The sequence below is a fragment of the Hypoxylon trugodes genome (genome assembly GCF_022578975.1).
Source record: "Hypoxylon trugodes strain CBS 135444 unplaced genomic scaffold F4822scaffold_3, whole genome shotgun sequence".
Classification (NCBI taxonomy): Eukaryota; Fungi; Ascomycota; class Sordariomycetes; order Xylariales; family Hypoxylaceae; genus Hypoxylon; species Hypoxylon trugodes.
Window position 1 is genome coordinate 1,291,551 of NW_026250018.1, and position 127,373 is coordinate 1,418,923.

The 127,373-nt window shown below is 46.7% G+C and overlaps 43 protein-coding genes across 43 annotated transcripts in view; 21 read left to right on the forward strand and 22 right to left on the reverse strand.

Annotated features, from left to right (window-relative positions):
- The first annotated feature begins 3,004 nt into the window (after window positions 1–3,004).
- On the forward strand, window positions 3,005–4,442 carry F4822DRAFT_165744 (uncharacterized protein). The gene has a single exon (XM_051453211.1). The coding sequence runs from the start codon at window positions 3,327–3,329 to the stop codon at window positions 4,356–4,358; it is 1,032 nt and encodes a 343-aa protein (XP_051316650.1). The 5' UTR covers window positions 3,005–3,326; the 3' UTR covers window positions 4,359–4,442.
- Window positions 4,443–5,341: 899 nt separating this feature from the next.
- On the forward strand, window positions 5,342–6,560 carry F4822DRAFT_394688 (transmembrane proteins 14C-domain-containing protein). The gene is made up of 3 exons (XM_051457377.1): window positions 5,342–5,543; window positions 5,611–5,703; window positions 5,931–6,560. The coding sequence occupies exons 1-3, from the start codon at window positions 5,507–5,509 to the stop codon at window positions 6,125–6,127; spliced, it is 327 nt and encodes a 108-aa protein (XP_051316651.1). The 5' UTR covers window positions 5,342–5,506; the 3' UTR covers window positions 6,128–6,560.
- A 175-nt stretch (window positions 6,561–6,735) lies between these two features.
- On the reverse strand, window positions 6,736–9,989 carry F4822DRAFT_394691 (uncharacterized protein). Its single transcript, XM_051457378.1, has 7 exons — window positions 9,510–9,989; window positions 9,135–9,453; window positions 8,907–9,086; window positions 8,696–8,853; window positions 7,791–8,647; window positions 7,616–7,735; window positions 6,736–7,565 (listed from the first exon to the last, which is right to left on the reverse strand). The coding sequence occupies exons 1-7, from the start codon at window positions 9,663–9,665 to the stop codon at window positions 6,833–6,835; spliced, it is 2,523 nt and encodes an 840-aa protein (XP_051316652.1). The 5' UTR covers window positions 9,666–9,989; the 3' UTR covers window positions 6,736–6,832.
- Window positions 9,990–11,548: 1,559 nt separating this feature from the next.
- On the forward strand, window positions 11,549–14,774 carry F4822DRAFT_436525 (Metalloenzyme, LuxS/M16 peptidase-like protein; the record flags this gene model as incomplete). The annotated part of the gene is made up of 2 exons (XM_051462314.1): window positions 11,549–14,527; window positions 14,589–14,774. The coding sequence occupies 2 exons, from the start codon at window positions 11,549–11,551 to the stop codon at window positions 14,772–14,774; spliced, it is 3,165 nt and encodes a 1,054-aa protein (XP_051316653.1).
- A 301-nt stretch (window positions 14,775–15,075) lies between these two features.
- F4822DRAFT_436526 (DAO-domain-containing protein) lies at window positions 15,076–16,698 on the reverse strand (the record flags this gene model as incomplete). The annotated part of the gene is made up of 1 exon (XM_051462315.1): window positions 15,076–16,698. The coding sequence occupies one exon, from the start codon at window positions 16,696–16,698 to the stop codon at window positions 15,076–15,078; it is 1,623 nt and encodes a 540-aa protein (XP_051316654.1).
- Window positions 16,699–17,510: 812 nt separating this feature from the next.
- F4822DRAFT_426728 (P-loop containing nucleoside triphosphate hydrolase protein) lies at window positions 17,511–19,684 on the reverse strand (the record flags this gene model as incomplete). The annotated part of the gene is made up of 4 exons (XM_051460616.1): window positions 17,511–17,866; window positions 17,925–18,533; window positions 18,615–19,608; window positions 19,670–19,684. The coding sequence occupies 4 exons, from the start codon at window positions 19,682–19,684 to the stop codon at window positions 17,511–17,513; spliced, it is 1,974 nt and encodes a 657-aa protein (XP_051316655.1).
- A 1,899-nt stretch (window positions 19,685–21,583) lies between these two features.
- Window positions 21,584–22,809, forward strand: F4822DRAFT_442122 (uncharacterized protein; the record flags this gene model as incomplete). The annotated part of the gene is made up of 2 exons (XM_051462957.1): window positions 21,584–21,854; window positions 21,962–22,809. Exons 1-2 carry the CDS (start codon window positions 21,788–21,790, stop codon window positions 22,807–22,809), a joined length of 915 nt encoding a protein of 304 aa, XP_051316656.1. The 5' UTR covers window positions 21,584–21,787.
- Window positions 22,810–23,200: 391 nt separating this feature from the next.
- On the reverse strand, window positions 23,201–24,370 carry F4822DRAFT_394723 (uncharacterized protein). Its single transcript, XM_051457379.1, has one exon. The coding sequence runs from the start codon at window positions 24,021–24,023 to the stop codon at window positions 23,346–23,348; it is 678 nt and encodes a 225-aa protein (XP_051316657.1). The 5' UTR covers window positions 24,024–24,370; the 3' UTR covers window positions 23,201–23,345.
- A 1,673-nt stretch (window positions 24,371–26,043) lies between these two features.
- On the forward strand, window positions 26,044–28,333 carry F4822DRAFT_394727 (MFS general substrate transporter). Its single transcript, XM_051457380.1, has 5 exons — window positions 26,044–26,533; window positions 26,621–27,001; window positions 27,066–27,141; window positions 27,196–27,508; window positions 27,628–28,333. Exons 1-5 carry the CDS (start codon window positions 26,304–26,306, stop codon window positions 28,134–28,136), a joined length of 1,509 nt encoding a protein of 502 aa, XP_051316658.1. The 5' UTR covers window positions 26,044–26,303; the 3' UTR covers window positions 28,137–28,333.
- A 627-nt stretch (window positions 28,334–28,960) lies between these two features.
- Window positions 28,961–30,862, forward strand: F4822DRAFT_394729 (nitrilase). The gene has a single exon (XM_051457381.1). The coding sequence runs from the start codon at window positions 29,445–29,447 to the stop codon at window positions 30,546–30,548; it is 1,104 nt and encodes a 367-aa protein (XP_051316659.1). The 5' UTR covers window positions 28,961–29,444; the 3' UTR covers window positions 30,549–30,862.
- A 69-nt stretch (window positions 30,863–30,931) lies between these two features.
- F4822DRAFT_442129 (Ent-kaurene synthase) lies at window positions 30,932–34,203 on the reverse strand. The gene is made up of 4 exons (XM_051462958.1): window positions 33,282–34,203; window positions 33,110–33,230; window positions 32,768–33,054; window positions 30,932–32,715 (listed from the first exon to the last, which is right to left on the reverse strand). The coding sequence occupies exons 1-4, from the start codon at window positions 34,152–34,154 to the stop codon at window positions 31,051–31,053; spliced, it is 2,946 nt and encodes a 981-aa protein (XP_051316660.1). The 5' UTR covers window positions 34,155–34,203; the 3' UTR covers window positions 30,932–31,050.
- Window positions 34,204–35,633: 1,430 nt separating this feature from the next.
- F4822DRAFT_394736 (uncharacterized protein) lies at window positions 35,634–37,629 on the reverse strand. The gene is made up of 6 exons (XM_051457382.1): window positions 37,060–37,629; window positions 36,945–37,010; window positions 36,843–36,889; window positions 36,403–36,782; window positions 36,260–36,349; window positions 35,634–36,202 (listed from the first exon to the last, which is right to left on the reverse strand). Exons 1-6 carry the CDS (start codon window positions 37,196–37,198, stop codon window positions 35,950–35,952), a joined length of 975 nt encoding a protein of 324 aa, XP_051316661.1. The 5' UTR covers window positions 37,199–37,629; the 3' UTR covers window positions 35,634–35,949.
- A 240-nt stretch (window positions 37,630–37,869) lies between these two features.
- On the forward strand, window positions 37,870–39,322 carry F4822DRAFT_394741 (uncharacterized protein). The gene has a single exon (XM_051457383.1). It carries the CDS (start codon window positions 38,469–38,471, stop codon window positions 38,931–38,933), a length of 465 nt encoding a protein of 154 aa, XP_051316662.1. The 5' UTR covers window positions 37,870–38,468; the 3' UTR covers window positions 38,934–39,322.
- Window positions 39,323–41,092: 1,770 nt separating this feature from the next.
- Window positions 41,093–42,075, forward strand: F4822DRAFT_436532 (cytochrome P450; the record flags this gene model as incomplete). Its single annotated transcript, XM_051462316.1, has 2 exons — window positions 41,093–41,591; window positions 41,651–42,075. The coding sequence occupies 2 exons, from the start codon at window positions 41,093–41,095 to the stop codon at window positions 42,073–42,075; spliced, it is 924 nt and encodes a 307-aa protein (XP_051316663.1).
- Window positions 42,076–42,756: 681 nt separating this feature from the next.
- On the reverse strand, window positions 42,757–44,575 carry F4822DRAFT_436533 (tryptophanyl-tRNA synthetase; the record flags this gene model as incomplete). Its single annotated transcript, XM_051462317.1, has 7 exons — window positions 42,757–43,059; window positions 43,111–43,164; window positions 43,216–43,645; window positions 43,727–43,946; window positions 44,005–44,054; window positions 44,128–44,213; window positions 44,270–44,575. The coding sequence occupies 7 exons, from the start codon at window positions 44,573–44,575 to the stop codon at window positions 42,757–42,759; spliced, it is 1,449 nt and encodes a 482-aa protein (XP_051316664.1).
- Window positions 44,576–44,930: 355 nt separating this feature from the next.
- Window positions 44,931–45,716, forward strand: F4822DRAFT_166029 (Sm-like ribonucleoprotein). Its single transcript, XM_051453212.1, has 3 exons — window positions 44,931–45,158; window positions 45,237–45,366; window positions 45,424–45,716. The coding sequence occupies exons 1-3, from the start codon at window positions 45,050–45,052 to the stop codon at window positions 45,530–45,532; spliced, it is 348 nt and encodes a 115-aa protein (XP_051316665.1). The 5' UTR covers window positions 44,931–45,049; the 3' UTR covers window positions 45,533–45,716.
- A 533-nt stretch (window positions 45,717–46,249) lies between these two features.
- F4822DRAFT_166035 (uncharacterized protein) lies at window positions 46,250–47,703 on the reverse strand. The gene is made up of 6 exons (XM_051453213.1): window positions 47,266–47,703; window positions 47,135–47,216; window positions 46,970–47,036; window positions 46,764–46,895; window positions 46,440–46,623; window positions 46,250–46,370 (listed from the first exon to the last, which is right to left on the reverse strand). Exons 3-6 carry the CDS (start codon window positions 46,980–46,982, stop codon window positions 46,337–46,339), a joined length of 363 nt encoding a protein of 120 aa, XP_051316666.1. The 5' UTR covers window positions 46,983–47,036; window positions 47,135–47,216; window positions 47,266–47,703; the 3' UTR covers window positions 46,250–46,336.
- A 923-nt stretch (window positions 47,704–48,626) lies between these two features.
- Window positions 48,627–51,165, reverse strand: F4822DRAFT_426740 (tRNA synthetases class I (C) catalytic domain-containing protein; the record flags this gene model as incomplete). Its single annotated transcript, XM_051460617.1, has 3 exons — window positions 48,627–49,679; window positions 49,735–50,877; window positions 50,935–51,165. 3 exons carry the CDS (start codon window positions 51,163–51,165, stop codon window positions 48,627–48,629), a joined length of 2,427 nt encoding a protein of 808 aa, XP_051316667.1.
- A 493-nt stretch (window positions 51,166–51,658) lies between these two features.
- F4822DRAFT_394751 (tRNA methyltransferase complex GCD14 subunit) lies at window positions 51,659–53,899 on the forward strand. Its single transcript, XM_051457384.1, has one exon. It carries the CDS (start codon window positions 51,794–51,796, stop codon window positions 53,315–53,317), a length of 1,524 nt encoding a protein of 507 aa, XP_051316668.1. The 5' UTR covers window positions 51,659–51,793; the 3' UTR covers window positions 53,318–53,899.
- Window positions 53,900–55,570: 1,671 nt separating this feature from the next.
- Window positions 55,571–61,222, forward strand: F4822DRAFT_442135 (uncharacterized protein; the record flags this gene model as incomplete). Its single annotated transcript, XM_051462959.1, has 7 exons — window positions 55,571–55,723; window positions 55,770–55,810; window positions 55,867–56,288; window positions 56,372–56,719; window positions 56,772–57,012; window positions 57,109–57,159; window positions 57,218–61,222. The coding sequence occupies 7 exons, from the start codon at window positions 55,571–55,573 to the stop codon at window positions 60,954–60,956; spliced, it is 4,995 nt and encodes a 1,664-aa protein (XP_051316669.1). The 3' UTR covers window positions 60,957–61,222.
- A 23-nt stretch (window positions 61,223–61,245) lies between these two features.
- Window positions 61,246–62,829, reverse strand: F4822DRAFT_166193 (FAD/NAD(P)-binding domain-containing protein). The gene has a single exon (XM_051453216.1). The coding sequence runs from the start codon at window positions 62,701–62,703 to the stop codon at window positions 61,384–61,386; it is 1,320 nt and encodes a 439-aa protein (XP_051316670.1). The 5' UTR covers window positions 62,704–62,829; the 3' UTR covers window positions 61,246–61,383.
- A 3,544-nt stretch (window positions 62,830–66,373) lies between these two features.
- F4822DRAFT_394769 (uncharacterized protein) lies at window positions 66,374–69,297 on the forward strand. The gene has a single exon (XM_051457385.1). It carries the CDS (start codon window positions 66,975–66,977, stop codon window positions 68,820–68,822), a length of 1,848 nt encoding a protein of 615 aa, XP_051316671.1. The 5' UTR covers window positions 66,374–66,974; the 3' UTR covers window positions 68,823–69,297.
- Window positions 69,298–71,650: 2,353 nt separating this feature from the next.
- Window positions 71,651–72,614, forward strand: F4822DRAFT_426745 (Nitroreductase; the record flags this gene model as incomplete). The annotated part of the gene is made up of 2 exons (XM_051460618.1): window positions 71,651–72,205; window positions 72,297–72,614. 2 exons carry the CDS (start codon window positions 71,651–71,653, stop codon window positions 72,612–72,614), a joined length of 873 nt encoding a protein of 290 aa, XP_051316672.1.
- Window positions 72,615–76,930: 4,316 nt separating this feature from the next.
- Window positions 76,931–79,132, reverse strand: F4822DRAFT_166276 (calcineurin-like phosphoesterase). The gene is made up of 3 exons (XM_051453217.1): window positions 78,769–79,132; window positions 77,306–78,675; window positions 76,931–77,248 (listed from the first exon to the last, which is right to left on the reverse strand). The coding sequence occupies exons 1-3, from the start codon at window positions 78,781–78,783 to the stop codon at window positions 76,981–76,983; spliced, it is 1,653 nt and encodes a 550-aa protein (XP_051316673.1). The 5' UTR covers window positions 78,784–79,132; the 3' UTR covers window positions 76,931–76,980.
- A 783-nt stretch (window positions 79,133–79,915) lies between these two features.
- On the reverse strand, window positions 79,916–84,030 carry F4822DRAFT_442141 (uncharacterized protein; the record flags this gene model as incomplete). The annotated part of the gene is made up of 5 exons (XM_051462960.1): window positions 79,916–82,297; window positions 82,349–83,266; window positions 83,327–83,645; window positions 83,698–83,742; window positions 83,797–84,030. The coding sequence occupies 5 exons, from the start codon at window positions 84,028–84,030 to the stop codon at window positions 80,196–80,198; spliced, it is 3,618 nt and encodes a 1,205-aa protein (XP_051316674.1). The 3' UTR covers window positions 79,916–80,195.
- A 163-nt stretch (window positions 84,031–84,193) lies between these two features.
- On the reverse strand, window positions 84,194–86,334 carry F4822DRAFT_394788 (CBS-domain-containing protein). Its single transcript, XM_051457386.1, has 4 exons — window positions 85,968–86,334; window positions 85,729–85,852; window positions 85,517–85,666; window positions 84,194–85,438 (listed from the first exon to the last, which is right to left on the reverse strand). Exons 1-4 carry the CDS (start codon window positions 86,214–86,216, stop codon window positions 84,762–84,764), a joined length of 1,200 nt encoding a protein of 399 aa, XP_051316675.1. The 5' UTR covers window positions 86,217–86,334; the 3' UTR covers window positions 84,194–84,761.
- A 2,645-nt stretch (window positions 86,335–88,979) lies between these two features.
- On the forward strand, window positions 88,980–92,103 carry F4822DRAFT_394799 (vacuolar protein 8). Its single transcript, XM_051457387.1, has 7 exons — window positions 88,980–89,700; window positions 89,768–89,853; window positions 89,910–90,030; window positions 90,145–90,258; window positions 90,321–90,566; window positions 90,622–91,371; window positions 91,427–92,103. The coding sequence occupies exons 1-7, from the start codon at window positions 89,673–89,675 to the stop codon at window positions 91,756–91,758; spliced, it is 1,677 nt and encodes a 558-aa protein (XP_051316676.1). The 5' UTR covers window positions 88,980–89,672; the 3' UTR covers window positions 91,759–92,103.
- F4822DRAFT_394805 (LexA/Signal peptidase) lies at window positions 91,993–93,168 on the reverse strand. The gene is made up of 2 exons (XM_051457388.1): window positions 92,615–93,168; window positions 91,993–92,551 (listed from the first exon to the last, which is right to left on the reverse strand). Exons 1-2 carry the CDS (start codon window positions 92,936–92,938, stop codon window positions 92,354–92,356), a joined length of 522 nt encoding a protein of 173 aa, XP_051316677.1. The 5' UTR covers window positions 92,939–93,168; the 3' UTR covers window positions 91,993–92,353.
- A 112-nt stretch (window positions 93,169–93,280) lies between these two features.
- F4822DRAFT_394817 (uncharacterized protein) lies at window positions 93,281–94,578 on the forward strand. Its single transcript, XM_051457389.1, has one exon. The coding sequence runs from the start codon at window positions 93,509–93,511 to the stop codon at window positions 94,370–94,372; it is 864 nt and encodes a 287-aa protein (XP_051316678.1). The 5' UTR covers window positions 93,281–93,508; the 3' UTR covers window positions 94,373–94,578.
- Window positions 94,579–94,598: 20 nt separating this feature from the next.
- Window positions 94,599–96,533, reverse strand: F4822DRAFT_166499 (glycoside hydrolase family 76 protein). The gene is made up of 3 exons (XM_051453218.1): window positions 96,224–96,533; window positions 96,069–96,173; window positions 94,599–96,018 (listed from the first exon to the last, which is right to left on the reverse strand). The coding sequence occupies exons 1-3, from the start codon at window positions 96,306–96,308 to the stop codon at window positions 94,826–94,828; spliced, it is 1,383 nt and encodes a 460-aa protein (XP_051316679.1). The 5' UTR covers window positions 96,309–96,533; the 3' UTR covers window positions 94,599–94,825.
- A 1,272-nt stretch (window positions 96,534–97,805) lies between these two features.
- On the reverse strand, window positions 97,806–98,974 carry F4822DRAFT_426755 (nucleosome assembly protein; the record flags this gene model as incomplete). Its single annotated transcript, XM_051460619.1, has 3 exons — window positions 97,806–97,936; window positions 97,988–98,761; window positions 98,881–98,974. 3 exons carry the CDS (start codon window positions 98,972–98,974, stop codon window positions 97,806–97,808), a joined length of 999 nt encoding a protein of 332 aa, XP_051316680.1.
- A 490-nt stretch (window positions 98,975–99,464) lies between these two features.
- Window positions 99,465–99,863, reverse strand: F4822DRAFT_426756 (uncharacterized protein; the record flags this gene model as incomplete). Its single annotated transcript, XM_051460620.1, has 2 exons — window positions 99,465–99,661; window positions 99,740–99,863. The coding sequence occupies 2 exons, from the start codon at window positions 99,861–99,863 to the stop codon at window positions 99,465–99,467; spliced, it is 321 nt and encodes a 106-aa protein (XP_051316681.1).
- Window positions 99,864–101,205: 1,342 nt separating this feature from the next.
- Window positions 101,206–102,369, forward strand: F4822DRAFT_394829 (mitochondrial import inner membrane translocase, subunit Tim17/22). The gene is made up of 3 exons (XM_051457390.1): window positions 101,206–101,404; window positions 101,459–101,554; window positions 101,624–102,369. The coding sequence occupies exons 1-3, from the start codon at window positions 101,324–101,326 to the stop codon at window positions 101,978–101,980; spliced, it is 534 nt and encodes a 177-aa protein (XP_051316682.1). The 5' UTR covers window positions 101,206–101,323; the 3' UTR covers window positions 101,981–102,369.
- A 443-nt stretch (window positions 102,370–102,812) lies between these two features.
- On the reverse strand, window positions 102,813–104,203 carry F4822DRAFT_426758 (glycoside hydrolase family 16 protein; the record flags this gene model as incomplete). The annotated part of the gene is made up of 4 exons (XM_051460621.1): window positions 102,813–102,910; window positions 102,976–103,645; window positions 103,698–103,798; window positions 103,870–104,203. The coding sequence occupies 4 exons, from the start codon at window positions 104,201–104,203 to the stop codon at window positions 102,813–102,815; spliced, it is 1,203 nt and encodes a 400-aa protein (XP_051316683.1).
- Window positions 104,204–105,704: 1,501 nt separating this feature from the next.
- Window positions 105,705–107,882, reverse strand: F4822DRAFT_394832 (SKIP/SNW domain-containing protein). The gene is made up of 3 exons (XM_051457391.1): window positions 107,172–107,882; window positions 106,161–107,074; window positions 105,705–106,102 (listed from the first exon to the last, which is right to left on the reverse strand). Exons 1-3 carry the CDS (start codon window positions 107,818–107,820, stop codon window positions 105,929–105,931), a joined length of 1,737 nt encoding a protein of 578 aa, XP_051316684.1. The 5' UTR covers window positions 107,821–107,882; the 3' UTR covers window positions 105,705–105,928.
- A 1,811-nt stretch (window positions 107,883–109,693) lies between these two features.
- Window positions 109,694–112,155, forward strand: F4822DRAFT_166594 (alkaline phosphatase family protein). The gene is made up of 4 exons (XM_051453219.1): window positions 109,694–110,068; window positions 110,126–110,137; window positions 110,206–111,788; window positions 111,839–112,155. Exons 1-4 carry the CDS (start codon window positions 109,988–109,990, stop codon window positions 112,035–112,037), a joined length of 1,875 nt encoding a protein of 624 aa, XP_051316685.1. The 5' UTR covers window positions 109,694–109,987; the 3' UTR covers window positions 112,038–112,155.
- On the reverse strand, window positions 111,814–114,498 carry F4822DRAFT_442153 (uncharacterized protein). The gene has a single exon (XM_051462961.1). It carries the CDS (start codon window positions 114,161–114,163, stop codon window positions 112,289–112,291), a length of 1,875 nt encoding a protein of 624 aa, XP_051316686.1. The 5' UTR covers window positions 114,164–114,498; the 3' UTR covers window positions 111,814–112,288.
- A 383-nt stretch (window positions 114,499–114,881) lies between these two features.
- Window positions 114,882–117,284, forward strand: F4822DRAFT_166615 (Trimethyllysine dioxygenase). The gene is made up of 10 exons (XM_051453220.1): window positions 114,882–115,049; window positions 115,107–115,262; window positions 115,321–115,338; window positions 115,389–115,458; window positions 115,508–115,568; window positions 115,625–115,712; window positions 115,763–115,883; window positions 115,942–116,557; window positions 116,609–116,680; window positions 116,763–117,284. Exons 1-10 carry the CDS (start codon window positions 115,003–115,005, stop codon window positions 116,840–116,842), a joined length of 1,329 nt encoding a protein of 442 aa, XP_051316687.1. The 5' UTR covers window positions 114,882–115,002; the 3' UTR covers window positions 116,843–117,284.
- A 484-nt stretch (window positions 117,285–117,768) lies between these two features.
- On the forward strand, window positions 117,769–119,055 carry F4822DRAFT_426763 (short chain dehydrogenase; the record flags this gene model as incomplete). Its single annotated transcript, XM_051460622.1, has 5 exons — window positions 117,769–117,993; window positions 118,152–118,245; window positions 118,308–118,691; window positions 118,751–118,883; window positions 118,941–119,055. 5 exons carry the CDS (start codon window positions 117,769–117,771, stop codon window positions 119,053–119,055), a joined length of 951 nt encoding a protein of 316 aa, XP_051316688.1.
- A 1,395-nt stretch (window positions 119,056–120,450) lies between these two features.
- Window positions 120,451–122,354, forward strand: F4822DRAFT_426764 (Metallo-dependent phosphatase-like protein; the record flags this gene model as incomplete). Its single annotated transcript, XM_051460623.1, has 4 exons — window positions 120,451–120,631; window positions 120,717–121,306; window positions 121,374–122,287; window positions 122,339–122,354. 4 exons carry the CDS (start codon window positions 120,451–120,453, stop codon window positions 122,352–122,354), a joined length of 1,701 nt encoding a protein of 566 aa, XP_051316689.1.
- Window positions 122,355–123,001: 647 nt separating this feature from the next.
- Window positions 123,002–124,697, reverse strand: F4822DRAFT_167000 (uncharacterized protein). Its single transcript, XM_051453226.1, has 3 exons — window positions 124,083–124,697; window positions 123,735–123,997; window positions 123,002–123,671 (listed from the first exon to the last, which is right to left on the reverse strand). Exons 1-3 carry the CDS (start codon window positions 124,277–124,279, stop codon window positions 123,112–123,114), a joined length of 1,020 nt encoding a protein of 339 aa, XP_051316690.1. The 5' UTR covers window positions 124,280–124,697; the 3' UTR covers window positions 123,002–123,111.
- F4822DRAFT_166833 (HAD-like protein) lies at window positions 124,669–126,093 on the reverse strand. Its single transcript, XM_051453223.1, has 2 exons — window positions 124,876–126,093; window positions 124,669–124,816 (listed from the first exon to the last, which is right to left on the reverse strand). The coding sequence occupies exon 1, from the start codon at window positions 125,930–125,932 to the stop codon at window positions 125,117–125,119; it is 816 nt and encodes a 271-aa protein (XP_051316691.1). The 5' UTR covers window positions 125,933–126,093; the 3' UTR covers window positions 124,669–124,816; window positions 124,876–125,116.
- Window positions 126,094–126,383: 290 nt separating this feature from the next.
- The window catches only part of F4822DRAFT_442155 (Clavaminate synthase-like protein), a gene marked incomplete at its 5' end in the record, with an annotated part of 1,996 nt that continues 1,006 nt past the window's right edge, over window positions 126,384–127,373 (forward strand). The window contains 2 exons of the mRNA XM_051462962.1: window positions 126,384–126,875; window positions 127,021–127,335. Coding sequence (XP_051316692.1) covers window positions 126,384–126,875; window positions 127,021–127,335 — 807 coding nt within the window. The remainder of the gene's footprint in view (window positions 126,876–127,020; window positions 127,336–127,373) is intronic.

Genomic DNA, 127,373 nt, shown 5'->3' on the forward strand with positions numbered 1-127,373 from the left:
TTAGACATGTGGATAGTGTGGTAGGGTTATTTAATAGTCTCAATAGACTTGTTAACCGCCGATTGGAGCCGGGATCCGCTCAGAGCCACCCGGGGCGGAAACCGCTTATGAATGTCGCCAGTTTTTTTATTCTATTGGGTATGAATTATCAATATTAGAATGAATGAAATAACTCATACTTATTCTTTTGTCTTCATAGAACATTCGGCACTCCGCAGGGATGCATGTACATCAGTTTTTTGCGGGTGGATGTCGACGAGTTTAGTGATGAAGTTCCACAGTCCGATCGAGCCTCGCGGCAAAGCTGAATGTGAACACAAACCCCCCTGGTATCCGTGCCTCTGTCCTGCTTGCTTGCCTGTCATCTACATATGTGCCGCATACCCTTTCATCACTTCGATTCTTACAAGGGCCATTCTACTGGTAATGTTTCGTACACATTTTCTGCTTCCCTTTGATTTAAGTGGAAGTCTGAATATTATTGATGGGAATGGATTCGTGTAGTCGGATTTGTCGTCTCGTCTTGTTCCGACTACTTCTTGGCTTTTGTCATAGTCTGCGGAGCAAGGAGGAAAAAAAAGGTCTAAATATGCGCACCGGAAAAAAAGACGGAAGGATACCCATGTTACTGGTATTCGGTCTATGCGTAGCCGGGCAAACCTCTAGACATCATAGTGTTTTTTTTCAGCTCTGAACGTCACAGCGTTTCACTAGAATGTCCAGTTACCGGTGTTGGCTTCTATAGACAGCTAGACTTGTCGGCCTAGCAGCCCTAACTACTTGTATAGTATGGCTAAGATTCGCCGAGTCGGATTGGACTGGTATGAAGGGATTTCGTCACAGTTTGTCGTGTTCATGTCACCGACCCCAACCAGGCCAACCTAAATTATCCTACCGAACTATCCATATGAACAAGTGTCAAGCAAACTTGAATAGAGGTCTGTTTGCTGCAGGGTATCCATCAAGAAACGACTTGTACAAGTTGCAGATATGAGATAGGTTTGACGAAGAATTGCAACTTTACTATGTACAAATGCGTCTTATCCAAGGCAAATATGGGGTTCGCTGGGTCGACAGGGATATACCTGCTTACCTATAGTACTATCCTAAACGGGTAATACAGTCATATTTGTCGATGGGTTGGTGCCAACAGAAGTACCTTTTATGGCGGGTTGCGATGTCCATAGACAGCCCTAGAACGTTATAATCCTAGCAAAAAAAAGGATTCGGCTAGGTACCTAAAGAGCTACTTATCGTACGGTAAGGTTTAGAAAAGAGCTTTGGAGATGCAGTAGCGAAGTCGTAGCAGCAGCAGTAGTAGCGGGCAGGAACTATGGTAACATGGAAATTCGATCAATCATGAATTCAATTGATTTAATTGTAAGGAAGGAACAGTGCAACTTCGGGGGATTCCCATCTTTTACTTCTAACAATACCATTTTCCCGTCGCATCCCTCCCCTTCCCTTTCCCCTTCCCCGCCTTTCAATCAGATACCTTGTGGGCGGTGGGCTGATACTAATGATTCGAATAATAACACCGAGGACGAACGATTGCTTCTAATCACTACCAGAACAAGAAGGATATAGAACCATAATAGAAATGCAACCCCAGATCCCTTACCGGTCTTGCCCTTGCTAGTTCTCGCCTATCTTATTAATAAATAGGCAGGAGAAGACGAAACAAAAAAGGAAGAGATCCTTAACATTTCCTTGCATCAATGATCTTCAAGGTTGTCATCCGTTTCATCACTTACCTCATCTTATACATACCTACAATACTCGTTTTCAGAAGAATCCCAATTGTTCATTCCAGAGATATCACCCATTTCTAGTCGGGGAAATATTAGCGATCTCGAAACCCATCAAATATTATTGACCCCTCTCTCGACTCAAGAGAATTAAAAAGAAAGGAAAAAAAAAAAGAAAAACCTCTTCACCTTAGCCTTAGTCCTTATTTGACTACCTTGACCTTGGCTTTGCATGCATCGTCGTGCATGTTTCCGTGTTTCTTCAACATTGTTGCCGTCAATTTCGGGCAACGTAAGAGGGCGATCAACACCCGCAGCCAGCAAGCAACCAAAAGTGCGTATTGACGGCGTCATTGGACAATCCCTTCTTTAAACGTCAACAAGATATCGAGATCACGTCAACAGCTGCGGAGTGATTAGCGACCAGCGAGGCCGCCTGTTACCGAATTCAATTGTGATTGGTCGGGTTGGCGAACAAGCTATTCGGTGCTACACCGAACCGAGCACTTTCAGCTGGGATTGCCCGCCCTTCGCTGATTCGTCTTTTGTTTCTTGTTTGTCTCCTTCGGCGTCAAATAATCAGGGATTTTGCGCCACTTGCCGAGCGAGCAACTCGGCCGCAGGACGCTATTACGGCTAGCGAGATACTTAAGAAGACAACAAGCAAAGCCGACTCGACGTTGCGAAGTTGTTGAGTGTTTTTCTTTCCTGCTCTTGTTTTGGACCTCTTGGCTTGACAACAAGAACACAAGGGACAGTAACAATAATAAAACGAATTGTACTAGGTACCTGTGCGGATACGACGCCCAATTCTACTAGGAATACGACGAAATCTCCTGTTCGGAATCGATTCGCTGAGAACATTTACAACTCAACCTAGGAAAAGACAAAGGACCTTGTCATCGTCCGTCGTATCTTATTAGTTTATTGTCTGTTGTCCTCGCGGCTACTACTGTAGCACTCACTTCCCAACTCACCCCCACTAAAGGCGAGCCCAGCCCACTTCGAAAACGCTAGACTACCTAGGTACCATACGGAGTGCGCGAGAGGGAATCCCACATTCCGCACGTGTGCCAACCAGTCAGCAAACCCTGGGCCTCCAAACCCAAGCGAACACAGCGCTCGGCGACTGGCCATCATCCACATCAGCAGAAAGACACAGCCTATGCAACGTTGACTCGCCCAGGTACCTGACTAACTTGGCTACATGTACCTTGAAAATCTCCAAATTATTGTGTCGATTCCCATCCACATCAGCCTCCACCATCGCACGACATTTTCTTTGTAAAAGAAATTCCAACTATACCGAACAAGGCACAGCTGCGTTCCGGTCGATCTCAAGCATTCGAGTTGCAAGGACCAGTTCCCGGTTATCTGCCGCTACTCCCGAAGAGTACGAGTGCATGCATGTCTCATTAGAGCGGGCGGACCTTATCTCCAAACGCCTTTTTTCTCTCTCCCTCTGCCAACCCAACGCCGATCCGGCCTAACAAAGCCACCAACAGAAATAAGCAATTAGTATCGTCAGTGCTTTTTTTTTGTCATTGCACCGCCAAAAAGGGGCAACTCGCACAAACCATGCTTGGCCAGGACCATAATATGAGGATGAGATCGCTCGATCCCTCCCCTCAAGTTTATTCACATTCGAGATCAAGAACCTCGTCTTCGAGTGTATTCCCACAAGCACTCACCCCAATGCAACACCTACAACAACCGCAGCCCTCTATGGGCCACACCCGACGATCACCTTCGGTCAACACATTCAACAGCACCACGTCGAGCAATCCTCCCCCCGCCGCTTACCGAACGTCGCCGACCGCCGATGTTCGACGCAGTACTTCCTCGAGATCTGGAAGTGGTCCTCCTACGAGCTATGTCGCCCTATTGCGAAAACAAAAGGCCACCGTATGGTGCGATCGAGCACAGACCGAAGACCCTCGAATCCTAGCCCAACAGCGTGCGGCGAAACAAAGGGCGAACCAGGAAGTCACTGGCGGCGCCGCACAAAGCCGTACCTCAACAGGATTGGGTAGTACCGGTGGCAAGGTTGCTGCTAAGATTCGCCATCACGGCAAGCCAGGCGTTGTAGGCTACACTCCCGACAGCAACTACATGGGCGTAAGCGGAGTGCCGATGCGTTTGAGCGCTACCGAAGTCGAAGGCGAAGACGGCGAAGAGGACGACCTGTCGATGCGCCGTTTGCACCACCGTAGGACGGGCAGTAGTGGGCGAAGTAGCACCGCTAGTAGCAGGCGCGGCCTCGCATACCGTACCTCTGGTGCCTCCCAAGGCAGCAAAAGATGGAGTCCTGGCGATACCCCAGAACGAGCCGGTAGTATGGTCATTGAGGACGCCGAATTCACACCCGGTGATGACAAGGGCGGCCGACCCCAGAGCACTCGTAGTGGAAGCAGTGCAGAGAAAGCTGATGCTCTACCGGAGCTTGGTAGCGTTAGCGCTACCAAATTGGCTAGCAATAGTCTGATGAACGCAGCTCTCACTAGGGAGAAGAGCGTCAAGAACCCAGAGGATCTCCGCCGACGAGGTAGCGTGGACGAGCGAACCATGACTCTTACAGCTGGACGACTTTACATCGCAAACCCTGATTAATGAGAAATGGTTACTTGTGCTGCGTTCCTTCACATCGGCATTTCATTTTCAAGGCCGAAGATACACTACGGTGTACAGGACGTTTATTTGAAGGATATTCTGCATTGCAATGGCGTTTTATTGGATTTTGGGAACAGGAGAGGTCGTGCTAGGGGCACATTGAAAGATTTAGGGGCATTGGACCAGTCCTCCACACGGTCGTTCATGGTTGTCGGTTGCCTTTATTGTGTCGCTTTTCTCTTCGAAGCATATACCCTCGCTACCGCTTCGAACTTTGCCTTTTTCCATTGCGTGCTTTCGGGGAGCCTTAACTCGTTGATCGAGGCGGCTGGGTGAAAAAAAACAAAAAGTTGGAAGTCTGGTTGCGAATCTAATCATTCTCGCGACCTCTAAGCGGAAGTAATGCGGTGGCTGTTCGCCATCGAGGGAGAGGATATAACTTATAGTAAGGCGATCTTGACACATACCGAACGTATTATCGTAGGAGTTATTGTGAACTCCATAAGCGAAAGAAAGAAGGAAGAAGCGAAGGGGAAGGGAGCATAGTTGGAGATACCAAGCATTATCAATACCAGAGCCCGCTTGCGGCGCCAAACTTTCGAACTACCTCTACTTTAACTATCTTTTGCGTGTGAAGTATATGAATGCATGATCATAAAAGTATTCTATCTACCAATCAATCTTATGTATAATGCAGGAGAGTAGATCTATTTACTGTTCCGTAGCTAGGTGAACAGCACCAATGATGCCATCTTACAGGCGCTTATTCTTACTGTAAGGGACAGCCATGAGCGTTAAGTTTATACGTAAGAGAGGTTCTTACATCGTCTTCCAATAATAACTTGCGGCACGGTCTATAATGAGAATTTTAGAATACTCTTGAATAAGAGGTTGCTCGTTTCTAGTTATTACTAAAAAAAAACCAAAAAACCCCACGTAGATCTTAGGGAAGGAAGTTGATGCCTTACTTAAGAGGAAGCACACAATCTGGCAAGCCCCAGGCTTAGTGGTGGGCGGAAAAATTCCGGTGGCTTTTTAAGCACTTCACCTCAGCAAAGTCAACTACTTCATTCACTTCAATCGTGCGCATTTCAATTGATGACCCTACTTACTCAATTATTCAGTTAATTGGTAATTAAAGTGAGGAAATGGCAGAGCACCCTTCATTCACTTTAGCCGGCCTACGTAAGTTTTTACGAGCTAGACGTCTAGAGAGAAAAAAGTGAGATGTCTAACTGAGATCCAACTCCAGTGGCCGTCGGCGGAACAGCCGGGTTTATCAGGACACGTTCGACGCCGTCTCTAGTCGCGGGATTGGGTTTGGGAGCATCATATGCATATTCCGGTATGCTGTTACTTCTTCCCTCTCCCCTTCATATTCCTCATCCACCCTCCTTCCAATCCTTCACCCGCTGAAGAACGGGGGTTATAACTAACGTTTAGCGGATTGAAATACTGCATTACATGCTTTTATACATCAATCCTCTGAACCAATTCATGAAACGATCAAATATACTACCATGGATACTACCATAGGCTTAATGGTATGCTGATACGATATTGCAACAACAGGATACCTCATAAAAGGGAACAAAGACTACGGCACGGAACTCGCTTTAGGAAACAGTATATTCCTACTAGGTTCCGCCGTGCCCCGGGTCATCAAAACGAAGGGCCGCGCTCCTGTGCCATTGGGTTTGTTGGCTGCTGGTGCGCTCGCTACGTTTTACTACCAGAAGAAAGTCCGAGAGTTTCGATTCGGCGTATGATTGATAGTTGGTACTTGTCTTCACGGCTACTGGCGGCATAAAAAGTTTTCTGGATGGATATATGAAAATGACGGCGATGTGTATTATATGGAACGAATTGATATCCCTACTCGTGCGAAAAGAATAACAGAAATGTTACACTTTACTCTTATCGAATTGAGGGTTACCTATATCATATTGTCCGTGGATATTCTTTCCTTGAAAACTCCTGGTGGGTTGATTCTCAAACCCACGTATCCCGTCGTTCTCAGAGGCAGCTTATACGGTGTTACATAAAAAGTCCGTTCCGCTACCCTCACAAAAGTCCGACGAGTTACCCCTGAGAACAACCACTAATGCATGACTGCTAAGGGCTAGAGCAGTCCCCGTATAGCCTATCTCACTTACATATATTGGTAGGCTAGGCAGGTACCTAGAAAATTACGCGGATGACTTGCGGTGAATACGTATTCGTAGCACGCCGGGATTCGCGACGGCGGGTTCAATCCGTATACGTATACGTATACGGATCACATCCGACATCGCTTTCTCTTTCCGATTCGAACGATAATAGTTTCGTCTCGTAAACAAATACGTATTAAAATCACTAGAGGCCTCGTCTGGTGAAGCCGAACTAATTTGCTGGGTACAACGTAGCAGCGCGCAGATGTTAGATGTTATGTGCTATTAGATTTATGTCTCATTTCTAGTACATCCCTAATTTTATTACTGGCCCCCGAGTGGTTGCGGGTGCGCCTCGATCTCCCTAACGACTTCTCTCGTACGCGCGTTATCCACGAAGCTAAGACCGATCAACTCAACAACCTCGTCAACAGTAAAGTACAAGCTCAGTTCGCTTTCCATCCAAAGGTACCGCACATCCTGGAGATTGCTTTGTAACACCTCGCTTAGGTATTTGAGTCGTAGCCAACTAGCGGCATACTCAGCTGTTGACGGAACCGCGTCTCTGGGTGCGTCGGATGGCAGAAACAGGTCGTCCAATTCCGTGATCCGCGCAATTAGACTCGCGATATTGAAAGCCTCGTCCTGACCGATGCCCGCTAGGTCCATCACATCAGCGACAAGCTTAGAAGCGACAATATCTACTAGCGAGCCCACCGTCTGACTCCAAGCCGATTTAGAAAGGATATTAGACCATGTTGCAGCAAGGGCGCGTACGTGCCCAGTAGCGCCATCAACCTGCGCCTCTAGATCAGAAGTGCTGAGACCGTCTTGCTGCAGGAGATTTTGAGAGCCACCTAGCAAGTCCCGTAGTACCGTTTTTTGTGTAGATATTTCTGAGGAATAGGCGCGGGTTGCAAATGACTGGAGTGCTTTGATTTCGTTGTCAAGGCGAAGCATTGCAATCGCGCGAGGTGTCAGATCTTCGCGAGCTTTCCAATTCTTGATGAAGTCAGAGAGTCGTTCTGAAAGGTAGGTAGCGTCATTATATAGAAACCTGAATACGAGATTAGTGGGTTCCTCAAAGAATTTTCAGAATACACTTACATATTTCCACCTGTATTTAAGCTATAGTAATATGGAGACACAGCACGAAACATAGCGAGAACAAGTGTTGGCAGTGAGAATAATCCTCCAGCTGCTGTCGCCATTGGGTTACCGTCGCTCCTTTCGTCTTCGTTAGATAAATAAGACTTTGCGCATATAGGGAGCGTGAACTTACCCAACAAGTAAAGCTGCATCTTCCAAGATAGCCGCAACGAGGGCCAAGACGGATTCGGGCATTGAGGATATGTTATAAGTCTCCTTAAGCGTTAATTCTCGGGTTTGTAAGTTCGATATAGATGGAGTTGTCGTAGCCGGGTTTTCGGGACTTGTGTCTGTCGCGTCTTCTTCGCCCCATCCCCACGCATCCGCTTCGGCAGAATCATCTTCGGCCGGCGGCTCCGTCAATGGTTGTTCGGCGGGGGCCTCGGTCTGTTCCCCTGTAGCATCGTCTTCCGTCCAACCCCATGCATCGGTTCCATCGTCCTCATTTTCCTCCGGCTTTGGATCAGAATCCGGTTTTGACTCTTCTCCGTCGTCCCATGCACCCCAGCCATCATCATCGCCCTGAGGACCAACACCATTCGCAGCTAATTCCTTGCCTTCAGATCGTGAGACTGTTTGGGTCTCAACACGTTCCACTTCTTTCGATTCGCCTAGCCCCCGGGCTAGTTTGATGCGTACCGAGTCTAGTGCCGTTTCTCTACATTTAGATAACCATACCTTGGGTGCGTCACCAACCCATTCCTGTAATTCTTGAAATCCAGTGAACTTGAGATTATGTAAGCGAGCGCAGAATGTCTTGACAGCTTCAGTGATATGTTGAAACTCATCCATGTCCCTCAACGACGCAGGAACAGCCGTATCTAACCATGTACCTATGATTCGTGGAATAAGGTCGGGCATCATCACATTCGACAACGAATACACTAGCTCTTCTGGTAGGCGTTCCGAAAGATAGGTCATTACTTGGTCTAGATCGGAAAATAGAGAAGTGATCATTTTATCTGTACTCCCGCTTAGAGATAAATGTGACTGATGCTTTGTTAGTGGCCGCTCAAGAGTGTCGGATGGTACCCTTACAATCTCTGCTTGAATCTTTCGGGGCTCTTGGGTCTCAATATTAGTTCGCGGGCTTATAATGGCCTCGTCGAGACCGTGCCAGAATGAGGTCATTCTCTGGTCGACTTCCTTATATGCCTTTAAACCTACAACAGCGTCGGCTAGGCTCATTTGTTCGTCTATGAAGTGTTAGGAGACCTGACGCATGGTAGTTGCGACGAATGATAAATACCTTCGCGACTCTCAAATACAGCAACGTTTCCATCTTGGGTATCTATCCTGACTAGAGAGTCCCAGACATGATCGAACACATCATGGACAGCAGACTTCAGCTCAAAAGCCCTTAAGTCTAATATTTTCATGACGCGGCACGACTTGCTAACAGGGATTGCATCTAACGCGGTCCAAGATTCTGAAATCCGTTAGTGAAGGACAACGTCGAAAAGACTGAAACCCTTACTCTCTAGCAAATGGAGCGAGTCTAATATCCTACGCTCATCCCGCGCCTGTTCAACTTGGTCCAATAACTCATTTACGCGCTTGATGCTTTTCAACGCATGGTGGACATCCTGATTATATTGCGCCTCTCGCCGTATAAACTCGACCTTGTCTTCTGCTTCTTGTATTGTCCTTCCCGATACGTCTGGAGCTTGTGACCGTCGAACGATATCATTTGCCCAGGTTCTCGACCGATTTATGTCGTCTTCGAGGGATTTCGCATTCGCGACCCATTGATTCACGTCTGGAGCGGTCTCTTCGTTGATCTTATGAATGTCGGACTAGGGATTGTTAGATCAGCGACAGGAACATAACCGGCGTTATAGTTCTAAGGTACCTCTAGTTTCGTTTTCGCTGTCGCTAACGATTTAAGTGCAGGTGCAAGGTCTTGTAGAGAAATTCGGCGGGAGGACACGTCTTCTTCGGGAAAGGTGCCATGTAGAGAGAACTCGACCAACGCATGTCCGATCTGGTCGCCTTTGCTTTGGGGCATCGTTTATTTCGGTAGGAGGTAGCCACACCAATAAATCTAGCTCTTCTCGCGGGTCCTAGATATTAACTTGGAGCTCGTACGCTAAAGCAGATGAAGTAGCATAGGCGACAACAAAGAATGTTTGCGAATAAGTAATCGGTGTTTTTCGGGTATCGACAAAATCGTATCTGCTCTTTTCTATGTGACACTAACTTCCACCAAGTATTATTTCAAATATGCAGTTTGTAAACATTGCCATCGGGACACGGAGGGGGAAATCTCACTGCATGACTTTCGTGATAGCTTCAAAAATGATGGTACCAAGGTTAAGTAAGCTAAATGAACAGCTGGAGTATTGGAAGAGCTTCAAAGCTGACAGAAATCAAAAACCAAAAATATGTCATTGCTTCTTGTGATTGGTCAGAATTATGTCGATCCACTTCTCGGCAGTCGCTTAGCCACATAGCGCTTAGCGCTTGCTGTAAGCGCATCGCAGCAAATCCGATCCCGCCCTGTCCGCCATCTTACATAGCAGGTGCGGAACGAGAGCTATCCATGCCCCACCGCGGGGTCAAAAGCTGCAGAGGGTAACCTAGGGATTTGATTAGGAGAAATATCGGGAACCGTGCGTACCTAAGCTTTGTACTACTAAGGTTGCTACTAAGGTTACCACTACTTCCACTACTTTCAACCCTTCGCATCATCTGCAATAGCAGCTAGTCTTATCGCCGCATCTTTTTCATTTCTTCACCTCCATCATCCCATCCCGTCCCATCTCATACCCTTACCCTTGACCGCCAATACAACTAGAAATCAGCTTATCGTACGTCTTCTTCGTCCTAGAATCTTACCTGGGCATTACCTAGCATTCTTTGTACTTGATTTCTGCCCAGTCTCTCCCCAACCCCTCCTCTTTGTACCCCCAACGACAAACAACGGCAAACAGCTAGCAGCCTATGATCTCGACTTCCATGCCCGAATATTCTGAACGAAGCTAGCTGCGTGCCTGACGCACTGCAAATCCGTCAAAGTGCCGCCTAGACTTGGTACCCGAACACTGGTCACGTCCGTTTGGTTCAGATCTAAGCTGATCCGATTTTCACCCGGGTTCCATTGGCCCCCCTCCGCTGTGTCACCACACCCTCTTTCACACCCTCTTGACTGTCCAAGTCACCGCAGGTATGTCAGAAGAAGTCAGACTTCATCCGAGATTTTAATTCCCCGGATCGACCCTGATGAGCACAAAGTACTACACTAGCACACACACTCATAAACACATCCGGGTGCCACCCGCTTCCCGTTTGTCGTTACCCACTACCCGTCACCCATCAATTTCCGCAGTCTCGTGCTTCTTCCCCCCCACCTGCTCTTAAATATGGACGCGGGCAAACACAAGGCTTTTAGAGCATCATGATCAGCCAGGCCCCAGCTAGGACGTCTTTCTTAGCCGCCCTCGTCGCTGCTATTGCCATTGTCACCGTCCTCTACCGCAAGAAGGACGGGAATATTGGGTATGAAATTTTATCTCCTCGTAGGATCGAGTTGAGTATGCATGGATGGTGAATAGTGTGCAGAAGCCGGAAATTTCTTCTGCCTCATGCATCTTACGCCTTATTCTAGTGGCCTCTGACTGGATCAGCGACAACAATGACGACGTACCCTGACCGCACCTTGAGTGCTTTGGCGCCGTTTCAGCCACTGTCCTAATCATTACATGTTTCTATCTGCTCATATATAATGTCGCCAACTGTCTTTTCACTCTTTCAAACATTTTATAGATCCGCTCATTTATAACTCACGATCTTACTCTCTGTTTTCCTTTAAATCTCACTCGAATTAGATACTCAACTAACCGGACTACCAGCTATCTCCGATCCGTCTTATCTAAGCCATCCCGAGACAAGATGGGCTCGCAAGGTCCAAATGCGCGCTTTCGTAAGATCCAAAGTTTCAAGACAGATTATGCCCATACGACCATCACCCAGTATGAATCCGAAAGAAGTGGCATGCAAGTAGTCGTGGCGGATCGACAAGGCCCGAAAATCAATGGGTACTTCACTTTGGCTACCGAAATCTTTGATGATTCCGGAGCGCCTCATACCCTCGAACATCTGGTCTTCATGGGCTCAAAGAGCTACCATTATAAGGGCCTCTTAGACAAACTAGCTACTAGGGCTTATGGCGGTACCAATGCCTGGACGGCAACAGATCACACGGCTTACACTCTCGAAACTGCTGGGTGGGAAGGGTTCGCTCAGATCTTACCAGTCTATCTTGAGCACCTAATCGTACCCACCATAACGGATGCAGCATGTCTGACCGAAGTCCACCACATTAATGGTGAAGGCAATGACGCCGGCGTTGTCTACTCAGAAATGCAGGGTGTTCAGTACACCAGCACTGAGCTCATGGACATCAAAGCTCGGCGCCTTCTTTACCCAGAGAATGTTGGTTTTCGGTACGAGACGGGAGGCATGATGGAGGCCCTACGAGTTCTGAGTCCTGAAAAAATACGGAATTTTCACAGAGCTATGTACCAACCACGGAATATGTGTATTATAATCGTTGGCGAGGTCGATCATACTAATCTACTCTCTATTCTGGATGAATTTGAAGAGAGTGTCAAGAATGACATCCCTCCTCTCAATGCGCCATTCCAACGACCCTGGATAGAATCGGCACAGCCACCCGCCCTCAAGGAAACGACAATCGAAACAGTCGAATTTCCTGAAGAAGATGAATCTATCGGCGACATGCTTGTTGGATTTTTTGGTCCAAGCTGCACTGATGTCGTCGAGTCGACTGCTGTAGCCATCCTCTTGGTATATCTTTGCGGATCTTCTGTGGCGGTATTGGAGAACGTTTTGGTGGAGAAAGAAGAGCTCGCTAGTTCCGTCTCGTGCTGGTTAGACACTCGACCAAATAGTGTCATTTGGCTGCAGCCGACCGGTGTTGCCACCGAAAAACTAGAGTTTGTCGAAAAACGTCTAATTTCTTTGATCAAAGAAGTGGCCTCTAAACCGTTGAATATGAAGTATATGCGCGAATGCATCCAAAGAGAGCGGCGGCAAACGATGGCCCAGGCGGAAGAGTTGGAACAATTCTACTCGACGAACATCATCACGGATTACCTCTTTGGTAACCGAGATGGATCGACACTGAGGGACCTTGAACGCCTCGATGAGTATGATGAACTAGAAAAATGGAGCGACGAGCAATGGCGTTCTTTTCTCCGAAAATGGGTTGCCGACGCTCACCATATTTCCGTTCTAGGGAAACCTTCTCTAGAACTAGCTACGAAATTGAAAGAGGACGATACGGCAAGAATCGAGAAAAGGAAGCAGGAGCTGGGCGCTGAAGGGTTAGAGAAGCTTGCCCAGCGGCTCGAGGAAGCTAAAAAACAAAATGAAGTTGAAATCCCAACTTCATTGCTTGAAAAATGGCAAGTCCCTTCAGTCGAGTCGATTCACTTCATCAAATCGCAAACTGCGCGATCTGGCCTGGCCCGAAAACTTGGCGTCTATGAGAATATTGCGCAGAAAAATATCGATTCAGTCTCATCTGATTCGCCCTTATTTATTCAGTTTGAGGACGTCAGAACCAAATTCGTACATCTCGCAGTCCACGTCGGTACTGCGACAGTACCGGTAGAGTACAAACCTCTCCTCTCTATCTTCAACGACAATTTCTTCAATACGCCCATCCAATGTAATGGAGAGTACCTTCCGTTTGAGCAAGTTGTCATGAGACTAGAAAAGGATACAGTCAACTATCAACTGGATTCGGGCAGCAAGTTCGGCGATTCGGAAAGCTTTATTATTCGCTTCCAAGTCGAACCTTCAAAATATGCCAAAGCAATTGAATGGGTCCGCACTGTGATGTTTGACAGTATCTTTGATCTTACTCGCTTGAAGGCTAGCATCGCTAAACAACTTGCTGATGTTCCGGAGGCGAAGCGTGATGGGCGACTTATGGCTAGCGAGGTGGAAATCGCTATACATAACGATCTATCATCGTTGTTGGTAGCGAAACGCGCTCTTGTCAAGACGGTATACCTTCGGCGACTCAAAAAGCTCATTGAGAAGGATCCCCAGGAAGTTCTCTCACGCTTCGAAAAACTTAGGAAGTGTCTCTTCACTCTTGACAACGTCCGCGTCCTAGTCACAGCCGATATCACAAATTGGAGTCTGCGCGATCCTGTTAAATCTTGGGACATACTATCTAAATCGCTTGGTGGCAGCAGCGAGACAATCAAGCCCATCAAAAAACCCCATACTCTTCTCAGCGATGAAGGTCGTAATCCCGGCTCTGTTGGTGCAACAATTGTCCCGATAAGAGCGATTGACAGTTCTTATTCCATCAACTCCGGCAAGGGTCTCGCTTCATTCTCCGACCCGGCGGTCCCCGCTCTTCTGGTAGCTATGCAGTATCTAGAGAGTGTCGAAGGCACATTGTGGAATGCTATCCGTGGGAACGGCTTGGCATACGGGGCTTACTTCGCCAAGGAACTGGATGGAGGATACTTGCATTTTAAGGTATACCGATCTCCACTCGCATCAAAAGCAATTTCCGCCGCACGCGATGCTATTAAAGCATTAGTTGACGGTACCGTTGCTTTCGAGAAGCCGATGATTGAGGGCGCGATCAGTCAGTTAGTACTGGCTCTAGCAGATGAACAAGCGACTATGGCTACCGCTGCCGTACAGAACTATATTGTTGGCGCTATACGGGGCCTTGAACCTGATTACAGCATCAATATGCTTGTAAAGGTTAGGTCTGTGACAGTGGACGAAATTAGAGAGGCTATGAAGACGTGGCTTCTACCTCTGTTCGAGCCCGGGAAGAGCAACGTAGTGGTTTGCTGTGCACACACAATGATAGAGGTAAGTCAACTAAGCTTACGTTATAAATCTCATATACGTCGTACTAAACAAATAATTTAAGAAACTCGAAAACGAATTCGAGTCTCTGGGGTACAAAACGGAGATCAAGCAGCTATCAGACTTCGCTGATGATTACGGCCTGAAAGCTCCTGAAGGAGAAGAAGATGGCGAAAATGATGAGGAAGACGGCTCAGATGACGAGTCAGAAGGGTCAGAAGGCTCGGGCGACTCGGAGGACGATGACTAGAATCATTCGACTTCAAGCGATACGGACCTTTATTTGGACTTGACTTGGTTTGGTTCTATATAAAGGATAAAGCGTGTGGATTATAGACAAACAAATGGAAAATCACGTCAATCAACTTATAGTTGTTAGACATAAAAAGCGATAGGTAATACAGTGTGTTCTTATTTTGGATACGCTCATCCCTCCGAAGATTGTGGGTTTTACTATTGTGCTAATAGTAGTAGGATAATCTACCCGAAATTTCCTAATGAGAGAAATGCTTAAGTGTGACTGATTTATTTAAAGTTACTGTCAATGACCTCTACGCTTTAGCGAGATTTGCTTTAGCAGGACCTTGAACGGATAATCCTCTTGACCCGAATCGACTTCCATGTACAGGACAATCCCATGACTTCTCAACGCTATTCCAACATACCACGCCTCCCATGTGTGGGCACAACGCGCTCATCTTCGTCACTTGCCCATCCTCATCTTTGTATACGGCAATAGGCTTCGACGCCGTTGGGTTTAGCACACCGCCACATCCGGGCTTCAAATCTTCGATGTCCGTAATATCGGATTGCAAGAGTCGTTTGTACTGCGCATTGGCCTCAAGATCGTTTTGGATCATGGTCGGCGCGGATTTCACGACACTGCTTAGACGCTTTGGCGAGTAGAGATCACTCCACGAGTTCGGTTCTCCGGAAATTTCATCCGCAATTAACCGGCCGGCCAAAACTCCGTGGGTAAGCCCGTTGCCAGAGTCACCAGTAACAATATAAATACGATCGTTACCCTGATTCTTCCCAATATACGCCATATAATCTACGGGTTCGAAGATTTGTCCATTCCACTGGTACGCGTTGGTGGGGTCAGCATGGGTGAAGCGCTCTCGGGTCCACTGCTCGAGCGCCTCAAATCGACCCCTCGGGTCTTCCTGGCCCACTTTATGGTCCTCGCCACCCACGATCAGGTAATCATGTTTGGAATCGCAAGGGGTGAGACGCGTGTATCGATACGGATCCGCCGTATCGTACAACAAGACATCATCGATTGAACCCTTAGGTACGCGTAGCGCGACGCAATACGTACGATTCCACTCCATCTGTGCGATGACGCTAAGTTTCTGGAGCGGTACGACAGTGGCCTCGACAGCATGTGCGCAGTGTACCTTGTAGCCGGCTTCAACTTCTACTTCGCAGTGCTTATGACCCAGGCCAAGTACTTCAACACCTTTCTCTTCGACAGACATTACGCGTGTTCTCGCGAAGTATTGAAACCGTTCCTGGTTGTGAAGCCAGTCTAGGATACCATTGAGGTATTTGGTGGGGTGGAAGGCAGCTTGTTTAGCAAATACCGCGCCGCCGCGCTGATCGGGCTTACCATCCCAGCCTTTGATTGTTAGATTCGCGTCGAAAGTGGCATTGATTCCTAGTATCTTGGCTAGTTCGACGTCTTCTTTGATACCCTCAATATCCTTCTTATACTCCTCCGTACCGCACTGATATTGCGATACGCGGTATCCTGGCAAATGGCGGTATTCGCAGTTAATACCCAACTCCTTGGCGATCTCACCGACGCGATTTAATGCCCAAGTGTGACTTTCAGCAGCGACTTTAGCCCCGCTCTCTCCGTGTTTCTTCGCGATCTCGGGATACGTATCATCTAGCGCGTTCGACAAATGACCGCTTGTCCTACCCGTCTCACCGGATAGAATGTCCCGGGCTTCTAGGAGTACGACATCCTTACCGCGCTTGGCGAGCTCATACGCGGTAGATATTCCGGCTATGCCGGCGCCGATAATGCAGACATCCGTTTCGATGTCCTCGGTCAGGGCGCGAACATCCGGTCGATTATTAAATGGATCACCGTGTACCCAGACCGGGTCTGTGATACCGGACGTCGAGTTGAATTGCTCGTAGTCGCTAGTTTTTGTTTTCCCCATGCTGCACCTTGAACTTGAAAAAAATTGGACTTGATTCGCGTTGGGGTAGCGATTCGATTTCCTCCTCCCAGAAATAATTGTATTGAGGCTTCTTATTCCGCGGTTAGGAGCCATATTCAATGAAGGTGATTCATAGATGGTACATATGGTTCCGCTGAGTGGTCGCGACAACCGCGAGAATGCGGTCACCACTTGCTTCATAGACGTCATTCTCACGCAAGACGATACACCAACATACAAATACGGCCTCTCAATTGCATATCCATTCTCATATATCTGCCATTGGAGGCATGCTCATTCTTATCCTTGCTGCATCTTCGTGAGTGGTACCCCTTCATTACGTCACTGTGACGGTTTAATACTGACGATGATTCAGCACTATTATCGACGCGTTGATTTGACGAAAGAACCCCCTTGGTTATTTCTTGGCTCTATTACAACCATTTGAAATAGGCAATTATCTAAGCACGGATTGTTTACGCTTCTAACTTAACTATTAACGGATAACTCGACATTTAAAGGTCACGTTAGTGATGTCATTAGGTTAAGTAATGGGATTTCATTTGGAGCGGACCATCATTATTCTGCCTCAATGAAATTGTCCCCGGATTGGAGTAACAGAAGTCCGAGGAAGGCTTGGAATCATTTTATCAGGTCTAGGTCTCCTTCTTGACAAGCCGGTCAATTTCTTATTCAAGGTGCAAGTTACTCGCAGACAAACTAGGTGCCTAAGTAAATGCCGAGTAACTTCGCCTTTACTGATAGATGACATAAGAGAGTTGTACGTGATATTGGACAGTACAAGTCTAAGCTCATTCGGCAACATCAACGTACCCCATCCAGTCTCTTTCGAACTCGCCCTGGACTTGTGTGAAAGATTGGAGCTGGGCGACATCGAGCTTACGGCCCTCGAAAGCAGCAAGACTCTCGGCCGCTTTGACAATGTTCTTGATCTGGCGGCCGTTGAGTTGGGGCTTGGCCAGAAGCGCCAGTTCCTTGTCGTTGAGATCCACTCCGCCCGGAACACGGTTGCAGAAGTTACGCCAGATAATTCGGCGCGACTCTTCGCTCAAGTTTGTGTAGCGGAGGGGGACGTGGATACGACTTGTGAAGGCGTCGTCAAATGTTGCAACTCGATTAGTCGTGAGGAAAAGAATACCACGGTAGTCTGAAATTGGGTTAACTTTCTTCTGCTCAGGGGCATGGGTACAATTTTGTTCACATACACTCAAGGACTCGTAAGAAGACCGTCACCATTGCATTGCGTTGCAAGTCGTGCAAGCTTCGGCGTTCCAAAAAGACGTCGGCTTCGTCAATAAGCAAAACGGCTCCCCAGGTAGTTGTGACATCCATGATGCGACCCAACTCCGTCTCCAATGAGTAACTGTTTGTTCCTAAATCGCCTGCCGACACCATATAGAGCGGCCTTTGCACGGATTCAGCGACGCACTCAGCAGTTAGCGTCTTTCCAACTCCTGGTGGACCGTGAAGGACCATTACGAGTCCTCTACCCTTGCCTTCGACGATATCGTCAAACCCAGGACCATCCTGGCCCCGGCGCACATGCATGGATACCATAGCCCGTACCGTATTCTTGGTGGTTGGATTCAGTACCAACTGGTCGAAGCAAGTTTCATCCCACTTGGTCTCCGAGAGATTTTCTACGAAGAACTCCAAGAATTTCTTGATGGTGAACGCGAAACCACGGACCGTCGCATTGGTCATTATCAGATCTTCGTCGAGGAGTTCGTCGAAAATTTCCTCTTCGCCGATGTCAATGCCGTCGTTATATCTACGCATGACACGCTGACGCTTGGCTGCTTCGGTGCGGGGCACTAGGACGATGATGGGATTTAGCGATTGCACCGTGCGTTAGGAGGTAGGTAAGGGAATAAGGGCTTGAGAATGCTACTTACAGTCTTCTAGCTCGAAATCATCGCCCGGCTCGAAGCGCTTATAATTCTTGCAGTCGATAACGACACGGCCTGTCAGATTGTATCGAACATATGACGCACCATCCTTCTTGACAGCTACTCCTTTGTAATGCATGAAGTTGTGTCCTGTCAACTTCTGGAATTGACGGCCTCTTTCCAACAATCGCGCGCGGAGGTCCGCAGCCGAGGAGTGGAAGTCAAGGGGCACAATGTTGAGATCTTCGCAACGCATTACGCCGGAATACTGAGGGATACAGAATAGTTCTTTGCGGGTGCCAAATTTCTCGCCATCGTAATCGACAAACTGGACTCTAATGGACAAGCCGGGTTCATTATCGGTTTCATACCAAAAGCCACGAAGCTTGAACGCGCGTGCCTGGCCTAGCACACGGTTGTAGACAAGACTGCTCGGTTTGAATATAGTCCAGAGGTATTCGTAGCTGATAGGTCTTTGTTCGCTGCTTTGGAAACGCTCAAATGCCTTGAAAGCATCCTCGTGTACTCTGTCAATCCAATCAAGAAGAAGCTTCAAGTGCTGGAGTGATGTCTCGTCTTCTTTGAAGCGCTCTGTTCCTACCTCTTCCAGCTCCTTCCGGTAGAAGAAGAGGCAATGCGCAGGTAAGTCAAATTCGACGTCAGCCTGAGCATCAATGGGATCATATGGGAATCCGACAATGACATCTTCAAGCAGTTGCTTCAGAGGCTGAGGGTTCACGTGCAGCCTGGTACACTTGTAGGTGCCGTTCTCTCTAAAGTGCCGTGTTTCTGTGAGAGCGTAGAGCTTCCACCATTTCGAGCTACCGGTGTCATCCTTGGCCTTGCGCTTCTTGTATACCTTATGACCGTCGGAATCGTACTTTTTGTCTAGAAGTGCTAACTCGCACTTCATTTCCTTGGACTCCTCTACTGCTTCCTTGGGTTCCTTCGCCTTCTGGGGCTCTTCTTTAACCTCCTCTGGCGGCGTCGGCGTGTCAACCTTGTCAGGGTGTTAATACGATGATATATGTCAAATGTTAGACATTATAGGCCCCACTTACTGCGTCTGAAGACATAGCGAAGCTTTGGTCGAAGGATCCTTCCTTTGAGTAGGGTTTGTCTGTACTGTGATATTATATCCGTTTCAATCATAAGTCGGTGAGCAATCTGGGGAAGAACTACACGCCATTATATAGGCGCGAAGTCCTAGATTCAATGGTCCCTGTCTATGGGTTATAGCCATGCATAGGTATGACTGGTACAAGTGTCGGCAGCATGATTGGTTGACCCAGGATACCAGATTCGGTATACTGGACTGATCGATGTCCTATAGTCTACGTATCAGGCGAACCACCACAGGGTGATTGGTTGCCTAACATCAGGCAACCAAAACAACATCCACCTTCTTCTGCAGGCTGAGTCCCTGGCCTCAAGGGTGGTTAGCATTTTGCTCATCAATGATATACCTTGGTTAAGGCTATTAAGAACGCGCGAGGAACTCGAGTAAATCGCGTTCCTTCCAGGGAAAATCGCCGTAGACGTTGATGTTGGGTAGCAAAGGCCTTAGGTGCGTAGTGAACTGGGGGTAGCATGGACGGCCGTTTATCTCCTTGGACAGCTTCATACATCTCATGTGGGCCCAAACCGGGGTAGATGTTCTGATACTACTGCACCTATATGGGATGTTGATGGGGTTCCGACTTGGCGAAGGATCGGAACGCAACCACAACATCAACAGAATACATAACATGCTGCGCACTGATGTTTCCTACTCCGTGGCCATAGTTTCAATATCCATACATGAGTCATAGCTTCTATGTATTATGAATTGTTAGGTTAGGTACCCAGGCAGATGTAGATATGCGGGCCAACGTACCCCCACAATGGTGCGCGGCACTCCAGGTGGATGTCAACGTACCAATAGTTTGTATGCGATATAGATCTACTACCTACCTAGGTATTTAGGACAATAAAATGTAGTATGATCTAAATGGTTTGATATGATGATTTGTCACATATTTTGAACTTTTATCAGCAAATATATTAACAAAGAGCCGCAACTTATCATGACGCCGTAGAGGACAAGCACCCAAGCAAGTGTAGCTCAGTGAATATATAAAACATCAGCAGAGCGAATATAGAAGACTTTTAAGATAGTATTGTTAGCGTATATCCTGCTAACTTTAGATTCATTGGGTAGATGAGATGGAAATCCGGGCAAAGTTGGAAAGTCTCAGATACACAATAGACAATAGGCATCATGGTTATTGCATTGCAGCATATATAAAAGAGAACTGCCCTGCCACTTGGATTGGATGTTAAGTAATATTGATGTGTGGAAAATAGAGGATGTAGCTAGTTGATTTAAACCTGCCCAGTATCTACCTCCTATCTAATCAGTAGTGATTTGGATTGAATAATAATGCCGAATAAATAGTGACTAGCTTGAAATCTACTTAGGGTCGAGTGCGGCTATAAACGCCGTTGTTGTTTTGCTGGTTAAAAATTCCATGACCAAGTTGCGTAGCAACAGGTGCTATACAAGGGCGATTTGTGGTTGCGAGTTGAGGCCTTAGTTATCATAATCAGTCACCAACCCTAACATTGTCACTGGGGCAATTACACACCGTAACCAGCGCGTACCTACCCAATGTTTCTCAACGGCGTCTGAATTCTTCACACTTCACAATAATTATATATATCCAATTACACACGAGGGCACTTGCCCGTAAACCGAGGTACTACGTACGTACATGCGGAATTTTCAGTCAAGAAATCGATGAGCTATACACAGAGCGCCGTTTGTCAAGAAAACAGCGGATAAGAGGACGGCGAGATTCACAACCAATAATCCATGGATCTTTTCTTAGTCAGTAACTGTTGCGGAAGTTACTCACTAGGTGTTTGTTCCTTCCATTTTGGAAATGAATTCCTGGTTAATGTGAATTTCCAAAAGCCCTCCGAAATTTCCAGACTGGAAATCGATAATACATGTTCCCCCCAGAACACGGCATATTACCCAACCATTGACACTTCCAAATAAAAAATAATTATCGACAATTTTTTATTTTTACGCGACCAACGTAGACACGAAATTGACTGGTATTTTCACCTGCCGTTTACGATATCGTCGGGACCGCCGTCGCATTCTTGATTCAGTGGGCGCCTCAACTCGCAATATGGACATCTCGGGAACATCCTGCGGGCGATTCGCCAAAGAGCTTGATGCCATTGACGAACGAATTGGTAAGATACTACGAATTTTTTAGATTGAAGTCTTTGAAGTTATCCCAACTACTCGCTCGCCCCTATTATGACGCTCTTCAATTGAACTTACTAATGTTTAATTACAGTTCTTAATGTCATGGTTATGGACGACGGAGCTTCGCTAGAAACGTTAAACTCCTTTCGCCGACAGTTGGGCTTAGGACCCTCTAAGAATCTGATCAGCAGTGGAAAGCCCGTATCAACACCAACGCCCGCCGGAGATTGTTCCAACAGCGATGGCTGCCAACACCAGCCAGCCGAAAATAATGACCTGACCCGAACACCCCACGGCGGTTCAGTTGCGGAGTCGAGCCCTGATCAATTACATACCCCAGACGCGTACCAGGGGAATCGTGCTTTGTCTCGCAACAGGGCTGCGGATATCCCCGACGATGTAAATTGCAGGCTTTGGATTACGGGCCTGCCACCACATTGTACCGTCCAGGACCTACTCCAGGTAATCAGAGGCGTTGGCCCTATATATGCGACGCACATTGTGCCGCCCTCAATCAATGAGACAGCACCGGAGTCGAGCATACATACCTCGGCTGCTTCTCTCACTTTTTTTACCGTAGCCGATACGGAGAAGTTCCTGAGTAAATACCACCCCTTCGTAGTCCAAGGCTACTCCACGACCGTCATCCGACACCGCATCAAAACCAGGCCCCTTGAGATTAACGGCCAGTCTCGGGTCCTAGTTATTAAGGGGCCCCCGGCGATTGTCAACCCAGACCACCTCAACCGGGCCTTCACTCAATTGTGGAACGTCCGATTCAACACCGACTTCATCGAACACCGGCCAGGAAAGGAGTCGAGTGAAATTGTGTGGGGATTTGGAAGCTTCCGCGCACAAGCGCAAGCAGGATACGTTCTCCTCAATAGACATTTCTCAGGCAGAGTAGTCGTCCAATATGGTGACGATCCGTGCGCTTAGGGTTGTCTTTGAGGTGGCGCTTTGTTATGCCTTAGACTTAGAAAGGTAGCTTTTGTACATTTAGGAGTTTGGGGTTGTTAGATACTACTGGGATGAGCTTGAAACTTTAATGATTCATTACTATTTGAAATACACAGGGTTTTCTGCTATCGTGAGCTTCTAGCACCATCAAATTCTCACGGGCTATTATTGTATCGATTGAACCGCTGCTCTTGTAGTTCTTGTAAATAGTGAAAAGAGGTCGTATTGTACTTTGTATAGCAGGATTAGGGTTGTTCTATTACCATCTTACGTAAGTAGGTATTCTCGTGTAACTACTCCTGCCCCTATTTTAACCCCCTTTTATGCCTTAGTAATTCATGACTAAGGGACGCCACACTACCTATTTATCATTCAAAGGCGGTCGCGATGATTTTGAACCGTGTTTCATTCTTGAAAATCTTCAATTAAAATATCCAGCTCCCCTCCCTGCGAGTTTATCTATGAACGCCTTTTAACCTCTATCCAACCAATGCCAGACGAACAATAATCATACATTAGATCCCGAGTCCCTTTTCGCAAGCAAATACAGCATCAGTGTTTTCCTCCAACGCGTTAATAATCAATCGCCAGACACTCTTGTCCCACATAAGGCCAGCATGTCCGACACTATCATCAGGACAGGTGTCTTGGATAATAACGTTATTGACGCCTTCTTCGTCGATCCTGCTGACATCTGGCGACACTAATGAATCCAAGTTAGACATGATGACTGTGACCTTGTTTCCTGACTGCGCAATTTTGCCGGCGTTCTTGAAATCGTTGTACACGGCACCACCAGTCATCATGTCGTCGCAAGCAGGGCAGCCAAGCGCATCTTGAACCACCTTAGCGATGTTCCTGGTGACATCACCGCCGATATACCACAGATCCGTAAAGCCGAAGTACTTCGCACCGTGGATCGCAGGACCGAGCGCCACTACGTGCTCCACAATATCCGAGATACCAGCCTGCGTCATTGGTACATAAATGGCTTGTACGCCACCTTCGGAATGACCAACAATATCGACCTTCGACGCGCCTGTCTTATCTTTTACTTCCTTCACAAAACTGGCAATGTCTTGCGCAGAATCAGCCATCGTCCGAAGACCACCAATCCATGGTACTAAGTCCCAGGCGCCGTATGTCTGGGAGAATGTGCAGTAGCCGCGTCTGTTTAATTCCCATTGAAGCATATTGAGATCGACCTCACGGTTCGCGGAAAGGCCATGGAGAAGAACAACGGGGTTCCGATCGCTTTTGCAGTCGAAGTTGTTGTCAGGCGCGCCGTATAGCTCACTAAGTCTTAAAACGTCAGGAATGCTGGTGTTGATCCCCAAGTCGCGTTGAGCAACATCCGCCGTGACAGGGATTGGGCTTGGAAGAGCACTCGCGCTTAGCGACAAAAAAGTTTGCGCTAAGAAAAAAGCTCCAGACTTCATGGTGGACGGCATCGTGAGTGTTCAGAGGAATGATGACTGATTCGCTCTGGCCAAGATGCTTTAGCTAACGAGCAGCAGCGCGTCCTTATATCTTGCGCCGATGAACGCCATAATTGTTTCCATCGTTGGTTCCCTGGAATATTATTAATTTTAGCAATTTACCTATCCCGGCCATGCCGTCCTTGAACGCTTTCCCAAATGCGTAAGGAGCTTCCAGATTGACCCTTGCTTTTCTTCACCTTGCCGCAATCCTTCTCTGGGGATATTATGGGGGCTGCGCCACCTCATCAAGTAGAATTTGTCTTAAACCCAGGCTTGGTGCCACCTACGTTTACCCTCCAATCGGTAACGGCCGTCTCGGTGTCAACGTGCGATTTCTGCGACCGCCTGTGATTGGCCATTTTCCTTATAGCTTGCTTGCTCTGTCCCTTGCAGATGCTCAACATGCCTACCTGGTAACTTTTGTCTAGGAGCAATTACTTAGGGTCAGGTTTCCCTTTCCTCTGTTAATTAAATAACTTCTAGAATGTCCCAATGGGGTTCATCTTATACACCGAGTTAGTTTACCCTGTTGCAAGCATCGTTTAACTCTGTAACGGGAAGCTACTTTTTCATGCGACCAAACAGCCATATATTTTCGGTGTTCCAACACGCGGGTCTCCATTTGCAAGATAAAGTGAAGAAGCAAATATATATATAATCTAGATGCCGGAATTGAGGTAGACGACACGTATAAAAAGGGGACCACCCAGCCGGAAATAAGAATTAACACCGGATATTTCCAGGACACCGATTTTAATATATCTATGCAAGCAAATAACTGCCGCGATGAACCAAATACCACAGTAATGGAAATTGCAACCCATTAGTTTTCCCGTTCCTAACCTTATTAGCTCTACTGCCGGTTCAAGAGAATTAAGAATGCAGTTATAGACTTATCATTGAGATGATGCGGATAAGATGAGCGAGCAAACATATACTTCGTAACCTACGAGTATTAACTTTGATATTATATAATCGAAAAGATTGCATTACGTAACTGCTGAAAGCCATTTAGGTAAGCTTCAACTATTGTACAACATTACCGAGCAATGTGCTTAGGTAAAGACTCTTGCTTTGGTAATATAAGCTTAAGTAAGTTGTGCAACCATGCTTTTATGATGATTAAGCATCTTGAGTTAATAGTTGGCATGGTTCCTAGGGAGTTTGCATGACTACCATCAATAAAGTATAATCTGAAAGAGACCGGTTCTGTGTGTTGGCTGACTCTCAATGTAAACACATGATCTTGTAAGGATGCTCCAATCCGCAATTTAAGTACCCCAGTACCTTCAAGCTAGGTAGGCACTCAAATATTTACTTTGCAAAAGACTACGATAATACTTCTAAGAGAAACCATGTACTAAATATTTATTCGGTAGTTGTGACTTCGCTTACTATTGATAATTATGAGAGGCTATTAGTTGTGTTGAGTGGCAACTATTTACGGTGCAAATCATATGTACCTTGCAAAACAGAGCATTAAACTTTTTTCGACACAGAAAGTTTTGCCATGATATTTACGAGAGCGAAAGCGAAATAGGATTTGGTAGTAATTTGCGGGGGATTATGGAGATAGTAGTTGGTGATTAGGGTGATTAGGGAGTTAAATGGTGTTGATCCCCTGATTGTCCGACCGTCCGCGCCGATACTCCGGGGCCGTATTGACCGTCTCATGATATTGAAATAATCGGGTGATCGGGGACTTCAACGGATCATGCCAATTTTCATGGTTCAGAGTCATAGTATTTGAAGGATCTCAAATACCTTTCCTTTTCTTGATACTCAGAAATTCCATTCATAATTACAAAAAATCTAATCTTCTTAATTTAATAGACGCCCCGAAGTGTCAACTTTTTGGTGTGGTTTAGCCTATATTTCTCCAATCACGAATACAACCCCAATTCGTTCCCTCAAGAAGCGGCGGACCCCTCAAATCCTTCCTTTCTCGAAAAATTATTTTTCGCTTCCCCATCGAACTCACATCTGCCAAATATGTCTGACCAAGGGAATGGTTCCTCCGAGCGGGAGTCGGCAACACTAGACTTTTCGAGAGACAATAAAGAAAAGGATGTTGAACAAGGAGAGAAGATATCAGAAGGGCAGACGATAGATCCTAATATCGTCGATTGGGATGGTCCCGATGATCCAAATAACCCTCTAAACTGGCCAGGTCCCAAGAAAGTCTTCCACATCGCCTATGTCAGTCTTTTCGTCCTCTTCGCGTAAGTAACGAATCCTTCAACGCTCCACAGCTCATATTTGAATAACGGACGTACGACTCTTCTAGTAGCTAACTTGCTAAATCTCAGAAACCTCGCTGCGACTATGTTCGCTCCCGGTGCAGCACAATTAGCAGAGGAATTCCACATTACCAATTCCACAGTCACTACTTTCACAGTTAGTATCTACGTTCTCGGTTTTATGATCGGGCCTGTGATTCTTGCGCCACTTTCCGAATTATATGGACGTTTCGCTATCTACCAGATATGTAACGTTATCTACTTCAGCTTTACGCTAGGATGTGCGCTCAGTAAAAACGTTGGGATGTTTCTTGCCTTCCGTTTTATTGCTGGCTGCGCGTGTGCTGGGCCGTTGACAATAGGAGGTGGAACAATTGCAGACGTCACATTTCAACAGTCCAGAGGAAAAGCTATGTCAGCTTATATCTTGGGACCCCTTCTTGGGCCAAGGTTTGTGATAATCCTCATATCCAAAGGCATTTTGGTCACTTAAGCTTATTTTTGATTATTTTAGTATCGGGCCTATAATAGGTGGCTTTGTAACCCAAAATATCGGATGGCGTTGGACATTCTGGATAATTCTTATCTTGGTAAGTGCTGCATCCTCCGATGATGTTTAGTGTTACTCTCTAACAAAATTGAAGTCCGGAACTCTCAGTCTTACTTCCATGGTATTCCTAAGAGAGACCAACGCTACAGTTTTATTACAGCGAAAAACGGAGCGTCTTCGCAAGGAGACTGGAAATACCAAGCTCGTTTCCAAATTGGACTTGAAATTGACTCCTCGTGAGATGTTGACTCGTTCTATTGTCCGCCCAATCAAAATGATTATCTTCTCACCTATCACATTATTACTCTCCCTTTATAACGGTGTTATATTTGGGCTTATCTTTCTTCTCTTCACAACCTTCCCCGGCATATTCGAAGGCCAATATGGCTTCAGCCCTGGTTCTGCTGGTAAGTTAAACATTCGAAGCCCTTCTCGTCGACGACTCAGGGGCTCTGTATCATCATTTATGCACCGGCATTAGTCACGAATTACCCCAAGAATAAAAATCGCTGATTTGGTCCTTCAGGTCTGGCATACCTAGGTCTCGGCATTGGAATGTTATGTGGCTTGGCACTGTTCAGTATTGCTAGCGATAAGTTACTGGGCCAGAAAGATGGTAAAACCGCTCCAAAGCCCGAACGACGACTCGTCCTTATGAAGTACCTTGCGCCTATCACCCCAATAGGTTGCTTTATATACGGATGGACTGCGTACTACAAGATCCATTGGATTGTCCCTGAGATCGGAACTTTCATCGTGGGGCTCGGTGCACTTTTCGTCATGCTTCCGTCGCAGACTTACCTGGTAGATTCCTTCGGGCCCCACGCTGCTGCTTCGGCTATGGCCGCGAATCTCATCGTCCGAAGCCCCTTCGGAGCTTTCCTCACTTTTGCTGCGCCGCCACTGTACGCGAAGCTGGGGCTAGGCTGGGGAAATAGCGTGTTAGGATTCATCTGCCTCGCTTTTACGCCGGTCCCGTGGCTATTCTACCACTATGGTGAATATATGAGAACCCGGTTCGCCGTTAAACTTTAGATGTCATATATTTAGTGCGACGGTATCGAGATATAATGGGATTTAACGGCATAGTAACGATTTGATATAGATCAATGGCAAAAGAAGGAAAAGGGTATTTTTAGGGAGATTTGACTACTATTAGCATTAGAACTTTGCGAACTAGCATCTATTACGTTCAAGGGTATGATAAAAAAAAACTCTCGTCTCTGCGAGAAGCTTCACGTTCTTCAAGTTGCTGCGAGCTGTGATGACCGTCCGAACTGAGATTACTTAGAACGGCCGCTAGCCATAAATAGGGATATTGCTCCGTTAGTTCCAAATTATAACATGGGAGTCCCAATATTAATCCACATGGGCACTGACTCACCTACCTAGGTACTTACCTGGTATGCATCCTAATATTATACCTATGTTTTCGTGCCCTCGCTCATGAATTTCGTCGTCTTGTATCTGCTAAACGGCGCGATATTTTTTCCTAGGTAGGTAAGGGTATGCTGTAAATATAGGGCATAGGGAGCTAAATTCCACTGTAATTATAACACCTAAGTACCTATAGCGCATAACTTTCCATAACGAAACGACCAATCAGATTATGTGGCGTTTACCAATACGGTAACCAAGAAAAAGTATAAATTCCGACTAGCCTAAGGCTTGTAGGAGGACAGGGGTGACAGGTCCCATCAGTCAACCTAATTGTCAACTGAAGTGCTAAATATCTGCCTAGGTAACCAATGGCCAGATTGATCAGCTAATATATCCACAGCCGAACTACGTATTGGCCCTATTAATGCGAATATATGTTCGATCCTTTGTATGGGCGATTTATTCCATTATAAATAAAAGGGGTTGTGGTTGTGCATAATTGGCTTAGCTAGCCACCATATTCTTAGGGAGGTATGTACTACCACCGTAGGGGGACATAGCGTCATACGTCCTGTATTTGTAGCGTACCCCTCTAGAACCGCTCTTTTTTTCATCGGCGCTTTCAATTACATTCCCCTTATCCACGAATGCTTTCTCAGATACATATAAGCAGCTCTAAAAATAGTCTAGGAGAAGCTCTGCGAGGTTCGTAGGTAGCAATAGACTTAATTCGAACGGATATACGCAGACTCAGTTGAAAGATACCGTTTCACAAACCGGAATCATACGACGACCCCTCATCCCCTAATTTTTGGTGTAGGCTTCATCCGCGAGCAAATCCCGGATGCCGAACTCAGAGCCCGAGGTAGTCGGTTATTAGAACGCCAATCTTGTCGTAATTAGTAAAAGAAACATGAAGGATACGAGTCGAAATTGATTGCCCCAAACCGCCGCAATATTCATATGACAATGAGTGACCTGGTACGAATAGCTGCTTGTCATGCTTCGCCGGTCTTCCTGTCCGCAAAGGCGACGACAGCGAAGGCAATATCTCTGATTCAAGAGGCTGCAAAGAACAAAGCCAATCTTGTGGTATTCCCCGAGTCTTATATACCCGCGTTCCCCATATGGAGTGCGCTGCGGGCCCCCACCGAGAACCATGATCTGTTCAAGCGCATGGCGCTAGAGTCTATATACGTCGATGGCGACGAGGTGAACGCGATTCGCGCGACGGCAAAGCAATTCGGTGTGCTCGTCAACCTCGGGTTTTCCGAAAAGGTACGCTATAGCAGCGCCACGTTATTCAACTCGAATCTCCTCATCGGCACGGACGGTGAAATCCTCGTTCACCATCGGAAACTTATGCCTACGTTCTATGAGAAGCTTACCTGGGCACCTGGCGACGGCCATGGACTTCAGGTAGCCGACACCTCATTTGGAAAGATTGGAGTCCTCATTTGCGGGGAGAACACCAATCCCTTGGCCCTATATAGCTTCACGGCCCAAGGCGAACAGATCCATATTAGTTCTTGGCCCGCTATTTGGCCTACGCGGCTCCCACCGGGCATCCTTCCCACCCCCGGCGAAGAGATTCCTAATGGAAACGCCAGCGACGGCAAAGCCGCGGTTTCAAGCGTTGCACGTGGCGTGAATTACGACAATGTCGCTGCTAATAGAACCCGGGCCGCGGCCCATTGCTTTGAAGCTAAATGCTTCGGCATTCTATGCGCAGGGTATCTTGGCACCGACGCAATTGAAATCATAACATCTGGGGCTAGTAACCCTAAAGTCGTATCGCAAGCATTACAAAAATCTTCGAGAGGCGCAACTATGTTCTTAGACCCGACGGGGACATTACTCCCTGGATTTACTATCGACTCCAAGACTTCAGCCCAGGAGCAAAAAGACTTCCTCCAGGAAGCTGAGGGTATCTTATATGCTGACTTTGATCTGGGAGATTGTATAGAAGGGAAGCAGTATCACGACCTTGCGGGCGGTTACCAGAGGTTGGATGTGTTTGAGTTGAAAGTCGATCGCAGGCGAAGACAGCCCGTGGTATTCAAATAAGCATGTCTTGGTATTCAGTCATAACCTCATACCCCAAGATGTTAGAAATGCAATTGAATTCACTTCTACGAACAGTTATAAAGTTATTGCCGTTTATAAGGAAACATATCTCATAGTATACACCGAAAAAATCTATTGCGGGCTGACGACCCCTGGTGTGAGATTTTAACGGTTCTCAGTTGCATGAGAACTAATGAAGTGCAACTATAGGATGAGTTTAAATCGTAATAATTTCTGACTCCCATATAGACGGAACTTAGGAAGCATCATTTAATCAATTATCAATTGAACCAAATAAATTCAATATTTCTGCGATAAACTTTCATCAAAATATTGCTGAGTGCCATGATAGTCTAATGGCCGTCGTTGGCGTAAAATGAGGGGTGAAAATAGGGGTATGTTGGTCTAACGAGGATGAAAATAGATATTATTATGAAAAAAGGATACGACATATAGATAAAAGCAAGTATCCATTTGCCTTAATCCAATTAAGTCAATTTGTTTACTTTGCCGCCGTCCCAACTGTCAAGCGACTCCCGATATCACGAAGGACATACATCTGACCCCAAAGGTCGGTGACGTTATAAAACAACCGCCAGAAGTCCATCTGTCGGCTCTTTCTAGCTTGTGCCTCCGTCGACCTCTTATCCGCCGAATGGTTTGCTAGCCTTTCGAACGCATATTCTATACAGCTACGCTCATATTGAGCTATTTCGAACAAACTAGCTTGTCTAGTGACGATGTCATTGTTTCCTAGCGCAGGATCATGGAGTTCAAACTCAGGAAAGTCGATAGAGTTCACGTTAAGCTCATCGCGATCCCGTATAGCGGAACCGTGATCGTTATACATACGACACATAGCTGCTAGATGCTGGCCCGCCGAGTAGCCGTAGTATTTCTCCTGGGTCGTAGGAAAGCAGTCTTTCCCATCCTCGAGTAGAGTGCTCAACAGACAACACACGAAGCTGTAGGTATAGGTAGCTGATGTATGATCCGCCGAGGTAGTGCTAACCCATCGTAGAAAGTGTTCTCTCATCACGCCCTGAGTCCATTTACCTTGCTTCAATAGCGCATTGTCCTCGTTCTGTGTAACATGCGTCTGAAGGTAAATTCGGAGTTCACACGTCATGTTCTTACGATCCCATGGACTTGCTGAGAGAATCGCAGGGTGCTTGAGGGCGCGGGTGACAAATTTCTGCAAGGGTACCAAAACTTCCTGGCGTTCGGCTTCCCCAATGTCAGGATGGTGGCCATCAATCTCCTTAATTGCCCCGGACCCGTTTGTCAATCCGTTAGTACCGTTAGTACCGTTAGTCGCAGACGCTTCACGCGAAGCCTCGTCACTAATGGAGTCAATCACGTCGTCGATAAGTTTTCGGAGCTCCGGAACATGGTTGGCATAATTGATATCTGCTACCGCCTCCATGAACTCATCGACTTGGTAATTCAAGAGCGCAGCCATCATTCCTTCAAACAAGAAGAAGGGTGGGGCAAATATCCGCTTGCAATTACTCATGGACGGCCATGCCAGTGGAATGACATCAAAATACTTGTCTTCTTCCACTCCTTTTCTCGTGAATACGCTTAACCTGAGAGCGCGGACAATGGGACGAAATAATGTACCCTCCACCATCGACGCAGACACTTCCCACTCAGGAGTCCCCTTGAATATGGGAGTCATGAGAAGGAATTTCGCGAATTTTGGTATGACTGATGTGTCTTGGCGTAAACTCGAACCTATGTAGGCTTCCGGCCGAATAGTAGCCGCCCTAAGAGCAGCCAGTTTATAAGTCTCGGTCAATACTGGAGATCTGTAGCTGACTTTCTCGATCCATAGAAATTCTGGGGGGCTGTTTGAGGTCTGCAAGAATGCTACTGAGCGATCGATAGCTGAAGAGAACTTTTCTTCGAAATCCACGAAAAGCACTAGCCGTCGCGCCTCGGAAAGTATAAGAGTTCCGTAAGCAGTCTCTTCAATAGAATTATTCCAAGAGCCATCATCAAATTGTTCTAGGAGTGTCCTATAACACGCCTGATACAAGCAAACGGCAACTTTAGACTGCATTGTTTGATCTTCCAGCGCGGGAAGTTCCCCCTTTTCAATCAAATATACGAATCTCGTAACCGCTTCTACGAAAAGAAGTCTGGGGTATAAATGGGAGAGGTTCTATAAACCTTTCTTAGCTTATATAAATTGAATGATTATACGGAGAACATACCCATTTGTCCTTAATATTGCTGGGTGCTGACCACCAGTAGTTGCACAAAAATTCAATAATGCTGGCTATTTGGGTTGAAAAGTCCCGCGGTACATCCTGGTGAAGTAGTGCCAATAGAACGTTGCAATTGGCACTGAAACTTGGGTCTCTTTCAGACGGATACGTCTTGAAGTGAGATTTCGTCTCAAATCTCTCAATCATTTTCGCTGCGCTAGCGTTTCTCCCAAGTTTTTTCAGAGACAATATTGCTTTCGCCGTATCGTCCACATCAGCCATAAAAAAGGGGGCTGGAGATAATGTTAATTCAAACATCCCTATATAGAAGAGGTTGCACGACTATACCGAAACCGATAGTCCCTCCTTCATTTTCTAGAGCTTGAGAAAGGACTTCCGTCATCTTTTGCAGGCCAGGGCCGTCGAGGTCAGAGGGCGAAAACCCAGACGTTAGCAGCGTGGAGAGAATCTAAAGACGGTTAGGGTTGGAAACCGTGGAGGAGCAATCTTAAATACTAACCCAGCTGTATTCAAAGTACGTAGAAGGATATGCGCTGGGGACGCCACCACTCCCCTTGCCGGCGGCTTGTCCGACGACATGCCTGAGATACATCTCCGCCTTATCATCCCAACGGGATGCGTTCATTAAATATGCTGCAGTAGATGACGGTGACCCCATCATCGATCCTGACGTTGTATGATGAGTTATTCTGTCGAAGTCCACCTTTCCGATGAACGCCTCGAGGGAATGGAATATGGTCGATCGTATGTCACCATAGAGATATTCTGGTTTGAACAGGCACAATTTCTTCGCGCTAATTTTCATTAAATCTTTGAAACCATCGAAGTCAACCCGAATAGAGGGGTCTTCCTCGGAGAGGAGGTCAAGAAGAGTTGGAACTATAACCTCAAAGCCTACGTGGACTGTAGAGGTAATAGACCAAGATTGCAACTGAGAACCTAGAGAATCGACTGCTCTTGATATGCGGCTGCTAGTATCCCGTATATCAAGGTTCTCAAGTTGTAGCGGCTCGGCTCGATGTCGTAAGAGCGACAGTAATGACGCCCCGGTACTCAAGATGCCATCAATCTGTGATGCAGTTTTCCCCCAACTTCCATCTTCCCCTTGAGTGTGGAGTAGAAAATCAAAACATTCGGGGAAGAGCCATTGCTGTTTCCCGTCGATAATCTTGGTCACCAATGAGACCCATGCTGTGTCATATATCGAGCAGCTCATTGACCCAAACCCGAAGACTTGGTCACTACTATCTACGGTATTCTGAAGCAGAGACCTTGTCGCACCATCTAGGTCTTCGCTACTTATACCGGTAGCTCCATTTCCGTTGAGATAATATGATTTGGGTGTATTGTTCGCTGCCATAGTGCTTTTCATGAGAAATGAATTGTCGATATATGATTCTGTATATACACTAAACTATGAATCACCACATGTCACCATTACGAACAGAAGCCCCCATGAACAGTACAGTACTTCGCTGAATTAATATTGTATTCTTTCCTCTCTTGGCCCTGTTCGATTGTGGATCTCGTCCCATTTTTACTATGCCGTATTGGTATATGAATAACTCGATATAGAAACTACCTTGACATTTTAACTCGAGAGATTATCAACGTAGAATAACCGCCCCCAAAAGCAGTGAAACGGGCCTACATGATATCATCATATCATGTTCGTGAGATGCAAGTCACTTTCCCTATAACCTAAAATGTCTATAAAGCTGCAGTAAAGAATACGTTATCCGGGTGCCTTTTCCAGCCATAAGCTGCTTTCTCAAAGGAGTCACATCACCGTCCCAGCCGAGATCCGCTCCCGCTCACACGAAGATATGCACCATTTCGCAGTCGGAATGATGTAAGCGCTAAAGCCAAGTCCCGGAGGCCCAGTGACGGGGTTGTTCTTTCCAACCACCCCTTGGCAACCACTTGACCCCTTGACCATGACACTAGAAATCATTAGAATATTCGTCTTTGGTAAGATCCTTATTGAAGCCATTCCACGGTAACATCTATATCCCAACAGCACTCGTAACCCCTGGATGTGAATTTATGGCGCGTAGAATGGTAAGGAGGGCGGATGTGAGGTTAGGGTAGGACCGATGCTACCCTGCCTTATTCGGAATCCCTTCTGTTCGTCCCATCCCTTCACATGGGTCGGAATGATCACGTTTATTATGCGGGGGCAACGAACACCTACAAGGCAGCCCGGAGACACGGCATACGGTTTGTGTAACTCTATTCACAACGACGCGCATGTTCGGCGAATCCTTCAAGGATAGGGAGGCGACAAAAGAAGATATATTTTCTATGATCGTGTTCGTGGTTTGATTACCCTTAACAAATTAGGGGCATTGACCAGATCAAAGCCCGTTCCTAGTCTTTGGGTCCCCCCTCTCTCCTCGCCTCCACCGCGGGACACGGGACTTTTTCTTCTAACCCACCACACTAGGCCAATGATTTAGGCTATCTCTGAGATCGACTTGAGAAGCCCTGTATGCTTCGATTTCATAGCATATAAGATGGGTCCTACCTTATCCGGTCAACGTCACCTTTTTTTCTTGTCGAAATAAAATTACAGTCTCATAGAAGGCTTGGCAGTAAAGACACCAGTCTCTGCAATGTCGCAGTCGTATAGAACCACGAGGATCTACAATTCAAGAGTTTAGAATACCATGATTTTTTTAGTAGAATATAGTGACCAACAACGTTGAAGACTGGCCCATGTAAAGAGCATTCCGATGGTGGGTTACTATATAGTGCATCAAATCAGACGCGATAGGAGTAGACACAGCGCTTAACTTGCTACTCTCGCTGGAGAGTGGGGTTAACAATCATCTAAATCTAATGCAAATTTCGTATATACATACCATGGATATACGAGAGGGGCGAAATTCTTATGGGACTTGAGTCGCTAGCTTTTCTGTTATGAGATGCCTCTTCGCGTTAAATTAAAGATCTTCAAAAATTTACCGCAAAGAAACTAATGCAACCATGCAAATAGACGACCCTATTTCTTCTCAGGTGCTTTTAACTAGTTTGTATTGCTTATGACGCTCATGAGGAAGCAGAATACATTCCATATGTTCCAGTACGCTTCCTATATTCGATGGGTATTTTCCAAGTTATAATACATGTTGCTAATTAATCATAAATATCGTAACAAAGGCCGCTTATCGGCCTTGAGGGGTCTCCATCCTGATGTAGGAGCTGGGGGTGGCCCGGTTGATGTGCTCATCACTGCCTTCCCAGGTGGTGCTGCGCGGAACTCTACCGGCCTTGTAACTGCTGCTCCCACCGCGGAATGAATATGAAGATGCGGAGCCCTGGCTCTTATCCGCTTTCGAACGCGAAACGTAACGACTCCAGAAAGTTTTGACCGCGGGGGCGCATCCTACTAGAATGGCCACTGCACCTTCAATAGTGCTAGGTTCAGAGGTTAGTATAATTATGGATTAATAATGAGTGACGGAAGAAACCCACAAACAGAAAACTGGCACGATAAATTGGGTACCATTTCCGTATAGAGCTTGCCACTTGTAGTACAGAGCAACCACTGAAGCAACAATACCCCTAGTAAATAACCGTCAGTTCTTATTCCTCGTAACAGCTTCCGGGCGACGTACAGAATACCGGAGAAGAATGTCAGACCCAGACCAATCTTCTTAGATAATTTGAGGTTGAGGCCAATAATAATAGGAATTGGCAGTGAGAACATAATTCCGTCAACAACCACCGAAACAAAGCCGGAGATCACACCGGTCAGTGTGTTTGAGTGGGCGCAAACTTGGTACGCGGGGAATGTGGCGTTACTGGGGTCGATAGGGCATCGCACGAGCGTGAAAATCAAGCCGGCGATATACACCATCGCGGAAATAAGTAGAGTCAACCATGATATGTACCGAAGCCAGCGGTGGATGCCGAAAAGTTTGAGATAGAGGAAAAGAATGGGCGCTTTCGAAAACCATAATGTAGCTTGGACCAAGATGATAATCACGACGGATAGCTACGGGGACATCTCGTTAGCATAGAAAGTTAGCAGCCAAGAAACATAGTTGGCATCTACCTTCTGAAGATATACCAAATCAATGGATTCAACAGGTCCCGTGAGTACTAATGCGATATTAGATTACTGCGCGAATGTTCAATAGCCATGCCAGTTCCTTACTCCGTGTGAGGACATCATTAACTGCAAATGTCGCGATCAAAAAGCACAACCCGACGATGGAAGTGTCTTGAGTACGTTAGTCAAATGTCGCACGGTTGTTGGGGAGAAAACGCACAGTCGTCGGTGGTCAGTTTGCCGTTCGTTGCGCTATAATTGGTAAAGCACCGAGCGCTAACAAGCGCTGTGGCTAAGACAATTAATGTGATGCCAACGCCCTCGGCCGCCTGTATCGTAATCGGCGTCGACGACGACATGATTAACTAGAAACCCGAGCGATACTGACAACACTCTCTTCCGACGAGTAGAAGTAATGAATGAACAAGTCAGACGCTAAGGAAATCTGCGAAAATGGCCGGAGGAAGATTAATGTTTTCAAAGACTCTTGCTGACGGCATCAATAATGAGTCTAACTAGAATTATACAGGGGAGCCTATTATGGTGGGTGACATTGGCTGGGCGGTGAATCCAGCTTCGCTACCATACGATAGGATTGCTACAAAAAAACCCCTAAATACCTGACGATCCCCTACGAGAACATTTCGATGTAACTACATTCGACAGGTTTGACCATGCCTAGTCGAATATCATCCTTTGGCAGCATACCTCATCATTCCGAAGAGGGCAAAGACAGAGATGGTTTGATGGTATAAGAAATTAAGACCGTCAAATCTGAAGGAGGGCGAGTGCGAGGGCAGTGATGATCAATTAAGGCTTGCCATAGCATTGCCACTACACACTATACTGAAAGCCAATGCCCGATTTGCCTGCCGGCTGACTGCATAATCCTTCCATACTACTGCGTGTCATGTCATGTTAGGTAGGTTTTATTATTTGTCTAGGTAGTATCATTTATTTATATATTAATAATCATATCGATACATCATTTAACGATAGTATGTTTTATGTACCTCGGTCTACACTCGTAAATTCGTATTTCGAAGTGTTGGTAGGGATGAAATGCAAATGTTGGAACCGTTTGGAGAAGATTTGAATATTACTTTCCTTTTGGTAAAAACTTGGCATCGTTGGATGGGGATATCTGGATATCTCAACGCTGAAATCGTTATACCCAGGTCGCTCCATAGCCTTAACAAGCATGAAGAAAGGGATCTAACATGGCTTAAAAGAATTATATCCTCTTGCTTACTGTGATTCCATCCGGTATGGTTTAATACTATTTGAACCCCAAACTCCAAGTCCAACTCGGCACCGAAATTACCCAGGAGTGTAGGAGTATAGTATTACCAATCCTGCCTATTGTTAACATACAACTTTACCTTTTATTTTTATACAGACAACTCAACGTTTTTACTTCATTTAGGAACTTGGGTTTGATTGTCACTCTTATTTTCAAGGTGCGTATACTAGGTAATGTTCTCCCCGCTGTCGATACTAAGTCCCTGTCATTTCCAGTCAAGACAAGGTCCACTCAATCAGCCAAATCGAGACTGTGATTCTAGATCCGACGTCATTTCATAAGCCACGATCTCCACAGACCAATACAACAAAATCACTCGATTCGCCATGGCTGATCTCCGAGCGGTCTTACAGAAAACCATCGACGCATTCGTAGAGAACAACACACTTGCTGTGAAGAAGAAGGACTCTTCGCTATTCTCGGCCGTCTTGGCAGACGACTGCGTTCGAATTTATCGACCTCGTTCATTTGTTGAGCGGTACCCGCAGTTCTTCAAAGCTCAAATCACAAATGCCGACTACGAAGCTCAGATGAAGATCGAGCTACAAACCATGCAAGACGTATCGCAGAAAATCACTAGGACTGTAATTGATACAACCGAGCGTAGGGCTGTGATATGGAGCGAACAGACTATTACCACCCCCAGTGGAGCCCAGAACCAGGTCGAATTGCTGTGGGACCTGAGTTTCACGGAAGATGGAACCCGAGTCACTCAAATCCAGGAATTTGTGGATACATTCGAGGCGACCAAGTTGCTGGAGCAAATGCTAAGCAAGGCGGGTGTGAAATAATTGGGAGGGTTGATCATGTCATGAGTGGCTTTTTTTTTTTCTTATTACCAACCACCTAAGCTGCTCCCTCATTCCTGTGTGGTCTTGAATGGTCTCTAATTTACGAGAACTTCTTGGGGTGGTATTGAAGGTCCTGTATGTCGTAAAACCATGTGATTCTGGGCTTCATGGACCCCACGTATTGCGTTGCTGACTTATCGAAGTTGTAATTCATGGGTGCCATGTTCTCTCGTCTTAATAATAAGGTAGTAGACGAAAAAACGACCTTCATGCGTACCATGTGCTAACTGTCCAGTGCAATAAATTTTATTGTAACGCAAAACTCCTCATCGGATCCGAACCCGAAGAGCGGAAAGGTTCCTTTACCCTGACAATTCTGAAAAATGAAATATCAGATTCAATGTAACTTGCTTATGATTTTATATGGAGAGATACATGCATGTGACCCCCTAACGACCCCACACGCAGCCACACGTAAGCACTCGTACTCTACGTTGTACAAGTCAGGTGACAAATAATTATAAGCCAATCAAAAGACCACGCTTATTTTGTCAACCAATCAAAATCCTCCGGTGACCTACTCTGGGCATAGTCAAGGGTACTCCAACCAGGGTCTCGCATTTAACCCCGTCAGCCGCAATGATACCCAAAGTCTTCCACATTCTATCCAATAACAACAATCTTATACACTTACATCTTACGACTAGCCAGAGACCGGTTAGATTTATAAGCGCTTCTATAAATCCTTGTATCTTGGAGACTTTCGACGACGTTTCATTCGATAACTTATACATTCTGATTTCAGAAGGGCCGACAATCCTAGATTGGCTTCCGCTCTCACTGCCGGCAAAGAAGCCTGCCTGATGCAGCCCAAAATGTATCATCGACGGAAATGGATCATCAAGATATACCTTAAACAAGAAGTCCATCGCCTATCTTGTGCCCCATGTCCAATTAGTCGACATCGATTCTCCGCATAGATGCAGAATTCCAAGTTGGGGGCTAATTGACATCAGGGTACTCGGAGGCTTTTCCTTTTTCTCTTCATCCCCTTTTTTATTCCCTAGATAGGTGATATTCAATGCTACGTGGTGACGGTAACCCGGGAGTCAGGTGACATCGGTGCCTAGGCAATGCCATGCAGGAAGCTGTTATGGGAGCTCAAGCTTCGAAATGATGTCCGCATAATTTAGGTACCCGAAAGTTCGAACGACCTTTGTGATTTCCAACACAAAGCCCACGATTCGTTGACTTCTTTCCAGACTCTCGGGTCTTTGATAGTTCATGAGTAGTTACCTTAATACCTAAGACTATCAATCAAGATGTCGTTACAGAGTACCGGGGGCTTCTTAACTCGACTCGTTGAGCTCACACGCTCCGCGAGTATCGAACAGATCGCGGGAGCAGTAATAGTTACACTATTGCTCTTCTCGGTTGTATCTAGAAGAAAGGACACCAATATCGCCAATGTTCCAGTATACGGAGCGAAATCCAGCTTAGAGCCCAAATTAGTACTGCAGTCGAGATTCGTGACCGGGGCACAAGACATAATCTCAGGTGGATACAAGAAGGTATCTACTTTCGAACAACTAGATGATTGAACGACGTTTCAGTTCAGTGCTAAGAATTGTAGTTTAAAGATATTCCCTTCCTACTTCGTCGCTTCGATACGGACTATAACATCCTCCCGATCAAGTATCTTGATGAACTACGCCTTATACCCCCCTCGATTCTGAGTGGGAAGATTGCTACGAGCCATGTAGGCCCCATACTCCCCAGGACAGATGTGCCAGAGCTTTATAAAAGCTAATACGATACAGAATATGCTCTACGAATGGACCGATCTACACTTCTTAGAACGGTCCGATCTCCATGCCCATGTTCTCAGACGCGAGTTAGCGCCAAGACTATCCAAATACCTAGAAGCCGCCGCAGAGGAAGTCGACTATGGCTGGAATATTGATGTGCCCCAAACTGATGGTGAGTAGTCATACAATTGGCTTTTTACCGTATCTTCTGGCTAACCGGCCCTAGACTGGGTAGAGGTTGATATTCAAGCGATCACGCGCATGCTGGTTGCCCGTATGTCGGCGAAAATCTTTCTAGGGGAGCCGGCATGTCGCGATCCAGAGTGGATCAAGATCTGTATCGACTTCACGATGGATGCATTCATCACTGCCTTCGTCCTAAGAATGTTCCCTACGTGGATGCGATCCGTGATCGCGCCATTCCTGCCCGCTAGGTATCGACTGAAGAATCATCGCGCAAAAGCCGAACAAGTCTTAGCTGCTAAGATAGCAAAGCACCAAGAAGCTCGACGAAGAAAGGAGAGGGGTGAGCCGGTCGAAGAGGAAGACACACTCATGGACTGGATGTTGGACAATGGCAATGAACAGGAGACCGACCTTGCTGAGATGTCAAACCGCCAACTGGCTATGACACTTGCAAGTGTCCACACTACATCTACGAACACCGCATCCTTCCTATTCGAACTCTGCGCTCACCCTGAGTTCTTCCCCGTGCTACGGGAAGAAATTGAAGAAGTTGCCAAGGAAGCAGGAAAAGACGCCAAGGTCGACATCAGACGATGGCACCCTCAGTTAGAGAAGATGGATTCGTTTCTAGTGGAGTGCTTCAGAGTTCATCCCCCAATTCTACGTAAGCGAACCCCATCTCCCTGATTCCAATTGGAAATACCGTTCTAACAGCAGTCCCAGTGAGCCCGCAGAGAGTAGCGCTACAGGATTACACGTTGAGGGATGGCACATTCTTACCTAAGGGATGCAGAATCGCATTCGCCAACGGAGAGCACCAAATGGACCCCGCTATCACCCCCAACCCAGAAGTATTCGATCCTATGCGTGCCTACCGCAAGCGACACTCCGATCCGGATCAATACGACAGGAACCAAGCAGTACTTACTGATGTAAACAACAACCTAACATTCGGATACGGCAACCAAGCCTGCCCAGGAAGATTCCTCGGAGTCGCCGAGGTGAAGTTGCTAGTTGCCCGATTTATCACCGAATTCGACTTTAAGTACCCCGAAGGCAAAACGGTGCCGAGGACCTTGTCTGCAGATGAGAATGTGTTCTTCGAGCCTAGCGCGACTCTACTAATGAGGAAGAGGAAAGTCGATTAATTGTTCACTATTTCTTAGTCACTACACGTTGGGCCTCGGGATCTCTTAGAAGACTAGAAGATTGTATACCAGTTTCCCAACGTGTATGATATATCCGGTTGTTGGTTGCTGGGCATGATGGGGTATTTCGAAGGCGGGGGACTCGGTGTTAGGATTTTACATACCCTCCTTCTATTATACATACATACTTGGCGGGGGATTCAATGATAATTATTCCCTGCACCAACAGTCTCTTATAGATGGTAGAAGTCTAACAATAGGACCTCGGCGCTTATCACGACAATAGGGTGCTCGTAAAACCGGCTTTAGCTAGCCACCGCTAGGACCATTCCCAGCAGATAGTCAGAAATGGAATTGCGGGCCGCACTCCGAATAGACTGAGGCCGCTTTACTTAGCCACGGCATTTCCTGCATTTTAAAGAGTCGCTCGGTTGAGAATTCCAATAATCCGCAATACAAGTAAATAGATTGCTAGAAGATGTTAGTGATGGCATTAAAGGTAATGCTATTGTGAATGGAATACCTAGCTCGACAACGTAAGGAGGGTAAATCTCCCGCAATCACAGCGGTTAGGCCTCAAACCAAACAGTTATAGAGAATACCAAGTTCATATACCAGGGTCACGGTAGTGAAAGACGCCCTGTGTAATCCTTCAATATTTATTTCTCGTCGTGGACGGAGTCACGAAGCTGTCTTAGCTGCCTCCTTCTCTGCGGCCTTGGCGGCTTTCTTAGCAGCTATCTGTTTTTCCTTTTCTATCTTCTTCAGCTGGTTCTTGGTCAACTTGCCATCCCCACCTTCACCCTCAGGCTTGGTCGATGACGCTTCTACTACAGGAACAATTCTCTGCACCTTAGAGTTTCCTCCCCACTTCAATGGTCGCGCCGACATGTACAGCTTGACTGTCTCTTCCGTTGCCTTTGCTCTCCTCTCCTGGAACGCCGCGACGTACTCCTGGAGGTACTTTATGCATATTGCCTTGAGCTGGAATGGTAGTTAGCGACCCAACTCTTCTAGCTAATTAGGTATACGTACTTCTCCAGTGAGCAATTTACCTTCCCGGTAGTCTTGTCCGATTTTCGCCAATTCCTATGACTAAGTTAGTACTAGTAGCGCAAATGAGTCAATTCAATAACGTACCTCATCGTCTTCCATAAAGAACTGTAAGTATTGGTATGAGACATCTACGTCGGGATTTCCACCCTTCTCTCTTTGCTCCTCTGCGCTTACTTGGCCGCCAGAGAAGGCGTACTTGTTGACCTTATCTTTAATCTGTTTGGGGGTATCTTTCATGAAAATGGCGGAAGAATCAATACTGGCAGACATCTTGGAACCAGGACCTTGGAGTGCGTCGAGGAAGCGGGAGTGAATTAAGGAGGGTTTAGCATATCGCAGCTTAGCAGCGCAGTCTCGTGTCAAGCGGAAGTAAGGATCTTGATCAATGGCACAGGGGATTAGGCACGGGATAGCGGCCGTCTTCTTCTCATCTTCACCAAAGATGTGCGGGAATGTAGTTGCAAATGCGGTGGCACCCTGTATGCTGGTGAAGTGAATCTTGCCAATATTTGAGCTATGTAAGTGTTAGTTTATAGCCATCACGTGCCAACGAACAGGTCGCAAATGTCCAAGAAAGAGGAGGATGGAGATTCACCTTTCGTCGAAGCCAAAAGTAGCCTTTGCAGTGTTGTATGTGACGAGTTTCGCGAATCGAGTGACATTTCGGTAGAACGCTCCACCCATGAACTCATAGTCGGAGAAGATGAATGTCTTATTAGGATCGAAGCCTATAGCAATGATATCCTGACAATTCGTTCGCGAATAACCTATTACTTCTTCGACGGTTCTCTTTTCGGAGAAGAGGAACTTCTCATCTATTTATCGCTGTGGTCAGCCAAGACCCCCCAAGTAGGGGGATAGCAAGATACGAACCGTCTGTAAGCATGATGACTAGGGGTACGTCAAAGACGTCTTGTAACCACCTAGATAAACGATCTTAGTTTCCCTGTCGACTGAGAACGATATATATATCATTAACCTGGGAAATAGACTAACTTGCAAAAGTCGAAGATCTGGGTGTGTCCGATGTGCATACTGTCACTGCTGGGACCACGTCCAGTATACAGGAAGAAGGGTTCGCCCTAAGAATTGCGATTTAGATATAGCACATATATAATTGACCATCTTAATTTAATACCTTCTCGTATCGATCTAGTATGATGCCGAGATCTCGTTCGCTGAAGACGATCTGCCGTCGCATGAATCGATGCGGTTTGTGGCCAGTCACTCGCTCGAATCGTTCCAGCATCTCATTGTCGATTAACTTGGTACCAAACTCCTCCACGAGCTTTTTGTAGTCGATCGCCTTCACCTTTCCATCTTCACCAACTTCACCCGACACATTCCAGGGGTCGACGGACTGCTTCGACGGCGCGGGAGCTGGAGCGTTTGGGTCGGCTGCGGGCGGGACCTCTTTGGCTGGGGCTTCGAGCTCTGATGCCATATTTGAGGTATAAAAGGTCGTTTCTTCGATTAAGAGTGTTGGGGAAAGGCTTAAGGCAATATTGGTTTTTCAATTGGGCTTTCGCAGAAAACCCAGCGTATTAAAAAGAAGATCGCGACGAAGGAAAAGATGACAGCGTCGCAAATCTCGAGTGAGTCAAATGGAGGGGCACTTTCCGTAGCTTTTTTGGAGGGGCAGGTACCTTTGTACCGAAGCATGTACCTCCGATCTTCCTGCCAAGAAGATTCAAAGTGGACGAAAGTGGATTCGGTGAAAGGGCAGGAAATATGGGTACATATCCGGCAACGCGGAATATCCATTTTCCGCCCAAAGCTCAGCTCTACAGTGCGTTTCAATCAATTTAGTTTACACCTGCTTGCTCACTGGTACCCGTCTGCTTGATCGCTTCATACTCGCTGCGATCCCAATTCCATAACTACCTACACTGGGCATCCTCTTATTTATGAAAACAAAATGACGTCAACAATCGGTATTCCAATTAAGCTCCTAAACGAGGCGCAAGGCCACATCGTCACGTTAGAGATCACCTCAGGCCAAACGTATCGCGGCAAGCTGCTAGAAGGTAGGTCGCGCTGATTTATTCTACATCCTCCCTTTCTATTTAGTATATATACGCTAATATATATATATATATGCGCAGCTGAGGACAACATGAATGTCCAGCTTAAAGACATCACAGTCACCGCGCGAGACGGACGAGTAAGCCACTTGGACCAAGTCTACATCCGCGGCAGCCACGTCCGATTTTTCATCGTACCCGACATGTTGAAGTATGCATTTCGCGAATTCGCATGGACCAGGAATTTTACTAACAACCATCGTACCAGGAATGCACCCATGTTCCGAAGTCGAAACGCTAGAGGTCGCGGTGTTGGTCTAGCCAGAGGACGAGCGACCGTTAGCAGGGCAAGGGCGAGTGGACGTGGAGGACGATGAGCGGGTTTCGATTAGGAGGTTATAATCTCGATATTTCCCGGCGTTTAAGGGGAGAATAAAACAAAAGCAGAAGTTTGGAAATGGCGTTCCGATCACCTCGCGACAAGTACGCATTACCAGAAGCTCCATATTGTGTTGCTGGAAAAGGAGAGCCAGAGAGTAGAGGATGTCCTCTAAGGTTCTGCTATGTTCGATTCTCAAGTAGGCGATCTACCGCTTCTTCATTTTCCAACTCCCTGCTGAACACTATACAGTCAGTGGAATCGTCTTTAGGGAAGTTACCGCGATAGTTTGGATCGATGAAAATCGACAAGATGTGGTAATCAGCCAGGTAGACAGGAGATAATGAAATCGCGGCAGCATGTCTCGCCTTATTAAAGCCAAAGCTCATATGCACATGTCTACTGACTTTTCGAGAGACTAGTGATGTTTCGAGATTCTTACGACATAAATTATATGCTCTAAGAAAACATGTATCAATGACCCACGCAAGCGCGAGCGCTGGGTACAGAATACAATGAGAACGGACCCGAAAAATGAACAAGAAGTGAATTTACAGATTCGAGCATCTACGAAAATCGTCCCCGACATAATCATGGTGAGGCAGTAGAATCCCTCGCATGAGGACATCTGGAGAAGGGCGCAAATTGTCACCCACTAGCCAGGCAAATCACGAAGTCATAGGCAATGGGTTTCAATTGGCTTTGTTTCATTTCATTTATATAGTCACCGCTACCAACTAGGTATCAACCCCTGGTTCCTGGCGCCCTGCACCCGCAACCCGAACATGTCGATATCTCAGATCTAGTAGTCGAGAGCGGGGTGTCGCTCAACGTTGCTAGTAAACCCATGCAGTTAGCATTTTACAGAATCATCATTGTGTAACCAAACTGAGGGGTATGCTTACGGGTCATATTCGTCTCGTCCACCGTACTGGCTGTTGTACAGCTCCTCGGCTTGCTTCTTAGCGTGGTGCTTTGCCTTCTCGCGGTCAATGTAGTCTAGACCCTTGGTCTCAAATAGCTTGTCGACCTCGGCGCCCGCAATGCCTGCTAGGACCTCCTTGGCGAAAGCGTGGTTTACTGTCTTGCCTAGAGGGAAGATATGAGTAAGCCAATTGCTACTATTGTACATGCTGGAATTGCTAGTGGTGTATATGGGCGTGTATGTGGATACAATGCGGAAATAGTCGTCATAGATAACATGTGGTAGGGTGTGGTAGTAAGCATACCTTCCTTGCGTTGTCGGTCCTCGAAAAGCTTCATGGCTTCAAAGGCAGCACCGCCGCCGATAAGCTCGTGGGAAATCTTTGACTCGTGAGGCTGACCATCGTATATCTCGTCACGTTGGCTCTTGGCGTCGTCTTTTGTTAAACTTGTTAGTATGTTGTACACCCGAAAGTAAGACTAGGTTCGTCTAAGTCTAAGACCAACATACCGAATCCGAACATGGTTGCTGATTTTGTTTTGGTGTTGATTTATTTGGTTGTGATAGATTGCGTTGTCTTGAGTATTCGTCTTTGGTTATTGTTGAAGTTGCTAAGTTGTTGAAATAGGAAGAAGAGGGGAGGAGAGAACACGTATTTAAATAGATGTCCCTTACCTACCTAGGTACGATAGAACTACGTTACTAGGTGCATATGCAGCCTTGGTGGTGGCTTCTTCCATCACAAGCTTTCAGTCTTCTTTGTCACCAACTTAGTTTAGCTACATTCATTAGGTACCTACACATACCTAGCTAGGTAGCCATGACATCGATTATGTGGATCTACGGCCGATGTTGAAACTTGTCGGCTAGGCCGGCACCCACTCGGAGACCCTCCACTTGCCTTGAAGCAGGGCACGTAATATCAAGCCGGACAAATAAAGTACAACTTCGTGTTTTTCCTGCGACGATTACCTAGGTACATGGATTATGCCGATGGTGTGAGGTGGAGTAGTACCTTGTTTTCTTTGCTATTTCCGCCATCTGATTTGTTCGTTACACATTAACTTCCAGACCCTGAATATGCTCAATGTCAGGGATCGTGAGACTTTCTTTACGAACCTCCTCATCCAGAACCCCTCATTTGAGACACCTAAGTTTGGTTTGCATGCGGTTAGGAAGTAACATCAAATGCCTAGTCCTGCAAATAGCCTCGTAGAACGTCAAAATGTGTTATGTAACTTTACATGACGAACCCTCTAAACACTCAATGAATCCTTAAACAGCTGAATATTAAATAAAAAGCTCTATATAGCTTGACACTCACCCCGCATCATAATACGAAAATTATCGCAGAGTCGAGCTGAATCGAATTATGCTTCCCCTTACCTTGATTGCACATGCTCACACCATCTGAAGTCATTGGACGCAGGATACATCCTGAAGTGGTCTAGTCTCATTAATGCTGTGGTCCTACTTCAAACAAGGTCGACGCGTCGTCGCCAATGTGAGGTAGCCCACAAGGTTACCAATAGTTTAGCAGAGAATCCCCCATCCAAGTTCTAAGAGCTAGAGCTTCGTCATTTAGACGCCATTGACATCACTCCCGTTTCGCCGTAGAATTTTATTGCCCACTGAAATATTCACAGCCACACTATATTTTAAGGGAGGGGTTTAGCGCTGGATCGAATGTTTTTTTTTTTAAGTCTGTTTACAAGTTAGAACACAATCATGGAAGGTAACGAAGTCGGAACTTGGAATTGCGTATGTAAGTAGTCTAGAAGAGCAGGGGCTGTGCCAAGCCGATATCCGGCTTGGCAAATGCTTAACCTGAACTGCTGGGTCGAGCTGGGTCAAGTAGCCAGGGCAGCCAGGGGCATTAAACGTGGGGGAGCTTCGAGGCGATTTCTTGGCCTATTGACCCATCTAAAGATCGTCAATCACCTACACGATGACACATACACGTGCAGATACTAATATGTGCCTACTTATATCCATGTTTAATCCGCTTTATAATCTTTTATGGCAAAAGAATAACATTTAAATGTCCAAATGTCGCTTTTCTCCTCGTCTAAATGAAACGTGATAGTCATAATAACACACCGCCTTTGCGAATTGGTATCTCTCCTGATGCACCCTGTATTCCCGGGTAGGAATCGTTACACGCGACCTACGCCGTGCTCCCTCCGAATTTGGCTTGGTATTCACCATGCGCCTTTTTCTGTCTATCCCAATCCTTCTTTAGCTTCTTCAGCTGACTCTTAGGTACTTCGCTGCCATCCTTCATCTTTATCGGCAACCCCTCAGCGTCCCACTTGCTATACCGCTCATCGCTTTTAAACATATCCTCTGGTGCAATTTTAGCCTTTGCCCACTTCTCCTCGTCGGCTTTCTCCTTTGCTAGCCTCTTTTCTTCCTTCTCGCGTGCTTTTCGTGCCTCGTTTTCTGCTTTTTCCTCTCTCGCCTTGATCAATTCAGCAGCAGGGACGAACTTGATCAAAGACGGTTGATCCGGTCGATCGTCCAAATAGACGCCAAGATTAGTTAGATCGAAATTCCGGACCCGATCGCTCAGGGCAAGAATTGATTGCTTTACTTCTGAGGATGCTGTTGGGGCTACTCGTCGGAGTTCATCACGTAGTTTAGAAACCGCTCGTAAGTACGGTAAAGCTAATTGTTCTGGATCTCTAACCCCGGTGTTGGCTAGAGAATCGAACTCCTGATCAGGGGATCGGGAGAAAAGATCGGTGAAAGTTTCGGACGAGGGGAGTTCGAGACCTTGCACCTCGGAATAGAAGGTGGTGTAGACCGCTTTATATGGTTGTACGGTCGTTGAGGGGTCAAGATTGGCTGCTGCAGCTGCAGAAGCCCAACCAAGACCATCATAAGGAGGGCTTGCATTCGCATCGAGTCCGAGAATGCCAACTATCTTGGTAATCCATCGCGCGATCGCTTCGACTGCCGGAAGGTCCATGTCGGATTTATGAGCGTTAATATGAACATTGGCTTTTCGAATTACTTCGGTTATCGATCGTAGGACTTGTGCTGTGTCAAATGAATTGGCGAATGCATCCTCCACTTCTTTCTTGGCTTGCTCCAAGTCGCCTCGCAGCCCCTCTTGAGGCTTGTCGTCACTAATTGAGAGTGTCTTGACATCCCCATTGACACCTGCTATTGTACCGGTGGCTTCAGCTAGGAGGGATTTGGTATTTGTGAAGAAATTCTAATATAATTAGCAACGAAAAGAGATATCGGGAGTAAATAGGCTGGCGGCTTACATTAACTGTAGTTTCCCAGTTATCGGCGTGGGTCCGCATATCGGGTGATATTTCGACGCCATCGTTCCATTTACCGAGTAGGAATACTATGCGCATTGATCGTGCTGTGTAGTTGGACGCCAAAGCATCCTTGATTGTCTGGAAGTTCTTTAGGGATTTGGACATCTTTGATCCAGAAATGGATAAGTGACCCATGTGAAGGAAATAGTTGACCCAGGTATGTTCATGGCCATGTTCGCAGAAGTAGGCCTCGCTCTGGGCCAATTCGTTGTCGTGATGAGGGAATGCAAGGTCGACACCACCGCTGTGTATATCCATTTGCGAACCTAAAACATCGGAAGCCATCACTGAGCACTCAATATGCCAGCCCGGCCGCCCATTGCCCCATTTGCTTGGCCAATACGGTTCGCCTGGCTTGGATTTCTTCCACAGCGCAAAGTCACCAGCACCCCTCTTTCCGCCAAGGCTTTTAGATAGTGACCCTTCTCCCTCCTCTTGCAGCGCCTTATCATTACGGCTATCAGGTCGAAGTCTCGCGTATGTATTTCCGCCCTTCTCGAATGCTGCGATATCGAAGTAAACAGATCCTTCGGCCTCGTACGCAAATCCCTTTTCGACAACCTTCTCGACAAACTTGGCGATTTGCGGAACATATTCGGTAACTCGCGTCACAGCATCGGGACGAAGCACGTTCAGAGCATCCATATCGTCTGTGAATTCGCCCTCCATAAATCGTGTCAGGTCGGTAAATATAGATTGGTCGCTGGTATCGATTGTTTCCTTGTATAGAGAATCTAAGTATGGCAAGAGGATCTCGTCGGCGCCCTTGAATACTTGGTTACCATTGATAGCAATCACTGCAGAGGTCATATTGCTTATATGCATCTTTAGCTTTGCTTCGGCATCCCCTGGTTTGCCTTCACTTATTAAAGAACCACCTGCCAGTACATGTCCGTAGGCAGCATCTCTTCGGGGTATGTAGTTGTTCACATCTAATTCGCCCTCTCCTTCGAGAAGTTGGGGGAGGTTATTCTTCGCGTAGGCTCGGAATGCAGCTTTTCCTAGCTCTAGGATCTCGGCGTCGGTATAAGTCTTTTGCTTTTCGAGGTCGAGCAATCGTTGTCTTCGGGCTTTTATTATGATCTAGCAATGTTATGAGTCATACTATACATTGTGGTAGGGAGTCACATGTTTACATACCTTATCGTCGACGTCTGTGAAGTTCATAACAAACTTGACATTGAAGCCATAGTAGTCCTTGAGGATACGGCGTATTATATCGGTCGAGACATAGTTACGTGCGTGGCCTAGATGGCTTTGGTCGTAGACAGTCGGGCCACAGGCGTACCAGGACACCTTGCCCTTCTCAATGGGAACGAAGGGAACTGGACCTCCCGGCTTCAAGGAGTTGTGGACTTTGATAGAGTCCATGGTGGGGTATGTCGCAAAACCTCTGCGCAATAGATATCGAGTTGTTTGAATATTTATGATAGTATGTCTGGTTATGCTGAAGGACAGGAATTTCATGAAGACTGAGATGATATCAAAAATACGAAGAGTTGGGGGGGGCAACGTGTCAATATTTATAAATAATAAGGCTCAGCTTTAAACGAAAAGAACATTTTATTTGAGTCACAGCGATCGGGGTAGAAACCAATGTCGCAATTGGAGTTGCACACCTAAATTAAGATTTGTACCTATAGAAGGTACCCTCACACTACTGAATCTTAGCAGTAATCTCGTGGTTACCTTAAGTTTCGGGCATCTAGGTTCCGATATTTAGGTGCCTACCCCTCCTAAGTTCGCACCATGAGTGACATTATTGGCGCTATCGATAACTAAATGCCCCGCCATCTAAGGTCAAGGTTAAGATTTTGGACAGGGTCCTGTCAGCTCGGAGGTTATTTTTTTTTCCCTTCACCCCAAAAGAATCTCTAAATTTCAATTCTAGCTTCAATAGAATCAATTTGTTTATTCGCAAATGCTTTGGCAATTATTGACTTAAAACATGTGGTAAGCTTTCAATGAAGTGCAATTATACCCTCGATCAAAAGTCAAAATGTCAACAATTTCCCCGTTTCTCGACCCTGGCCCGAAAACGACACCAAATACGCTGGCATTAGCCCACCTATCCCGCGACTGCATTGAACCAATATACCTGAACGAAACCTCGGGAGCCAACGATGGATATGCTGAAGGAGCAGTATTAAACACGCGGTTCGGATCATTCCCGCATTCGACCCTACTCCACAAACCTTGGGGCTCGCAGATACGCGCTTCGGTCGTAGATACTGGTAGTAGAGGGCGAAAGCGCAAACTTGGTGATGGCGCAAATGGCGAAGTACTAGAAAATGAAGTGGGGGACACTGGCGCAGGTGTTGCAATACCCAAAGACCTCAAAACAGCATCGAGCGGCTTCATCCACATATTACCACCTACTCCCGAGTTATGGACGACGAGTTTACCACATCGAACCCAAGTAGTATATACACCCGACTATAGCTACATTCTCCACCGCATTCGTGCACGACCCGGTATGAAAATAATCGAGGCTGGTGCTGGAAGCGGTAGTTTTACACACGCAGCCATTAGGGCAGTTTATAACGGCTATCCTCGGGATACACACGATACCAAAGGAAAAGTACTCAGTTTCGAATTCAACGAAGACCGATATCAGAAAATGCGAAAGGAAATTGAGGACCATTGCCTAGATAAGCTCGTTCAAATTACCCACCGCGATGTCTACAACGATGGCTTTCTCGTCGACGGTGAAAGTCCCGAAGCCGAATGCGTTTTTCTAGATTTACCAGCGCCGTGGAAAGCCCTTCCCCACTTATCGAGACGGAAGCCAACAGCGACTCAAGTTTCAAGTAGTGGGCTAGAGAGTCTTAGTGACGACAGTTCCGAATGGAAGTCTCCTCTTCGCGCAGATCGAACTGCCTATATTTGTACCTTCTCTCCTTGCATTGAGCAAGTTACCAAGACAGTCGATGTTATGCGTCGGCTGGGATGGATGGAAATTGAGATGGTCGAAGTCGCACATAAGAGGATTAATGTGATGCGCGAGCGGGTAGGCTTAAACATACCTACAGGGGAGCGAGGCGCGACACAGACAGCAGCAAATGTTGCCGAGGCCATCACGAAGCTAAAAGAGATAGAATCTCGATTCAAGATCTCTCAGGGCCAACAATTGGATGATGATGATGTTGATATGAACGATGATAGCAAGCCAATCAATGGTCGCGCAAAAACCACTTCACATGTCAATGAAGTCGAAGACGCACCCTCTGTTAAGCCTTGGATGGCCGGAAGGCTAATTCATCGAACGGAACCCGAATTGAAGACGCATACATCTTATCTGGTATTTGCTTTACTACCGCAAGAGTGGACAGAAGCTCAAGAAGCGGCAGCTTTCGAAAAGTGGCCATGCGGAATGGAAAGTAAAGTTATCGGTAGTTTAGACAAGGAAGCACGAAAAAAGGAGAAACGGGAAATGCTGATAGGAAAGAAGAGGAAGAAGGAAGCCCAAAGTAAGTCTGGGGGCGACCGGCCTCCTTCACCGAAAAAAGGCAAAGCCTCCTAGCTGGAAAATTCGAAATAGACATATGATACCCAGACCTTCTTGGTCATTCAATCGAGCAATTGAAGACGCGTCGCCATTCTAGACACCTCAAGAGCCAACATCCACCGAAAAATAACCCCATCATAATTCGCCAGGATGAGGCAGGCATCTATCGCACTCCTATGACAACCGACTACAAAATTCGAATATGCTCCGCGACGTTGAATTGATTGAAATGGCGCTCACGCAATATTCGTAAGAAATGGCAATGATAACTTTACGACCTGCTGCATTCCTAGAATGGATTGCATAGATGGTCTACCAGGTGAGGCGAATCGAATGTTGAAAACCCAATCAAGAGCTTGAAACAGTCATAGCAAGTTGTGATGGCTTGGCAGTTGATGCTTTCGACTTTTTATTTATTTTAAAGAACCCGTTTCACCAACCAGCTTGATCGACAGCATGGCCACGTTTGGTAGAGACCTACGAAACGACCAATGAAGCACGAATCAACAATTACGTCTTGAACGTTAAAAATGACTCAAGTCGATAATAATAATAATAATAATAATAATTGATTTATAGAATTCAGGGAATCGCTACCATTTAAGCTTATTATAAGTCTAATTGCACCTTCACCTTATTAGCAGGTAAAACCCTTCGTTAGCCCATTTCGAGAACTTAATGCAGCGCTATGATGAATTGACAGAACAGAATAGAATAGTATTCTGGCACATTACACATTGTTCTAGATTCATAATAGGGGTAGGGGTTAGCCGAATAGATTTACGCATTTGCGCATCAGCGAAGATCAAAGAAGGAAAGAAGAAAAGGGAGCGACGGCGCCAGTTGAAGATCAGAAGATCAAAACCAAAAGTCAAACCAGAAGCATCATGCATATCATGGTTTGGTAGAAGTAGAGAAGGTGCTAAGATGCCAATAATTATTAGGTAATGGGTTGTTTTAATGAGGCTAAACGCTGTTTCATTAGCGATCCGCTGTCAAGGTTTAAGGAGCCGCCCGGCACATGGCTGAACCCCTGTATCGGGGCAACTTTACTATATCGGGCGATGCTTCTTTTTAAAGAAGGAACGAGGCCGTGTCTTGGTAGGTGCAATATCGAATGCCCAGAAATCCAGGCACTAAGGACCCATCCATTTCAAACTTCTTCACCTCCCAAACCGGGTTGAACCTAAATCACGAATAGCACATCGTCAAAATAGGGGGCAACCAGCCTACCTTTCTGGTGTGATTATGGATTCCATTCACAAATATGGGGGAGCAAATCGAAGCGCTCGGCCCGACGACGTGACGTGTCTGCCATTGCTTTGACAGCCTCTAATATCTATCTACTATTCGACATCCCCGTTGAAGACATGGAGAGGCTAGTCGAGCGAGGCACTATTGTGGTACAGATATTGCAGATCTTAAATCAGATCCTGTCCCCATAGATTCCCAATTGATGTCGAATTATCTCCGGCAGGTTACCCATGACGAAGCACATAATTTTTCTATGATTGCTGGATATAACGTATGTCGGTATCGCCGAATTGCCTTCAAGATCTAACAGCAATGCAATGGAAACTCTCACAAATCTCGCTGGATATCGAAAGCTCAAGGTACCAAAGGGAGGATAGCCCAATGCCCCTAAAAGTACCGCGATGAGGTTTGAATGAAGCTTCTAGTTCAACCTTTTCCAAACCCCATACCTGAATGGTCCCAGGCAGAGTTTGTGAATACCTCCAGCTGGAGAACGCCAAGCTTTTGCCCTGGTAACATTGGCATATCCTCAATTTGCGCGATAGCTACGTCTATCTTGGCATGTTTCGCTTGGAAATGGATCTTGTTCAATGCCAACATCCTCTCATTGGACAATGACTGTCCTTAGAGGATAGGATTACGCGTCGCACAAAGATGATCCTCGACCATCTAGCGTTCAGTACAGGCATCGCGGCTGCGGATGCAACTGACATTACCAGGTTACTATCAGAATATTAGCTTGTACCTGCGGGCTGGGCCAGAAAAGGTCTCCACCAATGTGAAAGCTTCGATCTTGTAAAGACGGCGGGTAGGTATTTTATCAATCTTCGGTGAATCTTCTAAGATATTTACACTTCACACTTAATGCTCTTTTCCTTTACAAATTAGGATAGATCATTCTCTTTTCAATCTGCCCTGGTGGTGCTTTCACTTCTGCCCTGGCGGCCCTATTATTCAGATTTAGTCCCGCTTAAGATACCCCTTAGATCCGACGATAATACTAAGTTAATAACCATGTCCGAACGATCGTGTCCAGTCTCCGGCTCCGTTGGAGGAAAGTGCCCAGCCGGTCATACTGGTTCAACGAGGAGTAACAGCCAGATGGGCCCTCGAGGCTGCGCATTTTCGGGCTACGGCCAACCAGGAGATATTCATGCAGCATTTGACGTATGTGGGACAGTCGATTTTACCAGCGAAATACTAATAGAAATAGATTCCACGAGGTGTTGATGCCGAAGAATGGCTCCGAATGAGGTATGACTTCGTTGAAACATAGACTAACAATCATCAACTAAACCAGTCATATTTAGAGAACGCAAATCAATAAATCAGTTGCTATACAACGAAATTCCGACGGTCCAGGAAATTGACGCAGCAAAGACTCAAGCAGAAATCGATGCCTTCAATGCCCATGAAGCAGATTTACTAGCCGTGGCGTTAGGAGCGCCAGCCAGACAAGTTATGCTAAGAGCGGAGGAAATCGGCCCTAAGACTGGCTGGCTTGATGGTTATCTCAGTTCAGAACACGGCTTTTGCCCTCCGGATTATGAAGAAGCTCATGGCGCCTTATTAAAAACTCTCGGCCGGATATGGTCTGATCTTTGCGAACGAATGCCAGGTTGCTGCGCGAGAGGACGTGTACTTGAGTCTGTTGCAGCGCTGCCTCTCGTGGAAGGCACAAAAGATGTGATCCCGGATCAAGCGTTATGGGCGGCGTTAGTAGCGCTGGGGAGTAAGTTATCCCATATTCTCTAAGTCTAATCATTTTCTCTGCCAACTGCCCTTGGCAGGGCAATTGCTAACATAAAATCCTAGTGCTGTGTTCCATTTACCGCTTCAATTCCAAATATGACGGTAGTGATGGAATCACATCTGCGAAGATTAAGATCAAGAAACCTAACGTACCTATGGGCGATGACCTCGGAGAGGAATTAGTCGGCATTCCCCGATGTATAGCGTTACCGTATTACCAGATCTCACGACGCATGGGCCGCACACTTCCGCATCTCACATTCCCCGACCAGTCTTCTTACAACATCAAAATCAGAGATCCCACCTCAACCTATCCCTATGTTGCGCGTTTCGACAACATAGATCTTCGATGGCCTATGTTCGGCGAGAAAGCCGAAATAGCTTTCCTTAAGGGCTGCGCCGACACCTCAGGTAGGGTTCCTCTCAAGTCACTGCATGTTCAACTGATAGCTGACTTCTGTAGCATCCTTTCAGCATGGGCCCGACGCAATTGCTGCGTGTCAAGAACACGTTATGAACAAGAATGCCGAAGGACTTCTTCGCGAGATGATCCGACTAAAAGAAATCCTGGAGCGCATGCCTAACGCATTTCATTCGATCAATGTGAACCCCAATTCAGGCGACAACTATGTGCCGGTTCACCAGTGGGTTCGTTGGGCCAAATTTTCTGCTCCATTGTCAAGAAGATGTCCAGCTTCTTCGGGGTATGTACTACTAGAAGTTCGCTTCTGCGACATTTAAAAACGGACTACTTAGTATCTTGAATGTCTTTGCAGAATAAATATTAACGTACTCGATAGGCTCCAATTTCCCCCCTACTTGGTGATGGACGCATTTCTAGGCCGAAAAAAGTGAGTTTAGATATAAAGCGGGGGGCGCGATGGGGACACCCTGACTAACGTTTGATAGATACACATCCTTTCTCGGAGCGGAAGGTGTGCATTTGAGGGCATGGTTACCTTCCAACCTTCGAGCGTTCATCGCAGCAATCGAGTACCATTACCGCATTCCCGAATTCGTCAAACAATCAGGTGACCCACGACTCATGGGTGTCTTGGACGGCATCATCGAAGCATATACGGGTGAACGAGGCTTCATGGGCACGCATCGGTATAAGGTTTTCGGTATCCTCGAGATCGCCGCGAAGGCAGGCCGCACGGAAACCAACGGTCTTTCTGGTGCTGCTGATGCGGGCCGTCCGTGGGAAGAAACTCATAAGCAATTCTCGGATGCTATGAAGGAGCGTCTCGAGCCATATCGTGGCAACCTTCCCGTTGAGCCAAACCAAATGAGAGGCACTTTCGAAGAATGCCGTTATGTCACAAGGGTACTTAATCGATCAAATGTCGACGCCGACCCAACCCGATCGATCGCTCTCGTTACTTTGGATATCCAGGATACGGGAATCACATTTATGCCTGGCGATCGTCTCGCCATCATGCCTCTGAACAGCTGGGAAGAATGCGCTAAGGTTGCTGCTGCATTGGGTCTCGAAACCCATCTGGACCATCCGATTGAAGTCACTGGTACTTGGTCTCGCTTCGAGCAACACCTAACATCGGTGAGAAGGGCGATAGTTGCAAAGAAGTTGACAGTAACCGACATTCTACGTCGAGGTCACTTGGCACCTATCACCAAAGAGCTTGCTCTGAAAGTACATGGCTTACTTGCTGCTTCGTCAAATACTGTCCTGCAAGTCCTGGCCACCGACGAATGGCCAGTTCGAGGCTCGCTAGGCGATTTATTGCAGGACGCACTTATGGATACACCAGCCCATATCTGGGATAAGGCATTCACCCTAGGCAATCTCTCTTGGCTGGTGGATCTCGTCTCCATTGAAGTGCCTCGCACCTACTCAATCGCCAGTTATACTGATGAGCTTCTCCCTAGTACCGTTGACTTGGCAATCTCTCGTGCTGAGTACAAACTCTGCTCAACATTCTCTAAGCATGAGGATACAACTCGCGCTGGTGTTGCGAGTGGGTTCTTCAATCCCCATCCACCATCAGACGACATGGTGTCTGATGACGAGATCCTCGTTGGTGTTTCTCGACCTTTAGCTTTCCAACTTCCCTTAGACGGGATGGCTCCCTGTGCATTTTTCGCTGGTGGTAGTGGTATTGCACCATTCCGTAGCTTCTGGCAGTATCGGTTGACCACCAGCGGCTTGTCCGGGGGTAAAAATCATTTGTATCTCGGAGTCCAGTCGCGCGAGAAGTTCTGCTTCGAAGACGAATTGAGGGAGTACATCAACGCGGATTTCATGGAGGTTCATGTGGCTTTCTCTAGGGATTCTCGTGGTCTAGCATACGACCCGCAATCGCGTGACCTAGTTGAAAAGCATATCCCTCCACGCTACATTGATACCCTCATCGTTGAGCAGGGCGCCACTGTCTCCGAGCTTGTTATGTCAAAGAAACAGGGTGGCCTTGGTGGCTACCTCTATGTGTGTGGCTCTGTAGCTGTCTTCGACTCCGTGATGAATGGGATTCGCAAGGCAATTTACACTCATTGCACGGCGACCATGGAAAACGTCGATCTCATCGTCAACAAAGCTTTTGCCGAGCGGAGGTTTATGCTTGACGTTTTCATGACCCCCAAGCCCCTCCCTTGTAACCTCCCAACCATTCCATTATCACGACTTGCTCAACACACGGGTCATAGACCCGGTTCACGAATGTGGATTGGAGTCCACGGAAATGTGTACGACGTTACAGACTTTTGTCCCATGCATCCCGGAGGCACCCAGATTATCAAGTCGAATGCCGGTGTGGACTGCACGAAGTCATTTGATAATCTAGCACATACCAACAACCCCGAGGTTGCCAGTCTTCTCACAAAGTATTTCGTTGGGCATCTTACGCCAAAGCCCGACTACCAAGGAGGTGAAGAGGAGATTTCTACCCTTTACGACCTCTGGGCTTCATACCTGCGCACCACAGTCGAGACACTAGTAGCACACCAAGTCGAAATGCACGAAATCCAAGGAGCATCACTGAAGACATCTTCAGCCCATGATCGTATCGGAACCATGAATATATGGCTTCATGAGGACCTCCCCAGTACCATCGCCATCCGCACCTTTTACGGTTACCAGAGCAGGTTACTTCAAAAGGGTTTCCCTGCTATTTTCGGTGCGAAGCTACAGGAGCTTGTGCTCAAGCTATCCTTCTCTATAGCCAATTCGGGTGGTGCGAACATTCAGCTTCCTGATGTGCTGGGTGCGGTAGCTCGCGCAAATACAAGTTCTGATGCTGTCAGCTGTACCAACGAGATAGCTCTTGTTGGTCAGTTCATTACTGGTGGCGAGGGTGATCTTCGGTTTCAAGAACGTGGTGTCTTCGCCTATGCTGCTAAGAGTGTGGAATTAGATATCGAGTTGCTCGAGGATCTTCGTCAAGAGATTGGTACTGGTATGGATGCATTCGACAGTATCGCTACCAGTTTCGGCTCGCCCGACAGGATACAGGACCCGGATGCCGATGCCAACCGTCTCACGGTGCTCTCCACATTCCTTCTTCAAATTCTTGAGCGCATCTCCCGTCGGTTAGGAATCTTTTACGCCCAGCTTGCTCAATGCTCGGTGTATAGGCCCGAACTTGAGCGCAACCCCGCCAGAACAAGGTGGGCCCTTGTACGACGATGTATCCGTGATGGAAGCTTGTTTGTGATGGCGCATAAAACCGCCGCGGACGTTCTCACGGCGGGTCAGCAATCGTCTTACTACATGTCCCGTGCCAACCCCAACCAGAATGTCGATTTTGACAATGTTATATCGCAAGTTCGGGCGACTCTTGGCTCGGCACAAACTGATCTGCAAATCAATGTACCACAGCAGCCAATCACTCTAAATGCTGTGCACCAAGCGAGAGGAAGAAGTATGGGAGATGCCAGCGCCGTTGCTACAGGGGAGAATGCAATGGCGCTGAAGGCTATGAACAGCTTTGTGGAGAAGAATAATAAAGCAATCAGGAGACTCAGCAAGATGCCTCCCATGCCGATGAATTTCGAGGACTTGCAGAGATCAGTGATGCATAACGGCTTACACACGCCACCAGCAGAAGCACACGAAGCAATGATGGCCATGGGTCTCGGCATGAAAGGACAAGAAATGGCCGGGCTTTCCGCCAGACTCCCAACACCCCCATCTAGTCGCGGATCAAGCCGTTCCCCATCGCAGGTCCGTCAGCCATCAAGCGGCATGTCATCATCAGCAGAGATGCTTTTAAGCAAGCTCAACCAATCCCGTTCGCGACAGAACTCGCTCCACAGCCGCCACAATTCGTCAGCAGGTCATCACTACCAACCGCAGTACCAACATCCCCCACCATCAGCGTCAGCACAGTACGCCCCACATTATCCCGTCATTGGCGGTCTTCCTACACCACCTATGAGCGTAGCAGGTCAGCCCAAGGACAATATGCATATTGCACTAAGCTCTATGATGGCGCAATTAAATACGCGCCGACCGCGTAGCGATATGTCGGCTCCTGGTTCTGTAAACCGGGTAAGGTCTGCATCCAGATCAAGCGCGGGGAGCGTAGCAGGGCACGGACACGGACATATGTCTGTCCAATCGACAAATTCGTTACGTGCCTTCAAACTCCGGGGAATGCTAGAAGGCGAGAGATTTGCACCGCCATCCTAAAGATTGAGGAGCGGTAATGGGGACTAGAGTTTATCGGCGGACGAGGGATTAGGACTAAATATCTGACTAGCCTCAGGGCTCATTTATTTGCTTTCATTTTGAAACAAAAAGGGGTTTACTTTATATGTATATGTATGTATATGCTGGTCATTGCGAAGTCCATTCTTTTTTTAAATATATTTGGTAGAGTAGAATTTTATTCCCCGGGGTGATAGAAAAAATGAGAATATCCGGCGTGCCATTGCAGCGTCGCTAAGAATAGAATTGTTGATTTATTTTACTGCACCTCCGTAAATTGGTCCGCCTAAGTACAGTGGTTAACGCCCCTAATTACAGCATATTGCCTTTCTATCCCCTGTAAATCTAGAAGTGTACATATCCAAATTCACAAAACCTGCCTGCTATACCATATTCTATACCCAAACCTCTAATTCTTCAACCCTCCATCAGTCACCCCGTTTACCCTGTCCATACCATCCACCACCCCATTACCCGTCTCCAACTTCACAAACACATCCAGTGCCCTATCATTCTGCCCCCCAACATCAAACTCATTCGTAAACGCCGCCATCTCGCCGAAAAATTTCTTCATGCGAACGGGGTCCTCATGCATACCATCTTCAGCATACGCATACACGCGACCGAATCTCCGCGCGAGATCCACAACAGCTTGACTACGGCCCCGACGCGCTTCATCAAACGCTCTTAATGCGGAGGGTATTTGTTCGGGTCGTTCCACATGCGCGAAAAGGTAATCGAGTACGGCAGCGTCTTCAAGAGCTTGCGCAGCGCCGTTACCTGCAAACGGTAGGGAGGCATGTGCGGCGTCACCGAACATAGCGACGTGCCCTCGCGCATAGTATGGCGCGTGGTCGTGATCGGCAGCCGTCCATGAAGCGCTTGTATCCCGCGCTACCATGCGTACGATTTGTTGCGCTTCTTCGCTGTAATCGGCGTAGAGCGCTGGGTCGAGGGGTGGGGCTTGTCCGTCTTTTGCTGAGAAAACGGCTCCGCGTACCGCTACACCGGCACTTAGGCGAGTGTTCTTGTTCAGTGGTATGCAGTTGATGTGTCCCCGAGGACCTAATAGGATGGGTACGCTGGTGGTCCATTTAGGATTTATTTGCTTCTTCGCTTCTTCGGTCGGTACCATGGTACGGTAGATCTGCCAACCGTCGTGATTTTTTGGCGACGTCGCTGGATGATCCGCTCCGAGAAGATAGCTTCGTGTCATGCTGTGAACTCCATCCGCGCCCAAGAGACAGTCCACCGCGGCTTCGGTCCCGTCCTGAAACGTCAAGCCGACCCTGTGTCTACCGGAGAGCTGTTCGTTAATACCAACGAGTCTCTTACCGAAACTGATACAATCCCTCGGGATCAACGCGAGGAATCCATCTAGAAGGTCAGCTCGGCTAACTGTCTTCCTCCCCTTTGCCCTACCCAGTTCCGCTACTAGTTGGCCCATATGTGGTCCCTGGGCTAGGATTACTTCAGTAGCCATCTCTTGATTCTCATCGCCCATTGTCAACGCCTTGTCAAAGTATGCTTGTCTCACTTCGGGACCAGTAAGTGCCATAGCCTTTATGGCGTTAAGATGGAGCGCCAGACCCGCGCCGACATCTTTGTAAGCCGGTACCGCCTCGTAAACATGCACATCGATATGAGGTTTCTTAGCTAACCCTGCTGCGAGAGCAAGCCCAGCGATACCACCGCCTGCGATCGCGATTTTTATACGATTGTCGCTCATCTTCGAAACATACTTACAGAGGTGAAGTTCACATAGCAATCATACCTACCTGCTTATAGAATTGAGAGGTCATACTCGACCTGTAGCAATTTTGACTTTAAGGGGTTGTCCGGAATACGTAATAACACGCGTCAGAATTCGAATCCTATAACCAGACCGAGCTATTAACCTAGGATCTTCAAACAAATACAAACCATATAAACGGGCGTGCGACCCTCTATCTAAAGAGGTCGTTGCGTACAGAGTCCTAAATCAACGTAAATATGACGTGCGATATAAGGCGCATGAGAGGAACGACAGAAATTTGCCCGAACCAGGACGACAGCTTAGTATAATAAATTGTGTACCTCGGTACATATTACTGTATGTCAGCATTTCTTGGTATTTTAGGGTCAAGGAAAGATTTCTTTCGAGGGGATGGGCCAAGACCATAAGATAACTCTTTCATCTTCCTTCTTCCCTTGAGTTCAGGGGTAAAGGAACGAGCCCCTTTTCGAACATACCACTTGGTACAAGTCCGTAAATGAACCTCGGATGTTTATTCCCTCATCGTCGTTGGATTTTACCTAAGCACTTAGGAAACTGATTGTAGCGAGAAAACATGTTCGGCTAAAATCTGAAATCGCAGCAAGGGATGTAAGAAAAAAAAAACTCAACAAGGGCGAAAGTACCCAATTGTCATTACCACATGCGAACCTCATACTCGGGATGAGATGTAGTACAAATATGCAAAACTGACAGCTCGGCAGTTTTCCCCCTTAAAAGGAATTCCCCGGGCTGATGGATCATAAGTACGTAGGTACGTACATATTCTAACGTAAAAGGAAGCGAATAAGGCGTCAGGATCAGCAAGGAGACCGTAGCATCGGGATCCATGATGACTGTTGCTTTTGAGAAGATAATCTTATCAGATCGATGTCTCGCCCGTTGGATTGGGATCAGATAAAAATCGCGCGTAAGACAACCTTGACAACCTAACCAACACTAACACGTGGCGTGAGCCGGCATCAAGGACAGCCGGAATTGTTGAGATGAGTTATTAGAAAAATTTTCCTTAAGCGAAAGGAGACGGTAAAGTCAGCCTCATTCCTTGTTTCCGCGGTGAGAAACAATCGGTGAATCCAGGGGGTCGTACGATCGATGGAACGTTTCGAATACTTGAGCAAAAAAATATGATATCGTCTCATGAAAACAATAATAGCAATCATAATGAAAAACCATCAGTGATTGCCATGACGATTATCTAGTCAGTGGACCATATTGAGCCTCATTGCGAACCCTGCCAACCCAGGAACTATACGTTTATAGTATAGTACCAGCTGTATGTAGGACCGGGCATTTCTTAAAACATTCAATGTTCGGTACTACCCAGGTACTACTTAGTCTCATTTCCCGGGGAATTGGTTATGAGGTCAGGGCTGTCAGGTTCAGTTTGATGGTTTTATGTTTTTTTTTATCTGATCGACCCAGTTTTTTATTTTTCTGCCGAGACAATTTAACTTTTCCAAGCTTTCCCATCAAATGCGGCCTTAGTCATTAATGAGTGGATCCATTTCTTTGTTGTCCGACATCGGCCAAAATACTGATCAGATTGATAAACTGATGGATAAAGATTAAATGTACTCCGTGCGGTTGAGTTCAATTTAACTGATGGATTAGATTAGTATCCGCTCGATCCCCCGATCCCCCATTCCTTCCAAAACGCCAAAATGTCGTGTTACCAATAGACGCCGGGATGTAACGGTTATCTCACCGTACTTCATACTGTGCTACCACAGCGAAAGGTACAATCGACTAAATTATTCCATTCAATGTTGCGAAAGCACCTAAGATAGTGTATTTATCACAACGAGTACTACAATTAACAACAGCCTCAAATAAACATCTCAAACTTCTAACGACGGCTTCTGGGTAAAGGGAGGTAACATATGATCGTCTCGGCTCCACCGATCGTGCAAGAGAATGAGAGCGCAACCACACCGCCAATTGATAGCCTTCCATATGACGATTGGTACGACTTGACACCGGTCAGATATGCAAAATTCAATTATAGCAATCCTGCTTATCATCATCGCATCAAACATCGAAATTGGAGCATCAAAGGAAAGGCTACCCGAGATTACGTGACCGGTACAGGAGCCCGATCAATACCTGACGATGCCCATCAAACATCCAAAATGGGATTAAAAGTAGAACAACTGTATTAGTGCCATGGCTACACGTTTAGTTACCAGGGAGCAGGTTAAACTCGGTTCGGCACCTCGAGCCTGTCGGGTCCTCAAACATGTCAAACTCCACTCAAACCTCTCAGCCGGTGTTGCACTTGTTACTTAAAGACAACCGAGGAAGGAAAACGAAACTGGATCGAGGTTAGATCATGTTGGATGATGACACCGTATTCGCATATTTCGGTAGGAGGAGCTCCAATTTTGTGGAGGAGGCAATCCGGGGTAGCGGACAGCGGCAGACGCCAGACCAATGCCACTGGACCAGATAGTCAAGTGATGAAATATTGTGTAATTCTTGACGAGCCAACCAGAAGATGCGTCTTTCTCCAAATATCGATCGCGCGCCCCCGTGAGGAGGCATCACGTCTTTGTTGGCGTAGCCGATGAGTGGAAGCGAGAAAAGATGCAGAAAAAAGAAGCCGATGAGCGGTGCCGTGGCACAAATGAACAAGTATATCCTCGCCCTAGTTCAATCGAGTAAGTCATGATCCTCGTCAAAGAGCCGAAGCATGTCAACCCAACAAGAAAGGGGAAAACAATTCATGGATGTCTTGAAATTGATTTCTGGGCAAGTATCTAAAGTAAGTAACAATAATGAGAAACATTGTCAAATATGTCAAGTACCATAATTACAATGTAATAATATCAGATAATAATAGACAAGGAAAGACATGGATAGACGTAATTTCGGGAAATTGTTGTTGTTGTACGTATGTGTATGTGTATGTGTGTGTGTGTGTGTATGCGTATGTAATTGTGTACGTGTAAGTAACGAAATTTCTAGTGCAAGCGCACGATCTTATCAAGATCAAGCACACGATGACTAAGTACCTAGGTACTTTATTCCATCCTAACTCGCAACTCGCTTGCCCCTGGAATTATGTACCTGAACACAATCACTTACCTCACTCAGGCCAGATACCTACCTAATCATGACTAACGGGACAAAGCTTCCCGTAATATCTGAAGTAGATTGATAATTGGCAATTATTAAAAAAACAACCTTGAAAGTGACACAAACGAGGGAATAATAAGGTCGGCGAAAATCGGAGTCTCCAACAGGTATCTAACGTATCTTAGCTGCTAAGTAAGGTAAAAAACGGCGGAGTATTCAAAAGAAGGTACGGGGTTGATATCATTAGCTTCAAAATTGTACACAGTACTAACAATACCAGACAGCTGATTCCTCCTTTAAATCAGTAGACTGTTCGACCCATTGGAACTTAAAATGCTTGGCAAACGGGCCTAGGTTACGGAGAAATCCCAATCGGCAAGAACCAGGAAAGGCCAGTGCAGCGAGGAAAGAGCTTTTGATGGTCTTTCCGTCCCACCTAACCCACACTGCCCACCCCAAAAGCTGATGCAAGCCAATCTCGCCATCTGATAGGGCTTTTAGCCTTTTGCCCCTTCCCCCCTTGTACCTCCTATCATCATCATTTGGACAAACCCGCAAAACGTTGAAATATTACAAGATCGGCACTCTCTCTTTTTTTTTTACCAGAAATTTTCGTTACTAACCTTGCCTTCTTTACACAAACGACTTCATCAGTGATATGATAAAATATCGTGCACAGATTCGTCCTCACTGGTAATATTAATATTATTTATGAGTCGTTCTTTGTTCTATTTCTCCCTATTGTCATTCGACCTACCTTAGGTGACCACCTCGGCTACTTTTTATATAAGTCGTGGAGGTGTTTTCTTCAATTGACCACGCATCCCACGAAACCCCCCACAATTCCACCTACTTCGAGACATACCCCCTGAAGCAAACAACTCCAACCAGGTACCAGACAGAATAATTTCTCGACAACGCGACGCGTAAAGAGGAAAAAAAAGAAGTTCATTCTCCAAGTCCTAAAAAACCCCTCCCCCACCAATTGCCATTCGACGTTCTGCATTAATACGGCATACGATACCTCGGCAATCAATTAAACCTACCATAGCCGAATTCGGCTTCTCCAACATCAATTCAACATTAAATATCCCGAATTAAAGAAAGAAACACAAAGAAATAAGGGCGTCACCTCCACCTCAGTAGTCATGTCGATCGGTATTGAGCGGTTAGCAATCGACTCGGCGCCTGGCTATGCGTCAGAGGAGGAGAATCGTACCCCTTCTATCGCACCATCTCTTACCTACTCCGACGATTCTGAAGACCAAGATGAGCCCCAACCGCCCGAGGTCACTCCCCGAAGACGACGCGCTTCTACGAGACTAATCGCTCAGAGCCCTGCCGATGTGCAACGAATTACCGGAGAGTCTACGCAACAATTGCTGAACCGATGCTGTGGTGGCGGCTGTTGCATGAACTTACAGAAGAAGGAAGGTCTCGAATATGAGCGTGTTCCGCTTCCTGACAATGATGCCTTCCGTTCATTGGGATTGAAGATTGGCGAGATACCGACTACCTTGACTAAGATTCAAGATATGCCTGAGCAGACCGCTTTTCTTCAATCCATTCGACGTACCTCTAACTCAGCTTCACCGACTGCTTCGCCCACTGACTCGGCCATCTCTTTCGGAAGTCAGGCTAGCTCCCCTACCTTTGAGAGTATGCCTAAGGAGCTCAGCCTCGAGGACCTAGACACCTCTATTCAGCCGCCGTCTTTTGTACAGCCTCACCCACCCTACCATGTCTTCCCCGCCAAGATCCATAACACTCGCGAGTTGACGAGACCTGGTGCCGAAAAGCGCACATATCATTTCGACCTTGACATTACCGATTACCCCCATGCCGAAGGAGTAGACTTCAAGGTCGGAGGTGCTATTGGCATCTCCGCTCCTAACGAGTCTGCCGCTGTTGAACAAGTTCTCGACTTGCTTTTGGTTCCGCGTTTCTTGCGTAGCAAGCCGGTTCTATTGCGCACCACGCGTGGCCGCTGGCCGACTGTATGGGGCGAGGACCAGGCCCGAGAACTAGTTACAACTCGACGAGACTTGCTAACATGGTGCTCTGATATTCAATCATACCCACCCACCAAGCCCTTGCTACGCATCCTCGCCGAGTACGCCCTAGATCCTAACGAGAAGAAGATTCTCATGTTTCTCTCCGCTAGTGAAGGACAAGGCGTTTTCTGCGACTTACGTACTGGCCCCCATATTTCCCTTGCTCAACTTTTGAGTGCTTTCCCATCTTCCAAGCCGCCTTTGGATTTGCTTCTCTCTGTGCTCCAGCAATTAATGCCACGATTCTACTCACTTTCTAACGACCCGCATGATTCTAACGAGGTTCGCGACGAAGAACAGCGCCGCCTTATCGAGATAGCCGTCACCGTTCAAGAGACGCCTGACTGGCGAGGTGGTTGCCGTACAGGTGTCGGTTCCGGATTCTTTGAACGCCAATCGCGGAAGTTATTAGAGTACCAACGTGCAGGAGAACCAGCTCCCCAGTTGTACGTCCCAATGTTCAAGGGGCTTATGGCCAACCCGCTTGCAAAGGAATTTGTGTCTGATGGTCCGATGCTCCTTATTGGGGCTGGTGTCGGCATCGCACCGTTCCGTGGGTTCGTCCAGCATCGCCTCAAGAACGCAAACTGCGCCAATAAGGTGTGGGTTCTCCAAGGTGTTCGAGATTCACTTGTCGACGAGCTGTACGGCGGAGAATGGGGTGTACATGAGGATCGAGTAAAGAAAGTTGTCCAGAGTCGACGTGGTGAGAGTCGCTACGTACAGGACGAGGTCTTCCACCAGGCAGACCTTGTTTGGTCGATTATTAACTCGGTTGATGGACGCGTCTTTGTCTGCGGCAGTTCTAAGGGAATGGGAGAAGGTGTCAAAGACGCGTTGATCCGGGTTGCTAAGAAGAAGGGCAACCTAGAATACGAAGAGGCGAGAAGATTCTGGGGGTTGAAGAGGGACGTCGGTCAATACATCACTGAGACGTGGTGATAAATACCGTTTCCCCTCCCCCCAACAAGGCAGATGGGCAATCCTGATACACAGGTAGACCGTTGCTACTATGAACTCTTTCATTTAGACATATGGGGGGTTTACAAAATTGCGTTTGCTCATAGCGTTTGGTATTACTAAAATTTCGCTTACATATAGAAGGTCGGGCGTTTGCGCAAGCTGGACGAAGCCGAGCTGGTCGGTTTCGATTTATGAGGACGGCGTTTCTTCCATTCACGCTGAGAATAGGGGTGGTTCGCGTGTGAAGGCGTTAAGAAGCCTCGGAAGACACGTGCCATAGGTACCTAGGTAGGAACCTGCAATGCAATGCGATGATTTTTAATACGATGGTTCTTCTCTTTCTCTCTGCGATGAAGCAGACTTGTACATACGAAGTTGCCGCGCTGCATTAAGTATATAGTTATATGAAATGGGTTATAATGCCAACGATGTTTTTTACGCGCGTCTCTATCCGTAGTATCCGAGGGATTACAATTATGCACGGCGTATATATACCCAAACACTAGAAAGCTGTTAAATAGACAATTTACTTTCTTTTCGTCATGAATCTTACATTTCTGCAAGGGATGTAACGAGTTAGTCGTCGTCGGCTCGACACACGATAGGTCAGAGCTAAAGAAAATTGCCCAATCCGGCAACTACCCAGGTACTTCCTCCATGTAGCCTTGTATTGATCACGAAGCTTATTGGTTACACTGCGATGAGAGAGTTTCCAGGGTCCTGGCGTAGTACATTTAGACTGAGTCTAATTGTCTCAGTACAGAAAAGAAACTCCGAAAGTCTATCCATTTGCTTCTATAGCTTTCCTAAGTCTCCACAAACGCATGCAGCTAGATATACCTAAGTCAGTCCAGATGCACTCGCGCCTCGTACACTACATTGTCCATGTAGGCTATATTATGCGATAGAATATACAATTGGATATATATGGGTTATCTCACCACGGAAGATATATGGCACGATCGCATGATACCTACCAGTTAAGTAGTACACCAATGCCGAGCTGTGTAATTACAAGCACAACCAGCACAGCCCCCCTTGGATAGTATCGAATATATTCAGTACCAAGTCTTTTCACCACCAAAGACACCGAGACACCGAGGACTCTTCAATTTCTTCGCGGATATAGAAGACAAAACAGATCATGTTAATAAACAGAATTAACGCAGATTAATGAAGATAGACGAGGCAAGGTAGTATCAACTAAGCGCCGGGAGGAAGCAATTCGTGCAAGTTGCGACGTCAAGCGAGTGCCGAACGCGCGAGAGGCGGCTAATAAGGCGGATTTTATATGAATCGCGGGGTAATGAGGCCGTGAAACGCCGTTGTAGACGTTGTATTTCGTTGCATATGACACTTTATACTTACAGTTTATATATAATAATGATAAAAAGAGCCTCATGGTCGCCTAAGTAATCTAAGAAAAGAACGGAAGAAGGTTGATGGAGAATTTAGAAGGATAAAAAGAAAAAAGGGGGAACAAGTTGTACAGACCTACATAACCTTACCCATAAATTCTAGATGCATGGAAACCAACATACATATGTACATACATATTTCCAACTCACTTGACTCGATAACGATAAATGGAGTGCCTGTTTTTTCATTAGCGTTAAGTACATATAAAAGTTCTTAGTAGTAATGGATTTCAAATAATTATGAAATCAGACCGATATTACTGGTAAGAGGATTATTAATAAACTTATAAGCAAGATGTTTTAGGCTCGGGATGTCGCCATTCGGACCAGGACCAATTGTGCGTCCATCACCACGCCAAAGACCCACAACGGGGGCGCTTACCGAAACTTGATCACGCTAGTACTACAATGCAGTATAGTAAGTTGGAAGAACATAACCTTGTCCGAGTTCTTGCTGTTTCTTAGTCGCGACTTACATTTGTTATACTAGGTACTTCGCTACTTTCGCTATTCAAGTGTGAAAGAAGATTTGTAATACAGAAGTGGATCCATGTTTTCAAGTAACGAAGTAACAACTTGAAAGGTAGCAAAAAAACTAGTAACAATGAGTTAGATACGAATTACCCGGAGATAACAGGAATGTAAGTAAAAGTATCTACCAACAAACGCATAGACAACACATCCAAATGTATGGATGTACTGAAACGGAACCATCAATTTGATACTAGCGCGTCTTAATAAGTCATTACGATTCACGAAAGCAGCAATTACCAATATCCATATGGGTGGAAATAAACCAATGTTAGTGGACCCGATCGATCTTACGTGCGATCTGCATGTATGTAGGTAATGTAGATATGTATATCCAATACGTACATGGTCTTTTTCCCTTGTCCTTTTCTCCTGTCAATCTATCCCACCTGCCTCTCAGGTACAATCCTGCTTAGAAACTCACATACCTAGGTACCCAGGTACATCCATCAATCATGCAATCATGCGTGACCCACCTGTACATCGGGTACTTCTATACATGTAACTAAACTACCCCTCCATCCGCACCTACTTTTTGCAATAGGTTCAATTTGCGTCAGCGGGGGTAAAAAAAAAGCATAGTGGAAGGAAACAACTCGACACACTAAGAAGGTAGGAAAGGTAGGGGTGGTACATGTGTACGGGGCGTAGATAGCGTGCTTCTGGACTTTCCTTTCCTCTTTTTTTCCCCCATGCCTCTGTTCCTCTTTCACTTGCACAGTCGCAGTTGCAGTCACACTTGCCGTTTTGTATTAGTACCTTTTTTACCTTTTATACTAGGCAAACCCATACCTACCCGTATCAAAACCAAGCCAGTAAACTCCGTAGCGTTGCTTCCCGTAAATAAATAAGACCAAGATGCGCCCGCACTTTGTCACTTCAGCCGTCTTTTCCCTCTCTAGACTTAGCACCACTTCGGCCACCACCACTTCTCGAGCTACTACTACTACCACAACAGCTCTTAAATCCCTAGCAGCAACCTGTCCTCAACAGAGACTATTCTCCTCTAGTGTCCTGCAGTGTGATCTAGCCAGGCCCCAGGCAAAGAATCACCAAAGACTTACCGTCTCGACTACTACACCGTCCTCCGCATCTTTCAGTACCACTTCCACAATGGCTACTCCCATCAACTCCAAATCGGTCCTCGAGCTGATCAAGGAACGTCGCACATACTATGCCCTCAGCAAGGACCTAGCTATCTCCAAGGACCGCATTCAGGAGATTGTCAAGGACGCCGTCCTACACGTCCCCTCCTCCTTCAACTCCCAGACCAACCGTGTCCTCGTCCTCTTCGGAGCCGAGCACGACAAGCTATGGGACTTCACATCCGAGGTCCTTAAGGCCATCGTTCCTGAGGACTCTTGGCAAAACACCGCCAACCGTATTGCCCTATTCAAGGGTGGTGCTGGTACCGTAAGTTCTTTCACTCTTTAGCTTGCTACCCAATGACGACATGATTGAAAAAGCAATTGGGTCACCATACTAACAAAGACATCCTTAATAGGTTCTCTTCTTCGAAGACCAGGACGTTGTCAACCAATTCCAGGCCAAGTTCCCGCTATACAGCGACAAGTTCCCGTTGTGGGCGGCACAGTCGGATGCGATGCTACAATATGTAGTATGGACCGCTTTGACGGCCGAGGGTCTCGGTGCTAACCTCCAGCACTACAACCCATTGGTTGACGCCAAGGTAGCCGCTGAGTGGGGCATCCCCGACAACTGGAAGCTCAACGCCCAGCTTGTCTTCGGTGGCCGCACCGGCGATGCCGGCCCCAAGGAGTTCCAGGCCATCGAGGAGCGCTTCAAGGTTGCTGGTGCTTAGGTGCGCTGCAAGACCGTTCCCCGTGTTCCGACTCCATTCGCCTCCTCACTTCTTCGTAGTCGACAAAAGTCATAAACCATTATTCGCGGTGTCGTCGAGTTGCATAAGGGATGGGAAATTCTTAATAGATGTGTTGGATATTTGCGTTTGCTTTCTGCTGTTGTTGTCATTGCACTCAATAGACAAAGGCGAAAGGAGCGGCGGTTCGTTCGTTCGAGCTGTCGTCGCTCTTCATGAGTTCCTTAGACTTACCTACCCCACCTATCCTTCCTACTTACTATAACTCCTCAACCAGGAAGCATTCAACACCTATTAGAACGATAAACCAATAAATAAATAAATCAGTCAAAAGAATGAACTTTTTCAAAAGATAGAGTGATTGCTCAATTAACTAATAATTAAAGTTGGAGTTGAAGTCGATGTCTTTAACGGCGTAGTATTATGTCGTAATCAAGAGCCTCGCATAATAGAGTGGCGTAATCATGTCGTATGCAGCACTCGTACATCGCTCCTTCCGCCGAAATAAGTCAAAACTAAGTTAGCTACCTAAAACTAAAACTCTCTGTCACTTTAACTTTTTTTTAAAGTCTGAGCCGCATCTTGTTTACACCTTCACCTTCCACAAATTGTAACATCGGCGACTCAACCCGTACAACGTATTACCTACGCCGTCCATTGACTTAGGTTATACTCGTCGGGGCAAGACTGGACTAACTCCGTCAATAGAGATGGCCAGGTGCGTGATGTCGAGGATGGATTGCCATGCGGGTTCGTTACGCGGCGAGTCGAAATGGAAACGAAAAAAAAAAAAAAAGAATTTCGTCGAGTTACGTTCCACGCGTAGTACGACGAGCGTTTCCTGGCTTTATCCTCGAGGGGTGAAGGCAAATAAAATAAAGGTATGTATATGGACACAAGGGTTTGTTATCTTGTCATCGATGTTCCTCGTTAGAAGCTTCGCGTTCTGAGAGGAATTATGACCGTTATTCTCGACACTAACAGGTTTCAGGTTTCGAACGACATCGTTGGGTTGGAGCTTGATGGTCGCACCGCTCATAGCGGGGCTAAAAACAGACGGGAGACGATCTGTGTTGAGACTGCTCCGCTATGCCGAGCGTTCGATGACACGGTCTGGCGACTCACGATGGCTTCATTGGAGTCTCGGCAGCGGCCAACTGACCGTATAATCCGCTCACAAACCATGTAAGTTCGCGTTCATCACGACTCACTGAGCGCGTTTCGATAATGACTATACTAACCTTTGTCTCTCAAGGTTATACCGACGACACCACGACTATGGGCGTGAAACGTCATGTCAGCCAAATTCGCGATACATGGAATATCTATATATACAGGCTGTAATTCTGAGGGTCTCCTCTCCTTCTTCCCACAGATCAAGACAGAGAAATCAACATATTTCAAGATCATACAAAATAAACACTACACAACACTCAACACGACATAGCCAAGCCGGCTTCATACCTACTCTTAAGAGTTCACCAACGCCACCACCACAAGAGTCTCATCCATTTCAAGACTCAGGATGTCGAACTACCCTAACAATCCGCAAGGAGGCTCCTTCACTGGCCCAGGATACACTGTGGCCGCTGCCAGGGACACGAAGAACCAGATCGAGTGCCTCGAGATGGTTAAGGCAGTACGTGAAAAGGCTGAACTACACTGGAAAGCCAGTGGTAGCCTACTCCAGGCCAGGAAAGACGAAATGTGGGTATGTAAGTAGAAATCTTCCCCTCCTTTCCCTATGAAAATGAATAACGACTCTTTGGAGAGACACTTGCTGATATTCATACCCATTCATTTATAGTGCGCCGACGTCCTCTGCCCCGTGGCAATTGCGACCTCGTCCTGTACATGCAGGCGATAGATACCAACGCCGGAATCGACCACGAGAGTGAGACCCTCTTTCAAGAACTGCGTAGTAAGTAGTCCCTAGAGCTATTAATTACCCATCTCGACTTTTCATGATAGTGACTGACGCTTGATACTACAGTGGTCGCACACGAGGGTGTGCAGGGCTCCTGGCCAAGAATCGTGAAGTGCGGTGGCGGTGGCACTTCCCGCCGTTTCAGGGTGTGCTTCAGTAGGTCTTCCTCCCCTTTCCCCCTTTCCTACAAACATAACCCTTGGAGAAACAATAACTAACACAATATTCTCAACCTCCCAGTACGTGTCCGCAGCACACACCACGACATGGACTGGAGATTCGTCAACGCCGTCTCCGACGAGGAGTACTGGTCCTCTCCCCCATCGTCTCCTGTGCGATTAGACGAGTCCGGGGATGTGATCATGAAGGATAGGGGCTCCTGGTGGAACCCGTGGGCGGATTAAGGGGAGAAAAAGAAAGGGTGGGGGGATGAGAAAAGTGAGCGAGAAAGGCACTGAAGAGAATCTGCCACTAAGGCTTCGCTTGCGAAAAGGCCGCTGCTGGTAATAATATAGCGTCACAGGTTGATGGGTGCGATATACGGCACCTATCCTATACCCACCTGGGCAGCCTCCTTATGAAGCTTTACAGTAATACAGAGACGGATGTCCTGCGGATAAATAAAATGAAGAAGCGATTATTCCTACACATCACAAGCTACGGGGTATAGTGTGAAATTGAAATGCAGGGAAATTATTTGAATTTCCCATTTTATAGATATGATGCTCAACCAAAACTGTGATATTGGCATCAGTTGCTTTAGTTAGGAAGCAGGCAGAATGAGATTATGGATTGAGCGTACCAGCATTAGGCCGCTTATACGGACTATAGAATTCTGGTGCGAATAGACATTAGGCGGTGCCTAGTAAACCTAGGAGGGTCGCATGTTGCGGCTCGATGACTTTTGTATTGGAGGGTTGAAACGCCCTCTGAATGGTACAAGTTATTCAAGATGCATCCGAGAGCGAACTTAGTAGGATGAATAATCCCTCCGCCACTGGCTCGACCGAGCATTCGCATGATATACTATATCGAACCGAGTCCTCACATATCGTCACAAAGCTCTACAGAATTACGCGGGCGTCTGGTGTAAACATCCACTTGGTGGGTGGCTTCCAATTGAGTACGTGTAATCGATCTCCGCTTCCATCTCCTCCACTACAATCCCTTTCTAGTATCCATATTAGGAACACTCAATACCTCGAACAAAAACTAAGCGGAAACATTCGCTAATATGATTCCATCCACAGTATATCCGTACTATGATACCATCAAGCCATACATGACCGCTCCGCCTATGCACACAACCGTCAGTAGCTTCGGAGTCGGCTGCTATGATAGGATCCTTCAGCATGATCTCCACAACGTTGTGCACGAGGGTGCCGGCACCGATGGTGATCGAAGACTTATTCGCCCGGACCACATCGTCGTAGAACATCGTAAGTTAAATCTCGTTCCGTCCTCATTATCTCTTTCCCTCTATTATTTTCCGCTAGGGTATCCTCAACATATCCTCCCTCTCCTAAAACATCATCTCGTGATCCCTAAGTGAGCAAGCAAAGCCATCGCTGACTCAGCATACTCGACTCCAGTACACATCCAACAACCCCCCAAAGTCCCATCTCCAGGGAAAAGAGAAGAGAGCTTAGAACAAGATCCTGAAGTGGATGAGGATGGGGATACCATAATGACAGAATGAAAAAAAAAAAAAGACCAGTCAACCCCAAAACCACCTAATTGGGGTGCCGGATAAGGATAAGGAGCATACGAGGACTTTTGCATAGGAAATGCTATATGAAGTCGATCCATTACGATTAATGCAATGACGATAAAAGACTCCGGAGGGTGGACCAAGGTCGAAATTGGCGAATAGTGGGTCTTTAAGAAATGATAGCTCTTGATTGGGTGCGTTCCCTAAGCTGAGCGTAGGTCATTTAAGTCAGGTCCAAGGCTTCTTGGAACAATACACCTGAAAAAAAGGAGGGAGATGGAGGAGACATACCACGTTAGACCGAAGAGAAGACCATCAACAGTGCATAATCCAATCATTTCAAGGCCGTAACATCTTTTTACCAGTCCTTAGAAGTATATATACGCCCGCCGGTCCCTGTCTTATGATACATCATCAATACGCGACGCTGCAGCCTCCTGCCGACCAGATCTATCACTACTCCAAAAACGCCTTGTGTACCGTTTTCTTTTTTCTTTTCGTCGTAGTCGTCTCCGTCGCTCGGAATTACGTCGTCACAAAAATGCCGTCCCAATCCAAAGTTGGCCAAAATGGTGAATTAGTGAAAAATCCAAGCTCTAGAATACCTTGAATGGAGGCCGAGATGGATATCCCGTTCGGGTATCTGCTCAAGGGGGCGATCCCAAACCCTTAGAGTCTTGGATAGCTAAGTAAAGTTCCGTCGATTGTTTTTAACTGTATTCTTTAGGGGCTATGACGCTTCCCCCGTCCACAATGATTTGTTTATCGATTTGACTCGCGGTATCACCGTATTCCAGGCGTTTATATGTTGTAATTCGGGCTTCGTTCATATCAATATCGAAGAACCGAATCCGTCGGACATAGCCACCATAACCGCCGTAACCTCCAAATCCACTTCCACCGGCGTAGCACATCCATAGTTCCGGCTTTTTCGTCTCTTCATTGGCTGAAAGCATGCAGTATTCATTTGCATGGTCGCTAAAATTTGTTAGTCATAACCCTGCCTAGGTAATTAAAGGTATCGGGGAAACGCACTGTCCACAGCTGACCATAACCACGCCTTGTTCCACCAAAGCATCGCGGAATCCCGAATTGTACTTCGGAGCTGTGACTCCTTCTCTTAATTCGCCGACGCGAATTGATTCGGCATCCGTGTATTCCGGGAGAGGTATGTGGATAAAAGCGATATCCATATGAATGTGAGTATACTCCTTGTGTTTTTTCTTCAAGCTATCTGATGTTTGCTTAAACCAATCTATTTGGTTCTTCTTGATCCAATCGTAGCCGCTAAATTGTCGCTCATCCGGCGAATACGAATGGGAATCCAGCAAGTAAACCGTAAGTGCAGAATGCTTCGAGGTTCCTTGAGCAAGAATCTCGATATAGTAATTTCCAACTCCGTCAATATCATCTGGTCCGGCTACGGATAATGAGTAAGGTAGTTGTTCGATAAGAGCCATCTGTCCAGCCCTTGGTAATGATCCCTCGTCGTCGTGATTGCCAAATATGGATACGTATGGAACTTTATGTTTAATGAGTAGTTGGGCGTATTTGAAAATTGCGGATTGTGCATCTGGCGCAGTATCGCCGTTAACTTGGTCACCGCTGAGAACCACTAAATCCGGCTTCTCTTCGTCCAATAACTTCGAAACGAAGTCCAATGTTCGCAGATCTGCCAAACAGGCCCCTCCTTCATATTCATCGGGCACTGCATCCCTACAATGACCGACGCCCGTGCTCAAGTGTAGATCAGCAAGTTGCATGATCTTGAATTTTCCATTGTCTTTTATCCGCGGTTGGGGCTTCACGGGTTCGGCTTGGCTCCCCTGTCTCACTGTAATATGGGCAGTTGGTATGTCTGAGCCAGCATCGAGTAGTAATGGTGTGTTCTGGAATTGCCATCCGTCTCGAGCTTCGACAGCATCATCGCCGAAAAGGACGTCAACCGCCGTGACGGCCTTCTTAGAATCGCTCGCGGTCGGTTTCGAAGATCGAAGAACCCACAATCCGGCTGGTCGAGACTCCCATTTTTCGTCTGCTTGGCCCTTAACTCCCGTCGAAGGATCCAGTCGACCAACCGTAACGCCTATAACAACCTTGTCGTCTGATGTAAGTTCCTCCTCCTTCTTCCTTTGGACGTGGACGTATGCGCTAGAAACCCATGATTTTTCTAAATAGAGATTCTTCTCGACCCGGTGCCATCTTTCAGGGTCGAGCTTGCAGGATGAAAATAGATTAATTTTGGAGCATTGTGTAATCGTTATATCGGTGACGATAGACCCGTGGTGATGTTGAGGCATATATTCGTGGACGGCATTAGGGAGGAGTCGGAAGTTTCGGTCGAGAAGGAAGATGATGAAGAATGCGAAAACCGCAGCAGCGGCGAGCTGGGAAGCGGTACGCACCTAGTTGGAGAAGATCAACAATGTTAGCTTGACTTCGATGCGAGGATCTGGTTACGATGTTGAATACGGAAGCTGCTAATAGGGATGACTTACTATCCGTCGCGTCATGGTGTTGGAAATGAATATAACAAGCTAGACGTCGCCGCCGTAGCAGGTAGATAGGGTGTGTTAGCACAATAGCGATGTCTTAGTGATAGGCGCCAGGGGCCAATCATCTTCAGCCATGCGCATCTAGATTTTAAAATCTATTCAAACCGTCAACTTTGCCAAGTCGTCGGTATAATGTCTCCTAAACAATAGAGGGATAGAGAGATAAACGCGATTTGTTGGGTATTATTCTGTATTGTATTGTATTAACTTATAGTATGTTGCTTGCTAAGAAAAATGGAAAATGGAAAACAAGGAAATAAATTGTATCAGGTGCCTCTTGTGAAGGGAACTAGGTTTAGGAACTGACTGCGCTAGGAAGTAACGGGTGCTATAATCTAGACCCCCAGCACCTTCACCCTAGCACCCGATAATCTGGGGAACCGCGACCGCCCACACAATCCATGCCAAGACATGTCTATCCTTTCCCGGATCCAACTCAGTTTGTACATCGATGCGTATCACCACACTCAAGCCTCTCCTACGTGTACTTATGACTGATGTACCTAATGCGGCACCATGCATTTGTCCTAGTCCAGCCTCCTCATTACTTTATCTCAATAATGGATAGCTACAGGTCATCGTTCTCACACCTTAACAAACTCACCACTCAAAATCACCCACCTAACATCTCCAGATATAACACCTCCAACATCTCCGATAGAAGAGTCTAGATTATACATTATTCCAATAAATACCCGCCTATCCAGTTACACAACTCTGCATCCTCACAAGCTAGGTAGGTAGAAACATACATAACAGGTGGACAGTAAGCAGCTAAGCGGTATGTCACAACCGGAGAACACCCTTACATACAGCTACTACATACTGAAATGAACCATTGATGGAGGGATGGATAGAGCCCCGAGATATCTATTGGCTAGTTAAGATAACAATTCATCTCGAAGTCTTATATCCGCCGTATATATTGCCTCGTTAAAAGTTGCATCAGATATTCGGCCACTACCCTCTTCAGCTCGAACGGAATTCCTTCAGATAAGGTACCTACGACTGACCCTAATGGCTGGAAATGAGGCTTCCTATTTCCATGGTACAACCTGCAAATGTCTATGAGTCATCATTCAAGAATACGAACGCCAGAGGTATCTCAGCGCCAGAATGATAGAATATCTACCCAAAGTCACGGTCCTAGGTCTGTGTGCTATGGTATATTGAACTATTTTACAGGCGTTTAGAAGTCTTGCAACCCCTAACCCTCTATGTCTAGCAACATATACCCAACCCACCCTAATCTGCCTAGGTACCATCATAATGAATACCATATACTCCCTAGTCTCTTATCACACAAGTTTGCGATTGATCCTAAGCCTCCACTGCTAATCCCCTCTTCACGACTGTATTCCCATCGAGTGTCAAAAACTCCTCGACGATCCCCCACAATTGTGTTGTTCGATTATAATAGGTATTACTTTTCCTTTTTCCCGCGGTCTCTTCTCCCGTCCACCGCTACAACCCTCTCTCTTAAAGCTGCTTCCCCCACAATCAGTCCCTTTAAGACTGGCCATAACCGTTCGTCTCTTCACGTTTTGGCGTATCCGATCCCTTAACTCCTCCTGATCCTCTGTGCATTCTGTACAACAAGAGGTCCCCCGCCTGCTAGCATGACCACTCGACCCATCGACTTGTCCTTCGCCAGCCTTCTCAGCATCCACAGCATCCCGAAGTCCCCGGACCCGCGCTGTAAGTTGTTCGTACACCGCAACTCTCTTCTCGGCTGCTTCAGCCCTCTCGCGCCACATTTTACACTCGCGCTTCGTCTCTCTGAGCTGTTCGCACAATTTACCAATATCCACATTCTCACGAGCTTCTAATTGTCGCCTCAATTGTATGTTTTCTTCTTCTATAAGCTCAAGGTGCTTCTGTAGGTGGCGAACCTGGGCATGAAGTGTCGAGTTACTACTCCCGGGTCGGGGGCTGTCAGCCACTGCCCTTTCATCATCACTCTCATCATGTACTATAGGAGACAAAGACAAAGACGGTCGATTAAATGTGATGTGTTGAGCAACGGGAGGTTCTTCAAGATGCGGAACCATGCTCCCTAAGCTTGGTGGTTGCCTAAGTTCTCGATCACGGAGAGAAATCTGTGCGGTCGATGTCAAAGGCGCTTTTCTTGGGGCGTAAAATGACTTATCTATAGGACGTAAAGAAACGGAGGGAAACCTTGTTGAAACATTCTCGTGGGTTCCCCAGGGAGGTGTTACTTCAAAGTGACTATGGTTTTCCAGAGGTGTAAAGTGTCTACCATATGTTGGTGTCTCGGTCAGCTGAAAGCCGCCCTCCGAGCGCCGAGGAATCCTCGACGGCGTACCGGCTACTAGAGATCCTCTAGAACCGACAAATTTCGATGGTGAAGCGTTCCGGGAGAATGAAGCTTTGGCGCTACTAGGATCATGAGAAGCGTAGCCTGTAATTCCTGTAGGTACGGGCGCCCAACCAGGAGGTGAGTCCTTGGCGGCATTATCAAACAGTGCAGTCATAGCCTTTACAGCACCTTCGAGCGGCCTCGAATTTGAGCGCCGTGGGGTCGGCATACTCGATCTGTCGGCAGGAATCCTAGCCGATTGGAGGGTGCCCGGTTTATGCGGAGAGTGCCATCCGTGGAAATGTTGGAAGTGTTGAGACTCATGGGGGGTTTCAAACGTATCAGTCTTCTCGGGCGAGAATTTGGCTACTTCCGGCTTCCTCTCACCTATCCCACCTGTGGGTTGACTTTTCCATCTTGGGGAAATTTGCGTCCCGTCTCGTTGGGCCAATAAGTCTTCACTCCGTCGAGAAGAGCCATTGCCTGGACTACGTCTCAGGCGTCTTTCTTTTGCAGCTCTTGCTAAGGATTCTGTGCTAGCTTTACTAACTAAGGCTAGAGCTTTCCACTTGTTAGCCGGGCTCGCATTGCGCTCCTTAGCCGTAGAGGGTGATTTATATGTCGTTATCGGCTGATTTGACAACCACTGAGCCAGGAACCCGGGGCCTCTAGTATCCTCACTACCTTTTAGTGAATATACTCCGCGGGCTCTAGGCTCAGGGATGGTCGACTTGACGCTATGAAAGGTTATTTCGCTGCTAGATATCCCAAGGCCTTGTAGACTCCCGTTGTGGAGTAGCGAAGTTTTCTCATGTACGTTGGCACTAAACGGATCTTCAATATGTCGGGCCTGGTTCTCGGGACGGGGGAGTCCGTCCCTGGCTTTATTTTTACTACTTGTCGACGATCGGCCCAAGCTAAGCCTATTAAGCACATTTTCGACGTCGTATTTGACTGGCAACCGCCCTGACGAAGACTTTGGGTGAAGTTCATAATCTGCACCCGTCGTAGTCGGCGTAAGGTACTTCGCTAAGATTTTATCCCCCGTCCTACGCGAAATGCATGAACCGGACTGTCGCGATCGTTGCCGTCTGACAGTTAACGACTCAATTGGTCCTTCAACGTCATCTTGGGGCTTGGGCAAGCTAATTTCTATCCTAGCGTTAGCATATGACGCTGCATATCAGAAGAAATATTACTTACTAGGCGTTGCAACTGTGCTCCCTATAATCGGGGAAGCATCTCTCCTTTTCAGGTGACATGACGACTCCGGGTCGTCCCGTTCTGGCGAGTTTGTCAATTGCAATGAATCTGAGATCGATGTGATGAATCTAGCTCTGTTTTCTCTGTAATGCGTGTTGTGTTCGTGCCTTCTGGCTCTTAGTGTGCCTAGGGTTCGCATTTGTCGAACCACCTCTCTCCAGTGTATAATCAGCATCTCAGTAATGCTGTTGGCAACGTTTATCTTGTCTACCGTATGGAATGAGCTTGACTCATCAACGGAGGCTTTAGACCTCTCATGTCTACGCTTCTCTTTTCGAGACTTCGGTGGCGATACTGGAAGGAGGACCAATCCAGCCGCTGGATCTGCCACCTTCATATTATATGAGGTTATTAAATCATTGACCAAGAGAGGGCCAAATATTATGCTTAGTGCTTTATATCCCATCAAGTCAGCTGTTGGGAGCGGTCTTCCATTTTCATCTTCTCGTGGAGTATTTTCCGCTATCCGTCCAATGAAACACAATAGGCCAAATACGGCGCAGATGAGCTCCCTCTGGTATTGTGACTTAACAGTTCCAATGGCTAATGCGATAAGTCGCGCGCGAAGTTTGGTTTCCTTCGTCTTAGCGAGCTCGGGATCAGTATGAAGCTGGCTATGAATTGAAACCAGTGCGTCAAACAATGACAACGAACCGAGAATGCCGCCCGGTAGCCCCGCGAGGAACCTCTTGAAAGCGGAGGCAACGTCGTGGACGCAGCATTTGATATGAATAGGAAGATTCGGGCATCGGGTCGTAGTCGAGATGTTGTGAGCGTCTTTGTCGGTGCAGTAGTAGTTATATAACATATCTACTACTCGAACCGAGCCAGGAACTCGGAAGATGCCCCGTGTATCGGCTAGAACAAGTATATGTCAACTATAAAATGACATTTCTGATGACCGTTTGTGAGTCTAACCTTGCTGCACAAGAGCCTGGGCAAGTGCTCGGAAGCATGTGGGCAATACTAAGGAGCAGGGTGTATACTCATGGGGAAGATAAAATAGACTCTTGCCGCATAGCCTAACTAGAACTTGGAGTGCTTGGTCCTTGAACCCGTCCCTCCTGTGATGTGAAACGAGATTTAATGCAGCGTCACCAATACTTCGTCGGCGTCGCAGTTGCCGTTGGTCTGATCGAACGATAATGGTCTGCGTTGAATGGCAGGACGATGTTCGTCTCAACGCTTTTGAGATCCAACTGCCCCTTCGAGTTGGGAGTGACTTGAAAGTCTTGACCTATTAGTATGGGGAATTAACCTACTTCGAGTTCTTGTTAGATCACACTTACAGAATCCACCGGGAAATCTCCAGGTACAAGTAGCCGAATGCCATACTAGGATGTCTTAGTTAGTAAACTCGCCTATTAGAAATAGTTGGGGAGAATTACCCTCCTTGCGAGCCGGTTATACTCCTTGACAAATTCTTCCCTGCTGTCTATCTCCTCGGTTTCGGAAAGCAACCCATGATCGCTGCTAGAAGATGTCCAAGTACCACTCCTGCGTCCGGCGGGCCGGTCCAAAGTACTAGGCAACCGAGAAGAATTTAAAGCTACATGAGGGTTGATCGTGGTCGAGTGTGAGGGTGGTCGCTTTTGATGGTATGGGGAAGGCCGTGAAGACATAGGCCGCGGATACGCGGACGGAGAAGTATCACGATGGTGGGACTGCATCTAAGCAATTGGGTAAGGGGATATATTCCGAATAGGAATGAATAATAACCAAAATATTAAACGGAGTAATAGAAAGGCTTGCAATGAAGAGATCACGATAATGTAAGACTTGGTGTAGAAGAGGAAAATAAATACATTCTAGAATCTACGTGCTATAATAATTTGTTTTTTCAACGGTTTAGGAAACTCTTCGGCTGCATACCTTGGGTCTCGCTTACTTTCTAGGAGTAGGTACGGCCTACCTCTAGGAGGGCACGTATCACGATGATACCTAGGCGTGAACCTAGAATCGATCACTAGAAAGAGCGAAGAGGTTATGAGGAAAGTGGCATGCTTATAGCAATATTGGCGGGAAATTCAAAAAATGATGATATATTGCACTTCCAAGTTTGTGATATGACCATGAGTAAATCCAGACAATTCTGTCTTTCTACCCAGCCTCCCTGTCTAGACCGTGTAATTCTTTCCCCTTCCTAACCAAATATGTGAGGACCATGAGAGGATGGAAAAATGTATGCGGGCTCAAAAGGACTGATCCTTATCAACCACTTTAGTCTTTCGAACGCCATACTCCTGTGCAATGCTTGTCAATACTCTTGACTCCATACCTAACCTCATTGCCGCCCTTTCCAAGGTGTCGTATGCGTCGTTAAAAAAAAATAGTGTCAAGTCACCTTGACCCGTCACGGCCGGGGGAAGTCTTCACGACCCTCGTCACTAGTCACCCCAGTAAACAGGACGTACTTAAGGATGTCGGAAAGGGAAATGATCCCTTTCAGATGCCAATTGTCATCGATGACCACCAACCTATGTACTCGAGATTGACGTAGTGTCACGAAAATCGAATCGAGCCTGTCGTCCTCTTGGCAAGTGTAAATGCCTTGGAAGTCTTCGGGTCTTTTTGTTAATGCCTCTCCTACAGTAGACTTCAACTCGTCGTATACACCGCCCTTTATACACGGTATAACATCGACGGCCTCGAAAACGTTGAGAACCACATTGTTCTTGTCGATAATGGGTATGGCAGAAATATTATGTACCACCATGAGATTTATTACTTCGAGTACCGAGTCCGTCATCTTGGCCGTCGCAAGATTATTGTACGTTCCTAATCCAATCTCTCGCACGGATTGCTTGAGGAGCATCGTGTGTTGTTCTGTATTCACGGCGATGAATTTGAGGATGCGATACTGCGTAATGACACTTACTACCGTCTCCCTCTCGGTTTCGTGGTCGATGTCGACAAGCGGAATACGGCGAGCGCGACTCTTGAGCATGCGGCTGCAAGCTTCGTACAGCGGCCTCGACGGGTGGACAGATATCGTTTCTAACGGGAGCACGCCGATTGCCCTTTCGATGTCTTTAACGGAACGATGCGTCAGCCACATAATTTTCAATCTACTTGCCCCGCACAATTTGCAATTCGGGTGCGACATACCGCGAAGGCTGCTCAACCTAAACTTATCCACATCATCAATGTGTTCAGGGAATTGGCAGTAGTATTGGATTAGATTGATATAATCGGTTGCAGTGAGGAGACCGGCGAATTTCGATTGTTGCGAATTCCATAGCGGTGCGGACACAATCCCTAAATTCTTGCATGTTAGGGCCGGCTCGGGCTGTCGCGGGGGGTACACGGGTATATCGTACCATTCTGAATTAGGATGTCCAGACTCTTCTTTATTAGGAGATCGTTATCGAGCACGATTAGGCGAAAGGATAGAGGAAGAACATCGTAGCTAGTTCTAACTCGGAGAAAGTTGCGCAAGCCTATCTGTAGACACGTAAAGACGGTCAGTAGCTGTCAAAACTCGAGATCCGAGAATCGGATATCGGCAGGCAAGACGGGCACTTGTATACACTATGAAATACAGATTTGAATATCTTACCAGGCCCTGCAACTGTTCTTCGTCTATGGGAGGAGTCATTGGCGTCTCTGGCACAGGTGTTGTGCGACTCCGAAGTTTAGGTCTTAGATACGAGGATGGCTGCACGAAAGGAAGCTCGTGACCTGCTCGAGCCAGCGGTGGTATAGACGAGTGCAAGCCCGAGAACATGGCGGGGCCGGTCGCGGTTGGTGCACATTGTGGCTCGTCGCCTGGCGCATTACTAGGTCCGCGCCTCGAAGGGTCATCCATCGTTGGACTTATTTTTTTTTTTTAACCTCCCTCTTCGGGGGAACCTCCTTGGGGGTTCAGGGTAGGTTAGACGGGAAATAATTGGTGGAAAAGCCCGTGTCCCCGGAGGCGTGTAACTGGAAGTTTGCAGTAGGTGTGAGCGTGGAAAGACTTCGGTGTAGTGAGCTTCAGGGCTCTTCTTTTTGCCGGGGGAAGAGGGGGAGGGGTGGGGAGAGTAAAAAAAAGAGGTACATACCTTTTTCTTTAGGAACAAAAAAAGAGAGTTTGCTATCGGATAGGGCTGCTTGGCAATTGGAGAACTTAAAAACGAGTTAGTCGGAAACAACGGCATCAGAGTTGCCTTGCTAACTAAGACGGGAAATAAAGAAATGGACAGTGGAACACATAGTGGTGATGGTCGAAAGTTGATGAAGATTAGAATTAGGATTAGGATAAGATTGATGACGGTAATGGTAAATGAGGTCAGAGCAGACCAGAGATAAATAAATAGCCTCAGTCTTCTTTTTGTCGACGGGTCTAGACTGGGGGGGTTACGAACCAAAAGGGCAAAAGGTGCTGATAATCGTTAGGTACATTACTTACTTAACGGCTTCAGTATCGATATTTGGAAAGGGAAAATAATTTGTATTGAGGGTATTGAGGCATGTGCAGAGAGTTTGGGAAGATTTGATAGGGCAGTGCTTATAGCTTTATAGCTTATTAGGAGGGCAGCTGCAGCTTTGGGTAGTAGTAGCGACCTCGATTGTCTCTTTTTAGCTGTTTCTGATGTTTCTGATAAGGGTAGCTACATGCGTATGCTGAGAACTTTAAATTCTGATACTTTACTTTGATTTGATTAGATAGTCTATCTATATGGATGAATGGAAGGTCCATCCATTGTTTCTATTCTGTAAAATACTTTGACTACCTACCTAAGGTATAGCGATAGTGTATCTGCTTATATGTGATGTTGTTTAGTTGGAGCGAAGATGTCGTATATATTGTTCGTGGATGCAGTTCCCAATGACTGACTCACTCCCCAATTTCGTAAGTCATTCTAGCACATGTGAAAGATTGTAGCACATGGTCATGCTACATTACTCACCCTCCATTTCTTTTGTTTTCTTATGTTTTCGATGCCGAAATGATGCATTGCCCAGAACCACACATCTATTAACGTGAAGATATACGTCATCTAAATCTTGCGATCACCGATTTCAATGTGATGGAGTGGACATTCCTCCATCATGCACGTATTAATTCGACATTTTCAAGAAAATACAATTTCGATACCATGAAGCCAAAGCGCAAAAAGAGGCAACCCGACAAATGACCTATCATATCGTATTAAAGGCGTGGTGTAACATTACAAAGAACCAATCTGCTTCTAATCGATCAACCAACAAGGTACACACGAGACAAAGGCAGATAGCGTCCAATTTAGTCGTGAAAGAAAAGAAAGCATACAAACTACCCATTGAAGGATAAGAAAGTGGTGTGTTCTTCTTGTCCGAGCCGCCGGACCCGAGCTCACTTCTAAGGCGGCATCAGCATCGGCGTAGGCAAGCAACATTAAGGGCGAGGTTGGCGTCATCGTATGTGCGACTCTTAAGAAAAGGGGGGCGCATAATGATGATAAGGAAGGTAGGCGGCTAGAGGGCTTAAGTAAGATGGACACCTAGATGAGTTGCCGAAGTTTGGTAGTGGTGGTGTTGTTGTCTCTCTTTACTATTTAGAGAGTGAGACCTCATGACTCAAATTTCAAATATTACTGCTGCACTGCTGTCGGCCATCAGCATGAGTCTTCCAACCCCTCCATGAAGTAAAAGAATGATTCGCTGGCTAAGATTGGGAATAGCCTCAAATTAAGAAATTCTGCAGCATTGATGGTGGAAAGAATTGCTTGGCTTCTATTCGTATCAGACGGAAAGTTGCATAGTGCATTAGGTGGATGATACATCATATCATATCTTTTAAGACAAATGACGGATGCCTCAAGAGTCAAAACTTTCTTTTCACAAGCTAAAACTACTGTTCGGCTCAGGGCTGTGGCATTAGTAATGGGAAGCTTAGAGTGGGCAGGCTTGGTGGCTGCTGCAACTACGCAAGAAGCTGTCCTGAACAGGCAGGCATGATGACAATCGGGGTCCTGCTTCTTTCATGAGTAGCGTGGGTAGTGGTGCTTAATACGTCAATTTGCACCTATTCCGTTAATCAATCTGAAGCTCTAAGTTTAGTACCTTCCACTCGCTTATGCAGCTGACATGTATATCTTTATGTAGATATGTACATGTCTACATATGTATTTTACGTTATGCTATTAGCAAACCAGGATGTAGAATTAAGTAATTACATATTTGAGCCAGCTCATAGATCCTTTATCTTCAATTAGCAAATATGTAAGTGTATGGATGTGCAGAACAGAAATACCTTTATAATCTTGTCATTTAGATACCCTTCAGCGTATCGGATAGGTGCAGGATATTACAGTATGTATAAACAGGGCGAACACCTTCTTAATTATACTAGGGGGTGTGTACCCACATAAAGTAGAAGCTCTAAGCCTGGAGGCAAGCTTTTCCCACCGAAACCTCCCGAGTCCAGTTCCACGAGAGGAAAGAAGAGGATTTGATCTACCCCCATGGAACCCACACTAACTGCGGCCTGCACCATTCCTTCCCTGTACGCAACCGCACAGCGCAAGCACTACCTAGAACAACTCCCTCCTAGACCCCAAGACCCCCCAAGCTAACGCTGCAGAAGCGGCAATAGCGCAGCAATTGCTATCATCCCAAGGTTAAGGATTACATATACATAGGGGAGTTTCCAAGTTGAAATGTGACTGGAGGGCCAACCAGGATTACCTCTTTTACCTTTTAACCTTTTAGTTTCCTTTTAGTCTAGTCTAGTGCATGTACCTATCCACGTTCATTACTGTACGTTGGAACCTGTCAAAAACCTCTTATTATCTACTACGCAACAACCGTTTTAAGAACTTCTGGTGCAACTTGCAACTTCGTAAACAATACAAACCACAACCCCCCAATGCAATAGGGTTCAACATCCCTTCCTCTTCCCCTCTCTCATTCCTACAACAACATCCCGCATGATTGAGGAGATGAGATATTAAGATAATTCTTCATCTCATCGTCCCGTTCCGTCGATGCATACAATCCGGCAGAATTATCGCCGCGTCGACCTGCACGAGATAACCCGACTACCCTAGCCTCTCACGAGGATACATCATAGGACCAATCTCCGGGGGGTACCTAGGTGGCAGGCAGGCTTATTTTGGCCCTCACACCAATCTATCAATCTTTTGAACCTATTCCGCCCATCAGAAGCTCAATCGACAACCACCAACGTATTGAATCCGATAATACCTCATTACCAACATCCATCCGTCTTTCCTACTCAATATCATCGTCGGAAACCAAAACAATCATCGATCACGATTCCCGCCTTTTACCCATAGCAATGGGGGCCTGCCAGTCATGTTGCGGAGGTACTATCATACCAACATTGTATCAACCAAAGCTTTACAAACGCTAATGATAATACGTACGATGCAGGCAAATCTCGCGATGGCCTATATGAGCCGGTATTAGCTGATAGCGAACGCGAAGCCGTTGCCGATCTACTCCAATACCTCGAGAACGTATGTTCTACGACTCCGATCCTTCCATCACCATTTTAAAGCTGACCATTTCCTAGCGCGGCGAGACCGACTTCTTCTCTGGCGAACCTCTTCGAGCCCTCAGCACCCTTGTTTTCTCCGACAACATCGACCTTCAAAGGAGTGCAAGTCTAACATTTGCCGAAATTACAGAGCGAGGTACGTGATGCTATCGAGGTGTAGATGGATGCGACATTACGTTATGGAGCTATCAAATCAGGACATCTTGACGTAGCTTTACGAAGCTGTTTCATTCGACTAATCATACCTCAGATGTTCGCGAGGTTGACCGTGATACGTTGGAACCTATTCTCTTCCTCCTTCAAAGCCCCGATATCGAAGTGCAAAGAGCAGCTAGCGCAGCGCTCGGAAACCTGGCCGTTAACAGTAAGTGCAACTCTACGATAAAGTCAATTACGTCTAGTCGTTTGTCTAACGGCATAACCTAGCCGAGAACAAGGTTTTAATTGTTCAACTTGGCGGCCTAACTCCCCTTATACGCCAAATGCTCTCCCCGAACGTCGAGGTCCAATGCAACGCTGTAGGATGTATTACCAATTTGGCAACCCATGAGGAGAACAAGGCCAAGATTGCGCGCTCGGGAGCTTTAGGTCCACTGACACGATTGGCTAAGTCAAGGGATATGAGGGTTCAACGTAATGCCACTGGCGCCCTTCTCAATATGACACATTCAGGTATGCGCCCAACTGCAATTTATTCGGCCCAGGTCATCCTAACAGTGCAATACAGATGAGAACCGACAACAACTTGTCAACGCCGGCGCCATCCCCGTACTCGTCCAACTCCTATCTTCTCCAGATGTCGATGTCCAATATTATTGCACGACAGCGCTCAGCAACATTGCCGTCGACGCTAACAACCGACGGAAACTAGCTGCGTCCGAAACAAAACTTGTTCAGTCGTTGGTCAACTTAATGGACTCGTCGTCTCCTAAGGTTCAATGCCAAGCTGCGCTGGCGCTTCGAAACTTAGCCTCGGATGAGAAATACCAGCTCGATATTGTTCGCGCCCAAGGCCTTAGTCCGCTCCTACGTCTACTTCAATCCTCTTACCTACCCTTAATTCTTTCCGCTGTCGCCTGCATACGGAACATATCTATCCACCCCCTTAACGAGTCTCCGATTATCGAAGCCGGTTTCTTAAAGCCTCTAGTCGACCTTCTAGGCTCTACGGATAACGAAGAAATTCAGTGTCACGCGATCTCAACCCTCCGAAATCTCGCCGCTAGCTCTGATCGGAACAAGGCCTTAGTTCTAGAAGCTGGTGCGGTGCAAAAATGCAAGCAACTTGTCTTGGATGTCCCAGTGACTGTTCAATCGGAAATGACGGCTGCCATCGCGGTTCTTGCCCTATCCGATGATCTCAAAACGCATCTACTTAATCTCGGTGTATTCGATGTTTTAATACCTCTGACGCATTCGCCTAGCATAGAGGTACAAGGAAATAGCGCCGCAGCACTCGGCAACCTATCGTCGAAAGGTATGTAATATTTCTAATTTATCAAATCATTGTGTGGTTTATTAACATATTGTAGTTGGCGACTACTCCATTTTCATCCAGGACTGGACGGAACCGAATGGTGGTATTCACGGTTACCTAAGCAGATTCTTAGCCAGTGGAGATGCTACCTTCCAACACATTGCCATTTGGACTCTCCTCCAGTTATTGGAATCCGAAGATAAGACATTGATTTCACATATTGGCAAGTCGGACTCCATCGTGGAGATGATTAAGCAAATCGCAAACCGACAGGTCGAATCTGATGGCGAATTTGACGAAGATGACGAGGGCGAAGTAATCAACCTTGCGCAGCGCTGCCTGGAGCTTCTCGGTCAGAGCATGTCGAAGGCGCATATAGAAGGATGAAGTGATGATAAAAGAGTTCCCCGACGGTCGTTACCAATTTTTCTTCTAATCCATTCTGCCTAGCTCCTTTCCTATGGGCGGCATTTCACACAGAGACGGTTGGTTCCGGTGTTCGAGGCGTATTTTATATAAGCAGGCAGGCATCTGTATTTCGTCCATGACAAAGGCTGCTTTGATATTTTTTTAGGGAAATGCATATCTTCATTGGGCGGCTCAAGTTGCGGATGGGTGTATTGTAGGTAGTATTCCTTGCCCAGGAATCTACCCTCGCGAAAGCGGAAACACTCAATCTCATTTGTACAGTACGGCGTATGCCGTTTTCAAAAAAAGAAAAACAACGACCGTTCGGTCAGTTGTTCCTAGCAGATCGCGCGTTACTTGTGTGTAAGCGTCAGGCGTGGGATTATTAAATTCTTGTAATTAGATTGCCCCTGTTCCTCAAAAAATGATATCCCGCATACTACCATCATGTTTTTGAGACGCCTCCTTGCAATGCAGACAAATAAATAGTCGTAATACAAGTATAATTAATACATATATACACATGATCTTCATAATGCAGCTTGATCCACGTGAATAGGTGAGAAAGGAGGCGTCATGTTTTAGGTGGATCTGAGGCTGGATGAAGCCCGCTTTCTATCTTCGTGAACCAGTTGAAGGGCCACCAGCCGTTTACCGCCACCTTGGCAACCACTTTGCCCTTTATGAGGGCCATAGGTAAGGGTCCGAAGTCGCGGCTATCCCGGGACCAGGGCAGGTTGTCGCCGACTATGTAGCAGTGACCTTTTGGGACCTGGGGAAGCATTAGTGGTTATGCCTCTTAAGATTTGTGATAGAATAAATTGAGATGAAATACCTGTATCATATTCTCACTCCCCACACCCGGTGAATTTAATAATACGTAATCCCCTGGCATGCCTAATACTCGTTTTATGCCCTCCTCGCCAGCCTTCACGGGGATCGAGTATACGACGCAGTCTCCGACACTTACACCACGGCCCCGTCGGTAGGAACGGTCGGTTACGAACCATTCGTCCATGATTAGGAATGTGGGGAGCATGGATGGACCCCAGCCGTACCCGCAGCTGTAGCCGTAGGTCACGGCGACGTGGCCTAGTGCGAGGGCTTTGATTGTGTATAGGAACACCCGGAATGGATGGCCTAGTATGGGGGGCGGCATTGTGGTGGTGACTTCGGGGGTATAGTTGAGAGATGAGCGTGTTTAAGTGAGGAGGGGAAGTTGCTGATGAGATGTGTCTTCGTTGACCGGTAGATTACATGGCTCTGTCGGTGTGTATGAGATGAATGAGTTTAAGGTGTACAAGCAAACCGTCACGGGTATTGATATCGACGCTATGATAAGTATATCTTCTAAGTCTTCAAGTCTAAGTCTATAAGTGTATGCAATATAGAATTGATAGATCATAAAAAGAGCATAAAAGAGCTTCATCACCATCAACTAAGCTTCAGTCTTGGCATCGAACCTTACCAGACCCCGGTTAGTGGGACGTAATCTGATTGGCTACTAAAACAGAGCTCCAGGTCTTCATTCCCGGTAACGAGAAATTCCACAGGCTTCTGGCCCAGTGTAGAATTAAACTAAACTAACTCAATTGCAAAACGAAGTTTGAAGTTTGAAACTTGCCATTCTTTCTTAAACAGCCTCATCATCTTGACACTTCTCCCGTATGACGAATGCCTTTCCCATAATAACTAACGAGTGAATCATTGGGCACATTCATTGGTTAGAATGGCGCAACCACGATGTTTAGCAAGCTCTTCGCCAGCACGAGCTCTCCATCGAGTTCTAGTCTCAGACCTTCTTAGCAGATCTACAAACCCCTCCTCAACAACAAAAGCACGACACGCGATATCTTCATACTACCTCTTCCCACCACGACTCTTCTCTACTTCAAGCCGCCTACCTTCAAATAGACCCGCACTCTCACTAATCGCGGCATCAAAAAGACAACATGTCCGCACACTCACCACAACACCCCCCCTTCAGCGCATCGACGCCTTCAAAAAACGCATAATCAACGACAAAATCCCCTACCAATGGATCCGCATCGCCTCCGCTCCCCCCGAAAACGCGCTCTCCTCGCCCCAACGCACAGACATAGTCCTCCGCTCCCTAAACCCGAAAACTCACACCTTACTCATGGTCGCCACGCCTCCAGAAACAACCTCCGAAAACGCGGATGAACCGCGCGCCGCTATATGTCGCATAATCGATAACGCAGCAGCTTCAGCGGCAGCAGCTGAGACCGAGCGATTAACCCGGCGTAAGGCTATTGATTCGAAGGAATTAGAATTCTCGTGGAGTATTGCGGGACACGATCTCGCGCATAAATTACGACGACTACGGGAGTTTTTGGATAAGGGATTAAACGTAGAAGTTATTCTCGCGAAGAAGAAAAAAGGACGGACGGCTACAAAAGAAGAAGCCCAAGCTGTGTTAGTCGCGGTTCGGGAAGCGGTTGCTAGTGTGGAGGGGGCGAAGGAGGTGAGGAAGATGGAGGGGAATGTGGGTGGGTTGGCGCGGTTGTATTTTGAGGGTGTTAGTGGGAAGAAGAAGAGTAAAAAGAAGCAGGAGGTTGCTGAGGAGGATTAGGGCGGTGCGGTGGTAGTCCCGTGAATACCGTAATAGGTTGCGACGACTACATGCGAGTGTCTAATATTTGGAGCAGAATAGCCAACTTATTGACCTCAGCTCTCAAAAGCATCATTGGTGTATATTTGCATCTAGAGCAATTGTTATACGATATACCATACACATAAATTCAAGATATAATAAATCACAACCTACGATTGATGTCTGCCACAATGTTTCTATACTCCCCTGTAGCAAGTATCAAAGCACAACTACAAGTTGCGAAAGACAATTGTAAATCGGTGGTGTATTATAGAAGTGCTTTCAAAGCAGGTATATCCAAAAGCTATCCCGGAACGCCGCCGGTGATGCTATTTACCAGGCACGTCCCATATATCATAATACCAGATTTTATTTCCTGGTGCTCTAGCAGGAGTCCTGCGAAAATAACCTCATATTCCTCATACGAATCTTCTATTCTTTCATTACAAAGAAAGATGCGCCTACAACGCTGAACGCAAAGGCTGTTGTCAAGAATCCGGCCGCCACCTTCTCCCCTATTGTGATCGGAGCCATAACCGGCATGTAGTCTTCCATAGGTCGGCCAGCGTTAGGATTGCCAACTGATGTACCGCCTGAATCCGCGGTTACAGGTGCCTTCACTGCCTGCTTCTTGATCATCGTATATTGTATGGCAGACAATGCACTCATTTGCTCGCCGACACCAACCAATCCATCGAAATTGGCCTTTTCTGTCCATTTGAAACCACAAGCCGTACCAGGTTGGCCCTTATACTGGGTAGCAGGTGGTGATCCAGAGCATTGTTGCGCAGCTGCTGCGGCATTTGACTGAACCAGCGGCATGAGCGTATCAAAGGTGAACGGTGCCATTTGTGATGCAGATGCCATCCACCTCATCAAATAACCCTTGAAGCTCTGTTGATCCTGATCACACTGGTTGAAGGATTCGCACGGTCGTTCCACCACAATTCCATCGTCGAAGAAAAAGTCGGTCGTCCTCTTCACCAGACCATCCACGCGCTGCTTCCAGGTATCGTTACCATCTGTAAAGTTGTACATCATGGCACTACCTTGAAGGAAAATGCCAGCGTTATAAGTCCACTGCGCCTTGTTCAATTCTGAGCAACCATCGTCTACACCAGCTCCATCATAAATGTTGAAGTCGGCATCAATAAATTTCACTTGCTCCATCCAATCCCAGACTTTCTCGGCCCAGTCGGCGTACGTTTGATTCCCTGTATATCTTGCTAATCGGGAAGCAATATTAAAAAAGCAACCGTTGGAGATCGAGTTCTTATAGTTGAAACCATTGTTGAATGTGAACACCTGCCATCGTAAACCTCCACCACACTTTTCGGTATCCCATCGAGTCACATATTCGTTGAAGACGGCTTGTACTAATGCCAACCATTGCGGCTGATCCTTCGGTGGATTCGGGAAGTTATTCTCTGTAGCAGTCATTGCTGCCATAGCCCAAAATCCTTGATCGTCGTTTCCTAATGATCTCGTTTGATTCTGTGGCATGTAATCACTATCTTCGCCTGCTTGGTGTTGCATTGCTTGCGTAGTCACGTCGTTATATGTCGAATCACCGGTGTAAAACCAATAGTCAACCAAGGTGCCAAACATAGCTCCCGCTTCCCACCCTGATACTAGTATAAGTAACAGTCATATCGTAGTGGGAGAGTTTACGTACAGAAATATGGATCAGGTAAGTTACCCGGTGTATCACCTGTGTTATTTCCTGTGTAGTATTTCAGTAAGCCGAAGGCGACAGTACTCGCTGCGTCCTTGATGGAGTCTGTTGGTCGTTAGCTAGATGACTTTGAGATCCCGATGGCCTGTACATACTGTCATCATTGAAGTCGACTTGTATGGCACCCGTTGCACCTGCCAGCAGGCTCACGAGGCCTGCCGCGCGAAGCGAAAATTGCATTATATAGAAGGAATGTTATCGAATGGAAGAAAAAGGAATGCAATGGGACTTTGCCCGCGAAAGGACTAGCCTTCGGACTGAGAAGGAAATTCGCTTTGCTCAAGACAACCACATGTCCCGAGATGAGTTACAAGCCGATAGAAAATCGAAGTATATCGACTGTATCCGAGGATCAATAGTCGGGATCGTAACTATTATTCTTGGCAAATCGAACTTCTATCCTCCCAAGTAACACGACACCAGCAAATTCACTCGCGCGGAACAAAACCCAAACAAAGTAAAAACTCGACCAGGAGCGAGGACGAAGAATAAGGACCGAAATGAAGGAAATATCAACGAAAGGTCGCCCGGCGAAACGAAACGAAAATGAGAGAAGCTTCAATCTAGAAGCAATAACGAAGAGAAGTGAAAAAAGTTGAAGGTGTGAGAGAACACAGACTCCCAAGAGAGATGGTTTACCTACCTGGGCAGAGCAGAGACAGGGTATCCAACTCCATGCTCCATAACAATGGTGGTAATAGAGTCTCCATCTCGAAGCGGAGTTACGGCAACTGTCAAACAATGGGACAAGACATAACGTCAATTACCTGGAATTGTCTAAGCTCGGTCCCTAGCTAATAATGTTCTGGGCGCAAAGCTCCATCTTGAGCCGTGAGGCTATGCTAGGTGAATCGGCATGCTGAAACCGTTCGAGTTCGATCTGTGCGGAACCCCCGTCTCAAAGCAGAAGTGACCGGGGTAAGAAGATCGCACAAGAGACGAGAATAGTCTTCGCATTGTAAATCCCGATAGTTCGTAGATCATCGTTCTGATTGATGTGAGAGTTTATTTGATATTATATTTGTTTAATCTTCAACATATGTGGATTGATGTTGTAAGTTGAAGAAGTTGTAAAAGTTGAAAGAGAAGTAGAAGTTAAAAAGTTGATAGTGATGAGCAAAATGGTGGGGAGGTTCCGTCTCTTACCCCTGTAACTGATTCACCTTAGGTCGCCCAGGTCGCCTAAGGTTGGAATAACCAGGAAATAGCCAGGGACCTTAAACGTAACCCCAAAGCTACAATGTATGTGCTTATGCAGCTTCTGACTTCCCGTCTCAACTTCAAAATTAAAAGGGACGATACTTGTATAAATCACCAAGCGACAGTATAATCACATTTGTATGTGGTTACTACTAAGCCACCATGTTGCGCGTAATCACACAAGAGACCTGATATGATATACTCAGGAGTTTGAGTAATCGGATAAGTCGGCTACATAACCAAGTTCACTGAATAATCAAAGTATTCTCGAAATTTTATTGTATTTTCGTTACGACATGAAGTCTACTCCGCGCACTCTATTAAAACCTATCACCTTTTTGTTTGGTATCGAAACCCCTGCAGACCACCGTACCCCTCTAAGCGTCATCAGCGCTTACCATAAACCCTCGGCTACCGTGTGCGAACTGTGAGAATAATGAGATTAGAAATCTTTTGTTGGATCTTGAAAACGGGCGTTTAAGCTTTTCGCTTCTTTGATGGGGGTTGGGCACCATTGGCTTTAGGCTTCTCGTCAGCGTCGCCCATCTCTTCATCCTCGTCCTCATCTTCAAAGTCTACATCGCTACCGTCAAGTTCTTGGGCTTGTGCTTCGAGTATGTTAGCAATTGAAGATATCTTAATATGTTGAATTAACTTACTGAAGTACTTGATGGCGTTGGGCCAGAGGTCATCGCTGAATGCAAGAGCGACTTCTTCACCGTCGGGGAATACCTCAAGCGCATAGGGGTCTTCCTCCTCGTCATCCTCCTCTTCTTCTTCATCGACCTCTTTGAGATCGGGGATCTCGCCAGCCGCTCTCGCAGCTCGCTCCTTCTGCTCTTTCTCCCATGCGACCTTGCTCTCTTCCTCGGATACGTTCAAACCTCGGTAAGAGAACCAGCAGAAGAAGGAAAATCCACCCAGGCCGGTCTTCTCGATCTTCTCCTTCAACGCCTTCTCATCAGGAGTGTAGTCCTTCTCCTTCTTGATCTTAGTGCTGTCTGACGGGCCTTGCTTCTTGTTGTTCTCCCAGACCTTCAAGACTAGGTCGCTGATTCCCTGGGTAAGATCCTTCTCGGGCGACTTCCACTTGATGGGGACCGGCTCACTGACTAGACCAGCATCGCCATCCTTGGATAGGCGGTACCAGAACTTCTTCTCGAGGACCTTGTCTTCAAACCACTCATTGTCGGCGAACTCTAGCTTGATGGATACACTGCGAGGGTCACCCTTGCCGCCGTCCTCAATCTCAAAGTGAGAAACCGAGAGGGATTTCAATGAGGAAAGGAGCACCTCAGAGTCGGTAGGCTGGATGTACTGGTCTAGATCCGGGGGCGCCTGCTCGAAAACCAAGGCCCAGAAGTTGTCGATCTTGGGAATCAACTTGGCTCTCTTCTCATACAAAGGCTTGCTGAGAGCGACTTGTTGGCGGACTAGTAAGTTTGTTAGTATGCATTTGCAGCACTCGAGGCCGAGCCTTATCGTATGCGATGAACCTGTAGCACCCAGGCGTACTTTGAATTCATCGGGTCGAAACATTGTGAAAACTTACTGATCTCAACCTCTACATCTTCGAATTCCTTCTCCAGTTCCATCAACTCCTCGAAGGAAGCGATCGCAACCTCAACATCAGTCTCTTCCGCCATTGCAATATTTAGTATTTATGAAGGTGGTAAGTTAAACGATTGACTCGAGAGGTTTGAAATTTTTGTGAAGATGGCGTGTAGCACAGCTTAAGTATGTAAATAACACAAGAAATTTTCCGTGAAAAAAATACTTGCGATCAAGGAAAAAAAAAATTCTCGTCGATCCAATATGATCTGTCATTGGTTGGCGGGGTTAAAGGTACAAGACCCCTGGCTATTGCACCTATTGTTACCGTCGAAACAAACAAAAAGTTAGGTACCTCTCCGCAATTTGTCTTGGCAAGGGTCTATATCCGTAGTTTGATTTCTACCGATGCCATGGCGCTATACCTTTAGATATCACTGATTAACCTTTAACAGTAAGGTCACTTGCCCAATAGAGATTAACGTACAAAGTCGTACTAAATTTGGACGGGAATTATATCAATTTATTCCAATTATCTCGTCGGATATCAACCTTGAAAGTACCCCTCGAACCCCTCCAATTCTTCTAATGATCCTTGACTCTGCCACTCCAGCTGCTGAAATGGGTGTAAAGCAGCCCTATGCACGCACCTAAGATACCCGCTAGAATCTGTAGTTTAAACATGGCGTAGCCACCGGTGCCTGCGCTCTGTAAAAAGGCGAATAGACTTCGTGAAGCAATGATACCTCCGATGCTTCTGTTCCAAGAGGCAGCTCGCGAGCCTAGAGGTAACCCTAGTTAGTAAATGGAAGCTTAACAAACATTAGTTGCAATGATATGGAGGGTATCTAGCTACTTACGTGGAACTACACCACGAGCTCCAAATCCAAATACAGCGAGGATAATGGGCACTGAGACCACTCCGATGATAATACCGGCGAACATGCTAAACGCGCCGGAGTCTTCTTGCATGCTGAAATCCATAGTGATAAGTATTGGTACTGTTGTGATGATCTGATGACAGCGGCAGTTTTGAACGATGGTTTAGACGATGTTAGTTTTTGTTGTTTCTGGTTCTGAAGAAAGTCTGGTGAAGTTTGAGAAATTAAATATATAGAAAATTGGATTCGAGTCACAAAAAAGCGGTAGCCGAAGTTGGGCAAAATAGGAAGTTGATGGTTGCATAAGTGAAGGACATGTGATCTACTTAGTCATCATGATTTCCTTTAAGTAGGTTATCTTCCTTGCCTACTCATGTAGATAGAACTTCCTTCCTTAGACATCATAATACACATCGTCTCACCCCCATTACTTTGCTTTACTTGTTATATTGTTTTTCATTTACGTACGTACCTACCAACAGAAGTTTTTTTTTTTTTCTCTTCTACTCACGTCTCCTGGAGGTGTTAAAGTCGAAGCTCCGCAGCGCGGAATGACGATATCAACAGCAACGCTTCTCAACGGCTACGTTTAAGGATACCTGACGTATATCACATTTCTATGGGAAGGCCTATTAGGTCTAAAGTCCGTGCGGTGAATGTCAAGCGTTGACCGTAAAATTCTTGTCTCCGGATCACAGCCTGGCAGGCGTGTGACCAATCCAATAACGATTAAAAGAAACCCCCAAAGATTGCCCCAACGACGCCAGCTACAGCTTTGAAAGCCACTGCACCGGCACCACCCATCCCAGCGCTCTGAATAGTGTGGCCATTTTCTAATCTTGTGGTGTGGAATTTATTAGACATTGAGGTAGTGATAGTTGCGACGCGTTCTTGATTGTTTTTCTTAAGTTGGGTTGAAGACACAAGCGTGCTACTAATAAGGATATAAGACAAGGAGGAGACCTCCAGTGACGAATTCCTAAGCTATAAATATTAGAATGATGACGCACGTTGAACGACGTAGAGATAGTAGATATTATCGCCGCTTTAAGAAGGTTTGAACGGTGGTCACTCACTGGGTGCCGACCTACATCTAGCCATTCGCATCTCGTCAAGTATCAAAAGTCTTAGGACAGCGTCAAGGCCAAACAAGTCACCATCTTTAATGCATAGCACCATCAACGGAGAACAGCATCTCATACTCCTAGTGGCCGAAGGAGGGGTGAGAAATTGAGACATGGCTGCTTATAAGCACATCATATATATTAATTATCTGTATCTCGAATCGAGTCCCGAAGGTTTAAGATAGCACGCGGGTAGGGGTGGGTCGATGTAGACCCCTGCGTGTAATTTAAGTGGATCTCTGTACCGAAACTCAGATGCTAGTCGGATAGTGGATAGGGACAGATCCGGGCCCATTATTAGAGGGCGGTCGCAACTAGCAGAAAAATAATTATCTTCGATCCTTATCGCATATACACTCGCCCTACAATACTACGTCGTCGCTGAAAGTCACATCCTTATTCTACTTCTTTCCTCTTTTTACTAACCAGAGCTTGCAAGATGAACGGCTTACCTGGAGCTGGAGCTGGAGGTCCTCCGGGACCGGGACAATATGACCCCAACGATCCTAACATCAAGCGGGTTCGTCTTCCCCTCTTCAGCCGACATCACAATCCATTAACCTAGTTAACGCAGTTAAATGCAATGATGGAGTCCTGCTTCGGCAAAGCCGCCGTCTCTGGCGTAATGGGTTTCGGCATGGGCGGACTCTTCGGAATGTTCATGGCCTCCGTACGTCTCCTCCCTCCCCATTCCCCCCATCTCCTCTCTAACACTAACCTCTAACAACCCCCCTAACAGATGTCCTACGACACACCCTTCCACACCCCCGGCGGTCCGGGCACAACCGCCCAACCCATAACCTCGCTCCCCCTACGCCAACAACTAAAAGTCGGCTTCAAAGACATGGGAACACGCTCCTACAGCACAGCCAAAAACTTCGGACTCGTGGGTCTCATGTTCGCGGGTATAGAGTGTGGGATCGAGGGATACCGCGCTAAGAACGATATGTTAAACGGTACCGCTGCGGGATGTTTGACTGGTGGAATATTAGCGCGAAGCGGTGGACCTACGGCCGTTGCGGGTGGATGTGCCGCGTTCGCGGCGTTTAGTGCGGCGATTGATGCGTGGTTGCGGCAGCCGAAGGATGATGAATAGATGGAAGAGATTTGAAAATGAGGGTGTATAATTAAAACGATATACATGAGGACAGCTCCTAAAGCGGCTTCTCGGTATTGGAATGGCGTTGGGTCGGGGCTTGCATAACATCAGAGGCGTTCCGGTTTCCGCGGGTGTATAGATGAAAAGGGGATTCGGTCACATTCTCCACTTACGATCTCGATGTGTATAGAAGTTATCGCGGAGTAACTACTCTGGTCTGGTGCGATATGCCAATCGATAAACCAGCGTTATATGTGATACTAATGACAATGTTCACAAACGCATCCCCGTGCATTAGAGACTTTTTATAGTCTATTATTAATGGAGTTTAGACGACTCAAGTGAAAGCTGTGTATATTACGTTTACTATGGCAGCTATTGCATACTACCACAATTTACTTAATAGCAGGTCCGCACGTTTCGAAGAGTACTTGACTTGCACCCATGTTGCCAATCTCAAGCCCACACCCATCATCAATTGCTTGTATTAAAGCCAGAATGAAACACAACGATGAATGCGAGTATTAAGCATAATCGCTTAAAATTAACTGTCTACTTGCCTAATAATACCGAATACTAAGGTATGTATAGCGGCAATTCGCTTGATATCTTACATACCGCCCCGTTGGATCGTCCTTTTGTCGTACAAAATTCTTCGCATGCCCTTTATCCTCATAGTACAACCAGGAACACTCATAAAGCCCTTCTATCCCTGCTGATCCTTCCCTCGTTTTATTCATCAGTAACAATATCCGAAAACCGCACCAAAAACCACCAACTCCAAAAATGTTTATTCATTAATTTAGGTCATGGAGAATTGAGGATTCAATTAGGAAGCCTTGTAAATATCGAATGCTCCGAATTCCCAGAACGCATTGGTGAAGGCAGTCGGGTTATTGGCGACATAATCGGTACAATTACTCGGGCCTATAAACAATTAGTAATTGAATTTCTAGAAATAATTATGTCCAAATGAATTCATGAGAACTTACAGCCACTTTGCGCGTAAACATTACCAGCATATTGTCCGCAGAGATCGATATTGACAATAATGCTTTGGTTTCGGAAATGAGAACTGATATCGCAGTCCGTGTTCGGGAAGTCAGCGGTGGCTGAGCCCCATGTACTTGGATCCGGGTTCTGAGCCGTGATATCCGCGGGGATACCATTCCTTCCGAACTGCCAGATTCGAATTCCTTCGTTTCGCCATTCGACCGCCGTAACACCGCCCTGCGCATCGTTGTAGGAACTACCGTAGCTATCGCCAGAGCCTCTAACTCCGCACCCAGCATTGTCGTCGGTGGCATTGTAACAATCTTTTGAAATTGTTGAACCGCTCATGATGCGCTTCACGTTCATTTTGCATTGGTCTGTTGTGTGGAGCGTCATTTGATTGCCATCTGTAGCTTTATTCACAGCTTCCATGACGTCGATTTCTCCGTTATCCGGCCAATTGTTGGGATCGACAAGCCACAACGCCGGCCATGTTCCACATCCGAAGGGTGTGTGCTTCACGTCGAAAATGAAGAGACCATTGTCATATTGCGCCTTGGATTCAACGCGCACTGAAAAGCGCCCAGTCGAGGCATCAGGGCTAGAACTAGGACCAACACTGGTGTCGACCTTCAATACTGCCGAATCGGTGGTCGCATATGTGAGGTTCTAGTCAAATAATTAGTATGGCATGGGGGAAACTGATTAATTCTAGACATACCAACGATGTAGCTTGCTCTTTCGGAACATAGTGAACGAAACCCTGAGCGGGATCGTATCCGGTGAAATAATTGAAATTGTCGAAGAAATTCGTCCCAGTGTCTGGATTCGCGGTTAGCTAAGTTGACAACTTATTATACATATAATTTTGAAGTAAGTAATTGGCGGCATACATTGCTCTGATAAGGAATAATTGAGTGGTGTGTAGTCCGGGTATCGATTAGCCTTGGTGACCTCGACCGGGACGACTACGACGATAACGATGATGATAGCTAGGATCGCCACGACGATAGCCCAGGTTCTTTTCCGCCAGTACTTCGGTTTATACCAGGGTTGAGCTGGTTCGTAAGCCATATTATTTTGTCGGGGCGGATGTGGCAGCTGCCGTTCGGAAGAGTAGTAGCCTGGTGGTGGACCGGATATCAATTCGACTGGACCATCAGCATCTCTCACTTGGAAAGAAGAAGGCACGGGCTTCCTCGGAACGTTGGAATTCTCCCAACCCATATTTGTAGAGATTCTTGCTGCACAAATAAGCTCGTAAAATAGGCACCTATTAAAGTATGCTTGGCGACCGATTAAAGACGGGATGTGAGTAATATCAAACTGCGCCGCAAAGTTGCCAATAACCAGAAAGGGAAAGAAGGTAACTTTTTACGCCCGAGCTTGTTTTTTCTCCTCTTTCTTCTTTTCTGCTTCTAATGAGTTCAAGGACCTGCCTAGGATTGTGGATTTCGAGGCTTCTAGCCGCTGTGTTAATGTTGATGTCTATGTTAAATTGTATTCAGAGAGGGAAAAAGTGGTTGGTATGTGGTAAGTTTTATGGCGTTGCTTGATGTGGCATGTAAAAAAAGGTTGTTGGGCGGTTAGAAGGTTAGATGGACCGACTTAAGTTTTATTCAGGTACCTAATCGAGTAAACGCTTTTGGTTATCACACGCAGTAACCACCAGAATGGCTAGAAGTGGTAGCGACAATACGAGGTTAGCCCCTCGTTTATTCTTAAAAACCCTCCGAGCTACAGATATCCTGCATGTTGTACTTGTACTCTGGGGATGGTACCACCAATACATATGTAGTAGATACAGCTTGAGAGGTACATAACTAAAGCTACCTGGCCAACCAATTCCAACTTTTTACTTGCACACACACTTCTTTCACCTACCAAACTCGCAAAACACCTCCAAGGTAGGGAGAACTGGAGAACCAAAAAAAGAGCTGACGCGTTGGAAGTTCCACGTTCGGTCCGTTCAAGTAACTAACCATGCCGATGACGCCGGCCCTATCTCCCGGGTCTACCTTAGTGGCTCGATGGTTCAGTACGCTAATGATATCAGATATCTGATCAAGTTTTCTTTCTTTGTATCCCTATTTTGATGTTCCTCTAATGAATACAGACGAATACAGATTAAACGCATCTACCCGTTGACGACTATCGACAAACAATCTTCGCCATGATTCCACACAGGGAATATCCTTGCTGCCTAATGAATCATTCCAGATCTCAGGATGCATATCGGTATCGGGTTTTATCCAACAAGCCCGTAGGTACACGTACATGTACCCAAGTACCTAGACATTTAACTGCTACGAAATAGCGTTGCGGGTCCTTGCAGAGCGTTTCGCAGGGGTTCGATCCGCGCTACGATCCAGCACTGCCTCCGCCGATGACGTGCCGCTAGCCCTTAATTGATACTATCTCTAGCCCTCGGTACCCTAGAAACCATCCATTGGGGGCCAACGTGGTTAACGGAGTAAGATGCCAAGATATAGCTCGTGTTCTGGAACCTCTCTGCTCTCCTATCGATACGTATACGATGCACGAACGTACGACGTACGACGAACCAAATAGGTATAGGCGAACAAATTCGACGCGTTGTAACCCGCCAGCATCCAAAAACGACTAGACTCGCGAAATAGCTACGAGAGCATATACTTGCGGATTTAAGGGTACACGGCAAATGGGAATCTGATAACATATGCATGATTAAAGTCACGATAAAACCAATAATTCCTTCCATAATCTCGGGTCTCTATTATATGCGGTTGGTCAACCTGTCTTACAGACCAACAAGGCATGTCAGCACCATACAAAACTGAAGTAGGCGCTGATGCTGCTATACATTCCACTGTGAAAATGGAAACTAATGTCACAAAACACCTCGAGCGCTCGGATGACCTCTCCCAAGGTGGTGTATATGTACAACAGAGAATAACCGGGATATAAGAGTTTTCAATCCTCGTCCTCATCGACTCGAGCACGTTTCGGCTGCCTCGATTCTCCCTCTTGTAATCCGTAGCCTCTTTTTGACGAAGAGCTTTGATCCACCTCAGCCATAAACTTGTCCATTTGGAAAGGATCATTACCGCCAACTTCCTTCTCGAATTGAACTGGCCCTTCTCGCGCCTGTTTTAATTTGAATTAGTAAGATTTAATCATAGAAGAAACATTTGGAGTAACTAACCTCAGCGTCGCCGGCCCCTTTAAACGTCCCCTTACCCAATACCTCACCGAATCGACTCGTTTTCTGGATTTTGGCCATTTCTCGATCTCCGGCTCCTTCATCTTCGTATTCGTCCATGTTTTGACTCGGTCGGTATATACTGCTAATAGCATCCTGAGCGGCAAATAACGGCTTATCATAAGGATTATCCTCGTTGAACCCACTGTCGAAACCACTAGACTGATTAAATAAACGTGAGTCGTACATGGACTCGGCTTGCTGAGTGGGTTTCGCCAGACCAAGCGCAATCTTCTCGGATATGTCACGGTTTTGTTCTCGCGCCATAACCTGGACTCGTCTCTCGGCTCCCATGCGAGACTGGCGGAGCTTGCGCTCTTCCTCTCGCCGCTTCTCTTGGCGAGCCTTTTCTCTTTCGCGAATCTCCGAATCCTCACTATCCGATCCGGATTCGGAGTAGCTATAGCTGCGTGAACGCGAACGAGATCGCGAATCGCGGGACGTCCTTGAGTCGCGACGTTTCGAAGGACCACCGCGTTCTTCCCGAGCCTTTTGTGCAAGCATGCGCAAATTTTCTTCCTTCTGCGCCTTCTCTTTTTCTGCGAGCCTCTGTTGCATGAGCGCTCGTTGCCGGACTTCTTCGCGGGCGTGCCGATCCGCCATAAAGAGCGCCTCGGAGAATTGCGCGAACTTGTCGTTGATCGCGACATCTTGTAATCCTCTTCCATCTGCTGCTAATCGCTTGTCAAGTGGAACTGTGAAACCCTTGGGATTCTTCCAATTCGATACTGGAGGTGGGATCTTCCACATCTCTTGGTCTTCGGCGGTCAATTTTCGCGGTGGTGAGTGCATAACGGGCGGCGGAGGACTCGGGGGGCCTCGCGGAATCTTTTTGTGTTTAAATTTAGGTGGTTCCACTGTAGAATATGAGGTTAGTAATTGAAGCGTCGGAAATATGAATTGTATGCCATTCCAAGAAAACAGAGAGAAAAGTAGAGATGAGATTATACGTACTAGGATCTCTTTGTCTTTCCACGATTTTCATAATACGGTCTTGCTTCTTAGAGTTGTCGCCCATTTGATTTGCCGGTGTATATCGTACGAATGTGGGATCTTTTCGCGATCCAACATTAACATTCTTCGGTTTCTGAGCCGCTACAGCGCCGCTAACCAGCGCTGCGAGAGCTTTCGCTGTTTTTTCTGTTGTTTCCGCCACCTCTTGCTCGCTAGGCCTCTCCAAGTTAATCTCGCCGGCATCTGCGCGTTGTCGAAGCGGTATTAGATCCTTAAATGACGCGTGAACTATTCTTCCCTCGGCGTGTCCCTGTTTCGCAATGGCATCGTACTTGACTTTACCCTGAGCATCGACTTGAATCGCTAAAGCATTGCTTGTATTTGACTCTTTGCCCATCGACAAAGGATATTGCGCGACTGGGATTTCTGGAAAAGCACCGCCATCGCCGAAATCTTCTTGTCCTCGCGGTCGCCATCCTGCTCGTTGGCCGTAGGGCGGTGGTCCCGTTCTTCGTAGGACGATCTGCGATTCATCTATTTGACCGGCTCCAACAATCCGAGGACCGCGTTGTTGGGCGTGCACGGGGATATCTTCATCTTCACCTGTGTACTTCGGCTTCGGTAAAGCAGCCGCGAGCGACGCTGCCATGGTGGGTGTAGAAGTTGTGGTTGCTCGGAAAATGTCAGGCGAAGTTTGCAGGTCTTCATAAGTCAAAGGTGCGGTACGTGCTTGTTAGCTTTGCTGAAATCCTGCCAGAATATATTTAAAGTGGGTCCTTTGGTGTGGCGGGACCGCTTTCCAGCCACAGTTCTTCCAATTGCAAATGAAGTACCTATGTACCCGGGTACTCGCAACACGACTGGGACGGAGTAGTTCTAATGGACTGTGGGCATATCTGATAATATATATAGTTTTAAGATTGAATTGTTCTCTTGCGCAGTTTTCGGGTCTGCTTTTGAGTGCTTAAATAGCCGTCGACCGCGACCTCTCAGACAATAGTCACGCCGCTAGGTACACAGTAGAGCTACGGAATACGGTAAATTTTGGGGCATGTTATAAAGTGCCGTTAGCTATTCGGATTACTCATATCAAAAGACAAGTGCAATAAGTATAAGCCAGCTGTTCTGACTTGCTTGAATTACTTGCGTAAACTATATGACTAGAGACCATGGCGCGTTCCAAAACGTGAGCTTCTCTTGTATAATTGACTTGACTTCCAGTCTAGCTGATGATTCCCACCCTATTTTTGACTCCTATGATACATAAAACGTAAGGTGCCAATGCCAACCGGTATTCCGATATACGCCTCCAAATTGATCTACCCCTATACTCAGATTCATCGTTTACACGTAACCCTTTCGTGCGCCCTAGAATCATGTTAGTAGAAGTCGAGTGATACATAATCGTATTACATACCTGGAAGAAGAATCGGACGACAAAGACCTGCAGAGCACCCATGCAAACCATCATGAGGCATTGAATCAAGCTGAAGTTGACAATTCGAGATTCTGTGCTTCGGACGGTGCTGAAGTTTCGGTTTTCTCTCGTACGGAAGTATTTTTGGTTACGGGCGATAGTGGATAATTGGCCTGACACCTTATATATGGATTCTTCGAGAGCTGATGTCTGTTCGGGAGTCGATCCTTGCTTAGAGGGAAGCTGAGCTCGCACTTCATCCTCAACCTGAATATGGTACGTTAGAATATGCGCCGCCTCCCGAGGAATGGTATACGCACAGCAATCTCAAAGTCGACAAACTTCTCCGAGTAAGTACTCATTTCATTGTCGAAGCAGAATTTGTATTCGCCAATCTCGTTCGCAGTGAAGACGAAATCACCCTGACGCTCCTTTTCTCCATCCAGGATAACCTTATTTCCGGGACCGGTAACTTCGTAGTTTATATCGAAGGAGCCTCCAGATTGGACCTGAAGAAACGGCTGATTAGCTGGGTCGTGGAAGGGAAAATGCGCAGAAACGTACAGCAAAATAGAAAGCAATCTTTGCGCCCTTCTTCTCGGGCGCAGCGAAGAAGCAAGCCTTTTCGTTAGCTAAGATCTTGTATGTTAAAGCAGTCGCTGAAACCAAAGAGACAAAGTAGGCGAAAAGCCCGACCGATAGTAATGTTGGCTTCATCTTGTGATATTATGCGCAGCCGGAATTGTGAAGTTCGTCAAGACTTCTGAACAGCTTGTCGCGATTTGGCTGCTAATCAGAATTGCTGCTAACTGCCACGCTTCAATCAATTCAATGGGTCCACTTGCATGGTCCAGGGGATGGATTATTAGACGGCCCGGCTAAGAGCTTAATCTCGCATGATGTATTTAGGTACTTGGAAGTTACGAGTTTTGATTGGTCAAAAATCGAAGACCTAATCAGATCAGTTTAATTGGCTAATATTCCCACCAAGGACCAATGCTAGGGCCGGGGATCCTTACCAATAGACGAAGCACGGGCTCGGAGCCACCAGCGGGGATTGTGGGGAGCTTCAGCCACATATGTAACTCTATCGCTGTCGTCACAACTAACATTGCGACGATAGCTCGCGACGTAATCCTACCTTAACCTTTTTACCCTTCTACAACTTTAGATGGCCTCTTCGCGACACCAGTTTGTCACGCCATCATAGGCCTCTAGCTCCGAGGTTCTTCTTTTTTTATCTTAAGATTTCTACCATCTCTTCCTCTCATTTATACATGTTGAAATTACATCATAGATACCTTAAATTACCTACATAATCCCGTTAGTCCATTACACTTACAGGCCTAACTTGATTTCCCCCTATCCTAGCTTACATCTCGACGCGCTTAGGTAGTTCATGATGGGGGAGAACACTAAAAGAGCGACGGCGATCGCATCCGCAGGGATAAGAATATCCTCTATTCTTTTCCTACGATGGGTAAGGCTCCATGCTACTAGCCCACGAAGTACAGTTTGCTGACGTTAACACTAATAGGTTGCCTTACCCGTAAGTTGCCATATTAGACAATATGCAGTGACGCGACCGCTCCGAACAACCACTGACGATTTATACAGGCTTTCATTCCTATTGTTTACACATTATTCGCCATCTATACCCCAAGTTTCATCTCGAATTATTTGAACGAGCCTAAATATGCGCTTATTGACGAAGTCGACGTGGTCTTAAAAGAAGATATCGTGAATAAGGATGAAATTGCGAACGGCACTACAGATGAAGCCATCGTGGTGGATGAAGTTGACGTGGAGGAAACAGCTGCTATATTGCCGAAGCCGTTGAACCCAATTAGCACCTTGCTAAAAGGAACACCAAGCCCTAATAGCCTGTTGCTGTCAATTGCCACATTTCTAATCAATGTCACGTGCGTCGCGATGCTCACAGATATGGTGTACTCACCTCGGTGGTTCCACCCTAGTCACGACCTTTCATTTGCGCGTGTTGGGTATGTTTCAGATACAGAGGCGAAATTGCTGATCCGAGAGCCCGATCAGACCAAACTGCCAATCACGGTTCAGGTTCATATTAAGGATGCGAAAGCGCCCTTTGACAATCCTCTATGGCAGACCGCTGGCAGTGTTCTGTCGACTTCTAACGAAACTGACTTTACTTCGGTGGTCACTATTTCCCTAAGCAATTCCAAGCAGCGTGTATACGAATGGACCACGTCGAACAACCACTCTGGCGAATTTACTTCTGCCCCTAAACCAGGGGTTATGCCCGAGCTTTATGATGGGAAATTTACTTTTCTATCCACTTCATGCATTGTTCCTCGTCTGCCCTACTCGCCTTTGGACCACCCCTTGGCTTTTCCGGGAATGAAGCATCTGGCTAAGCTGCTCCCAAATTTGGGCGCGCAATTTATGTTATTCCTAGGCGATTTCATCTACATTGATGTGCCAAAGAGGTTCGAGGATACCGTCGAGAATTATCGTCTCAAATATCGCCAAGTCTATGCTTCCCCTGACTGGCCTGCGGTGGGTCAAAATCTTAGCTGGATCCACGTACTCGATGACCATGAGATCTCCAACGACTGGGACTCAAATTCGACAGGCGTATACAAGACTGCAGTAGACCCTTGGCATTATTATCAAACCGAGGCCAACCCTCCAGTGGCTAAGAAAGCCGGAAGCCAGGGTCTTGTCCAACGTAAGGAAGCCACCTATTTCGCTTTTACTCAGGGACCCGCGAGTTTCTTCATGCTCGACACCAGATCATATCGTTCCAAGAACTCGGAGCCGTTTGATAGTCCAAACAAGACTATGCTTGGTGAGACGCAACTCCAAGATTTCCTTGACTGGGTGCGCCGCCCGGAGCCGAAGGGTGTAAAGTGGAAGATCGTCGCCAGTTCCGTCCCATTCACCAAGAACTGGAGAGTGAACACCAGAGATACTTGGGGTGGCTTCCTCTCAGAGCGTCAAAAGATACTCGAGGCCATGTGGGAGGCCAGTAACCTTGGAGTTGGTGTCGTGATTTTATCTGGCGATCGTCACGAGTTTGGCGCAACCGCCTTCCCGCCACCAAAGGATAGCAAATGGTCGGAGAGTGCAACAGTTCATGAGTTCTCGGCTAGTCCTCTGAACCAGTTCTTCTCGCCTATCCCTACGTATAAGCAAACAGATGATGAGGATGTTGAACTCAAGTAAGTTATCTGGCATTATTGTCGTGTTAGCAGCACACTAATATCAACAGGTATATAAATGCGGGTAACTCCAAATTTGGCGCAATTACGATCGAAAAGTTCGCTCAGGGCGAGCAGAGCAGTTTGAAGTACACCGTCTATATCGACGGCGTGAATAAATGGAATACGGTTATCTTGTCTCCAGAACCGACTCAGCCGGTAAAGGCTAGTGGTGGTTCGTTCTGGGACAGACTACGTAGGAGCATTTAATCCCATCATAGTCCCTATTATAAATGATATACGCGCGCGTCATACACCGGCGTGCTAGGCGTTAGGTAGTCGCGATTGCAATAGATCATGAATTTTTCCGATGAAAAAGATATCTCGTGCCTCGCATTGTACCGTTCTCGGCGTAAATGGTTTCTTTATTCTATTTATATCTACACATTCTATCCCCACTCTATTCTTTATTTTATCCCGACACAGTCTAGAATTGTGTACAAAAAGCTTCGGTCGCATTATCACCAGACATCGTAAATACTTGAGCTGCTGTCAGACGCCGTTCTCCGGCTTGCCGCGGAATGGTCGTAGAGTCTTCTGCTACTTCTGCGTTGCGGTATTCTTACAGGCATTCGAGGTGATAGGCGACCCGGATATCTGATTCCACAATAGGTGTTAAGCTGTGCTTCCTCTAAGTGTCGTAGGAGTTGCTCTGCTGCTCCCCGGTCCATTCCGACCAAAGCCCGCCGCATGCGGTCTCTGATTACTTCGAGTCTCTCCAGAATACCAGGCGCTGTGTAATTTTCATAGTGTAAGTAAGGATTGCCTTCGTTTTCCAAAGGCGGATGGCTTCGGCGGTAGGATGTTCTAGCTGTGGGTGGTGGTGAGGGGAATATAGGAGGCTTGGAGTTGCGTAGTGATGATGTGGTTTGTGCTGCTCGTTGGGTTGAGGGGTTCTGGAAGGATACTCCACGGCGATCGGGAATCTTTTCTTGGCTCGTGTGTTTAGATGATAGAGGGTTTTGTTTCTTTGGATTTTCTTCGTTTCGCTTGAGTGCCGGATGGATATGATGGGGTGTTGGCGACAAGTCGCCTTCAACTTCACATTCCTCGTTTGGAGCGCTCCTGGTTTTGCCTTCATGAATACTAGGTATTACGCCGGATCTTTTCTTAATTGGATTCCTAGGTTGTGGTGACGGGGAAACCAAGACGCCATCTGAATCATCTAATCGGGACCCTCGATTTCTAAACATATCGGCCCGGAACAGATCTATGCCCATGGTTGACTTATAAGTCTGTCTCTTAAAGCTCCCTGCATGGTGTCTTGGCTCATCCCCTAGTCCATTCACTTCTGTTTTTTGCTTTGGAAGCGGTTTGTAGATGTAAAGGCAATTCTCAGGATCCAATCTCTCAGGAATCATATGTGCAAGCTCCTGCTGCATGTCGTCGGGAATACGTACGAGATATGCACGAGGACTCGCAAATTGCCCTCTTCCGTACCCTGCTATTAGGGATGAAGGTGTTGAAAGCGGTGAAGAGCCTGAATTCCCGTTGACCATTTCCGTACTCCTGGTCGCCCGATGATTTGGTGGAGTCATTGGAGATAGTGTACCTGGTTGATTATTATATGATGCACGTGTAGGCCTTTCTTGTCTTCCTGGATGCCCATTCGCACTCGACATCTGCGAGTATGAAGGATCATGGCGATTTGTCCGCAAGTCCTGCATAATCTCCTCCTCGATCACCGGAAGTATATATTCATTATGGAGCGGGCTACGTCCCTTGTTAACAGGTCGTCTTCGTATCGGTTCTTTGACTGGTCTGCCCGGTTCCTTCGGGCCGTGGCCTTCAAGATTCTTATTCCTAGGTAGTTTAAGGGGTTTTACACTGTATGGATGCTCATGCGGCCGTGGATCACTTGGATGTTGCTCATTAGGTCGATCTGCGGGCTCCAATTCGGCTGGGCTATTTGATCGGCTTGTAGGTTCAACTCCTGGTTCGACTTTCTCGCAATCAGAGTTTTGGGAAGTCCTATTGCTACCCCTTTTCTGAGTGGTCTCCTTTGGAAGCGGTCGTCCTAGGGCATCGAAACCCTTTTTCAGGCGTGGATAACGTTTCGCGAAATAAACAATACACATTCCTATGGAGAATAGGACGAAGAATATCAAGAGCAAAATAGATACTACTATTGTTGGTTCATGGGGCATCGGCTTGTTTTCGCTAAGGGTCATAACAAGAATAGCACCAGTAGAGAGGGCGATAAGCAACATGATAATAAAGGGAATGACTTTAAAAGTGATGTCTCGTACACAACTGATCTTTCGAGGATATTTGGGTGTTCCATCACCTCTTTCTAAGTCACTCAGTGGTGAACTTATCGTTACGGCTGTAGCCATGACGGGACGTACCGGATGATAGAATATAGCGTCCCTTGAACTGAGCGACTCGAATCATTTGTATCGTATTTGAATACCAAGTCTTTCTTTAGTAGATAGAGCTCGAACAGATACGTACATTCCACAAGCAGGTCTTGAACCAGTAGTTATTTCGACGCCGACGAACAAAGGTTAGCCACCAGAAACCTCGGAAAAGAGTAGAATAGGCAATATCGAATTTAATTTTACGAATAATTATCTATTTGCATTCTGTAGTCATTATATCGAGTAAATTCTATGGATCGTACCAAGGTATCTGACTTCATGTTGCGTTATATTGTGTCATGAGGGCAAAGATTACTAGTAGGGAATCGTGAATGATTCCGCGATATGAAGAAAAGTTTTAAGAAAATATAACGAATAATATAGCGCGCATAAGACTAAGGGTAAGTAGAAATTATCAGCAGTTGGTTCATAATATGGATATGGTTATAGGTCTTGTTATAGACACTACCTTAGGCAGGTAGGTACCTAGATTGCTGTATAAATAGAGGCTTAGGTTCAAGGCCCCTCTGTATTATGTACCTAGGTCGGTTTTACGGGTACATGAGTAGCCTGGAGGAGGCCGGGCTGTCTGTGTGGCGCAGTAGGGGTGTTTAGTCGCTGTAGCCAATACCTAGGTAGGTACCTAGACAGAGGTTAACTCACCCCCTCTCCCCGCTATAATCCCTTTTGATACCCTCTTCCTAAACCACCTTTACTGCCCATCAAGACCACACATATTCTACCCATTAACTATCATATAATAAAGAACCTTACATCATTAGAGCCCTGCTATATATCTCTTGTTAGCGTCTAAAATGAATTTTAAATCAAGTATGATAAGATGCAGCCGACATTTGACAAGGTTAGCGACTTCGTCTTACCTCTTCAAACGATTGATGAGAATTAACAACACCTATAGTCGGAACTATATGGCTCGCCGTGGCTGGCAACGCCCATCTCAGCTGCGATTTCGAACGCTGGCGACAGCAACTACTAAACCTCGTGCCCAATTCACAAGTGACTGTGTCAAGTTTGAATGGCCTGAATCTAATGATAAAGTACAGCGGACTAACCTGTGAGTAATCTGGTCTGCGTGAAATACATCGGGTTTCAGTGATAGTAACATTAGAAAGCCCCAACTTGTGGTTACGGTACGTTATATTTCTAAGAACGGTATACACAGTACGACTCACCTTCTAAGTGACAATTGCCGATGCAACAGCTGCGTCAACCAGGATACCATGCAGAGGAATTTCAATACTTTCGACGACGTACGCATTCTCCCTTTTATTTGAGATACACATACTAAATGTCATTCAGATCCCCATTGACGTACAGCCATCCCGTATTACGGAAATCCAAACCGGACTTGAAATAGAGTGTAAGAGCTCGTCGTATCCGGATAGCATAAAAAGCACCACATGCTCATTTGAACAGGGTCGAGAGACCATCATAAAAGCTTTTACCCATGGGACTTTCTTGAATTCTACCTCTACAATTCGGAGCGAGATGAAGAGCCTATCGAGTACGTGTCTTTACGGAGTAGGTTGGATCTATTTGGCTTACCTGTTGTAGGATCGAGTATTTCGGGGCACAAGGACCGCAGGATACACAATCAGATTGGCCACCGTCTTTAAAATACGACGACTTCTCTACCGACGAAACCAAATCAGTCGGACGTTTGACAGATTTAATCGTAAGTAGTTGCTCGCATCACGTTCTTGGAAACGCCGTGTTCTTATGAATGCAAATAGAGACGCAGGGGTTTCGCATTTGTTACTGAAGTGCCATTCGACACCGCTGAGCCAACTCAGAAACTTCTAGAGAAGATCGCTTTCATCAGACAGACACATTACGGTGGCTTTTATGATTTCATTCCAGATCTTTCCCTCGCCGACACCGCCTATACAAACCTAGCCCTCGGCGCTCACACCGATACCACTTATTTTACTGACCCTGCGGGACTACAAGCGTTCCATCTGCTTTCCCATCATGATCCTACCTCCAAGAACAATCCAGAAAAAAGCCTTGGTGGGAAGTCCTTACTGGTCGATGGATTCCATGCCGCGAAGATCCTAAAGGAAGAGGACTCGAAGTCATTTGCCATATTGACCGAAACCAACTTACCTTGGCATGCTAGTGGCAACAAAGGCATCACGATATCGCCAGACAAACCGTACCCAGTCCTGGAACTAAAACCAGGCACTGATAAGATGCACCGAGTAAGGTGGAACAACGACGATCGTGGAGTTCTTCCCCTTGGTAAGACGAGTCTAACGCAATGGTATGATGCAGCAAGGCAATGGCACAGAATATTGAAAAGAGAGTCCCTCGAGTATTGGTTCCAGCTCGAGCCGGGTAAAGTCTTGAGTAAGAGCGCACGACCCCAATGGGAATTTTGTTACTTATCTAAGCCCATAGTATTTGACAATTGGCGTGTATTGCACGGCAGAAGCGCATTTACTGGTGTGCGAAGAATATGCGGTGGATATAGTAAGCCGAGCATTCTTTTTTTTTTATTTTCCCCGTATCCATCTGTCTTGAGACCATGGCATACTAACCAGGAACTTCTAAGTCAATCGGGATGATTTTATCTCGAGATGGAGAAATACCAATTACCCACGGGACGAGATCCTAAATCGAGTTATAGGCTAACTAACATCTCGGCCGCTACCGGCCTTGATCGGCATTACATGTTCGGGTATAAATATCCCTTGGCTGACAAGTTCGGTGTTTTGGGGATAATAAGAGTCCACCCATCCAATACAGGCCAACTTAGTATCTTGACGGCTTTGGTTCATCATAGTTGACAATTTATCAACTTGAAAATGTTGTACTACCATATGGATTTTTCTTATTCGCACGGTGACAATATTCTTCCGTTATATCTCCAACGGCGAGAATCAAATGGCAATCGCCTCACTTTCCTTCTCTCTGCCTGATGTCGTCGGCAGAATCTTCTAGTGATACTAAATACTACACAAGAGATGAAACCCAACATACGCGCTTATCTACCCTACTACTACCACTACTGCTACTGCCCCTCAAGGTGTTACCATGTGTACATGTAACTCAGCTTCATTCAGGATCTTGCATTAGGCGCAGCAATCCCAAGCTCTCTCTCTCATGGACGAGCCGCTAAAAACAAGAGCTGCAGTAGTCTAATTGCAGGCGTTCTAGCAAACCAACCTTGGAACTCTCGCAAACCCGCTTCAGGCGGTTAATATACTCCGCAGGCTTGTTGCCAGGGTACAGATCTGCCCCAGGCGAACCCTTGACTGCACCTGGACGTCATTCTCTTCGGCCCGGCCGCATTACGTCGGCGCAATTCGGTACGATTCAATATAGGACCTGCAGTTTTCGGGATATCACGTCTTTAGATATATTTCGTATGGGTGCTTTATTTTTTTATTCTCTTTCTTGCCAGGTGTCGCCTGGTATCTGGTTTTCTTCGGTTTCTCTTTCATTCGGTTGGGTAGAGAATACCATATTTCTTCCGTTTGTCTAGTTGTATCCAGTTCACTGCGACAGCTTCTTTTATGTTCTCCCTTAGGAAATTCCTCTCGCAACTAGCCGCCAAGATGGCTGACATGAGGACGGGTGCTTTTAAGCACGATAACATGGTAGCTCCAAAGCCGGGCCTAGTACTGCCGTTATTTTCCCTCAAGGGTAAAACAGCAGTTGTTTCTGGAGCGGGTGCTGGAATTGGTCTTGCGGTTGCTCATGCATTTGGTATGACCCCTTCAAGTGAAACTTGGCCTTTATTGAAATGGATTTCATCTTTTCCCCGATGGCCGTCGCAAATCGTTACTAATTGAAGAATAGTAAGTGAGATCTTTTCTAATATATCGACATGGACCTCCCTTACCTCGTCGGCGCGAAACGAAAAGATAAAGAAATTGCCCTTGATAAGCCGTTTAGAAGTCACCATCACTCTCTGTTCTGGGAGATTAACGTGTGATAGGCTGAGGCAGGAGCCAACGTTGCAATTTGGTACAATTCCAACAAGAAAGCTCTTGAAGAGGCTGCCAATATCGAATCAACATATGGTGTGAAGTGTGAGTAAATAAATCTCGGCTATTGAGCATCCAACATGCCTAAACCATATTCTCCTCACTAGGCAAGGCTTACCAGGTCAACGTAACGACCTGGGAGACGGTGCGCGATGCCGTTGATGAAATTGTAAAGGATTTTAACGGCCGAATCGACATATTCGTCGCGAACTCCGGCATCGCGTGGGAAGAAGGCCCTTTTATCGACGGCCCACTCGAAACGATGCAAAAGGTGCTGAAGGTTAACGTCGATGGCACATTATATTGCGCTCGAGCCGCCGCGCTGCATTGGAGGCGACAGAAACAGGAGGGAACCACGAGCGATGGGAAGCCGTTAGAAAACTTCACTTATGGCAGTTTCATTGCCACCTCAAGCATGAGCGGTCATATCGTCAATGTCCCACAGCAACAAATGGTATACAACGCGTCAAAAGCGGCTGTTATCCATGCTTGTATGTCGCTCCGTCCCGAAAACCTCGAAGCCCATATTTATACTAATAAATATTCATAGGCAAATCACTAGCTGTCGAATGGGTTGGTTTCGCGCGCGCCAACTCGGTTTCTCCCGGATATATCAAGACCGAACTTTCGGCCTTTATTCCGGCAGAAACGAAACAGATCTTCAAGGACAGGATTCCGATGGGGTAAGTTTTTACCTTTGCTGCTAGTTTTTGAAAGCTGTTTTCTAACTGCGATTGTAGACGAGAGGGCGAGCCCGAGGAGTTAAAGGGTGTTTACCTATATCTGGCATCTGATGCCGCGTCGTATACGAATGGTACCGACATCATCGTTGATGGTGGTTACTGTGTGCCGTAGATATTTCTTTTCCTTTTCTTGCTGGCAGGGGTTAGAAATTCATATTAAGTGGTTGGGCGTTTCTTCGTCGTTATTTTGTGTTATAGAGGAGGTAAGCGTCAGTACTTCTGAGGTTTACCATGATACCCCTTATCGAGATGACGGGATGATTTTCATTTTCCATATTCTAGAATTGAATTGGGAGTATTAGATTCGATAGAAAATAAAGTGTCAGACTCAAAGCTGAGCTATTATCAAAAGAAGGAATCCGGTTGGGCGTCTTAGCTAAGCGTCACGTGTAAGTGCTAATTTGATGCAGATTTGTAGGCGTTTTAGCATTTCAGCGTACACTATCGCCCTAAATGAAGTCATCGTCGGGGCTGAGGATTAGGTACCTTAGGGCAGATAGGTACGCCATAAATGAATTGGTAGGGGACATGTCTAGAATACTCTTTCTGGTGTAACAATACTTTAGGAGGCACGCGACCGGTACTTCGGCCATTGGTTGCGACGTGTACCTAAAATCTGCTCATCCTGACGCAGCTGGCGCATCCTCGGTCAGTGTAGATACCTTATCGCTGATAGGTGAGCTGACTGACTGGGTACATGTTGTAGCTATTCGTTAGGCTGTCTATAAGGCAGACTTGATAAATAACCTATGACTGGTATTAATTACTCATGGTAATATAGTGTATGTCATTCAGACTTCCTGTTACAAACCCATGAAGCGAACGGACTCAACATGTTCGACCTATGAGAGCGGACCTATTCGGTGAGGCTTCTTCGCCGTATTTGTAGGGAGTTACGTTATCCGAGCTGCGAGCAATGCGGACTAAAGATTGGTAGGATTTAGAGTACTTAGGGTACTTTAGTGGAGGCACCTGCTTGTTTCGTAGGGGACTCCGTAAAAGAGTTGCTCCACTATATTGACGTATCAGACTTGATCGATAGTGGATAGGATAGGATTAGGATAGGACGATAGGACCTGGGCAGCAGCTTCAGGCATGGGCATGGCAAGAACAGGTCAGGTAAGGTACAGCAGGTAGGTACTTCTAATTTGGTGTAGCATACAGCATGAAAGAAAGTCACTTCGTCGCTGCTTGCTGACTTTTTTTTCATGCCTTGTTCAATCAATCCCACCTGCACCTACCCTCGGCCGCCTACGCCTAACTCCAACTCCATCATTTTCATTATTATTTCTCCAGTTTCAGCCCTCGTGCTTCCTCTTCCGCTTCTTCTTTAACAATCGTCTTCATCCACGACCGCCGAGTGCGCAAATACATATTCTTGCCGAATTAATTAATCACATTTTATTTCACCACTACTGTCCATCCTTTGGCCTTTGAAAACGCTGCTAGAATAGGTCACTCGCACGCAAAAGCAAAGGCAAAGGCGCATCGCCCCCCAAAATTCACCATGGACGCAGGAGAAGGCCAGGCGCCTTTCTCCCCCACCGTGGCCGAACATCAGCGCAACATCCAGGTCGACAATGCTATTCGCGCTATTAAAGAGAAGAAGCCTCTACCTGAGATTGATTTTAGCATTCATACTATGGAAGATGGCACTCAAGTTAACACCATGGAACGGGTCTGCAAAGGTACGCTGCCCCTGATCTCTGGAACTACCCCGCCACCGCTTAGACAAGAAGAGATCACCGACTGACTGAATGAACGAACATCTAGATGTGCAAGCTCCCGCCACATTCAAGCCTACCGATGAACAATTCTTCGAGGACGAAACCCATACCAAACCCAATATTACTTTCCTGAAACAACACTTCTATCGCGAAGGTCGATTGACCGAGGAGCAAGCCTTGTGGATCATCAAGACTGGATCCGAGCTCCTACGCAACGAGCCCAACCTCCTAGAGATGGATGCTCCCATAACAGTTTGTGGTGACGTTCACGGTCAATACTACGATCTTATGAAACTTTTCGAAGTTGGCGGCGACCCGGCTGAGACGAGATATCTTTTCCTTGGCGACTATGTAGATCGAGGCTACTTTAGTATCGAGTGCGTTCTATACCTATGGTCTCTCAAGATACATTACCCGAAGACTCTCTGGCTCCTGCGCGGCAACCACGAATGTCGTCATTTGACCGACTACTTCACCTTTAAGCTTGAATGCAAGCACAAGTACTCCGAATCTATCTACGAGGCCTGCATGGAATCTTTCTGTGCCCTTCCGTTGGCTGCTGTCATGAACAAGCAGTTCCTCTGCATTCACGGTGGGCTTAGTCCCGAATTGCACACCTTGGACGATCTGAGAAATGTAGGCCACCGAATACTTCCCTCTCTAGCTAGCGTCTAGACCATAGCTCATTACTAATCCGAAATAGATCGATCGTTTCCGAGAACCGCCAACCCAAGGCTTGATGTGCGATATCCTCTGGGCTGATCCTCTCGAGGATTTTGGCCAGGAGAAGACGAGCGAGTACTTCATGCACAATCATGTTCGCGGTTGCTCGTACTTCTTCTCCTATCCGGCCGCATGTGCTTTCTTGGAAAAGAACAACCTACTCTCTATCATCCGCGCGCACGAAGCGCAAGACGCCGGCTATCGAATGTACCGTAAGACCCGAACGACCGGATTCCCGAGCGTCATGACCATCTTCTCTGCGCCGAACTACCTCGACGTCTATAACAACAAGGCTGCAGTATTGAAATATGAAAATAACGTTATGAACATTAGACAGTTCAACTGCACGCCGCACCCATACTGGTTACCTAACTTTATGGACGTGTTTACTTGGTCCCTACCTTTCGTTGGCGAGAAGATCACCGATATGTTGATCGCCATCCTGCACACCTGCTCGGAGGAAGAGCTCAAAGAAGACACACCTATGTCGTCATCCCCTGGCCCACAGTCTCCTCCCCTCGGAGGACCCTTTGCGGATCCCGATTCGATTGAGTACAAGAGGCGGGCCATTAAGAACAAGATCTTGGCCATCGGTCGACTATCGCGAGTTTTCCAAGTATTGCGTGAGGAGTCGGAGAAGGTTACAGAACTCAAGACTGTGTCAGGTGGACGACTACCCGCAGGAACACTTATGCTTGGCGCTGAAGGAATCAAGAATGCTATCAACACTTTCGAGGATGCCAGAAAGGTCGATCTCCAAAACGAGAGGCTACCACCCAGCCATGATGAGGTTCAGAAACATCAAGACGAGGAACGACAGCGAGCTTTGGAACAAGCTTCCAGAGAGGCCGAAAATGACAAGAAGTTGCAAACTTTATCCAGGAGATTGAGCACGTAAGTTTTGGTCCGTCATTTTTCAGTAGCTGTCTACTAATGACTGAATAGTGATCGCAAGCGATGATGCGGTGCGAGTGTGTATCAGCTAGTTTGTCAAGGGATCCATCAATTTGATGCTTTCGTCTAGCAATTATGCTATTAGACTAGTCTTGGCCTAGCAGATTAGGACACGCCGTCGGGGCAGTACTTTTGCAGATTCCTGATAGGTGATATAGGTGAACCTTTGGCTGATTTGTTGTCTAAACGACATCAAATTAAGGAGTAAAAAAGGACTCAAAAGACGCGTTGAGCAGAAAAGCAATGTCAAACGGCTGATACGGAAATGAGGCGAAGACAAAAGGCCCAAAGGTGTTGGGGGGAATGAAGTCTTAATGAATCTGTTACGGAGCAAATTAATGAAAATCGAGCTGATCACCTTGGGATGGTGTTGGCCATTCCAAATATCTCACTTGGCTTTCTTCCATACTATCGTGCTTCACATTCTAGTATACTTATCGTTTTCAGGAGGCCTGTTGTTGTCTTCGTCTCGTATAGGACATTTTTACGTAGATGGACGCGCAAGCAATAGGATCAATGCAGTTGGCAATGGATACGAGGAATGAACAGCATTAGGATGAGATAGGTCAATGATTATCTCCATAACCACTGTTTGAAATTTTAACGATCAATTATTAAGACTAAACCTTACAACTCTCAAGTTGCTGAATTGCTTTCTTCCTTTTCCTTCTGCTCTCTTTTTTTCCCTTTGACTTTCAACGTATGCGAACATCTTCCATAGATAGTATACCCTCAATTGCCCTTCCTTGGCCCTCGCCCTTCCCCTAAAAAATCGCAACCGCATTCGGCGGACTCGCCACGCCGCCGGGGACATTACACGGCTCACTCGTTACGAAGAAACTCCACCGTCCAGCTTTCTTACAATGTTCAGCCAATTTTTCCAGGTCGAAGAGTTCACCTATCGGACATCCCCATCCGGAAAGCAAGACCTCGTGGAGTGTAAACGGGGAGTCTTTGGGTGTGGGCCAGGATTCAAGAGACGGCTGGTCGCCGGCGACGGCGGAGAAATTGGACCAGAGCCAGCGGAGGAGGGGGATGGAACGCTCAATGCCGCCGAATGAGGGCGGGATTATGGATTGCAGGGAGGAGAGGGTTGAGGCGGAGAGGGTAGCGTGGGATGCGGTGAAGCCCGAGCGTATGAATAGGATATCGCCGAATTTTATCGAGGTTCCTTGGGCTGCGAGACAGGCTTGGAGGGAGGAGAGCGGGATGGAGTCACTTTTAAAGGAGTTGTAAGGGGTGAGGGTTTCGGGGGGTTGGGAGAGCCGCCAGCTGTGGTAGTCGACTAGGATGCCTCGGCCTACGATGCCTTGTTCGGTCCATGCTGTTGGGTGTTAGCTCTCATTCATATCTCGGTATGAGAGTAAGGGGGGTGGAAAAGACATACCATGAATACCGTTAACAGTTGTCTTTTTCCCCTCGGCATCAACGCCGTGGATATCATCCATAGTCACTCCATTGTAGAACAAGCGCTCCTTCTGGTAGGCAAAGTGGCGTAGACCGTCCCATTGCGTTGAAACTTGTGAGTTGAATGTCCAGATATCGTCATTGACCACGCGTGGGTCCTTGCGGATTAGTTCCTGGTGGAATAGTTTCCGCGCGAAGAACGACTTCTCGGATTGTGCGTTGAGTGGCCAATTGAGGGAGATTCTAAACGAAGTTAGTAAATATCACTCATTTGGAATAAAGGAGTATAAGAAAAGTTAGTAGAAGTGAGATAGGATCGTAAATATACCTGTGGCCTGTCTTGATCTCACTTTGGGCGGCGGCGGCTACCCGTTCATTAGTCAGTCGATTCAATGTCCCTAACTCGTCCTTGTCGCCGTAGAGACCCCATGCTGAGTAGGTTGGATTGGTTTTCCCTAAGGGAAGCTCTTCGAAATCTGGAATGCCGTTTTCGTTGAGCTTGAATCCGGAGACTGCCGGAGCCATTGTTTTGCGCAGAAACGAGGTATATATTATGGGTTAGTCTTCCTGTTGGTGTAAAATTTCAATCGGATGTTATTATATTCAACTCTCACGGGTTTCACTAAACAGAAATGAAGGCGACTGAATCTCAAATAGTAATACTTTATTAATGGTAGCACGATCGTGATGAGGCGGGATTGTCCCCTGCACCCATTTCCGTGCACATTCTATCTTTCCCAAAATGCTTTTAAGGGATTCCTAGTGAATGACGCCGATCATATGTAACTGAGCTCCCCGCACTTGGACGAAGCCCGAGGTTGAAATAGGTAACAGGCTTCATAAAGAGCTTGCATCTCTACTTACGAGTCGGAGTTACTATAGCTCCCCACAATGGAAGCCGGATAACGGTTGGTTCGCTTGGCGGGTTAATATATAGCGAGTTACGATGTGGAACTCATGACGTTAGCGTGTTCATGTATATAGGCGCTTGGTTACCATACTATCTGACACTGTAGGAGGTTAATGGAGAATATATTGCGAAATACGTCGAAGCTGATAGAACTGAGAGGTGCATCAACAAGATGACCGCGAAAGGGAAATTTCTGGACCAAGGAACCCACCCCTTATGACCTAGGTAGTCACATACGTTACCCAGAAACAGTACTATTCGAATGTAACCCGATAAAGACAGAGGCGAAGCATTCTAATAGATACTGTTTGAAAAGAAGCATGAATCGGTGCATTGGCACACTAGGCTCCCGTATAATACCTAGGGATATCGGGCGATTGGCAGTCTTCCACCGGTCACCGGCGGGATAAAAGCCACTCATGCGGATGCTGTCTTAATCGTATGATGTGTGACTAGGGAAGGACGATACCAAACTTCTCATAGGGGAAATTCTCTAAGCTATCAAGCTGCTCAGCCCAGCCGTCATCGACAGTGCCAAGTTGCTCGTCGTTGCCAATCGGATACAGTGCTGTCCTACCGGCAAGCACTTCCTTCTCTTTGCCCCTGTACTCAGCCGCTAGGCCCGGATGGGGCACCCATACAGCTCTCATGCCTGCGCGCCTTCCAGCTTCAACACCTAGGACACTGTCTTCGAAGACTAGACATTCATTCGGCTGGATCTCGGCAGCGCCTTCTGGTAGTGATGAGTTAATTGATTGGAGAGCGAGTAGGTAGATATCAGGTGCAGGTTTGCCCCGACCATGTTGAACTCTAGGATCATCTCCAAGAACCCGGTGCTCCTCTGGAATAAGATCTAAAACGGCTTTCATGACCGGTCTTGAGGTTTTAAGGTCATAGTTCGCCTTCTCACTACTCGAAGCAAGAGCGATTTCAATCGGCAATCCATTTGTATTCTTGGCCCTCTTGAGATCCTTAAGTAGCTTCTCTACGCCAGGAAGAGGTTCGCATTCTGGAAAATGAGTTCGTTGCTGTTCACTTTGTTCATTTTTAAACTGTTCTCTTGAGATTGGTAATTTTGCCCAATTGTGGAATGTGTCACCGTTGGACGAGCCGGGAATACCCATAAGTTGGGACTTGACAGACCATGGAAGACGGGGCCGTCCGTATTTAGTCAGGACTATGTCCGCGCATAGGGTGTATAAGTCCTCGGTGTTGATAAGGAGACCATCCATGTCGAATAGACATGCCCGGATTGGGGGAAATGCCATGCTCCTCAACTATGTAGCCGGTTGCTCCCGTCGGAGATTAAATGATTGGATTGAATTGTTCTAGTTTGACCCGGTCCGTTGGTAACCGTAGGAGAACTGTGGTGATATTGTTTGATCTTAATTATTTTTCCTTGGATTGAATGTAGCGGCGATAATCTAGAAGGAATAAATGCGGGAAGTATGGTCTGGCTACGTAATAGATGCATGCGATAGACTTTAAAGGTGACATCTTGATGGACTGAAGACCGACGCCCTTTTCTTATTGGATAATATACAGGGAATAGTAACAGGACCCCACATCAATGGTCTGACAGCTCATTGTTAGATTATCGAACCTTGAGAGATATAAGATAAATAGGTGGAATGCAAATCGCCTCATATCCATAATCTTATATGAGGTAGATCCGTGATATTAACTCTTAAAGGGTATACGAACATATGGAAACCCAAGATGGCCAGCGTTACAAAGCTTGAACTTCGAACGGCTTTAGGTCCGGTATTTCGGGATGTATTGCCTTACCCACCCCGAGACTGCACGGCGGATGAAATCCCGGTTATCAACCTAGAGCCTATGTTTTCCGAGAAGCTGGATGACAGGAAAAGCGCCGCGGCTAGCATTAGATCGGCCGCGACGAATAACGGCTTCTTCTATATCAGGAACCACGGGATACCAGAGGATACCATCACACAGTGCAAAAAACAGGTCTTCAATTTCATGAGGCAACCACAGGAAAAGAAAGATGCCGTGAGTTCTCGAGCGCATAGCAAATATTATAACGGGTACCTCGGAAACAAGAAGGCGCAGATCTCTCGTAACGAGACTGCCGATGTCCGAGAGTCGTTCTCGTTCCGCTATCACCCACAGCTTGATCCGGACCATCCAGTGGCTATTTCTGAGATTCCAGAAGAAGTGAGATCATGGATCCGCGCAGAGGAATTTGTGGTGTGTACTTTTCGAGTCATTATTTCCTTTTCGTCTTCTTTTTGTGCGATAGGCGCCTTCAGGTTTATCGAGAAATGGCTGGCTGGGGTAGAACAGCGAATTAAGTCGTGCTTTATCCCGTAGAAACTGACGTCGATATGTATAGTGGGAAGGCACTGCTCATCTTCCCAATTTCAAGCGAGATGTCCTTGCTTATTGGGGTAGTTGTCTGACATTGGCTAGAAAACTCGTGAGAATGTTTGCTCTTTCGTTGGGCCTGGAAGAATGTTACTGGGACGACAAAGTCACGTATCCGGGAGCCGACGGCGTCTTCAATTATTACCCACCAAGAACCGCAGAGGAAGTTCAAAATCGATTTGTCGGTCTTGGAAGTCATACGGATCTGCAACTGTTTACACTTCTCTGGCAAGACAGCATAGGGGGCTTGCAGATATTGTCGAAAGAAGGGCAATGGCTGAAGGTGAGTTAGAAACGGTAGAAGAATTAAGCCATCTGGTG

What these genes read in the sequence shown, in the direction of transcription:
- F4822DRAFT_394751 (XM_051457384.1), top strand. Translation starts at nt 51,794, where the DNA reads ATGTCAACAATTTCCCCGTTTCTCGACCCTGGCCCGAAAACGACACCA.
- F4822DRAFT_394805 (XM_051457388.1), bottom strand. Translation starts at nt 92,938, where the DNA reads ATGCCGCCCCCCATACTAGGCCATCCATTCCGGGTGTTCCTATACACA. An exon ending in GGAGTGAGAATATGATACAG is followed by an intron (nt 92,552 to 92,614) that starts GTATTTCATCTC and finishes ATGCTTCCCCAG; the next exon opens with GTCCCAAAAGGTCACTGCTA.
- F4822DRAFT_166193 (XM_051453216.1), bottom strand. Translation starts at nt 62,703, where the DNA reads ATGAGCGACAATCGTATAAAAATCGCGATCGCAGGCGGTGGTATCGCT.
- F4822DRAFT_394736 (XM_051457382.1), bottom strand. Translation starts at nt 37,198, where the DNA reads ATGTCGTCGTCGACGCCGATTACGATACAGGCGGCCGAGGGCGTTGGC. An exon ending in TAATGATGTCCTCACACGGA is followed by an intron (nt 36,890 to 36,944) that starts GTAAGGAACTGG and finishes ATATCGCATTAG; the next exon opens with TACTCACGGGACCTGTTGAA. An exon ending in ACATTCTTCTCCGGTATTCT is followed by an intron (nt 36,350 to 36,402) that starts GTACGTCGCCCG and finishes GTTATTTACTAG; the next exon opens with GGGTATTGTTGCTTCAGTGG.
- F4822DRAFT_166499 (XM_051453218.1), bottom strand. Translation starts at nt 96,308, where the DNA reads ATGCAATTTTCGCTTCGCGCGGCAGGCCTCGTGAGCCTGCTGGCAGGT. An exon ending in AGTCGACTTCAATGATGACA is followed by an intron (nt 96,174 to 96,223) that starts GTATGTACAGGC and finishes AACGACCAACAG; the next exon opens with ACTCCATCAAGGACGCAGCG. An exon ending in CTTACCTGATCCATATTTCT is followed by an intron (nt 96,019 to 96,068) that starts GTACGTAAACTC and finishes TACTAGTATCAG; the next exon opens with GGTGGGAAGCGGGAGCTATG.
- F4822DRAFT_394769 (XM_051457385.1), top strand. Translation starts at nt 66,975, where the DNA reads ATGTCGATCGGTATTGAGCGGTTAGCAATCGACTCGGCGCCTGGCTAT.
- F4822DRAFT_394727 (XM_051457380.1), top strand. Translation starts at nt 26,304, where the DNA reads ATGTCTGACCAAGGGAATGGTTCCTCCGAGCGGGAGTCGGCAACACTA. An exon ending in AGTCTTTTCGTCCTCTTCGC is followed by an intron (nt 26,534 to 26,620) that starts GTAAGTAACGAA and finishes GCTAAATCTCAG; the next exon opens with AAACCTCGCTGCGACTATGT. An exon ending in GGACCCCTTCTTGGGCCAAG is followed by an intron (nt 27,002 to 27,065) that starts GTTTGTGATAAT and finishes TGATTATTTTAG; the next exon opens with TATCGGGCCTATAATAGGTG.
- F4822DRAFT_394723 (XM_051457379.1), bottom strand. Translation starts at nt 24,023, where the DNA reads ATGCTTCAATGGGAATTAAACAGACGCGGCTACTGCACATTCTCCCAG.
- F4822DRAFT_394688 (XM_051457377.1), top strand. Translation starts at nt 5,507, where the DNA reads ATGGCAGAGCACCCTTCATTCACTTTAGCCGGCCTAC. An exon ending in ATTCACTTTAGCCGGCCTAC is followed by an intron (nt 5,544 to 5,610) that starts GTAAGTTTTTAC and finishes ATCCAACTCCAG; the next exon opens with TGGCCGTCGGCGGAACAGCC. An exon ending in AGCATCATATGCATATTCCG is followed by an intron (nt 5,704 to 5,930) that starts GTATGCTGTTAC and finishes TTGCAACAACAG; the next exon opens with GATACCTCATAAAAGGGAAC.
- F4822DRAFT_166594 (XM_051453219.1), top strand. Translation starts at nt 109,988, where the DNA reads ATGATGGGGGAGAACACTAAAAGAGCGACGGCGATCGCATCCGCAGGG. An exon ending in GATGAGGATGTTGAACTCAA is followed by an intron (nt 111,789 to 111,838) that starts GTAAGTTATCTG and finishes TAATATCAACAG; the next exon opens with GTATATAAATGCGGGTAACT.
- F4822DRAFT_394832 (XM_051457391.1), bottom strand. Translation starts at nt 107,820, where the DNA reads ATGGCAGCGTCGCTCGCGGCTGCTTTACCGAAGCCGAAGTACACAGGT. An exon ending in GGAAAGACAAAGAGATCCTA is followed by an intron (nt 107,075 to 107,171) that starts GTACGTATAATC and finishes CATATTCTACAG; the next exon opens with TGGAACCACCTAAATTTAAA. An exon ending in AAGGGGCCGGCGACGCTGAG is followed by an intron (nt 106,103 to 106,160) that starts GTTAGTTACTCC and finishes AAATTAAAACAG; the next exon opens with GCGCGAGAAGGGCCAGTTCA.
- F4822DRAFT_166615 (XM_051453220.1), top strand. Translation starts at nt 115,003, where the DNA reads ATGAATTTTAAATCAAGTATGATAAGATGCAGCCGACATTTGACAAG. An exon ending in AACCGGACTTGAAATAGAGT is followed by an intron (nt 115,569 to 115,624) that starts GTAAGAGCTCGT and finishes TCATTTGAACAG; the next exon opens with GGTCGAGAGACCATCATAAA. An exon ending in CGAGATGAAGAGCCTATCGA is followed by an intron (nt 115,713 to 115,762) that starts GTACGTGTCTTT and finishes TACCTGTTGTAG; the next exon opens with GATCGAGTATTTCGGGGCAC.
- F4822DRAFT_442129 (XM_051462958.1), bottom strand. Translation starts at nt 34,154, where the DNA reads ATGAAAAGCACTATGGCAGCGAACAATACACCCAAATCATATTATCTC. An exon ending in AGGAGGGACTATCGGTTTCG is followed by an intron (nt 33,055 to 33,109) that starts GTATAGTCGTGC and finishes CATTATCTCCAG; the next exon opens with CCCCCTTTTTTATGGCTGAT. An exon ending in GCAATATTAAGGACAAATGG is followed by an intron (nt 32,716 to 32,767) that starts GTATGTTCTCCG and finishes AAAGGTTTATAG; the next exon opens with AACCTCTCCCATTTATACCC.
- F4822DRAFT_394741 (XM_051457383.1), top strand. Translation starts at nt 38,469, where the DNA reads ATGGCTGATCTCCGAGCGGTCTTACAGAAAACCATCGACGCATTCGTA.
- F4822DRAFT_166833 (XM_051453223.1), bottom strand. Translation starts at nt 125,932, where the DNA reads ATGGCATTTCCCCCAATCCGGGCATGTCTATTCGACATGGATGGTCTC.
- F4822DRAFT_167000 (XM_051453226.1), bottom strand. Translation starts at nt 124,279, where the DNA reads ATGGCTCCGGCAGTCTCCGGATTCAAGCTCAACGAAAACGGCATTCCA. An exon ending in GAGATCAAGACAGGCCACAG is followed by an intron (nt 123,998 to 124,082) that starts GTATATTTACGA and finishes AACTTCGTTTAG; the next exon opens with AATCTCCCTCAATTGGCCAC. An exon ending in AACTGTTAACGGTATTCATG is followed by an intron (nt 123,672 to 123,734) that starts GTATGTCTTTTC and finishes AACACCCAACAG; the next exon opens with CATGGACCGAACAAGGCATC.
- F4822DRAFT_442153 (XM_051462961.1), bottom strand. Translation starts at nt 114,163, where the DNA reads ATGGCTACAGCCGTAACGATAAGTTCACCACTGAGTGACTTAGAAAGA.
- F4822DRAFT_394729 (XM_051457381.1), top strand. Translation starts at nt 29,445, where the DNA reads ATGACAATGAGTGACCTGGTACGAATAGCTGCTTGTCATGCTTCGCCG.
- F4822DRAFT_166035 (XM_051453213.1), bottom strand. An exon ending in GGACCGACAACGCAAGGAAG is followed by an intron (nt 46,624 to 46,763) that starts GTATGCTTACTA and finishes TCTTCCCTCTAG; the next exon opens with GCAAGACAGTAAACCACGCT. An exon ending in GGACGAGACGAATATGACCC is followed by an intron (nt 46,371 to 46,439) that starts GTAAGCATACCC and finishes TGGGTTTACTAG; the next exon opens with CAACGTTGAGCGACACCCCG.
- F4822DRAFT_394691 (XM_051457378.1), bottom strand. Translation starts at nt 9,665, where the DNA reads ATGCCCCAAAGCAAAGGCGACCAGATCGGACATGCGTTGGTCGAGTTC. An exon ending in CAGCGAAAACGAAACTAGAG is followed by an intron (nt 9,454 to 9,509) that starts GTACCTTAGAAC and finishes AACAATCCCTAG; the next exon opens with TCCGACATTCATAAGATCAA. An exon ending in TGTATTTGAGAGTCGCGAAG is followed by an intron (nt 8,854 to 8,906) that starts GTATTTATCATT and finishes AACACTTCATAG; the next exon opens with ACGAACAAATGAGCCTAGCC.
- F4822DRAFT_394788 (XM_051457386.1), bottom strand. Translation starts at nt 86,216, where the DNA reads ATGGATGACCCTTCGAGGCGCGGACCTAGTAATGCGCCAGGCGACGAG. An exon ending in AAGAACAGTTGCAGGGCCTG is followed by an intron (nt 85,853 to 85,967) that starts GTAAGATATTCA and finishes ACGTGTCTACAG; the next exon opens with ATAGGCTTGCGCAACTTTCT. An exon ending in GGACATCCTAATTCAGAATG is followed by an intron (nt 85,667 to 85,728) that starts GTACGATATACC and finishes GCAAGAATTTAG; the next exon opens with GGATTGTGTCCGCACCGCTA.
- F4822DRAFT_166029 (XM_051453212.1), top strand. Translation starts at nt 45,050, where the DNA reads ATGACGTCAACAATCGGTATTCCAATTAAGCTCCTAAACGAGGCGCAA. An exon ending in TCGCGGCAAGCTGCTAGAAG is followed by an intron (nt 45,159 to 45,236) that starts GTAGGTCGCGCT and finishes ATATATGCGCAG; the next exon opens with CTGAGGACAACATGAATGTC. An exon ending in ATCGTACCCGACATGTTGAA is followed by an intron (nt 45,367 to 45,423) that starts GTATGCATTTCG and finishes CCATCGTACCAG; the next exon opens with GAATGCACCCATGTTCCGAA.
- F4822DRAFT_394829 (XM_051457390.1), top strand. Translation starts at nt 101,324, where the DNA reads ATGAACGGCTTACCTGGAGCTGGAGCTGGAGGTCCTCCGGGACCGGGA. An exon ending in ACGATCCTAACATCAAGCGG is followed by an intron (nt 101,405 to 101,458) that starts GTTCGTCTTCCC and finishes TAGTTAACGCAG; the next exon opens with TTAAATGCAATGATGGAGTC. An exon ending in TCGGAATGTTCATGGCCTCC is followed by an intron (nt 101,555 to 101,623) that starts GTACGTCTCCTC and finishes CCCCCCTAACAG; the next exon opens with ATGTCCTACGACACACCCTT.
- F4822DRAFT_166276 (XM_051453217.1), bottom strand. An exon ending in GTTATGGTCAGCTGTGGACA is followed by an intron (nt 77,249 to 77,305) that starts GTGCGTTTCCCC and finishes AACAAATTTTAG; the next exon opens with CGACCATGCAAATGAATACT.
- F4822DRAFT_165744 (XM_051453211.1), top strand. Translation starts at nt 3,327, where the DNA reads ATGCTTGGCCAGGACCATAATATGAGGATGAGATCGCTCGATCCCTCC.
- F4822DRAFT_394799 (XM_051457387.1), top strand. Translation starts at nt 89,673, where the DNA reads ATGGGGGCCTGCCAGTCATGTTGCGGAG. An exon ending in TGCCGAAATTACAGAGCGAG is followed by an intron (nt 90,031 to 90,144) that starts GTACGTGATGCT and finishes ATCATACCTCAG; the next exon opens with ATGTTCGCGAGGTTGACCGT. An exon ending in TCTCAATATGACACATTCAG is followed by an intron (nt 90,567 to 90,621) that starts GTATGCGCCCAA and finishes AGTGCAATACAG; the next exon opens with ATGAGAACCGACAACAACTT.
- F4822DRAFT_394817 (XM_051457389.1), top strand. Translation starts at nt 93,509, where the DNA reads ATGGCGCAACCACGATGTTTAGCAAGCTCTTCGCCAGCACGAGCTCTC.